Genomic DNA, 144,179 nt, shown 5'->3' with positions numbered 1-144,179 from the left:
CACTGAACAAAAACACTGACCCAGGAACCTATCCTTGCAACAAAGCCCGATGCCAACTCTGTCCACATATCTATTCAAGTGACATCATCATAGGACCTAATCACATCAGCCATGCCATCAGGGGCTCATTCACCTGCACATCTACCAATGTGATATATGCCATCATGTGCCAGCAATGCCCCTCTGCCATGTTCATTGGCCAAACCGGACAGTCTCTACGCAAAAGAATTAATGGACACAAATCTGACATCAGGAATCATAACATTCAAAAACCAGTATGAGAACACTTTAACCTGTCTGGTCACTCAATAACAGACCTGCGGGTGGCAATTTCGCAACAGAAAAGCTTCAAAAACAGACTCCAACGAGAAACTGCTGAGCTTGAATTGATATGCAAACTAGATACAATCAACTTAGGCTTGAATAGAGACTGGGAATGGCTGAGCCATTACAAACATTGAATCTATCTCCCCATGCAAGTATTCTCACACTTTTTATCAAACTGTCTGTACTGGGCTATCTTGATTATCACTTCAAAAGTTTTTTGGGGTTTTTTTTCTCTTACTTAATTGGCCTCTCAGATTTGGTAAGACAACTCCCACCTTTTCATGCTCTCTGTATGTGTATATATATCTCCTCAATATATGTTCCATTCTATGCATCCGAAGAAGTGGGCTGTAGCCCACGAAAGCTTACACTCAAATAAATTTGTTAGTCTCTAAGGTGCCACAAGTACTCCTGTTCTTTTTGCAGATACAGACTAACACGGCTGCTACTCTGAAACCAGAAATAACCCTATGCAAGTGTTGCCAGCATTCCCATAAAAATAATTCATGATTTACCCTTGCATTCCGAACACCTGTAAAAATAGGGTCTGAGGACAGATGAATAAAGATTGTCCTGTTTTCACACTTCTGATTTGCCCTTAAAGACTTAAAGGAAGGACGTTTATAGTGGGTAATTTGTCATTTAGCTGTATAAGGGTCAAGATTAAAACACTGGAAGCAGGGATCTCATTTTTGCTTTGTTGTTTAGTTCAGCTGTGATCAATTAATGGGGCAATCCACCAGGGTTCTGGTTAGTCACTTTTGTGAGGGTACCTAATACATCAAAAGATCAACCCCTATAACATTAGCATGACCTAGCATTATCAAAATACATAGCAAACTTTCTCTAGGTTGTGACTGTATTAGGGATGGATGCGGGGTAAAGTCAGCATTGGTGTTAAGACATAGAAACACAGATTGATTTCTTGAGTTGTGTACAATGAAAATAGATCTTCTACCTTGAAGTAGTTAACTATAGGGGCATAAAATGCAACAGAGGAAGGACTGAAGAAAAATATAATATAAATCCACCAAGGAATGGATTAAAGGATGACTACAAATTTATATGGTCACAGCCTAGGTGTGCAAGTCCAACCAATAACTTGGATATAAGACTTGGAATGGATACACACCGTGTTTTATGGGCTAAAGCTATTATAGATGTTGAGCCAGTAAACAGACAGAAACAGAGAACAAGATGACAGACTAGCCAATTGCCCTGAAGGTTAATGAAAACTTCATTCCGGTCGTAGGCTCCAAAACATTTACCCTTAAGATTCTGCTCACTATAATGAACTGTTACAGCTTCCCTAAACACACAGAGCCTGGTGTCCACTCAGGTAGCAGCACTGGAAACAATTACAGTGCCCGCTCCAACTATCAGTGTGAAATTGGAGTAAGGGCCTGTGCAAGACAATTACATTCTATACAGTCAAATTAATGCAAGGAGGTTGCATTCTCCTTGTTACAGTGTGTTACAGCTTATGAATTAAGATGCTGGAATGTGTGACCTTAGAGCAGTGTGTGAACAAGTAAGAGGAGTATTGTTCTTCGTGCCTTAAAGTCAGAAAAAGATCATTTGACATTTAGTTAGTTAGATAAGAAATGACTAACTGTGTAAGTCTGTCTATTCACATCTCAAATAATCAGGCCACCCACAGATTATTGTCCAGGGGAAATGAAAGGCTAGAAAAAAACACTGGAGACTAGTTTCATGTTAACTTTTACTTTAAGAAGATTGTTTACTAATTTATTATTGATATGAGTCTAAGAGAGTCTAAGACAGTACACAAGCCAAATGGTGGATCCTTTGAATATCATTAATCCATTGGCAAAAAGAGTGGGGAGGGGCAAATAATGGACATATTAGAACCAACTTTTAGGGGTGAAATCTTGGCCCCACTGAAATCAATGGCAGAACTCCTATTGACTACAACTGGGCAAAGATTTAATCCAGGGTGCGTTACCACATCATTATTTTGTTAAACACTTTTTCTGTCTTGTGTGTTTAGTTGTTGCATAAAACATGATTAGGCTAAGCTTTAGAACACAGGCAAATTTATTATGAAAAACAGAAGAAATTATGTTATAATTGTTGGTTTGCATAGTTATCTAGTTAAATAACCTTCTGGGAAAAGATTTGTTATGGAAGTATAATTAATCGTGCTAGATTTTTATAAATGAATCATATGTAATGAGAAAAGTATTCCCTATTCAGACATTTGAAATCAAAATAATTCCTGAATATTTTGATTTATCTAACTTTTAGCCCTAATGTAAATAACAAAGTCAGAACCTGGCATCTGTAGAACGTTCTCTATTATACTATTTTTATACCATTGCCAAAGAACTTCTAGGTAAATAGATGCTAAGTTCCTTGCCCTGAAGACTTTACAGTCTGGAGTTGTAAATCCATAAAGATGCATGTACATGAGTAATACCATAGCGTTGAATGAGCCTAAATCACATGCATAAAGTTACTCACATGCAATAGGTTCTGCAGGATGAGGGACTATCATCTGAAATGTGTGGGGGGAGCACAAGCTACAGGAAGGTCAAGGATACATTAATATGATGATGTGGAGACCCAGTTGGTTCTTGTGCAGCCTTTAATGAAGTTTTGTTTCTCCCTCTCTATTTTAAAGTTCACGTTTTATTTTGCAGATAGCTCACTGCTGGGAAGCTTTGTGGAAGAGGTGAGTCTAGCCTGGATTTGAAGGAGGTGAGAGTGGTGGTTGAGTGGAGAGGCTCTGGAAGAGTATTTCAGACCTACAGGGTGGCACAGAAAGTGGTACAGAGCTGAGGTATGTCTACTCTGCAGTCAGAGGTGCATCTCCAGCATGTGTAGACATACCCCTAACTCGCTTTGATCTAGGCAGCTCGAATAACAATAGCAGTGAAGTCCTGGCCACATGGGCTAGCTACTGAGGTACATATCCAGTGTCCCTGGTGCTGCCTCGGCTGCTGCAGCTTCACTGCCATGTTATTCTAGCTAGCGAGATCAAAGCTAGCTCTCATGTGTCTACCCATGAGGCAATCACACCTCTGACTGCAGTGTAGACATACCTTGAGAAGGAGATGAAGGGAGTGGATGGAAGGAACTTAAAAGACCAGGTTGGAATTGTGAGTGGAATCAAAGAGACGGTGGCATGGGTCATAATGGCTGGTGAAACTGGCCTCAGTGCCATTTTGGACAGACCAGACAGGGGCAAGATGAATGTCAAGAGACCAGAGAGGAGGAGATTGCAAGTGTCAAGGAGGGGAAGGATTACAGAGAGGTAATTTAACCCGGGGGACAGAGAGGAAAGGATGGAACATAGAGAGAAATTAATCCAAGAATAGCAGAACTAAAGTTACTAGATGCGTATATTGCACCTTCTTCAGACATTCTGGTCTTTTTTTTTTTTTTTTTAAATGTATTAGTGCAGTATCTGAACATCATTTGAATGAAAATGTTTGAGCCTTTAACACCATAGTAAGTAAGACTCCTGAGAGAAATACAATTATTTATAATACCCCAGTGGATATGTACAGTATTTTGCTTTACCCGTATGGTGAGATTTAAATAAACAAAATCCTAAGATCTGAAGTAAAAGGTGCAAAGGTTGTTTCAAATATAACAGCTTTTAATTACAGTGCTTTGTGCCAATACATGTGTGAAAACATAGTTCAAACAAAGTTATAGCAATTTACATGAGTTATAGATTTTCTATAGCAAAGAAAATATCTTAGAAATCTCTGTAGCTTTATTAAAAACCATGCAATTCTAGGTGAAAAAACATATATAGGGCATATATTTGATTTCTTCCAAATTTTAGACAGTAGTTTTCTACTACATATTATTCCTGGTCGTACAACTCACCTGATTTATGAGTCTTTGTCAGAGAAGCAACCCTTGGGTATTTTATCCAGTTCACAATAGGGCTGCATATAATTTTTGAATCCCCTGAACACAGTATTTTAAAGTCTGCTTAAATCTCAGGACTCAGTAATGCATGGGCATTCAAGTTTATAGTAATATTACAGAAGAGGTGAGGACTGTGTAAAGGGAAGCAGTGCTGTCAATGGGTTAGTGCAGTAGACTAACCCATTTAGCTGCTATTCCCCACTCTGCCCGATTCTGTAAATATGACCTTGGCAAGACACTTCATTTCTTTACCTCAGCATCCCCATTATAAAATGGGATAATATTACTTACCCACCTTTGAAAAGTGCTGTAGCTCCTCCAATGAAAGGCCCTAAATAAGTACAAACTATTATTGTCCATTATTGATCAGCTAATCTCAGGAGCAACAATCTGTCTGTTTTACTTGGAGTAGCACCAAGGGATTTGTCACAAGATAACAGGGCTTCTCTGTGATATTCAGTCAGACATTTTTTTGTACATGAATAATTAGTCATTGGTCTTGTTCTGCTAGCCAAAGGGAGTCAGACATGTATTCTATGGGTCTGATGTAGCCCTAATGATGTAGGGATCTACTCCCTGTGTTTATTTACCACCACCTTTTAGTCTGGCACATTGCCATCATAAAAAAAGGCTCCAGCAAAAAAGTGCTGGTCACCTGATACCGTCTGCCAAGCAAAACTAACATCCTGGGTGAAATTCTGGCCCTACTGGAGTCACTGGCAAAGCTCCCATTTTCTTCAATGGGGCCCAGATTTTGCCCAGGATGTCTCAGTGATGTTTACTTTTTAGTCACTTCTGTATGAAAAGAACTCAGTGCAGTGGGAAAAGGACTATTTGAAATGACTTCTATGCATGAAACACACAAGTGCTTCCTATAAGGAAAGGGATTGCAGAGCAACATCTGGTAAGATTGCCCATGGATCTTCACTGAACTTTATACCCTGGCCCATGGACCTCAGCTGAAAATATCATTCGGCCTTCACTTCACAATTTCACATTTCTGTGTTAAGTGTTTTTCGTAATTCTTGTATTAAAAGGATAAATAAAACTTGTTTAAAAGGGCCAATTTCACTAGTGACATGAGATTTTTCTTAAAACTTTTTAGAAAGCCGATCTCCTCTAGTCACTTTAATTGAATTATGTCATGCAACCAGATGCTGTAAGAACATGCATTTTCTTCAAAGGCTTTAATGAAAGCTCACTAGCCAAAGAGCTTTTCCCAAACCAGAGTCTGTGTTCTCATTCATGATAGTGGAGATACAGCACGAAAATAGGAGCTGGAGTCATTGTCAGGAAAAATCCATCACAAAAAGTATCTTTTGGATTGTTTATTGGGAATTTGGATTTTCCAAGCAAACAGAAGCCCTTGATTTAGCAGTGGATACATATGTTTGAGTGCAGAGCTACAAACTCCTCCCAAAAGATCCAAACATCCAGATTTTTATTTGTGAGACACAACCTACTAGCAGTTCTGTTGTCCCTATGGAGTACAGAAACACATGTTCACTTTAAACAACTTCTTCCAAAGAATGGTCTGTTCCCCTAAAGAATTAAAGCTGTGTTTAGCAATGTTCTTCTAGTCACGTTGAGAGACTGTAAAGCATTTAAAAGGGACATATGGGGGTGCTAGCCATGTTTCCTTTCAACCTCTCTATGGCTCTGTTATAGAATATGAGAGAGAGCTCCACAAGAGGACTATTTTCACTTTTAGTCCCTCACATCTGTACCACTGGCCTCTGAATTCTGATTGCAAGCCTCAGGAGTTGTGAGATAAGCATGAATTCTTCCCAAAAGATTTTTCACACCATTCGTCTAAAATGTTTTCTTGCTCCTTAATCGATGTTTATATTTATTTTATTTGGATTTTTTTTTCTTTTGAAGACCATTCTCCTTTCTTAGGTTCAATTACTTGCCACAAATTTTCTCTGTCTTTTAGATAATATGTTCCAATATTATAAACAACTTGTTAGAAAATATCAGAAAATGGCCAAGATTCATTGGTACAGACCTGAATCTTTTTGCTGTTTTTGCAATACAAGACAGCCAGATTGAGCATCAACTAAATGACTGGTTCAGCAAGTTCACAGCTACTCTGCATTGCCAAAGCAAAACATAGCAGCCAGAGCAAAACATAGCAGCCAGAGCATACCAGTGAATCTAAAGTGATTTTACAGTGCAGTATAAAGTTCTACTCACCTACTGTATGCACAAGTTCTACCAACTTGCCAGGACTGTATTGTGAATACTAATAAGAAAAAACTCGTAGGAGTACATCAGATTAATCATTCTTGATTGATCATCCTTGGCTAACAAGTGCCCCCATCACGATCCCTATTCAAAATTCAGTTCCATACATAAAGGAACTATTAAGTATGAAAACAGGTGTATCGTTTTAAAAGACCAATCAGAATGTTTGCTATTGCTGTCACCTTTGTATAATTAGCAGCTTGTATTCCTTTGGCAACCTTTCCACATGAAAATAAGTTTTTTAACGTTAAAAGAAAGCAATAAATCATTCATGAATTTAGTCAGGAATTTTTACACCAAGCCATTCTAATTAACAATACGTACTAAAAAAAACCAATACATCGTATTAGTACAGTGTGCCATACCCATCCAGCAAAAGCGTAACTATAATACAAAGTTTATAGGTTTTGTTATCAGTCTTTACCATCCGAATAAAGTAAGACTATTAGAATAGCTATTGTAAACAATATAGAATATCTATTTTAAGTGCTTAAATTCTCATTACAGCACCCAAATGCTGAATTGGACACAAGTTTTGAAACTGGACCCTCTTCTCTATTTTTTCCATACATGCTGTATTATGTGTTTGTCTAAAGAGACCATGTATTCTGGTTTTCCCAGGACAGTGTTTTTTTCCCCACAAGATATCTCATCTGCTCAGGAATTTGTTTTGGGACACCTGAAATGTCCTGGGGTTTTGTTTGTTTGATCGTTTGTTTTCATTTCATCAGTCTCATTCTTTTTTTTATAATTAGAAAATGTTCATTCAAGATGTAATGCTATATTGAGTAGCATTTACTGTATGTTCACTAGGAACAAACAGTCCAGTGGAATGAGTGTTCAATGTGTTGAACTGTATTCGGAGTGAAGAGAAAAGTCAAATGACCATAGATGCTATTGAAACTATTTTTGCTCAAAGTGACTGTTAATGACACTTAAGTGTTTCAGGATAAACTCCTTAAGAACACCAAGTAACTAGAAAAAACTCTCACTCTGAGAAAAAGGCTCATGTCACTATAGTGTCAGAAGCTGGCACTAATGACAATAGCACATGCTTTTTTTTTTTTAAAGAAAGCATGTCTTTATGATAATTCATGACAAAAAAAAATGCTGCCACAAGATATTCCACTTTTTCATTTTGAAAATATGGCCACTTTATTTTTATGTTTTCTGATATGCCAACTAAACAGCTCTATGCCAGACTATGTATGTCTTATTGCAACTACAGTATTAGCCTACAATGAACCCCTTCCTCTCCTCCAATCTCACTTTGGCTATCTCTCGGGGTATGAACAAATCATGTGACAGAAAGATTTTTCTCTCTTAGTAGCAATGACCCAGAATTAACAAGAAAAGTACCATTTTCACTTTCTCAGCATAGCCCAAGGATCACAGGAGACACCCCACAGATATCTCATTGTTTAAATAGGTTTCGCTGAACATGAATGAACCAGCTCAGGAACATTTTGTAAAATGACTGATGGCAGTAGGAATTCTGGCATTTCTTTGGACTTTGTACAAAGCTGAAATTCCAGGCTGGCAAACAGGTCAGATTTTTTTTCATGCCCCTTCTTTGCCAAACTGTGTGATTTAAAATTCATCTGTCTGAGTAATAAGAGGCTCATCCATTTTATGCAGTAGGCTGTTTTTCTTCTAAAAGAAATTAGAACAAGTTCTGTAGCTTTTGAGCTTTTTTAAAGGTTGAGTTCCAGGCAACAGAGGCATCTATGGAATGGTTCTGCCATTTTTAAATTTCAGTACTGAAGAGGGAAAAATTGACCTTTTGGGGTCAAATTCTGTTCTCAGATGCACGTGCATTCCATTGAATTCCCTAGGAGCTCCCTCCCCCCACCCATTCACACCAAGTGCAGCATTTGATCACTGATTCTATTAATCTATTTCAGTATACTTCATTTTCCCTTCTAGGACAGCACATCACAAGTCTATTATTTAAGAACACACTCAATGCAATTCTTCTGCCATTAGGCACAGTTTGTGGTGAGCTAGCTGTCCCACTGGAAATGTACAAGTGATTTACCTTAGGCTCCACTTGCATGTAGATGTCACATCATATATACATACACACCTCATAAAAAAAAGCTATAAAACAGTTGTAGTCTAGTGGTGTATTTGCATTGCTATAAAAGTTATGTCACGCTTCCATAATAAAATCCTATTTCAGCGGCCTATAAGTCAAGTGTAAAAATTCTCTTCGGGCTGAAACTTGGCGCAAACATGGAGTGATTTCAGGAATGGTGAGAACTGGTCAGAACTTTTGCATTATTTTGTGAATTATGTGTGGGTATCTGGAATTTTTTGGTCTTCTGTTATGAAAGTAGAGCAGAAGCCACAGAGTTATTGAAAGGTCATGAGAGGGGATGGAGGCCTTCTGGAGAATAATGCCCCATATGGAATCTTCCATGCTACTTCCAGCCCCCAGCTTCTTAACTCCCAGCTGCAGGAGCTGAGGAAAAGGGAGGAAATATGGAGGCTTTATCTGATTTTTTTTTCTTGCTTACCTTGTGGTTTGTATTGTATCTCAGTAGGATGATCAATGTCTTTCACGCTCAGTCTGACATTCTTATGTAAGAGAGGGCTTTGTCCGCATTATGGTTTCAACAATACTAATAACTGTTTAGACAGATCTTTACCATAAACAAGGTTGCTGTAACACAGAGGCTAGTATAGAAAAATAAGATCCTGGTCCACATTAGCCCATGAAACCATGCTAGCAGCGACCTTGTATCATCAGGGTAGCGGGCGGCACAGTTTCAACACAGACACTTCAAGGTCCTGTCCACTCTAATAAATATAATGGAAATGGCGATTCTGGTAGTTTCTTTTGTATTTCACTCAACTCTTCATTGCACAGTTAGATCTGTCTACCTACCTGAAACGAATACAGAGCATATATTAATTTTAACCGAAGTACACATTAGATATGCAATTTCAGATGTTTAGTACACTTGACCTTTTATAATGACACAGTAAGTGTGTCTCCTTATTAACACCTACTTCACAGCCTGCAAAATTATTAACAAATTAGACCGAACCTGCGGCAACCCTTTGACATGACATTTTGTTTTTGTGCCATGCATCCCCAAAATAACACAATGCCATCACTAATGTCGTACTTCCTGTGGCTTGGTTGGTTGAAAATCCAGTGCTAGCCCATGGGAGGTGAGTCATTTCCCCATACACTTCCACTCCTGCTGCAGCTGCAATCTTTCCTGCCTCCAGTTGCACATATTTAAGGGAGGAATATTCACAAATAACTATATTCATATCATTCCTTTTTGTTTATTTATTACCAGATGTGGTTGATAACAGGGGTATTCTTATTCAATCTCTCAGGACCCTACTTAATGAAATTAGTGGTTTACACATTAACAGCCAAGGATCAAACTGGAAATTATTTGAGTCTCTGGTTACACATATGTCTGAGTTCAGGAACTGATCACAACTACTTCCTTTAATGGCATATACAGCACTAGAATCTTGGCGACTAATAATCTCACTTAGAGCCTCAACCCTCTCCAGGGTCCTCTTAAAACAACGTGATCCCTACCTAAAATTATCCTGAAGAATAAATTATTACGAATGACATTACAACAGGGACTTGTGTGATTATCAATCATGAGATAATCGTCACACATCTGCAGAGACACAGAGCATAGCCTGACATTTCACAGTCTCAAAAGACATGAACTCACAATAACCACACACACCCCTGGAGTTGCACTACTGATGTTAAGAAAATTCTTTATCGTGGGGAAATCATGCATTTCTGTGGTAGAACACCACACATTTGGCAGCTCAGTGCTGTAGTTTCAGCAAAGCTGTTCAGCTCTTGGAAATAGATCTCTTCATTTTCAATGCTTAGGAGCCAATATGAATGTACTATCACAGCAATCAGCTGTGTAACAGTGTATCCCTCATGCTCCAGCAGTAGCAGTGGGACCGGTGGGACCTTCTGAGTGGGAGGACTCCTCAAGTTATGATGTAAAAAATAAAGGGATGTATTCAATTTGCACTGCTAGAAAGGCCAAAAAGTCTTTCCCAGCACATGTGAAAACTCCTTTTATATTGCAGTAGCACCTGGAGGCCAGAGTCAGAGACTGGTGCCCCATTGTGCTAGGCACTGTAGACAAATCAGGGATGACATCGTCTCATTTCTTAATAATAATTTAAAAAATGCTCGACATCCCTGATTTGCTTCATCTTGGACCCAATTGTCCTGTCTGATGCACCCTGCACAGCAGTGAGAAAGGTTAAAAATGCCCACACCCTCAATCCCTAGAAGGATAGTCAATTGTGCCCAATTAGTAGTGTTGGTATATGTAGCCAGGTGAGCACTTTGCTTAAAGGGGGAAAATGTAAACGGGGTGACTACCAGATCCAAAGCTACAGTGCACACCTTGTGTAATACGCTGCTAGGGAGACCCAGAGCTGAGAGCCAGCATGTTACCTCTCTGTCTCAGAGAGAGCAAGTTTTGCTGGCAATTAGATTTTGTTTGAGCTCCCTGCCACACCAGTCTGTCCTCAACAGCAAACTCCTCAAGGCTCTCCTGGCCCCAACCTTGCCTAGCAGATAACACTCAGTGAACTCCAGCCCCCAAGCTCCTGAGAGATGTCTCTCTACAATGCATAGCCCCTATACCACTGTGCAGCCACAGGAGGGATTAAGTTCACTGCTCTGTTAAAGAGTCGGTATATCACAGTTTATTCATTTAACTGGGGTAAATACGCTCTTCCCTTCAAACACAGCAATGAATTGGTTTACAGGAAAAGTAAAAAGTTTATTACAAAAGAGCACGGGAGGTCCACTTCCTAGACACCACAGTACAAATCGTCTACAGCCAAGCTCTGAGGTACAACCGCATCTGCTCCAACCCCTCAGACAGAGACCAACACCTACAAGATCTTCACCAAGCATTCGCAAAACTACGATACCCACACAAGGAAATAAAGAAACAAATCAACAGAGCCGGACGTGTACCCAGAAGCCTCCTGCTACAAGACAGGCCCAAAAAAGAAAACAACAGAACTCCACTGGCCATCACCTACAGTCCTCAGCTTAAACCTCTCCAACGCATCATCAGTGATCTACAACCCATCCTGGACAATGATCCCTCACTTTCACAGACCTTGGGAGGCAGGCCAGTCCTCGTCCACAGACAACCCGCCAACCTTAAGCATATTCTCACCAGCAACCACGCACCGCACCATATCAACTCTAACTCAGGAACCAACCCATGCAACAAACCTCGATGCCAACTCTGCCCACATATCTACACCAGCAACACCATCACAGGACCTAACCAGATCAGCTACATCATCACCGGCTCATTCACCCGCACGTCCACCAATGTTATATATGCCATCATGTGCCAGCAATGCCCCTCTGCTATGTACATTGGCCAAACTGGACAGTCACTACGCAAGAGGATAAATGGACACAAGTCAGATATCAGGAATGGCAATATACAAAAACCTGTAGGAGAACACTTCAACCTCCCTGGCCACACAATAGCAGATGTAAAGGTAGCCATCTTACAGCAAAAAAACTTCAGGACCAGACTCCAATGAGAAACTGCTGAGCTCCAGTTCATTTGCAAATTTGACACCATCAGATCAGGATTAAACAAAGACTGTGAATGGCTATCCAACTACAGAAGCAGTTTCTCCTCCCTTGGTGTTCACACCTCAACTGCTAGCAGAGCACCTCACCCTCCCTGATTGAACTAACCTCGTTATCTCCATACTGATTTATACCTGCCTCTGGAAATTTCCATTACTTGTGTCTGATGAAGTGGGCATTCACCCACGAAAGCTTATGCTCCAATACTTCTGTTAGTCTTAAAGGTGCCACAGGACCCTCTGTTGCTTTATGCATACAGATATTGTCCTAGTTAGATGTTAGCTGGGGTTTCAACTAGTGGAACTGCCTGTGTGCCATTCTGTTGCTGCTTGACCACATCTTTCCAAAGCAGTAAGGACTGTAAATGTTTGATTAATAAATTATATTAGAAAATATCCTGAATTTATGTCACCAGTTGTTCTCCCAAAAGGGAACTAACCCACTGCAAAGCCCTGAAATCTGCTTCTGCTCAGGAAAAGGGCAATAAGATATAAAGACTATGAAGTCACTAAAGCTAAGCCAATTTTTCACCTCTTTATGTTTTAATAAAGAATCAGGCACAGGCGCTGTAGGTAGTGAAGCCTGCAGGAAGAAAGGGGAGCAAATTCATAACAAGATTTGTGATAGCTGGAATTGAGAAAGGTATTGATCCAATTAAGCCTCAAAGAGTCATTTTTTAATCTGCATGCATTATTATCTGGGAAAAAAAAGAGAATGGTTTCTTGATTCAGCAATGGGATAGCAAAGAAACTGGCAATAATTGAATATGAGACATCATGTAAACCATAAATTTCCACAACTTATTCATGAATACAGAGAGTGGCATATAGACTTTTCAAGCTACTTCTAGATGGAGCATGAAACATTTTAAATCCTTAGGAAAACATAGTTTTTCCATGGATTATTAATCAAGTTTAAAAGTATGCTTTCCCCCCTACGAATATATATCAGTTGACTTCTTGTAGGAGAAACAGAACAGCACTGGGCGCTAGATGAAATATTAATATTACAATACATTTATCTGGAGATGTAAATTTACATGGCACTGGTACAAACACAAAGACGTGCTCCAGGCCCCACAAAAGCCCCGATGCTGCTCTTGGGCTCTATTTGTTTTCTTCAAGGCTTCTTTTTTTTTTTGCTCTCGTGTCCAGGTTCAGCTCCGTGTTTATGCTAAGATTTGAATCTGAGTTAGCAGTGGAAGCCTTAGGACTGTCACCTGCGCCCACTGAAGTCAATGGCAAAAATCCCATTGACTTAACTGGTGCAGGGTCATGCCCTCTTTGACAATACAGGTGGGATTTTTCCAAAGCCCCTCAGTAAGTCAATGGGACTTGTGCCCCTGTGCCACTTCGGGTGGAACTTTTCAAAAGCACCTACATTGCTAAGCACTATATAAATGCCAATATCTATCTAAATTAGATCAATTGACCTTTCTAGAGAACCCGGCATAAGCTTGCTATAAAGACACTTCCATCTTTTCAAATGCCAATGCAAACAGAGTATAACTGTCTTATAAAACAGTTTTACAAATGCTACAAAACTGCAGGGTCCCATCCCTAGACATGGCACCAGACAGGGTGTGTGCCTGGGAAGTGTGCCCAAGAGGACAAAGCCAGGAGCTGTGGCTAGAGCCTATCCAGACCCAGGGGAGCTTAGAAGCACATGGATCCAGTGCACAGGTCCCAATACAGGTGCTTGGTGAGCATCCACCAGGGGGAACTCAGCCAGGACGGTAACACAATTAGTCAAACATTCTGATGTTCCTCACCAGGAAACCCACAAAACCCACATACAGTTAAACAAAATCTCCACAGCCGCATTAACATTTCACTAGCCCATGATCAAGCACCAATATTCTGTCACTTATGCATCATTATGGCCGCTATGGAATTCTGTGTTTTATTTTTATCACACAAAATTGAAGTGTGTTTGCTAAAAAGATTAGCCCACCCCTCTCCCAGTTTCAGGCACCCTTAAAGGAGAATATTCCTATCTGAATTCCAGCTTCATTGGGTGTCAGCCCTGGACATGAGCTTGCTGTGGGATTCCTAACCTACTAGACTATGCACACGTGACTCAAAAATATTCAGATAATTTCCCCTAAACATGGTGCCCCAAGGAGCGAGATAACATCCACCAATCAATGTATCTAATGCAGGAGCATCCCCCCCAGGGTTCATGTTTTCTCTTCAGTTCCATTCTGAATTTCTGAAGCCGTGATATGCAAGTTGTTTTAACATGTTCCAAGACACTCTACTCTTATCTTGAGAGGCATCTGCAAGGAGGAGAGGAATGAAAAATTGCTTCCTGTAACATGCTGCTGGGGATACCCAGAGTGCTGTGAGCCACTGTATGAGCTCTCTGCCTCAGCAAAAGTGAGTTTTGCTGGCACTTGGACTGTATGTCAGCTCCCTGCCATACCAGACTGTCTTCCGCACCAGCAAACTCCTCGAGACTCCCCCGACCTCGCCTAGCACAGAACAATCAGTGAACTCTAGCCCCTGAGCAAATCAGAGATGTTTCTCCTCAATGCACAGCCCCTACCACTGTGCATTCACAGTGGGAATTAAGTCTGTTGCTCTGTTAAAGAGTCAGTATATCACAGTTTATTAATTTAACCCTTCCCTTCAAACACAGCACTGAACTGCTTTATAGTAAAAGTAAAACAAACATATTAGCAAAAGAGCATGGATTAAGTGATACTAAGGAGGAGAACTAAAGGTAGCGATGGTTACAAGCAAATAAAAGTGAAAACGTATATAAAAGTCTAAAATATAATCTGGCAAGATAAAGTCTTTGTTCAAGATGGTGTCTCTCACCCCCAGTCTCCTTTCCAGCTTTTTACTGACCAGCTGGTCCAGTATCCATCACAGAGATCAAATCGCTTGGTTTCTTTGTCTGCTGAGGTAAAGGATAAAGATGGAGTCTCTTTAGAATCATAGGACAGGAAGGCACCTTAAGAGGTCATCTAGTCCAGTCCCCTGTACTCATGGCAGGACTATATTGTCTAGACCATGTGTGACATTGCACTCTATATGATTTTATGAAAATATACTAATGAGTGTGAATATAATGTAACTGGAATATGCTTCATGCAAAAGGTCTCTTGTAAGGTATCATTACAAAGCTTATAATCTACTGAGTGTGGTCATCATATTTGTATGAATGTATCATTCTTGTAACTGAAACTAGAAATATGAAATATAATTCTGAGGGCCTATTGTAATTATGCAAAGTGTGGGCCATTAATGGTGGTTTGGAATCTTGATGGCTCCCATTAATCAGGACAATTGTCTGTAGATGGCTCTGCTTTACTTGTAAGTCTTCCTGTATACGTGTGTGCTGGCAAGTGGGTAATGAAGTCTTACAGTGACATGTGATCATGTCACCTGAACTGGAATCCATCATTAACCTGGTGCTTTTCCCTTTAGAAGGGCGAGGGTGGGGGGGGGACCCAGAGAGACAAAAGATTCTCACCTTGTGCCAAAGCTATATAAGAGGGTGGAACAGAACAAAGGAGGCTGCAATCATGAGAAATCCCGTAGCTACCACCTGAGCTGGAACAAGGGCTGTACCAGGGGAAAGGATTGTGCCCAGACTAGGAAGGCATCCAGTCTGTGATAGAAGCTTATTGAAACATCTCTGAGGGTGAGATTTTATCTATATTCAGTTTTCTTACTGGATTAGGCATAGGCTTGCGTGTTTTATTTTATTTTGCTGGCTAATTCACTCTGTTCTGTTTGCTATTACTTGGAACCACTTAACTCCTACTTTCTGTATTTAATAAAATCACTTTTTACTTATTAATTAACCCAGAGTATGTATTAATACCTGGGGGGGCAAACAGCTGTGCACATCTCTCTATCAGTGTTATAAAAGGCGAACAATTTATGAGTTTACCCTATATAAGCTTTATACAGGGTAAAACTGATTTATTTGGGGTTTGGACCCCACTGGGAGTTGGGCTTCTGAGTGTTAAAGACAGGAACACTTCTTAAGTCGCTTTCAGTTAAGCCTGCAGCTGTTAGGCGACATGGTTCAGACCTGGATCTGGGTTTGCAGCAGGCTAGCGTGTCTGGTTCAAATCAGGCAGGGCACTGAAGTCCCAAGCTGCCAGGGCAAGAAAGCAGGGGCAGAGGTAGTCTCAACACATCAGTTGGCAGTTCCCAAGGGGTTTTCTGTGATCCAACCCGTCACACCATCCCTGACAGGTGTTTCTCTAACCTGCTCTTTAAGATCTCCAATGATGGAGATTCCACAACCTCCCTAGGCAATTTATTTTAGTGCTTAACCACTCTGACCATTAGGAACCTCCCTTGTTGCAACCTAAACCTCCCTTGCTGCAATTTAAGCCCATTGCTTCTTGTCCTATCCTCAGAGGTTAAGGAGAACAATTCTTCTCCCTCCTCCTTGTAACAACCTTTTATGTACTTGAAAACTGTTATCATGTCCCCTCTCCGTCTTCTCTTCTCCAGACTAAACAAACCCAATTTTTTCAATCTTCCCTCATAGGTCATGTTTTCTAGACCTTTAATCATTTTTGTTGCTCTTCTCTGGACTTTCGCCAATTTGTCCACATCTTTCCTCAAATGGGGTGCCCAGAACTGGACACAATACTCCAGTTGAGGCCTAATTAGCGTGGAGTAGAGGGGAAGAATTACTTCTCGTGTCTTGTTTACAATACTCCTGCTAATACATCCCAGAATGATTTTCACTTTTTTTGCAACAGTGTCACACTGTTAACTCATATTTAGCTTGTGGTCCACTATGACCCCCATATCCCTTTCCACAGTACTCCTTCCTAGGCAGTCATTTCCCATTTTGTATGTATGCAACTGATTGTTCCTTCCTAAATGGAGTACTTTGCATTTGTCCTTATTGAATTTCATCCTATTTACTTCAGACCATTTCTCCAGTTTGTCCAGATCATTTTGCATTATAATCCTTTTCTCCAAAGCACTTGCAACCCTTCCCAGCTTGGTATCATCCGCAAACTTTATAAGTGTACTATTTATGCCATTATCTACATAATTGATGAAGTTATTGAACAGAACCGGACCCAGAACTGATCCCTGCAGGACCCCACTCATTATGCCCTTCCAGTATGACTGTGAACCACTGATAACTACTCTCTGGGAACGGTTTTCCAACCAGTTTTGCACCCACCTTATAGTAGCTCAATCTAGTTGCATTTCCCTAGTTTGCTTATGAGAAGGTCATGTGAGACAGTATCAAAAGCTTTACTAAAGTCAAGATATACCACGTCTACTGCTTCCCCCATAGCCACAAGACTTGTTACCCTGTCAAAGAAAGCTATCAGGTTGGTTTGACATGATTTGTTCTTGACAAATCCATGCTGACTGTTACTTATCTTCTAGATGTTTGCAAATTGATTGCTTAATTATTTGCTCCATTATCTTTCCAGGTACAGAAGTTACCTGTAATTCCCCGGGTTGTCCTTATTTTCCTTTTTATAGATGGGCACTATATTTGGCCTTTTCCAGTCTTCTGGAATCTCTCACGACTTCCATGACTTTTCAAAGATAATTCCTAATGGCTTAGATATCTTCTCAGTCAGCTCCTTGAGTATTCTAGGATCCATTTCATCAAGCCCTGGTGACTTGAAGACATCTAACTTGTCTAAGTAATTTTTAGCTTGTTCTTTTCCTATTTTAGCCTCTGATCCCACCTCATTTTCACTGATATTCACTATTTTAGACGTCCAATTGCCACCAACCTTCTTGGTGAAAACCGAAACAAAGAAGTCATTAAGCATCTCTGCCATTTCCACATTTTCTGTTATTATTTTTCCCCCTCATTGAGTAACGGGCCTACCCTGAACTTGGTCTTCCTCTTGCTTCTCATGTATTTGTAGAATGCTTTCTTGTTACCCTTTATGTCTCTAGCTAGTTTGATCTCATTTTGTGCCTTGGGCTTTCTAATTTTCTCCCTATATACTTGTGTTATTTGTTTATATTCATCCTTTGTAATTTGACCTAGTTTCCACTTTTTGTAGGACTCCTTTTTGATTTTTAGACCATTGAAGATCTCTTAGTTAAGCCTGGGTGGTCTCTTGTCATACTTCCTATCTTTCCTATGCAGTGGGATAGTTTGCTCTTGTGCCCTTCATAATGTCTATTTGAAAAACTGCCAACTGTCTTCAATTGTTTTTCCCCTTAGACTTACTTCCCGAGGGATCTTAACTACCAACTCCCTGAGTTTGCTAAAGTCTGCCTTCTTGAAATCCATTGTCTTTATTTTGCTGTTATCCCTCCTACCATTCCTTAGAATAATGAACTCTACCATTTCATGATCACTTTCACCCAAGCTGCCTTCCATTTTCAAATTCTCAACCAGTTCCTCCCTATTTGTCAAAATCAAATCTAGAACAGCCTCTCCTCTAGTAGCTTTCTCCACCTTCTGAAATAAAAAAATGTGTACAATACATTCCAAGAACTTGTTGGATCATCTGTGCGTTGCTGTGTTATTTTCCCAAGAGATGTCTGAGTAGTTGAAGTCCCCCGTCACCACCAAGTCCTGTGCTTTGGATGATTTTGTTAGTTGTTTAAAAAATAGCCTTATCCACCTCTTCTTCCTGGTTTGGTGGTCTGTAGTAGACCCCTACCATGACATCACCCTTGTATTTTACCCCTTTTATCCTTACCCAGAGACTTTCAACAAGTCTGTCTCCTATTTCCATCTCAACCTCTGTCCAAGCGTATACATTTTTAATATATAAGGCAACACCCCTTTCCTTTTTTCCCCACCTGTCCTTTCTGAGCAAGCCAAATCCTTCTATACCAATATTCCAGTCATGCGTATTATCCCACCAAGTCTCTGTGATGCCAACCATGTCATAGATGTGTTTATTTACTAGCATTTCAAGTTCTTCCTGCTTATTCCCCATACTTCTTGCATTAGTATACAGACATTGAAGATATCTATAAGACATCTGTGCTTCTTACGTGCCCAAAGGGATGTCTTTGTCTTCCAAGTCAGGATCAAGAAGGCCTCCTGAGGATTCAGTCTGCTATGTCTCTCTGGGGTACAGGAGCCCAGTTAATTCTGTCTCTCAAATTCAGGCTCAGTATAAACCCTGCTGAATTAGCTTGATAGCTTTGTTTATGGCTAATATGTAGATTGGGGTAAACCCAGATTCCTTTGTCTAGAACAGACCTGTTCATCACCTGTATTTAGGTTAGGCTGGCTGGTCTTATACATGTTCTAGTAACGTACAGAGGGAATTCATAACTTCACATATAAGGTTAACATACATTTTACAATGATATTAATAACCACTGTGTTATTAACTTTCAGATGATATTTTACAAGACATATTGTATACAACTATTGTTGCAGTAGTGTGCAGGGTGTGAATACAGGGGTCCCTAGGGTCACAATTCCCTAAAATCACCACTTCAAAGGAAACAGGAAAGCACAAGGCAGATACAGCAGTAAGCAGATCGATTATGGCTGCTGCCGTATCCTTCTGACTGCTATATGTGCACCTCATCCCTTAGGGAGGCTACATCTCTCATCTTTGCGTTAGTAACCAATGGTGAAGAAAGAGAAACAAGGCAGGCACATGGAGAAATAAAGACGGCAGAATAATGGCCAGAGAAAACATCTGCCAGCAGGAGCAGGAGAGAGTTGCAAGCGCTCATGCACCACTGCTGCCAAGTACCATTAAAAGAAAGCAAATAGGATTGGAGCTGGATATTTTCTTTCCATTAGAAGGCCAGCAGGATTGCAATCTGTTGTTTATGTTTAAAAACGTCAGTACAGAGAAGGAGGAGTAAACTGATGGTAACATCTGCTCTAAGAAGCCATTGGCAAAATAACTATGTAATATCTGGAGAGAAACATTTGCAAGAGGACAATACAGGATTGGAGAAAGGTAGGAAGTAGGTGACAGAAATTTTCTCTCTCTTAACCAGGTCCTCTCATAAAGGCCTTTGCAGCATTAGCAAGGGAAGTGGGGTGAGAGAGGCTGCACGAAAGGCAAATGGTCCTTCAGAAAGTAATATCCACTCAAAAAGAAACAGCTGACAGCAAAAGCAATCCATAGCATCCATCCGCAATGCTAAAACAGTGAAAAGGTGACAGTGTGTGAGACAGTCTCTTCATTCACTAAATCTTAGAACAAATATGGAATCTGCACTCCCTAGCTGGCAAGTCACTTGGTGTTTTTCATCACGAGACAATTTGTAGGCTAAACATGGATCTCTGGCTAAATATCAGTAAGGATGAGTAAGAAAGAAAGAGGAAACCTCTCCATTTACGTTAGGAGATGCTTGGAGTGCATCAAGCAGGTATTGGTCCTGAAATCAGCCAGCACTGTGCTAACAATTCACACTTTTTACAACCTGCTTTTTCACAGGAATCACATTTCTCTACCATTATACTGTTTAGGATTTGTAGGTGGACGAAGATACCAGAGCCAGAGTAACTTGATTTCAAGAGGAGTTCTAGTCATGGACCAGGATCCCATTGTGCTAGATGCTGTACAAGCACAGAAAAAACAGATGGTCCCTGCCCCAGGGAGCTTACAATCTAAGTATAAGACAAGAGGCAACAGATAGACACAGACAGGGGAGGACAAATAAATAATGAGACACTAATGGTCAGCATGGTAGGCAAAGGTCTCAGCACACCAGCTGCCTAGCCCTGGTCAAGTTTTTGTGGGCCCCATGGCCAAGGAGAGTTTTAAGGAGAGATTTGAAGTAGGCTATTGAGATGGCTTAGTAACCTTTCCCTCTGCCTTTAACAGTGAATCTCTATTTGCAAAGCAACTGCTATTTCTATTGTACCATGCAAGAATATGAGCTTCTTTTCTCCTCTTAGGGATAAAACAGCAAGCGAGATATGGCCTGTTCAGGGCCATCTTCTCTGAGGTGGAATATCCTAGCTACCTAGTATCTTTTAAAGCATATTTATGTGTGGTGAAAGTAACTGTCAATGACAGACTGCTTATTCCACTAGTCAAGAGACTACCACTCACAAGCGTTAATAAACATTCATACTTTGACACCTGGGTCTGATTTTCAAAAAGGTGGAAGTCCAGAGCCTTGTACAAAATGCATATAATCTTATTTGTATTGTAGTAGTGCCCAGGAGCCTGAGTCATGGGCCGGGTCCCCATTATGCTAGGCACTGTACAAATACATACAAAAAACCAGTCCCTGCCCCAGAGACCTCACAGTGTAATTTTGCGCCTCACGTGCAAGTTGCTGCAGTTGTGTGAGCAAGTCAGGTATTCACCCATATAAATGTCTAGCCGTGATGCCTCTCCACTTTGTATATGCGTTTGAGATAAATGAATACACAGACTAAGTGCACAATTGCAGGAATCCCCAGACTACTCATACACTAGGAGGAGTTAGGTAATGCAGCTCAGCTTGAGTAAACTGACATTTTAAAAACTGTACTTGTCTGTCAAAGCCTCTTTGTTGCAGTATTGTGGGTTTTTTGAGAGCTTGCTCAATACCCAGTTCTACATCTGTATTGACAGAGGCACACAGAAAACAAGCAACTTGACCACATTCTCACAGTGAGTGATTGGCTCAGCCAGGCAGTTGGATGGGATCACCAGTTTACATTTCAAGAGTCACACTGTGAGAGGAATTCTCTCTTCATTTTGGGTTTACAGCCCAGACTAGCCAGAGGGCCCTCCTCTCTTTTAGGCACTGTTCCCTCCAAAAAATTAATTGGCACTTTTTGACCAACTCTTAATCCTTATTCTGGAAAGCACTTAACTATGCCAATGGGACTCAAGCACATGCTTAAGTGCTTTCCTGACCAGGGGCATTAGATCGGATTGCTTCCAGTCTACAATTCAAAGCTGGTCTACTTTGGCCCTTTTCGGTTTTTTTTAAAACTACTCTTGAGAAGCACGGATAAGTCATCTCCAACAGGGTGATTTATCAGTACCCAGAAAGAGGTTTTAAATCCATCAGAAAGTATTCCAACCTGCTTGTCAGGTTGGTGGTGGCAGAACTTTATCAAGAGTCCCTAGCCCGCACATCGCAATCCCATCATCAAGTCAAATGCTCGAGTTCTAAGGATAGTTCATCATTCATTTCTACTTTATTGTGAATGTTTGACATTCTCAGGGCTGTTTCTGGGGTTACCCTCTCAACATTTCACTTGGTAAGGCTAGGGTTGTGAATAGGACTTTGCTTTTATGTAAACTCACCCTGCTGCTTCTCTAAAATCTCAGAGGGGAAATTTTTTCAACTCGCTGCCTCTCTGTTTTGTTTCAGGATTGTCATAGTCCTATCATTCTTATTTCTGATGTCTACATAGACAGGCCTCAGAGTGCTTTTTAAAGGATAGCATGCACATTGTTCTAGCCACTCTCTTTTCTGTGGAATTTACGCTCCTGCTGTAAAAGGCATTACCTTTGTACAAACAGCTCAGCAGGCTTTGAGCAGTTCTGTGTCCTTGATTATATTAGCTTGTGGGATTCACCAAATATGAGTTTAAGTAGCTTTTGTTGAATGATATATTTCACCTGGCAAAGGTACTGATGCTCTGTTCCTCACAGAGGCCAAACTCCCATTGACTTCAACAGCAGTCCAGGCAGCATAAAGCATGGAAAACCATTCACTGCATTGCATTTCTACTGAAAATGTATATATATGTATACATGAAGAAGCTTGTTTAAATATTGGAGCCAATTTGCGAATTCCTTAAATTAGTCAATGGCAAATCTCTTATTCCCTCCTTCCTCACCATAACTTAAGAAAAGCATACTTGTCATATTTTCCTGCCTCAGGAACAAAACTATTCTCTTCAACTTCAGGACAAGAGCAACTGACTATGTGCTCTAATCATTAAAATGAGTTACCTGATAAACATGATACCTGCAAGCTTTCTTATACTCATCTCAATTGTCAACTCATCTCCAACTATGAATTATTGTATAGTTGGAACTATTTAAAAAAAACCCTCTCATATGGTATTCTAGCCTGGATTGTAAGCAGAATTTAAACAGGCACCAATACACAAAAGAAAATGAAATATAATATTGAGAAGACCCCTTTTGTAAAGCTCATAAAATATCTCTAATGGGTTATAAGTACAGAATACAGTGTACTTTATGCAGTGACATACAGTAGGTAAGCGGTTCCCAAGCTTTTTCCCCCGCAAGGACTCCTTTGGCATCTGTCCCTTTTTCATTTCTGGTACTACCAGAACACCCCCGCTAGCACTGCCTTTCACACAATGTGGCATCCTCCAGGCAGCAAAAGTACCAGAATGCTATTCCGGCACATTTTGGCCCTGGCTGAAGGGACAGACCCCTGCATAACCCTTTGTGGACCCCACTTTGGGAACCACTGTCTATCTCATTGCCAGAAATCTTTTAGATTCATATACACTGTTAAGTCCCGAGGACATAATTCTAACATCAACTTAAAGCCATGCCAAAATCATTTAATTTTTAATAATGTTGTCCAGTGCTAAACATACACATTCATTCTACCCACATTCAGAGCATGCTAGTGTCAGAACCCAGCAGACCTGATAGTTTCCGGAAAGGAGAAGAACATAGCATAGGGATTACTGCAGGTAACCCATCATCTACAGATGGAATTGGGTTTGGACTTTGGGCAGGAATAAGATTATATTATTATGAAGATGGAAACAAGGCAACAGAGATCCCAGGAGTCCCCATTCAAGCTGAATTAGGAGGTCCCTCCCTCCACTCCAGTGTATTGGGGCAGAGTTCAAATCAGAGGGTCCACCCAGAATGACTGGCTGGATCTCTTCTGAGTCCCCCACATTTGGAAGCACTACGGCTGCTCTGTTTTTTTATTGAATACAGAGATTCAATTTGCTCCAAGAGCTGACATATTGAAATCTGTAGCAGAGAGTCAATTATAATTAATAAACAAACAAACTTGTAATTCAACCATTTAGAACAGGCCAACTTGAACTACCATGTAATCTTATTGCTAAAGCCATGGTCCTGCCTTCTCCTGTCCTCTCCCTACTGCTGCTCATCTAGTCACACTTAAAACTCTTTGGGCCAGGGAACTTGTCTTTTTATTAAATGTGATAGAGGAAGGATAGAAAAAAAAATTACATTTCATAACAAGCTGTGCGTATTCTACTCATATTTGTTGGGGCCCTGCAACTGGAACCTGAGAAGTGAGAGTCAGTTTTACCAGAGTACAGTAATCCAATTCCAGCAAAACAAAAACAAACAAGGAAGCTGGTCCCCAAACATTTCTCCTTACCTGAATTATAAACTCAAGGCATTGCCTATAAAGCAGTAAGTCTTGGGTCATGGGGGCAAGGAAGACCTGCCTCTCAATCTCCTTTTAGCAAAGCATGCTGGGAAGGGGAGGAGACTAAGACCCTTTATGATGCAGCCTGTTCTACTTCTGGGAGTGTTTTGAAGGCTGGATAGACTAACTGAAACTCTCCTGCTTGAAAGGCTCATAACTATATAATAAAAAGATTTTGGGGGAACTGAACTATGTGTAAGTTATTGTGTCTGTTGGTAGAACAAATGCTCTAACCTTTAAGACACTGCTTATTTTCTGTTCTCAAGTTTCACCACTTCTGTGGTGGGTAAGGTACCTTTACTCACTGCTCTGGCTGCTAGTAAAGCTGAGAAATAGAACGGATGCACTATGGATAAATTATAAAGTATACCACTCTGCTGTGGGGTCCAGGATGCAGAATTAGGTGTGAACTTTCTAGATGAATATCCAACAGAATAGTAGAGTAGAGATCTGCACTGAAAATCCAAGAGTGATATTTTTGCCTTAGGTGTTGGGTGGTTTTTTTGTTGTTGTTGTTTTTTGTATTCTCAGTAACACTGTCTCTGTATTTTGTTCCTTTGATTTCTTTCTTTCCAAAACAATGGAGTAGTAAGGGTTGGAAAAAGTGATGGGCAGAGGCTGCTTCATATGCTACAATTTAATGAATGTTGTAATTAGATGCTTGAACATACCTATTCAGACATTTATATTATGCACAATTAAGTTTAAAAATCTGTAAAGTCATATGGGCTCAAATCTGCAGCAGAAACCTACAATCTTGCCCTTACAATGATGCATATAAAAGCACTGGAACCTTCCAAACTGTGCGTGCAGTCATCTGGAATGCACAGTTTATGTCGCTGTTAATCCAAATTTGGATGAGTATGTCTATTAGGTGGCTGCTTTGAGGCCCATTGAAAGTTCAGATTATGATATTTTGAAAAATGTACCTGTAAAAATCCCTTAAAATAAGTTAAAATCTTCTCCAAACTTCCAAAAGCTGAAGACATTTTCTTTTTCAGTTTGAAAAGGAGAGATGAAAAAAGGAAAAGAAAATTAAAAAATACGAGGTTAACCATTGAAGTATATGAGGAAAGTACTTTCAGGCTCTCTTTCCCTCTCCCTCCCCTTCCTGCACCTGACTGTTCTCCATAAGAAGCCACTTCTCTTACTGTAAGTCTACATTGGAATTAGACACTCCTGGCTGGCGTGTGCCAGCTGACTTGGGTTCATGGGGCTCTAGCTAAGGTGCATTTTAATTGCAGTGTAGACATTCGGGCTTTGGCTGCAGTCTGAGCGCTCGGACCCTCCCACCTCAGGGTCCTACAGCCGAGCAGCCAGCCCACGCCCAAATATCTACACTGCAATTAAACAGCCAAAGTCAACTGGGGGCCTGCTGTGGATTTTTAACTGCAGTGTAGACAGACCCTTAGGGATACAGGGCCTGACGCAAAACTCATTGAAATCAATGGAAAAACTCCTGTTGGCTTCATTGTGCTTTGGAGCAGGCCCATAACCCATTCTCTTTTCTCTGGGTTGCATCTCTGACTCCCAGATACTTTGTTTGCATTCCCATGCAAGTCATAGCATAGTCAGGAATGAGAGAAAACCAAGGAGAAGGTATAAATATGAGGGTCATAACAGACACAAAAATGAAGGAGGTGTTGTGGTGATAATTGCTCAGTACAGGAGTTCGAGGATCCGGCAGCAGTTACTGCAGCCTTGTTGTGATGAAAACCATAATTCCCCCCTCCCCCCCCCATAGAGAAGTGCTTTCTGACCCAGGCTGGGGTTTAGTTTCTGGACTCAAAGAGAGAAATATAATAAATATGACGATATAACCAAAAAAAAAACAAAAACCCTGATAAAAGCCCAATTTTAGTTCTGATAGAGCTAAAAGGAGAAATGGAACAGTGTTAGGTTTCCATTGTAGTTGGTATGACCAAAATTACTTGAAAATTAATCTACTACAGTTTCTGTGGGCATTTAAAATACACGTAACTTTGAAATGAGTAATGAAAAATGTCTCCCTTGCTAAAAAGACAGCTATATTGTTGTGTAATGAAGAGCAGATGGCAAAAAGTATTTCAAAAGACTTTTTTTTAAAATAGAAAAATAGCATACATGCCACACTCCATAACTTTGTCTGAGTTGCCATAGTATCAGTTACAAACATTTCATGCGCTTAAATTGATCCAAAGTACCAACACATGTAGCAAGGCCCCTAGGAGTGAAGGCCTGTACAACATACGTATACACTTACCTCTTTCATATCGCGTGCATGTCAGTAAGGGTTAGACTCTTCAAAATCTTAGGGAATTCCTTTTAGTGTACCTAACAATATAAAGCATGGCCTTCTTGAGAGGAAATTAAAAGTCAGCTGTGATGTGAATCTTGTCTTTAGAAAGATAAAGGGTGAAACTTGCAGCCCAGGGTGGTGCTGGGGAAAGGCAGCTTTAAGATACCTTTCCACACTCTCTATCCTGAACCCTTCTGGAGATAGGTACTGCTCAGGCAGTGTCCTGGGGAGCCCTGTTGGGTGCAGCATTGCCTGGAATCTCCTGCAGCACTGTGCTGTGACTCCACCCCTATGTGTCCCTCCAGCCTCACCCCTGGCATTCTCCCTATGGCAGGCTTGGGAAGGGAACCTCAGAAGGTTGGCTTCCTTCCATAGTTCCTGGTTGGGGAGAATCCTGTCCCAGTCAGAACAAAGGCTAGGTCCCTTTATGTCATGTAAAAGGACCAGAGTGGGGGGTAAAGATCTTCCATTAATGCCCCTTAAGAACACAATGCCATGTCCTGAGCTGATGTAAATCAACGTAGCTCCACTGGCTTTTTTCTGCCAGTTTTCTGCAGCTCAACATATTTTAAATATAAATTTAACTGCAAAATTAAATTCACATTTCACGTAAATCTTTACTAGAGACCAGAAGTATGGTCAACTTTTGGTCTGGAGTCTGGCAGGAGAGCTGATAAAGATTTGGCTCAACTGTTATGATCTGTCATTAATAAACATAACTTACGATAGTCTCTCAAAAGATAGATCACCACTTCTGGCTCTGTTGTTGGAATTCTCAGCAGAAGCCAAGAATTTAGTATGTATGGCGAGGAGGCTTACCCTTCCACTTATCATGACAAGTTTCCCTCCAGGTCAGGCCTGAGGCAAAAGCATACGAAAATCCAAAAAACACTCAGGACTCCATGATAACATTGCTGGGATTTTTCAGTATGAGGTAGTGTATTTGAAATAAAAGGGTGTGAGCTAACTATCCACCTACTTAGCATCCACCATAACATCAACTATCCACCACAGCATCAACCTAGAGAAAAACTAGTAGCTCTAATATATAAGCTTTTATCCAGTTAGTCACAGGCCCCAATCTTGCATAGATGTATGCAACTGATTTACTTTACACACTGTAAATTGCTGCATTGTAGCCAAAGAAGACAAGTCGCAGTTCATAAAGTTAGGTCTGTGCCTAAGTCTTTGCAGGATTGGGAGTCATAGAAATTAGAGATAGAAAATATCTAGTAGATCACCTTATCTATTCCCTGCCAGTGCAGGATTATTCCTTACAGCGTATATTCATATTCTAGTGCTTTTTCAAGTGTAAGATTTTTGGAGCAGGGATTGTCTTTTCGTTAGGCATTTGTACAGTGCCTAATCCAGTGGGGCCATGGTCCTTGACTGAGGCTCCTTGGAGCTACTATAATACAACTAATAAATGTTAAACACTATGGGAAAACATCACATGCAAGATGACAAAAATCTGACTAGTCGATCCTGAAAAGACATTGGCTGCCATTCATGAACTCTAAAGACGGGGGGAAATAATCCAAGTCAGTGACTTTTAACCTTTCCGGACTATTGTACCCCTTTCAGGAGTCTGATTTGTCTTGTGTACCCCCAAGTTTCACCTCACTTGAAAACAACTTGCTTACAAAATCAGACATAAAAATACAAAAGTGTCACAACACACTATTACTGAAAAATTGCTTATTTTCACATTTTACCATATAATTATAAAATAAATCAATTGGAATACAAATACTATACTTACATTTCAGTGTATAATATATAGAACAGTATAAACAAGTCATTGTCTGTATGGAATTTTAGTTTGTACTGACTTTGCTAATGCTTTTTTGCTAGTGCTGTTGTAAAGCTAGGCAAATATCTGGATGAGCTGTACCCCCTGGAAGACCTCTGCATACCCCCAGGGGTACATATGCCCCTGGTTGAGACGCACTGAGCCAAGGAAACCAAAAACTTTGACTTTATTCAGTGACTGTCTTATTTAAATCCAATCTAATGTAAAGCAGGGGTACATGCTACAGTGTCTTTAATACATTAAAATTAACACTTTTCAGTAAAAAAGGTATGTAAACCTGATATTATAAGATTTTTGTATATTTTATTTAAGGTTATAGTTAATGTGCATATTCCTTATATCTTTAATTTTATTTTAAAAAATCTATCACAACCTCCAAAAGATTAAATGAATATTTTTCTTGAATGTCCATGATGAATGAGCTCCAGATATAGGATAATTTCAAATAAATTATTGTCAGTGGCAAAATCTTCATCCAAAGAAAAATTCCAAGAGCAGTTAGGAAGATCTTAATAGCAAATGCCAATTTCTTCTGTATTTAAAGTATTCCATGCTTAAAAAAAAAATCCACATGTACATTGATAAATCATTGAAAAGTTCATGTCAGACATATTAATGGGGCATGCCTAAAAAAGTTTTAAAAACTACCAAAAGATAATTGTGGGATTGCTTTTCTTCAGTATCTGATAGAACATTACTGTGATTTAGATCTAGAGAATCCCTACTGTTTACTCACTTTATTAGTGTACTATTTAATACTCAGTATTTAATGCCCGTAGAAGTTTTTCCCCATTCATGCATATAAGTCAAACTAAGGATCTCTGCTATGCAGATAGAGGATGTTAAAATGATGGAAAATTTCAGCACATCAGGTGACAGTCCCAAGGGGGTCTCTGTGACCGAACCAGTCACACCCTTAATGCAGGAGAATCCCTGGGTAGCATGGAGCCCATACAGTCTGTAGCATTCCCCCTCACAGTACCTACCATGGGGACATGTTGGGTGTGTAGCCTGGGTAAAAGGCATGGCTGAAATATTCTTTGGTATCCCTGACTGCATGAATAGTCCCTTATGGTCACTGCAGCCAGACTCAAGTTGAGGCAGTGGATTGGCCTCCACCAGCCCCAAGATCCCATTAAAAGTGGACCAAGGAAGTGGTATACAGAAGAAGAAGATTCATATTATGTTTACACTATGCTTCAGGGTCAAGGCCAAAGAGCCGCTGGAGTTTGGGTTCAGCTCCAAAGCCAACAGCCACACACTCCTGCTGTTCTCCTCATGACGGCTCTGGACAAAAAGGCCAAATATCAGGATAGTACTCACCCCTGTAATCACCAAGCACCTTCTGTAAGGTGGTAGTCCTGGAAGGTCAGCAGGTACAGTGAGATTTTTGGTTCAAATCTGGAGACTTGAATCTGAAACCTCTAATCCACCCTACTCTGAAACTGAAAGTATTTGACTGGAGGTTCTGTTTTGTGACCATTTTACTGATAGCAAACCAGAACAAACATTTTCAAAAGGGTACAAACAAGAAGCTGAGTAGGGAGCAGTGGAATTCGGGGCATATTGCCTCTGAGCCTGCGTGGCCCAAGTTCTGTGAGAGCCTTGACAGGCCTGCACATTAGATAGAATTACCAGGTCTGGTTTCAACACAAGCTTTAATTCAAATATTTTCTCTCTCACAAACAGCGCTGGCAGCTGTTCTCCCTTCCCTGCAGCTCCTTGGGGTAAAGTGGCCAATTCTGGGTTTGCTGCTCACTTATTTCCCTTCATAAATTGTCAAACCATTGTGGAGCAGCAACACAAACCAGATTAGTGTGTCATACTCTGATCCACTTCATGCCTATAATCCTGACCACTATCTTGCAAGTTACCCCAACCTCCACCACAAACACAGCATACCTGCTGGTCAATGCTGCTCATTCACGTCAGACATCATGTCGTAAACCAATGGAGCAAGACTGACAGCACTTTGAGCATAGCAAAAGGGCTTACAAAGTGATTTAAAATGTAGCAATAACTGATGAAATCTATGTGTATTTATTGTTTTAAAAACATAGCTGGGTGCTTGTGGTATAGTTGTAAAAATTGCTCTGTCCTGAATACAGGGACTGCAATTCATAATAATCCCCAACTCTCATATGGCAATTTCCTCAGTGCACCTCAAAGCTGTTTAGTATCATTATCCCTATTTTACAGATGGGGAAACAAAGGCAGAGAGGGGGAAGTGACTTCCCCAGGAGCAGAGTTGGGAATAGAACCGATGTGTCTTGAGCCCCAGTCCAGAGCTCTAACCACTAGCCCATAGCGCTTGCATAGGGAGTGTAACATCGAGTGTCTCACGTAATGGGACCTGATGTAGCTGGGGTCTCTAGGCAATATTGTAATATAATTAATAAAAAGGGTTTGAGGGAAAGTTCCTCCTGTTCCATCTGCTTAACCTCACACCTAAAGTGCATGGGCAAGTTGGCCATTGGAATCCTGACACATCACTTCCTAATACACAGTACTTCAGCACATGAGGTTTCAGTGCCAGGGTACTGGCTGCTTTGTCAATAAAATGGTGTTGGTTCATCTAGGACTGACACTTTTCCAAATGGCAGGGCAGCAGGGAGAGGCGGAGAAGGCATTTTACCACTGGCACACTTTGATTTGATTTGCCAGAGAAACTTTGCCATTCTTGCAGTGTCCCATAGTCAATTGCACACACAAACCTGCATTTCTCTCTTATGCTTTCCCCCCATTCCTATACTCGATATGCTGTCACTTTGTTTTTGATGCTTGATGCAATTCAGGAGAATGAACTCCAACGGAATGGATCAGAGTTAAGCAATGTCATAGTGTATAGTCTGTCAACAAAATTTAATGGGTCCAGAGGGAGATGAGAGGTAGTGAAGAACTAGAGCGAAGAAAATGTAACTGTAATGTCTAAGAAAGGGACTTAGCAATAGTCCATGAGGCACCGTCCTAAAATATTAATAGGAGATGAAATAAAACATCTGGAAAAAACAAAAGTATATAAACACTTTGGGCCAGATTCTGATCTCATTTGCACCACTCTAAATCCAGAGTAACTCCAGTGAGTCAATGCCTGATGTTAATCCCATTTTTCCATCTGTTAACAGAGATCAGCATCTGGCCCTTTGTTGGCTCAATCAGGGGAAAAATATGTGAACCACACAGAGGGGGTCAGTAGTGGATATTCAGATTTTTAAAAGGCATTTGACAGTACCATTGTCATGGAGTCCTCTGCCACGTACCTCAGCCTCTTGTCTGGTTAGCACTCCCCCATATGATAGCCTCAAACCTTTAAGGGAAGTCACGGTTACACCACTGCATTGAAAAACTCTTAGGCTTGACTTGAATTTAATACAACAGGACTGGTGAGGCCTTGGGGCTGTGAGGGAGACATTCCTCTCATTGTCCTAGCTAGAACTACACAATTAGCAGGACAAAACTATTCCTGAACATTTCAGACACTAATAATTAGAACTGAATTTCAGATGTATGCATACCCATTTGTATTAGCTTTCTGGAAAAAACTCATGAGTTTACTTTTTGTTCAGAGGATGAAGAGCAGGGCTTAGGCATTGGCTTGGTGAATTTCACCCAGAGTATGGATAAATATTTTGCCCTTAGCTAAAATTTGTTTAATCAAGACATGGAATTCATTTCAAGTGGAAGCAAATGTAGTTCATAAAGATTACACATGACATCTATGCAGGGAACAGGAAACAATACCATGTGACTAACGTGACCAATAATGCTCAAATATCAAATCAAAAAAAGCTAGCACTTAGTGAGCTAGTCAACTGATCCAGAGCTTGAAATTTAGTTTGCACAAAACATTAATTAAACAATTCTGAACAGTGAGTTCATTCAGAAAGTTATTTGTAGGCAAAAAGGCTAATAATTTACTGAAATAAACTATAATGAGTTGTTCACCCAACTCCCCTCCATAAATGAAGACCCAACCAATCTGCCTGTAGTAGACATTTCTTTGGTAATGTGCCTTGGATAATCAGAAGAGCACTCCCAGTGCAGTCATACAGAATTATGGATCTAACACTTATTCACACATTTTACAATGCCAAAGATTCAGAGGGAACATGAACATAATAAAGTAAATTAGACATACATTACTGCAAACATGCAAAAATGTTTTGGCAGTGCACGTAGAAAACATAGCTACAAAGGAAAAAACATTTAATATAAAACATGCAGCTTATTCTCTTCCATATCTCATCAGAACTGCATTGTCTCTAGAGATAGTAGCAGCTGAGGGATGGGAGAAATGCAGGCAAAGTGAACTTACTGGTGTTCCATATTTATAGCTAGTAAGCCCACTCCCTCTAGTTGGTGAGGTAATGACTAGCTGTGCTTCCTTAATTTAGCCAGGGGAGTAGTTGAGAGATGATATCCCATAAAGCTTGTTTAGGAAAGACCGGAACAAAGGTAAAGGTGGGGGAGTAGCATTGTATGTCAACAATGAGATAAACTAAAGAAATAATAAGTGATGGAATGGATAAGACGGAGTCTGTCTGGGCAATACTCACACTGGGTAAAAGAACTACTAGAGCCTCCCCTGGGATAGTGCTTGGGGTGTGCTATAGACCGCCGGGATCTAGCCTGGATATGGACAGAGAACTCTTTAATGTTTTTAGGGAAGTAAATACTAATAGGAACTGTGTAATCATGGGAGACTTTAACTTCCCGGATATAGATTGGGGAACAAATGCTAGTAACAATAATAGGGCTCAGATTTTCCTAGACGTGATAGCTGATGAATTCCTTCATCGAGAGTTGCTGAACCGACGAGGGGGGATGCCATTTTAGATTTGGTTTTGGTGAGTAGTGAGGACCTCGTTGAGGAAATGGTTATAGGGGACAACCTTGGCTCCAGTGATCATGAGCTAATTCAGTTTAAACTAAATGGAAGGATTAACAAAATTAAATTGGAGACTAAGGTTTATGATTTCAAAAGGGCTAACTTTAATAAATTAAGGCGACTAGTTAGGGAAGTAGATTGGACTAACATATTTATGGATCTAAAGGCGGAAGGCGCCTGGGATTATTTCAAGTTGAAGTTGCAGGAGCTGTCGGAGGTCTGTATCCCGAGAAAGGGAAAACGGTTCGTAGGCAGGAGATTTAGACCGAGCTGGATGAGCAAGCGTCTCAGACGGATGATTAAGAAAAAACAGAAAGCGTACAAGGAGTGGAAGATGGGAGGGATCAGCAAAGAAACCTACCTTATTGAGGTCAGAGCATGTAGAGATGGAGTGAGAAAGGCCAAAAACCGTGTAGAGTTGGACCTTGCGAGGGGAATTAAAACCAATAGTAAGAGGTTTTATAGCCATATAAATAGGAAGAAAACAAAGAAAGAAGAAGTGGGACCGCTTAAGACTGTAGATGGAGTGGAGATTAAGGATAATCTAGGCATGGCACAATATCTAAATGAATATTTTGCATCGGTCTTTAATAAGGCTAATGAAGGACTCAGGAATAGTGGCAGCGTGACGGATGGGAATAAAGGAGGGGGGGCTGACATTACAGTATCTGAGGTAGAAGCCAAACTCGAACAGCTTAATGGGACTAAATCGGGCGGACCGGATGATCTTCATCCGAGAATATTAAAGGAACTGGCGCGAGAAACTGCAAGCCCGTTAGCGATAATTTTTAATGAATCTGTAAACTTGGGAGTGGTACCTTTGGACTGGAGAATAGCTAATGTGGTTCCTATTTTCAAGAAGGGGAAAAAAAGTGACCCGGGTAACTACAGGCCTGTTAGTTTAACATCTGTAATATGCAAGGTCTTGGAAAAAATTTTGAAGGAGAAATTAGTTAAGGACCTTGAGGTCAATGGCAATTGGGACAAATTGGCAATTGGGACACGGTTTTACAAAAGGTAGATCGTGCCAAACCAACCCGATCTCCTTCTTTGAGAAAGTAACAGATTTCTTAGATAAAGGAAATGCGGTGGATCTAATATACCTCGATTTCAGTAAAGCGTTTGATACGGTACCGCATGAGGAATTATTAGTTAAATTGGAAAAGATGGGGATCGATATGAAAATCCAGAGGTGGATAAAGAACTGGTTAAAGGGGAGACTTCAGCGGGTCGTACTGAAAGGTGAACTGTCAGGTTGGAAGGAGGTTACCAGTGGAGTTCCTCAAGGTTCGGTTTTGGGTCCGATTTTATTTAATCTATTTATTACTGACCTCGGAACCGAATGTAGGAATGGGCTGATAAAGTTTGCGGATGATACAAAGTTGGGAGATATTGCCAATTCGGAGAAGGATCGGGATATCCTGCAGGGAGATTTGGATGACCTTGTAAACTGGAGTAATAGTAATAGGATGAAATTTAATAGTGAGAAGTGTAAGGTGATGCATTTAGGGATGACTAACAAGAATTTTAGTTATAAGCTGGGGACGCATCGGTTGGAAGTAACGGAAGAGGAGAAGGACCTCGGAGTCCTGGTTGATCGCAGGATGACTATGAGTCGGCAATGTGACATGGCCGTGAAAAAAGCTAATGCGGTCCTGGGATGCATTAGGCGAGGTATTTCTAGTAGGGATAAGGAGGTGCTGGTTCCGTTATACAAGGCACTGGTGAGACCTCATTTGGAGTACTGTGTGCAGTTCTGGTCTCCCATGTTTAAAAAGGATGAATACAAACTGGAACAGGTACAGAGAAGGGCCACTAGGATGATCCGAGGAATGGAAAACATGTCGTATGAAAGGAGACTCGAGGAGCTCGGTTTGTTTACCTTAACCAAAAGAAGGCTGAGGGGGGATATGATTGCTCTCTTTAAATATATCAGAGGGATAAATACCAGGGAGGGAGAGGAATTATTTCAGCTCAGTACTAATGTGGACACGAGAACAAATGGATATAAACTGGCCGTCGGGAAGTTTAGGCTTGAAATTAGACGAAGGTTTCTAACCATCAGAGGGGTGAAGTTCTGGAACAGCCTTCCGAGGGAAACAGTGGGGGCGAAAGACCTCTCTGGCTTTAAGATTAAGCTTGATAAGTTTATGGAGGGGATGGTTTGATGGGATAACGTGATTTTAGTCAATAGGTCAATAACGTGCCATCGCTGGTAATTAGTAACAATGGTCAATGATGGGATATTAAAATTTACTACAGAGAACTTTTTTCCGGAGGGTCTGGCTGGAGAATCTTGCTCGCATGCTCGGGGTTCAGCTGATCGCCATATTTGGGGTCGGGAAGGAATTTTCCTCCAGGGTAGATTGGCAGAGACCCTGGAGGTTTTTCGCCTTCCTCCGCAGCATGGGGCAGGGGTCGCTTGCTGGAGGATTCTCTGCGACTTGAAGTCTTTAAATCATGATTTGGGGACTTCAACAGTTGAGTCAAGGGAGAGAATTATTCCAGGAGTGGGTGGGTCAGCTTTTGTGGCCTGCATCATGCGGGAGGTCAGACTAAATGATCATAATGGTCCCTTCTGACCTTAAAGTCTATGAGTCTATGAGTCTTACTGAATTTTCTACCTTAGAGGTCACATTTCAGTGTCTTACAGCTCATGAAATTGTGCTGATTTGGCAACTTGCCCATTAATTATTGTTTTTAGTTATTTTTTGTCACGGTTCACAGAATTTATTGAGCATAAGGCAGTGTTAACTCATGTTCAAGTTATCTACATTCAAGTTAAATCCTCTTGAGTTAACCTAGCTTGAGAGCCGCTATGCTGCTAAACAACACTCAAGCTTCACAGTATGATTGGATTAGCAACTGAGGAGTTGCGCTAACTCCAGCTGTACCCTATACCCCCACCCCCACCAGGCCAGCCAACTTCAGTCAAAAGCACAATGAAGAGTGTTTGTGTGTGGATGGGGATTGAGTTAACTCAGCAGTGAATATAAATCCAGCAAAAATTGTTACTATTGGGACTGGACACAGAAGAGAGTTTAACAAAATGTTACACTAAATTTTAAACATACAAATGTTCTTATAAAAAAAAACACTTAAACAATGTACATTTGTTACTACTTATGTAATCAGTTTCAGTCTCTAGTTGTATTAACATGATCATTTCATAAGTATTTGTTTTAATTTGTGAAAAATGATTGGCTAAATGGACTAATATCATGGTATCACAACTTTTTTTTTGTTGCCTCATTCCTTTAAAAGAAATTCAAAGGTTGGTAAGAGATAGTTAAACTCCATCAATCTGAAAAGTTTATGGACTAATAAATAATACTACAGAAAACCTGTAAAATGTCTTCACAAAACATGAAGAAAACTTTTCTGTTAAAATCTTCACCACTCCTCTAGACATTGGCTGTGACTTTAAGAAAACACAGTCTTCATTAATCAGTCACTGAATCAGTATTTTTAAAAATAAGCCTTTGATCATGTCCCTTGGCAGGACCTTGGTGGTTTTTCTCATATTAGAAATTCATTTTTTCCAAACAAGATTGTGTTTTTCTTCCATTGTTTTGACCTCAGATGCTTTAGTGCTGCAAATCTCAGGCATCTGTCTGTCAAAAATATGTTTCCCATCTGGATGCCTTTCAGTCAAATGAAAACCTCAAGAGACTTTTGAACCAAAATGATTCTCAATCAACAGTAAATCTTCTTCAGTCAATGTAGGAACAGATTTGACTACTATTGCAGCAAAGGAAATTGGTAAAATTAACATTTAGCTGTAATTGAAATGGTGTTACTTTCAGCATTAAGCAGAGGAAACGTAGATAGAAGCTTTCTGAGGTATACATGAAGATGCTTCTAATAAAATGGAAAAAATGTGCCAATTTACCTTCAAGACACAGTTCCTCTTCAGCCATTCCACAGAGATCATACCTCAGCACTATACATCCACTTCAGGATTATTTTATTTTTTCCCCTTATTTGTTTAATCTCCATGTGGTTATTTGGCTCTATATTAATATAACAATACCAGATTTCCCATATAGAATGTTTTTTATTCAGACAGCATATATTTATGAAGAATAGGTATTCATAGAGGACGCTGCTGCATATCAGCAATGTGAGGTGTGTTATAAACACCAAAGTACACTAATTTATTAGGTATCCAAATGTCACCACTGCATATGAACTGATTGCATATTCTAACCTATCATATTTCTGAAGGGTTATAATATCACTTTATCAGAATTGGAATCAAGCTTAGACAGCTCTCAACAACTCATAAGAACTGAACAAAGCCAGCTCTGTAACTCACTCCAGCAAATTACCTCTTTCCAATCAACGAGGTATTTTGATGCTCAGTATACAGGAGAATTTCCATAGCTTGGAGGAGATACATTTAGCTGATTCAGGAAGAAAGGCTTCCAAATGCTTCTGGAGTTAGTTTATGGCAGAATATAAATATGTTTTAGGATTTAGCTGAAAACATTCAGTTGTTCAGGTGTGTCTGACATGTCAATGTACATGTGATATTTACATGTTAGCCATGTTCCTGTTATTAACAATAGGCCAAACTGTAACTCTGTATAGCGTCATCAATAGAAGGGGCATCAGATGGCCATGAAGTTACCCTGACTCTCCTCTGTATTCTTCTATGGGGTTGACCACCCCAAGCAGGAAAGTGAGGGTCTGGCATACAAACCTGCAGATCTCAGGCTTCCCCAGAAGAATAGATCCATCCCTGTGGAAACCCTGTGCCTCCACAGCAGCACTACCTATGCACCCATCATGGGGTGGGGGAGCATGGAAATGTATACAGACTCTGCCAGAATACTGTCTTCTGTCTGTGTTATATGTGTGGAGGCATCCCTGCTGGGTGCCAGGGGAAGAGAAAGATAAGCATCTTTCCCCAGCACCACTCCTGGCCTATCCACAGCCCCCTCAGCCCACCCACTGCCTCTCACACAACGGAACCCTGGGCCTATGAAGAGGGCACTAGTCCTGCTACATTTCTGGCTGACAGTCCCTCTGCCCCCGTTTGGGGCTTTGTGACATCAAGTTTTATGCTTCTTCCCCACATCCTGCATCCGATAGACTTGTTGCTCAGGAACTTCCACCTCCATTCTTAGAAAAATAAAAGGAACAGCTCATTGTGTGCCTGTGGATGAATAAAAAACGGATCCGTCTTCTCAAACGCTTATTTTTATGGGTGTGTAAAAGCAAAGGGAAAAGCATATGCAGCCTGAGAGCTTGTAACAGTGTGCGAGTCCTATTGAGTGATTGCTCATAGAGGAGCCTGACATCCAACCCAACTGCTGCACTTAATATTGCAGGCTGTTTTAGTGCTGCTCTGTTTTCTTTAAGGCACTGCACAATAAGATCTGGGACCTACTTTCATTTAAGAAAACACAGCTCAGCTATCTTTCTTTAGGCATTTATAAAGCACTCATCCCCTTAATAGACTCTAAACATATGGCAGTATAAGCTGGATATATACAGTGAGAAGTAAAAGCCAACTTGTCTAAGAACAAATTAAATGAACAGAAAAGCCCACTTGATTTGGCGGGTCTAAATTAACAGTGCTGGGTAGAACAACCCACCTCTAGTAAAATTATGATTTGTTTTCCAAAGAGTAATGAGGCAATGTTCTCTACAAGCTAAAGTTTTGGACTGGGAGCTAGGAGCCCTGAGTTCTATTCCCAGCTCTGCAACTAACTTGCGGTCTGACCTTGGGCAAATCACTTAGCCATAAATGTTAAAGTGTTTACTAATTTTGAGTGTCTCCGTTTCTGGGTGCCCAACTTGCAACATCAAGGACCAGATATTTTTTCAGAGGTGCTGAATCCCAGCAGCTCCCCATCAACTTCAGATGGACTTGTGGATGCACATCACTTCTAGAAGGGCAGAATACAGGGGGACACAGTGGAGGGGGCATAGCATTAATACTTCTGCAGGTCTGTGGGACCATACAGTGGAGTTGCTGGGGAGGGCCTCTGAGAAACACTGTGTCTCCTCCCATGTCAGCCCAAGATTTCCATCTTCAGCTTCATCTACAAATCTTGATCATGGAACTTCGCATAAACAAAAACAGGAGTCAGACCACCTGCTATAAAGATTAGGCAGGCCAATGTGAAGCTGCCTTATGCTAGAATAAGGCGTCTGTGTCTCCCCCCACACCATTTCTCTTGTATATTGTGAGGTCAGTATTCAACCCAGTGGAAATCCATGTCATTATATTTTGATACATATTTTTCAGGAGAATACATTAGACAGCAGCAGTTAACTTCTCTATCCAAATCCTGTTAGTTTTTCCAGGGAACAGTGAATAGAACAGGAATAAATACCAGCAGATATTTACTCACCTGTTACTGGGAGGTGCTGTCTCAGAATAAAAAAAAAGACAGTTCCCAGGGTCTAGTTTCTAAATCATTGCTGTATCACTTCCATTATCCCATGTTCCTGTGAAAAGGTTCAGCCACTTTTGGATCAGAGAACCTATCTCTAACAGGTGCACTCCAGATCCTGCATTTGATTAAATGAAAAGTCAATTTTTAAATATTTCCATCTGGAAAAATAACATTCCATAAAAAGACCATCAAGAAAGAGTTCCTATAAAGGTCAGATATACTGGAGGTGACATAAATCACAAAGCCCACAATGGTATCAGCTATAAGCAGCTGACAAGCTGAAGGTACTTTCCATGTTCCTCTGTAAATGAATGTTTTGGTTTGTATTGGGTCAGCTCTATAGCTCAAAGAAAAGTTTCCCTTTTTGGCCCAGATTCAAATGGCTGGATCCTTATCTGAGTACACCAGTGTAATTCTGAAATCATCTATTCTAGTTAATGGTGTTACACTAGATTAACCCTGGTTTAAGAAAATTCAGCATCTGCCCCAATGCACTTAATGTACAGTAAAAACATTAGAAAGACAAGGTGGGTGAGGTAATATCTTTTATTGGTCCACCTCACCCACCTTGTCTCTTTAATATCCTGGGACCAATATGGCTACAACAACACTGCATAGAGTAAAATCACTGACATCCAACCTGTAAGAGGTTCACAGCCTGTAACTAGAGAGGATGATATAATTCTAATCAAATATCTCCACAAAAAGACCACCACATAGCACATATAATAAATATCCTAGCTCATTGTAAAGTTGGTGGCCTTCCAAATTCTAATGATTGTGATGCACTGAGACATATTAATGGGGAACTTGATGAAATGCTACAGTCTAGAGAAATTGTTTTGACCTAGTGGGAGTGCTGGAATTTCTCATACCAAAGCACATTTCTCTCCATCTTTATTTCAGCCAAACTCAGCAGGCCAGCCTTCAACATGAAGTGTTTCTCCAGAGCTCCTACAATGGAGACAGAAGGCCTAATCACATTTTAATTGAGCCAAATCAGACTTCCAAATTCAACACAGATTCAAGATATATTTCCTTCGGTTAAAATATAAAAACATTGGGCCCTCCTCTGACAAGTGACTAATTCAGAAAGGACAACCTTAAGGATTTAAGGATGACAGTGTGCCAGAATGAAAACATATCCTCTGAAAGGGGTATCATGAAGAGGAACAATGCAATATTTTATCTTTCTGACATCGTAGGTCCTCCACAAAAAAATACAAACCCATTTAAATCAGTTGGGTTCACCACTGGCTCATTGGGAAAGATGGTCATTTTCCCCAGTCACCTGTTTTCTCAGGCTTTTCCTGTGGGGAGATGATTAGCTAAGAAATAGCGGTGAGATTGCAATGGGGCCATAGAGATGATTTACAGGAAGCAAGCTGGGCTATGCAGTTATGATCCATAATGAGGCCTATGCTGTTAAGGAGCTTATGCTCATCCCAAGAAGGTTTTCAGATGATTGTCGCTTGTTAAACTCTGCTCTTTTTAGAAACTGCAGTACACTTAGCTTGTTATAAATATAATAAAAGTATAAATATACATTAAATAGTGAGTCTCTTTACTTTATCTGATACCTAACACAGGCTGGTTAAGCAATCTATTGTGAAATGATACTAACAAACTAACAAACCCACATAGGGCTCTGAGCATGCTGTCCCAGATCCAACAAAGCACTTGCTTAACTTTAAGCCCATGAGTAGTCCCACTGACTTCAGGATTGAGAGTCTTTTTTTTCCAGGAAGAATATTTTCATCTAGTTATTGGCTTCAACACCTTTATTTTTTAAATCCAAAGTGTCTTGGGATGATATGCCCAGGCAATTGAAAGTGGTACACTGGCTCCTAGCTGATGCAAGTAACTGATCTTAGAATGCTTCAGTGCTCAGGATTAAAACAGGGCCAAATTTCTTCCTTACATAAGGACAGAGAAGCCAGCTTACAACTGGCCAAATTCATCCTCAGCAGAGTTACTCTAGGGATGGACTGAGAACTCATTCCCTTCCATTTACAAGACACCAATATAACAGATGTTGCTACTGCCTGATATCCTACAACTCAAGAATCAGGGAAACAGTTTAGCAGCTTACAAATGTTTTCAGCTTAGACAATTGTCCTAAAAGCCTCTTGATTGTCTCTGATTTTAAAACATTCAGAATTCTTCTGCCTGTATCTATAAATGAATGCATGGCAGTGACTGAATCTATCATTGGAATCTACAGAGAAAAATCTCTCCAAGATTAGGTCTGAGCTAAAATTTCTTGTACTGCTTTTCTTTTTTGGAATTTATTTTAAAAGGTTGTGAAACCATAAATTTCTGTTTCAAGTGACACACCAAATAGGCTGTCATACTTTAAGGATTATAGTCCAGAATTCAGTTAGTCTTTGGACCCAATCTCTCTCAGACCTCAGGTCTAAAGGTTAGGGATGGCATTTTCATAAGGGCTCAACATTGGCTTACGTCAATGGGAAATCTTCCATTGACATCAGTGGGATCAGAGTAAGGCTGACACAGAGCACTTTTGAAAAGACAGCCTAAAATTTCACTACATATATTAAGATTTCCATTTACAAATATTGATCACAAATATTTACTAAGCAAAAAAGGAAAGTGAGGCTACCTGTAATAAAAAATTTTAATTCTCCATTTTCTAGGCATGACCAGTAGAATGCCAATCAAAGAACTATAAAGCTTAACCAACACTGATTGTTTACCACATGTTTACACATATATATTATAAACCATTATCAGATGTAGCTCTTGTGGTTCTGAGTGCTTCCCAGTTATATATCCATAGGTCTTGTTCATATCCATATTTTAATCTAGCAGAACAAACCACAGATACATTTTTGCTAAAATAAAACTATCAGAATTTTCGGTATGATACAGAGATGGGGAAGCAACTGCTGTATAACAGGCTGGAGAGCATACACTTCAAGGACAATATGTTGTTAACAGGCAACAAGACATTAGTCAAGCACTGAAGGCATTCTGCTTGCTAACTTCCTGTAAGACTCAAAATTGCAGGTGTATCTTTGCATAAGAATACAGAATGCTAACTGCTGATTCAATAGTATAGTGCAAATGTGTTTTCAAATTCTGATAAACTTTCCTTTTTTTTTTTTTTTAGGAATTGTTTTTTATCAAACAGTTAAGCCTCTAAAGAAGGAATAATGTAAAATCTGATCCTATGCCTAATGTGATAGAATTGTTGTATTGAGCAGGTTATTTTAATATATTTGATTTTTCCCTCAACTGCTTCGCATCCTGGAGGAGTAAATCATATGACAAAGTTTAAAGGGAATTTATTATATGGGTCAAGCAAAGTATTGCTATTTCCTCTGTGCAAATGGAAACACTAAATCATACATTTTTCTCACAGACAATATTTTGAAAGGCCTGTGTTTTTTTACATTTCAGTCTCAACTCTTCCCACAACTAAAGTTTATAAAGAAGGAATTCGTGTTCTTAGGGCATTACCCTTCCAAATAACCAATTATCCCAAACACACCCCTGTTGAACAATGCAGACTTGTTCATCCAAAATAAATAACTGTCTTTTAATTAGAGATTTATTATCTTAACGTGCTTAGTTTCATTGCTGGCTTTGGTATAGATGTCCAGGTTTCACAATGAAGGAAAGTGAAAACAGACAAACCTTAAACCCCAAGAGTTACAAAATCCTATTAGATGGCAGATGGGAAAGATAATTAGCCTACAACTCAACCAACTCATGCTTAATTAGGGATCCCTTCATATCACATACATAGAATTCTATTTCTCTGCTTCATAATGTTACTAACTCTTCATTTTCAACCTTAAGTATTGTAAACTGGCAGGAAACAATATGGTCAGGGATTAAAAGTGCTCTTGAAATCTAGAGATGATAATGGCCCATATTCTTCTCTGTATTCCAGGTGCTTTGTTCCACGCCAGCAATATAAAGCAGTCTTAAAACTGGCGCAGCGGGCCAAGGAAAGATAATTCCAGTGTAGGAGAATGCTTTGATGGCAAAGAGCCAGCATAATGGCTCCTACACCAACCTCCTTCCTTGCAGCTGGCAAAGGGGCTTACATGGGAGAGAAAAAAAGGCATGGCTAGGACTTACCTGCCCAAGTGTTCCCTGACTGCTACAGCAGCTAGTTGGGGCCATTGGCATCCAGTGTTATTTTAGAGTTTGCACATTTATGAATTCTACTTCACATTGGGAACATGAGTCAAAGAACTATTCTCAGCCAATCAGCAAATAAAAACATAAGCGGTGTCTTGTGTAGCCAGTCAAAACAGCTCAAATGCCAAATACTATATGCCAAAGGCAAAATTGCCATTGATTTCAGTGCAAGACTGGACCAGAAGCCTGCAGCCTGTGCTGGGGTAGTAGGAAAGGATAATGTAAAAAAAACTTGAGCACTATGGCCTATGACTAAGATGGCATATTAATACAATTCTGATAAAAGATTCCTGCTCCTTTAGGATGATCTAATGAGCTCAGATGGGGAACTTGAGAGGACATTCAGAAATGGTTTGCAGATGGAATTTTTTAATAATAATTTTGAAAAAGGTCTGTTGGATCATTGTACATATTTATTTAAAAACAGAGCTTGCACCATACTCTGATTCCAGGGCTACAAGTTACTACTACCCAAAGGGAAAATCCTTCCAGCCTTCATGTTTGAAACCTCAGCTACTGCAGCTCCATATTTTTTGTTGTTATGCTTAGCTTCTAATTTCCATTGTATTTACACATGGTTACTTCTTTAATAAATATATCTTTTAAATGGAAAAGAGATTGTTTCTGAAGATTCCATGATGATGGGTGCAGTGTGGGAACCTAAACAGAGTAAAACAGAACACTATGTTGCTAACTTTATGGCAGGACAGAGCTTTTAACAAGCCATTTTAGATGCAGTGCTCACTTATTAATCTGGCTACTAGGCAGAAATTATTTGACCTTCTGCAGGATCATGAGAAACATAAAGTAGATTATCTCCCAGCAAAGCAGTCTGAACAATGCCATGGACAAGGCTGAAGAAAATCAAACCACTGTTGTGGGAGCATAGGAAGCGGTACACAATTGATATCATGCAAAGTAGCAAATTTTGTTTTTGATTTTTTTTTTGTCTAATGGATTTTTTCTAAGCAATGAGAGGAACAGAGCCAGCTCTTTGAATCTGCCAATCTTTTCAGGCTCTCCCTCTTAACCTGGGTCATCAGAACAAATCTTAAAGTTATAACACTGGTCTACAATTTTTGAGAAGTCGTCTGCTTCAGAGATAAAATGTGCTATTTATTATGTATTTTGATGTGCTGAATTCAAATATGACAATTAAAACAACTGATTGGCTACTGTTTCTAAGATATTTAAGTTTTTACATTTTATGTCTATGTATATTGTGTAGATAGTAGAGTTTTAATCATAAATTGTAAACCTAGGTCTTTTCATGTGTTTATGGTTGCTTTACATGATAATATTTCACCTGTCCTGTTTATGTAACACTTTAAAAATCAGCAAAAGGGTTATATAAATAAAATTTATTATGAAACAAAAGGCAAAAAACTATTATGTACATAATTTAGTCCTATTCAGTGTCTACTCGGCGCTTCTTGGCTTGTCTCTTGTATTCATTAAATGGAGCATCTCTTGTCACTGTCCAGCAATAGTCTGCATTCATTGATGGGCTCCATTTGCCCTGATAGCATTTCTCCATTGTTGCAATGTCCTGGTGAAATCGCTCGCCGTGCTCGTCGCTCACTGCTCCACAGTTCGGTGGAAAAAAATCTAGATGAGAGTGCAAAAAATGTATCTTTAGTGACATGTTGCAACCAAGGCTTTTGTATGCCTTGAGGAGGTTTTCCACCAACAACCTGTAGTTGTCTGCCTTGTTGTTTCCGAGAAAATTTATTGCCACTAACTGGAAGGCTTTCCAGGCCGTCTTTTCCTTGCCACGCAGTGCATGGTCAAATGCATCATCTCGAAGAAGTTCACGAATCTGAGGACCAACAAAGACACCTTCCTTTATCTTAGCTTCACTTAACCTTGGAAATTTTCCACAGAGGTACTCGAAAGCTGCTTGTGTTTTGTCAATGGCCTTGACAAAGTTCTTCATCAGACCCAGCTTGATGTGTAACGGTGGTAGCAAAATCTTCCTTGATTCAACAAGTGGTGGATGCTGAACACTTTTCCTCCCAGGCTCCAATGACTGTCGGAGTGGCCAATCTTTCTTGATGTAGTGGGAATCTCTTGCACGACTATCCCATTCGCAGAGAAAACAGCAGTACTTTGTGTATCCAGTCTACAGACCAAGCAAGAGAGCAACAACCTTCAAATCGCCACAAAGCTGCCACTGATGTTGGTCATAGTTTATGCACCTCAAAAGTTGTTTCATGTTGTCATAGGTTTCCTTCATATGGATTGCATGACCAACTGGAATTGATGGCAAAACATTGCCATTATGCAGTAAAACAGCTTTAAGACTCGTCTTCGATGAATCAATGAACAGTCTCCACTCATCTGGATCGTGAACGATGTTGAGGGCTGCCATCACACCATCGATGTTGTTGCAGGATACAAGATCACCTTCCATGAAGAAGAATGGGACAAGATCCTTTTGATGGTCACGGAACATGGAAACCCTAACATCAACTGCCAGGAGATTCCACTGCTGTAGTCTGGAGCCCAACAGCTCTGCCTTACTCTTGGGTAGTTCCAAATCCCTGACAAGGTCATTCAGTTCACCTTGTGTTATGAGGTGTGGTTCAGAGGAGGAGGATGGAAGAAAATGTGGGTCCTGTGACATTGATGGTTCAGGATCAGAAGTTTCATCCTCTTCCTCTTCCTCGTCTGACTCAAGTGAGAATGATTCTGGTGCATCAGGAACCGGCAGTCCTTCTCCGTGGGGTACTGGGCGTATAGCTGATGGAATGTTTGGATAATGTACAGTCCACTTTTTCTTCTTTGACACACCTTTCCCAACTGGAGGCACCATGCAGAAGTAACAATTGCTGGTATGATCTGTTGGCTCTCTCCAAATCATTGGCCCTGCAAAAGGCACAGATTTCCTTTTCCTGTTCAACCACTGGCGAAGATTTGTTGCACAAGTGTTGCAGCATATGTGTGGGGCCCACCTCTTGTCCTGATCTCCAATTTTGCAGCCAAAATAAAGGTGATAGGCTTTCTTAACCATAGTTTTTATACTGCGCTTTTGTGATGCAAAAGTCACTTCACCTCAAACATAGCAGAAGTTATCTGCACTGTTCACACAAGTACGAGGCATCTCTGCTCACTTTGGCTAAACAGAAATGTGTCCCTTTGCAAAATCAAACACTGACAAATAAGAGAGCACGACACTGTATGATTTCTAGAGCTGATATAGGGCAATTTGTTCAGCAGAGTGATGTAAGCTTCGTTATGATTGCATCATCCATGACTTCTAGGAATAACATGATGCAATTCATATCCTGTATGACGCAATACCAGCTTCAGATTGCATCATTCATTGTTTTGCCTAAAAAGCAAGTACTGTCCAAACCCAGTCATAGATTTATTCATAGATCCAGTCAAAGATGTATTTTAGTCATTTCTGGTTTAAATTGAGATCCCTTCCCTTTATAACTCACTTATCCTCCGCCATTCCCAAGTCAAGGGTCGTATATACTGACCCAATAGCATATCTTGAAAACTAGAGCCAAGCAACAATTTTAAGCATCATTTTCGTTCTCAGTGACCCAGAATTAGTAAAGTTTGACTACATTTATTTCAGAAGCATTTTGGCTGTAGAGCAGTGTAATCAGCCAATAGAAGGACACTCAAACAGCTGAATTGTTTCTCCCAAGCTTCACTAGAATCTTTATTAGCCTTTATTCCCTACAAGTCAGTGGATTTTCCCTTTTCTTGTGCAGAAGACTGGCAGCTTCCTGGTCATATCTGTGGTAAAAGACAAACATTTGCTTTCCATCTTTAGAAAGAACTGATTTACAGTTTCCAGGTCAAGGACTCAGAGGATTCTATCTCAGAATGATTTAGTTTGTCTATAATGCTATAATAACAGCATTCATCTCTCCAAGATGAACTGCAGAAGAAAATAAAAGTATAAGTGGATATTACTCCAATTTTAAACCTAGAAATTTAGCTGCTATGAGAAGAATGACCCCATCTTCCCTCGTCTGTTGATTTAAAGCATCACTGTCTGATTACTTGCACTAAAACAACATTGTGGAACTGTACATTTCTGAAGGGAAGGTCTCCCAAACATTCACAATTTCCCTCTTACAGGAAGGTTGAAATGTACCCTGGATTCCTTATGATACCTCGTTCTGGGTCTAAAACCCATGTAGATGAGCTTCCTAACACTGTGTGATACAACATGAATAGAATTGTGTGGCAATGTACAATTTGGAGGGACAATCATATTTCCCAGAGTCAGTGCCTCTTGAAGATAATTTGTTTACCCAAACACATGCTGAAAGACTGTACTACCTATAGCCAATAAATACCATGAAAAAAAACAACCCAAGAAGTGTAGCTGTTGCCATATCTACTATTGTTTTGTCATGTCCATTGTATGGTAATTTTTTTTTTTACTAGAAATCTCTCAGTGGTGAAAACGAAATCAAATCCAACCTTCTGAACATCATCCTTCTTAGGAAAATATATAATAAATCAAGCCCAACATTGCTGACATTGTCCTTGGCACTACTTCATAGATTTATATTGTCCATACCTAGGCTGAAGTTTTCCCTGCCCTTATCTGAGAAAGAACGGAATTTCATTTAAACTAAGCCTTCTGACAAAGCACCCCAGTCATAATGAATTATGATCTCTCAACCCTTTTTTTTAACTGAGCTGCACTTAATAAGCTAATGATTCAGATAGTGTAGAACATAATCACATGTAGTCATATCTGCCTGTGTGCTCCCAAGTCGTGCAGGTATATCAAAATAGCATAAGACAATAGGGGCTACTAAAAATGCATTGCAAACACAAGTCTAACAAGATGTGAAAGATTCCTCTTTGTATTATCATACATTAAATGGGCCTGAAGAGTAGTGAATGGTAATCCTTGGGGAAGGCCGAAGGGTTGGCATCTTGATTTTACCTGTAATCTGAAAGTGTTTAATTTCAATAAAGAGTATGAGGAATACTGTATGCATAGCTCTCTATTTGTGAACAACCTGCAAATTGCTTCACTGAAGCCTAAAAAACCTTGACTTTTCTTACATTACAAAAAACAGCTTCTCAGTTTTTAATTGATAAAAGTATAGGAAATGGTGATGGTAATTATTTCAGGTGCTTTTTTCTGCACTCCTTAATCAGTGACTCAGCTTTGTTTTCCAAGCTAATAATTTTTTCAGACCATTAGTCAAGGGCCTCGAGTATTTAAAAGTAAGACAGAGCTAATATAACTATATTGTGAAGGGCTGACATCTATTGTGGCCTGATACCTGATTTAGACACTTACATAGTTTACTGGAGTCAGACTATGACGGTGAATTGTTGGTTTTTTAAATCATTTACAATCACATCTGCCTGCAAATATTTCTATAATCCACCATTATCAGCATAGCCATGCAATACTAATCCCTGTAATCAGAGCCTATTGGCCCAGTAGGTTGCGTTTAAAATGCAACCTCTACCTTTGCACATGCTTATTTTGTGCATACCTTTTGCCCGTACAAACAACATTTGCGTGAGCAAACAGAGCAAACTAAAATGTGCATGTATAAAGTAATAAGCACCCAAATTAGAGGTTTGGCGACCTTTTATTTCCCATTAGTTGTTCCCCTGTAAAGCAATAATTTCAGAAAATTTGGACATGTATATTTTCTATTTGAATATCCAGTAAAACCTTTTAATGAAAAACCTGAGCAGGTCACTTCATTTCTAAAAGCCCAGTTATAGCAGTGTGCATGTGCAGAACCTTTCCCCACAAATATTTCATAAGGATTTTTAAGCCAGAGACCGATCTGTATTCCCTTTGTAACTTTTAGGTACAATGATATTGCACCCTTTATTGAGTCTGTACAATAGTCCCAAGAGACAAGGAACCACAACATCTCAAAATGATAATCGCAGATCTCCTGCTGTTGCATGAGGAATTTTTCTCTGTCTACAAACCCCATGAGAAATAAATTAAATTAATAGGAAAACGCCCATATTTACTGTAAGTAATTACATAGTTGAGAAGCCAATACAAGCAAGGAGATTCATAATTAAGGCTGACACTCCAACTTTAACTACTGTATTAAAAAAGATATTACAAGCAGTCCAATATCATGCATAGTGTGACATATGCAATTCCAAGGCAGAACAGGATAAACTGAGGGCAGAAACTCAGCCTTCCTTTTGAATTAGCTTCCTTTTGCTACTTTAAGTCACAGTCCAAGCAGAGAATAACAAATAATTTTGATAATATGGCATACATACTTGTAGGGTAAAATGATCAAAAGTGCCTATGTGGTTTAGGAGCCTAAATCCCACTGACTTTTAATAGGGCTTAGGCACCTATATCACTTAGGTGTTTTGAAAATTTTACCCATGACTTATTACTGACTTACGTTAGACACTTTTGGGAGTGAGTTAAAAGAGCACAGGCTGATCAATGGGATTATTCATGTTCCTAAAGTTAGGTACGAGCTAAATTACCTTGTTGAATTTGTGCCTAATAATTTAGACCATCTTCACTTAAGTCAATGGAGCTAAATCAGTTTTGCCTTGGAAAGCTATAATAAAAGGCATCTTTCATAACACTAATTCAGTTACTATGAACTTCTGACAAACAGCAAATCTCTGCATGTATATGTACTTATTCCCAACACTTGCAAACCAAAGTACATATGTCAGAACACCATCAAATAAGAATAAAACCCTCAGATGGCATTAAATCACACTTTACTAGTTATTTCAACCTTGTCATTTAATGAATGATAAATTCAGAAAACCAGGAGACCTTTCTGTGATAACTGCTTATCTTGTTTGTACTTGGCCAGTGATGGTCACACAGTTTCATTTCTTTTAAATAAATCAAGTGAGAAATGAGCAAAGCAACATGGGAAATCTATATAGAAAACAGTTGCTTCATGGATGTATATAGAGATAAATGCAAAGCATTACACAACAGCATATAAGTCTGGTTAATTAAATGGTATTTTGTGGTCATGGTCACAGTTATGATATGGTTAATCTGAAAAACCCTAATTCCAGTATCTAGATACAAGATCATGAGTTAATAATCACAATAAGCTATGTGAAATCTTCTTGATGGACTGAGGAAACTGTATAATATCTTCTCATAATGTTGTCATTAATCAATTCCTGTTTTAATATTCTACTCCCTAAAGACTAAGTGAATATAGGCCAGAAAAAATATAAAGAAAATTCTTGTCTTTTATCATATCCGTTGCACATTTTAGTATATTCTTTTTTATCATAGGGTTTGTTACTAAGTACTATTAATACCTGCTCCGGCTGTTAATTAAGATTGGTTTGAGTAGATTATATATCAGTTCTACAGACAAATAAACTAGACTAAGTTAATTTCTGCTTAGAGTTGCCAGCCCTCCAGGATTGTCCTGGAGTCTCCAGGAATTAAAGATTAATTTTTAATTAAAGATATGTCATGTGATGAAAACTCCAGGAATATGTCCAACCAAAATTGGCAATCCTACTTCTGCTGTTTTCCAACTTGTCAATAAAGTGTCCTTAAAAAGCAAGTTTTAATATTAAGAACTCTTATAATTCTTGCAGCATCAGTAACTTTCTAAGAATTAAACAATATATCAATAGCAAGGAAATTTAAAATTACTCATAATAAAAGTCCAGTGGAAGAAATGCATTGCTTTATTTATCTTTTGTGCGTCTATCACCTTTGCAACACATAGGGAGAAATGTTTTTATTAGCTAATAATCTACTTGATGCACATATACAGCAATAAATAAGTAGTTTTATGCGAAGGTTGTGTGGTAAGGAATCAATCATGAACCAAATTTGTGGGATGTATAGCTACCTCTCCAATAATAATAATGTGTTCTCCCTATGGCGTCATAACTTGAAAACGGTAAGCCTCCAATTTAATGTTTAAATCTAGAAAAAAATAAAAAATAAGGGACATAAGATTATTATAATCCAATATATTTATTTACAAGGTAGAGAGAGCATGCATGGGATGGGTAAAGGAAGTAGAATGAATGCCAAAAATTTGACTTTTATCTTCTTAATACAAGAACGGTTAAAACTTGTTGCTTCATTTACTTTTCTACCATTTTTAAAATATTCCTTTGACTTTCAGTATTTATAGCTGTCAACGCCATTCAATAGATTCATATTTGCAGATTCTAAGGTCAGAAGGGACCACTGGATCATCTAGGCTGACCTTCAGTATAGCACAGACCACTCCCCAAAATAATTCCTAGAGCAGATCTTTTAGAAAAACATCCAGTCTTAATTTAAAAATAATTGGACATGAATTTTGTTTCTGGTTTTATGTACCTCAACATGAATCTTCACGGCACTGATATAGTTCTTGCAGCTGAGAGTACCATCATGCACATTTGTTTGCGGGACTTCATCCTCTGCTCCCACCAGGTTATCTACAGTTTAAATTCTCTTTCCTTTCTCAAAGCATTTCTCCGTAATCTCTAAACTATATTTAATATTGCTAAAGCAAACAATCAACAGTTTAACACAACAAATCTATCTGATGAAAGAGGGACTCAGGAAATGATGGGCCAAAATTAAGAAAATAAACCTCAGAGTGAATTTCAGAGATGGTGTTCCCTGAAGCTAACATAATTTGTCCAAAAGAGGCTCAATTTCACCCACATTTCATTTAGCAACTTCCAATAGCACCTCCCACAAATATGACATTAGGAACTTGTTACAGATAACATTTAAAGATAGGGATGATGACAGTTGATGTATGCAGATTAAAATCAGACTCCTGATGTCTTTTTCACACCAGTTTTTCACCACAATAACTTCAATGACTTTATCATTGTTAACTCCTGATTTATACTGATTGGGTGACCAGACAGCAAGTGTGAAAAATCTGGATGGGAGTGGGGGGTAATAGGAACCTATACAAGAAAAAGACCCCAAAATCAGGACTGTCCCTATAAAATCGGGACATCTGGTCACCCTATATACTGATGAGATCAGAATATCAGGGGCCCGAATCTCAGAGGAGCTGGTCACCTGCCTTTCCTATTGACTTCACTTGGAATTGTGGGTTCACAGCTCCTCTAAAGTCAGGACACATTCAATAGGACTACTCCCATGCTTCAACTTAAGCTTATTCTTAAGTGTTTTGCTGCTTTGGGGCCTGAGTTAAGACTGCAGCTGATAGTCAGTTTAAGCACTATATTGTAAACTTTATTCTAGAAATCGTTGGAATCAGCAACTAATATTTGAAATAAATTATTGCTCAAATCTCATGATGTTCAAATAATTAACTAACTATGGCTGCTTTGAAAAAAGAAAACAATTCTAACTGATACTATCCAGTGTTTCAGAACCTATTATAGTCTTTGCTTCTGAACCTTTCTCTTTCACTTATGCCCATGTAGAAGTGAGCAGCTCTGCATCTTTTTACACCATAAGAACTATGGTAGTCACGTCACCTGTAGTAACACTGCTTTAAACCTGTTTTTTATTAGTCTGCACTTCCAGGTTTACCACAGGATATGGTCTCGGCAAAGAGAGTTGTAAAGTGACTCTGGCGTAATTTATGGTAACAGTCTGAGACAAGTATAACGTTTTCAAGCCAAGAACTGTCAAATACACTACTTTCCAAACCACCCACAAAAATAGCTCTGTCTGCTTCAGATAATTTGTTGGAGTTGATTTTTATTTGAAAGGAACACCAATTTAAAATCTAAGCAGTTTAAAAACACAGTTATTATTGCTAAACATTGTATTAAGGCAGAGCCCAAAGGTCCCATCTGGATTGGGAACCCATGGTGCTGGGCCTTGTACAAACACAAGGAAGAGCCAACAGGAACTGCTGGATGCTCTCGGGTAAAACCAGGCCAGTTTTTTTAAGCACCTAAGTATGGACAGAAGATCCTGGCTTTAAGGCCCCATTCTTAAAAACCTTACCCATTAGCTGTATGCAGAAGGAGACAGGAAGTTAGAGAAGGGAAGAAGTCAAGGTCACAAGCACAGAAAAGGAAAATTATTTTGGTGGCAATATCCTCTGATGGATTGTGGTGGTGAAAAGTGGCAAAGAGGGAGGCCAGGGAAGAATAGTCATCACATGAAATAACTAGGCTGTGGACTAATGTCTTGGCAGCTGGGGGAGTGAGCATAGTGTGAATGCTATGGAGAGATCCTGCCTTATTCCTTGCACGGGGGCAAAGAAAGGCTTCCCGCACCATCTGCATTCATCCCTGTGCAATACGGCAGTAGAGGGCAAGCCGCAGCCTTTTATTTGTAATGAGCTTTTCATCGCCCTCTATTTTGATGACTCATCAATTACTTTTTCTTCAATTCAAATTGCTCTCTCTCCTCTGCCTGCGATGCAAATCAGGGCAAAATCATGGAACAACTGAGACATTTTTATCACTGCAGGTTTCACCTTTTGGTTATAGATTTTGTTGCAAACTTCTTTAGACCTCAAAACTGAAAGAAAATGGACAGATTCCTCAGCACTTACAATGTACTGCATCTACACATGATTTGATATATTTAAGGCTTAATTATAAGACATTAAAAAGAAGGCAGAAATTTCCACCATATGTTTTAAAAATGCAGTATTCAGTTTATGTCACAGAAAAACTTGTAAACTTGAAAAAATGACTGTATATTCATTACCCGCCTAAAATAGTCAATTCTCTTGAGGTTTCCATAAAAAGAATTATATCACAATTGGAAAGATATACAGAATTGATCCAAAGATTGACTTTTATTGGTGGAAAAAATTAACTACCTTTATATCTGAGAATATGCAATTTAACAAATTATCTGTAACACCAGGATTCAGTGTGGAAGGAAAAATTAACAGATGAAGACTGTTGTGGTTCTACATACCATTGAGTTGGCAAAACGTAAGTGTTGTATTTGTAATGTGTTCAATATCTCCTACAACTAGCTGTCTTTCTGCTACTGCTGTACTTAATTCAACTCCAGGCAAAATGCTGGTCTCGGGTAAAACCAATGTAATGAGAATCAGAATTGGGACCCATCATGCCCGTTCAGAACTACAGCCCCACCACATTTATTTCCTATGCCTATTCAATTTTTCCCATGAAAGCAGCTTTGCCTTTTCCCACAATATTTTGAATTTGGTTTCAGAAAATAATTACAATAGTATACTCAGCACACTAAGATTGTATCTGTTCAAAGTGCTGTCTTAAAATAAGGGCTAAATTGTGGCTTTGCTACAAGCCCTGTGCAAAGGGCAGCAGCATTGCTGCACTGATCCGGGAGCAGGATGGAATCAGATTGTCACTCAGCCTACCACCTGATTTCCAGTTTTGCCCCTTGCTCTGGTGTAAAGGGGCCTTAATGAGAACCAGGCCCAATATGCTCAGTTTCCAATAGAAACTAGTACTTCATGTAGCTCTCCAAGACCATTAGCAGGCTCTGGAGGGAGCCTCCTCCATCTCTGTGAGTAGAGAGATTGGTTACACTAGTATGGTCTGAATAAAGAAAGTGGCGGGGGAGGAGGAGGGAAGTAGGGGTGTGGAAGAGGAAATCCAATAGGCCTTCAAAAAAGCAACCTCCACAGTACGAGCACCATGAGCTGAACTATGTCACTGGGCATTCTGGAGGGTGTTAGTCTGGGATGACACAGGTTGCAAACTCTGGGCCTGATCCTGAGAGTTGCTGAGCACCTGCAACTCCCACTGAATTCAATGCAAGTTACAAGTGTTCAGCACCTCTCAGGATTAGCCCCTCTGTTACTGCTTCTGATCTGCTGGGCACTGCAGAGTCATCTAGAATCATAGAATATTTGGGTTGGAAGAGACCTCAGGAGGTCATCTAGTCCAACCCCCCGCTCAAAGCAGGACCAACACAAACTAAATTACCCCGGCCAAGGCTTTGTCAAGCTGGGCCTTAAAAACCTCTAAGGATGGAGATTCCACCACCGCCCTAGGTAACCCATTCCAGTGCTTCACCACACTCATAGTGAAATAGTGTTTCCTAATAGCCAACCTAGACCTCTTCCAGTGCAACTTGAGACCACTGCTTCTTGTTTGGTCATCTGCCATCACTGAGAACAGCCTAGCTCCGTCCTCTTTGGAACCCCCCTTCAGGTAGTTGAAGGCTGATATCAAATCCCCCCTCACTCTTCTCTTCTGTAGACTAAATAAGCCCAGTTCCCTCAGCCTCTCCTCGTAAGTCATGTGCCCCAGCCCCCTAATCATTATTGTTGTCCTCCGCTGGACTCTCTCCAATTTGTTATCCCTTCTGTAGCGGGGGGACCAGAACTGGATGCAATACTCCAGATGGGGCCTCACCAGTGCCAAAGAGAGGGGAATAATCACTTCCCTCAATCTGCTGGCAAAGCTCCTACTAATGCAGCCCAATATGCTGTTGGCCTTCTTGGCAATGAGGGCACACTCTAATCCCCTGGTCCTTTTCTGCAGAACTGCTGCTTAGCCAGTCGGTCCCCAGCCTGTAGTGGTGCATGGGATTCTTCCTTCCTAAGTGCAGGACTCTGCACTTGTCCTTGTTGAACCTCATCAGACTTCTTTTGGCCCAATCCTCCAATTTGTCTAGGTCACTCTGGACCCCATCCCTACCCTCCAGCATATCTACCTCTCCCCCAGCTTAGTGTCATCTGCGAACTTGCTGAGGGGGCATATATCTAGTTGATATTAAAGAAAATTATCGTACTTAGGGAAAAATAACAAGGGAAGAAAGAATATGTTTGCAGTTATACAACAATAACTGGCATAGCACATCAGCAGCAAGCTCCTAAATCTTAGATCTATCTGAACTCAGCAAATGCCGTCAGTTCCTGGCAGCAGTACCAGACTGGTCAAAGATTGAATCCAGAATTATCATTTTATTAGTTTCTGGATCACAGCAAGAAGAGGAAAACTCTCCCCAAAGTAGCTGCTTCAAGAGAGGGCAACTGGAGTACATTTCTCTCACTTGGCACCTTGTACTGGGGTCATTTCACTGACTAGGAGAAGATGGCTGAAGCTACAATGTGTGGGGCTAGTGATTAAGACAAGAGAGGTGTGTGTGTGTGTGTGTGTGAGTGTGCGTGCGTGCGTGTGTGTGTGAGAGAGACAGAGAGAGAGAGAGAGAGAGAAAATAAATAGCTAGCCATGGCAACAAGATTCAAAAGTGACTTCAGAACTCCCAGACCGATGAACCTGTGGGGGGAGTAGTAAAAAGAAGAGTCTGAAAATGAAGTACAATGTACAGGCTTCAGTCTGGATTCCATCTCCCAAAAGAAGGAAGAAGACATGGCCAACACCACTTCTCTTATAGCCTCTCTTTGCTGAGCAACATCTGACATCTCTCAGGCAAACAAGTGTTGCAATTACATTTGGCAACAAAGGGGAAAAGGAGGCTGGGGAAAAGAGGCGGAGATAGAAGAGATAACTGGAATATGCTGGTATGCCCCCTCCTGCACTGTCAGCAAACTAAAAAATGGGGGGTGGGGGCGCTTGGGGGAGCAGGAAGGGATCCTATAATATTGTGAAAGCAGCAATGGAACAAAACTAAGTCTGACAAAGAGCTCCCCAAAAAGTGAAAATTTGACCTGTTTGCCACTTTCATCCTTAGTCAATACAGATGTCTAAGTCAAGACACTCATAATGTGATGAGGCACTGGGCAGGCAAAGCACATTAGCTCTTTTCTAACACAAGCCATGCTTAAGTTAACATGATTTCTAAATTAAGAACAGACAGGGCCTAAGAACTAAAACATCCCCATACCCAAGTGGGAAAAAATGATGTGGGCTGATAGGTTTGGCAAATGAGGAGGAATACCAAGGCAGACAGTGGACAGTACACTTTGTTCTGCGGAATGTGCCAATTTATTAGTTAATGCAATTATTTGCTTCTGTGCTAAAATAAAAGTTTGAGTAATTATGATTTTAGTAGCTTAACTAACTTAGTAACTTTACTACTAAGAAGTTTGTATTGGGGCAAGTCCCACAACTGGCATATAGCCAGCGCCTTAACTTGCCAACAGTCAAATTTATTGCTGTTCCACTTTGCTAGAATTCCTTTCATTGGACTCTTTGGAACGTTAACACAACTAAAATGTCATGACAATTTGGTGAACTAATGGCACACCAGGCATTATGGTGGAAGTTTACTGTGGGAAACTTCATGTTGAAAAACATTTTGGCCAAATGAATCCTTTTCTTTGCAAATATGAAGCAAAAATGTAAAATACAACAGACTTCTATGTCCTTCTGCAAACACTTTCAAAAATGTACAGGAAGGATTGTTGAACTATGTCCTGGTTGTCTGTAGTAATTTGCAGTAAATCAACAATCTGCCTTACAATGTATTTTCCTATAATCCAAATCAATAAAGCATACCAGAGATCTGTCATATTATTTCCACAATATTTCTATCTAGTATCTTTTGCTCCTTTTATCTAGTATCTTGCTTCTATCTTACATCTTTTGTATGGTGACACGAATTCTGATCTGGCGTTACTCTAGCATAACTAAGATCAATATCTGGCTAATATCAGTATCTCAAGCCTCTGCACAATACTGTATCTTCATGTACGACATTTTTCCTTTCCACAAAGATGTACATATGCTCTTCCTTGCAAGTTCCTCCTGACTATTCACTTTGTTCAGTTAACTTTCCACCTTTAACCAGACTCTCTTGCCTACAATATAAAACATAATAAAAATTACAACACAACCAAACTAATTCCTTCCCACTCTCCTGTAACTATAAAATGGGTGTCAAACATAAGCAATCCAAATCACATGAGCTTGTTGCATCTCCTGCCTTGCCAGCTTCTGTCTGTACATTATCTAACTTAGCACCTAACCACACATCCTTTACTCATTAAACTAGCTCCAGTGAAGACAATAAAGAGTCCCTAGAACCTGAGCCTGCAATCATTACCAGATATAGTGCTATGCGGGGTAGTAAGCATTATGTCCATTAGTATTTCCACAATCAGGTCCCTGTATCATAAGTTCTTCAGAGGAGGGCTTTTGGGTCAGTCTGCTCTCATTTATGTCAGTGTGAATGCAATTCCACTGACTTCAAGGATGTTACTTTAATCAGATTTATAATAGTGTAACAGATCAAAAATTGGTTCTTTGTTTTGCATGTGTCTGTAAAGGTCCATACCCACCAATGATGCTATAAAATAGTTTCCAGAGCTGTGTTTGGATGGATCTTGCAATCAGCTGCCATTCTCATATGAGACCGTTTGGACACTGACTATACAGTCATATTCATGGCCTGTCTTCCCCATGCATATTCATCTTGCTATCAATTCCTTTGCTTAAGCTCCAGATTTTAATCAATTTTCAAATGGCAAAAATCCAGCTATAGCAATTTTCAAATTCCTTTGTGGGGTGTTTCTTATAATCAGTTCTGCTACAAACCTGGGACTCTGCTTTGTGGATATCTTTTATGAGTTAAACTCTGAAGTTCAAAACCAGATTGTGTAAGAACTTGAAACCAGTGAAATTTGGCCAGTATGAGGCTATTTTCATGAACCACAGGCTTTAGATAATTCTTCGCTGAATGCATTACCAGCTGTAGACTAGAAATGGAACAAACCTAATGGGTTACAACTGTTATACAATCCATAACATATCAAAATATGAAATCTCCTATAGACATATAATTTGAAACATTCTGTGTGTAGATTGCTAGCAACAAACTAACGTTTGTGTTGTAGCTAAAAAGGCCACTGAAGTATCCACATTCTTATACCCTATGAAAAAATATGTTTTCAATAGAATACGCTCTGCCTCCAAAACAAACATCCTTTATTCTAAAATAAAAGTTCTATTAAATATTTTGTATTGATCTTCTCTTCTGTTATACCTTATGGGCCCAATCCTACAATGATATGCATAATGAGATAAGGAACTTCTGTTACTAGTGCAATGCAAGCCTTTCACAACGAAATCTGTAACCAGGTAGCATCCTGCTAGCTCGGTCTTCTAACATGGATCGGAATTCAGACTTACGTAGCTCTTTATGGGTATGTCTAAACTGCAGTGTAAAATTGCACTAACCCAGGCTTTGTGCCCAGGGTCCCCCGGGGGTGCAGGTTCTGAGCCTGAGTCAAGCCGGGACCCAGGGTTCAAGCCTGTTGCTTTGCAGTGTAGACGCAGCCCCACTGAACTTGTGATCTGGGAGTCCACCAAAAGTATCCCACAATCCTATGGGCCGACTTTCTTTGTCCTCTGGACAGTCAAGTTTGGTGGACAGTCAAATTTTCCCACACTACACCACAAACAAAGGGCTACAGTGGCCACATTTTGGGAGGGTGCTAGGAAGTGTGGGATATGGGTGGTTGGACTCTGGCCTGCATAATGCTGCATAGATACTGGAGCCTCAGGGTTCAACAATTCCTAACCTGGGGTTACAAGTGAGTGTAGATGCTCAAGCCCTAGGTTAACAAACCCAGGGACTGGTAACTCGAGTTCTACTAATCCTAGGCTTACACTGCAGTGTAGACATACCCTATGAGTCCCACAAACCTTTTGTCAAAGCAAAACTTTTTAATGCTTCTAGCTAGGTACAAGTTTTTTTGAGATGCAGTTTTGTGGGTTGGAAATTAAACTTCTAATCCTTGATCACGGAGTTGGGCCTTCTGGATCAGTGAAACTTCACAAATTATGAGCCCTAGAATGCCGAGAGTTTAAACTCAATTTATCAGTTATGTTTTGAATTTCACCTTTGCCATTCAAATGAGCCAAAACCAAAGCTAAACTCAAGGGGTGCAAGACAGTGCAAAAATAAAGTAACAAAAAAAGTTCAGTGAAACCCATGCTAATTTAAACCAGCAAGTTTAGCAGCGGTTTAATTAATACTTATCAGCAATAACAGAGAACAAACCATCAACATACATGTCTCTTACTGAGATTAGATGATGACATGAAACTATCAGAGATACTTGGCCTGATAGGTCAAAGGATTTCTTTGCCTGTGAAGGATGCTGAAAATCAGCAGAAGTTTAGGAAAACTTTAGGTAGCCACCATTTTGATAAAGGTGGTTAGGCTTTATTTGTGTGGGGGGGGGGGCAGGAGGAGTTGTTTTTAAATGAGACTGGCTCAAATATTAATTTAGATTAAAAATTCTGAAACATTTTGAGCAGGCATCATTGTTTTCTACAGGCTTGTCTATTTGTAGAGTTATTCCCAAATAGCTATTCCTGATTTACTTCGTGGTTGGATGCTCTTATTCCAGAAAAAGAGTATCCACACATGGAGTTAATCAGGAATAATTAATCTATTTTAAATTCACACCCTACCTTTCATGTGTAAACAAGTCCATATTTCAACATTATGGTGAATGTTGAATGTTCAATCCAAACGGAACGTAATTACAGTGAAATAAACCCTAGGGAAATGATGGGAATTGAGGAAGGTAGGACAGGATTAATGTTTTATTGTCTTTGTTGGCACAAAAAGGAGAACTTCTAGGTAGCCCATAGGGCTGCTTCTGTAGTAAGAACAGTGAAACATCTGTCAGTCTTCAACTAATGCTTCCTGCAAATTACAGGTTGTTCAGGATTTCCAGAGGGTTGGTTTTTTTAATCAAACAGACAGAACCTTTTGGGCTCCTACATACTTGCTTTAGAGCATTCTTTTAATATTTTTTATAGAGAACAAGAATATCCAGAGATAATAGTAAAGATTAAGGCTTTATGTCATCATTAGAAACGCTGCAGCTGAGTTGCTGCAGTGCTTCAGTGCAGATACTACAAGGATGGGAGGGGTTCTCCAGTTGCTATACTTAATCCACCTCCCCAAGAGGTGGTAGCTAGGTGGATGGAAGAATTCTTCCGTCGACCTAGCGCTGTGGAGACTGTGGGTTAGGTCACCTTAACTACCTCGCTCAGGGGGTGTGGATTTTTCACACCTCTGCGTGACATAGCTGGGTCAATCTAACTTTAGACCTGGCCTAAAAGCCCCCGAGAATTGGGGGAAAGATGCTTTGGGATCTATGCAGCAGGTTTCCTGCTCCTTCCTCTGCAGTGCTTCGTGCTAGGGAAACAGGAATCTGGGCTAGCTGGACCATTGGTCTGATCCAGTGTGGTTGTTTCTATTACATAAATTTAACACTGATCAAAATTAGGACATCATCCAAACTGGAGGAATAGCCAACGTACAGGGGGAGAGAACTGAACTACAAAAAAATTAGAGCAGCAGGGACTGCACACGGGGGTTGGAAGTGGGAGGGAATTTGCTACGAATAAATCTGTAAATTCCACACCTTCAGGAAGAGAAAATAAACAGCACAGATAAAACGTGGGGGATGTAAAGAAGCAACAACAATTGTCACATTAAAAAAAATATATTCTTCTCGTCTTTCCGGAATACTCTCTTTCTTTTACTTTTTCATGTAACCAGATACTATAATTGCCTCAGAGAGGGTATGGGAATGGGAGGTGATCCCCTTGCATCTTAACTTCAATGGTTCAGAATGTAGAATTATGGGAACTACCAAGGCAAAGTTTAAAAAATAATTAGGGCCAGATAGGCAACTGATCATTGGCTGCCATCACTGGAAAAATTAGGTGAGTACAAGAATATTGAGAAGATGTATCTATGCCAAACAATATTTTTGTCCCACCACATTAGTTTCATTTCCTTGTAATACATTCTTCATTATAAAAGGTATTTTGGCTTTTTCTTTTAGTAATTACACTAGCAGCATTGGAAGGCAAGCATACATTTAAGGGAGCAGCATGAATGTACAACACAAACTGCTCCCCATACATGGAGCCACTTTAGGGTACTACAGAAAGATCAATAGACCTTAATTCGTCTTTTTAAATGAAAAATTGATTTTTTCTGATAATGAACCATTTTTCTCACTTTGCGGGCGATGCCTCTGTGTGAATCACTGTTAAATTTCAAAACTTTAAACTTTTTTCTTTTTAGTGAAAGAACATTGGTACTTATTGTATGGGAAGAAACCAACCAACCAACCAACAAAAATGGACAGAAATGGCAATATTAATTGCTCCAGTTTGACTTTTTGGGACCAACCTCAAATCTAAATTTGTCCCCGAGTGCTTAGACAGATACATGCTGTTGCATAAAAAAGCCCTTTCACACAGCATGAGGTACTTCAGAGGAAAGCTGCCTTTATGACCGCACACTGTTATTCTACACTAGGGAAGTTTTCTACATACTTCCTGCCACTGCTATCATCAGTTAAGCTTGAACTGGTGCAGCATGTAATGAAACTTACAAAGTTCAACACAGAATGCAAAATTGACATTTACATACCAAACAGCAGCTTCCAGCTGCACAGCAGACACAAAAGACTAGCTAGTTTCATAGGAATGGATAAGAGAACAGGTCCTATATATTCTATATACATTAACTGTTCTTGACAGGGACAATTTTTGGGTCTGAAAGACCCATATTGTATTATGTCCTCATATGAATGCTAATCAATAATTTTGGGCAACTGACAGAGATACACACTTTAATACACCAAGAAGAATCTTAGTCCTGGTTGCAGACTACAGTTATTGGGTAGCCTGAAATATTGGGGGAAAAAATCATTTCAGGTCTACCCAAAGCAACTTTTTATTCTGATTTTTCAGAACCGCCAGATGAACCAAAAAGTCGGTTATTTGCACAGTTCTACAATTATGGTGGTGGTTTTGTGTGATGTGGAAACTCTCTTAGGAACTGACCTCAGACCTATTCATTTCACACAGGCTGAACAGCCATTAAATGTTTCTTCCAGTTACTAACAAGGGGCTGATCCTGTAAGCACTCAGATTTGGGACATGGCGCATGGAATTATTGCAGGATTGGGCCTCCAGACTGGATCAGAATCATCCTATAGGTGAAATATTTTTATATAACATTACCAGTCCCCCTTATAGTAATAATCTACAGATTCCTGGTGATCAATATTCTGATTTGTGAGAAACATTTTAAGTTTTTATGGTGGGGAAGTTATAATTAAATATTATAAAGTTACAGCCAAAATTAAGTAGACTAATATTTGACTAATACATTTCAGAGAATCACTGGAAGTTTTACAAGAAGGTAGCCCAGTAACTCATCTCCTAAAGACAATAGTGGTATAACCTACAGGGAATATGAGTTGTAAAACACTAAGAACTGAATTTTAAGTACTGAAACAAGTAGGGAGGATATTCAGGGGCGTGGAGTTGTTCATATAAAGTTAATGTTACAATTAATAAAGAAGACATAAAAAATGAAGACATTACTAACTAATCTAGACTGGCACCAGAAAATCTGAATGAACTGGTGAATTTTCTATAAAAACTAAACTGGGAAAACCAAAGATAATAAAATGTGTAGAAAACTGTAAATAATGAAACTGAAAATAATTAAGAGGAAATACGTTATGACAGAGTGCTTAAAGGGGCAACTTGCCAGGGTGATATATGTGCTCATTTAAATTCTACAAGACAGATAGTCTTGGGAACATTTGGAGAATCATTTTGGCAAGAGTTTAGTTATCAGTTTGGAAGGATAATTCTAACAGAAAAGCTTAATGAAGGTCTCTGTACTTTGAACAAAACATTGGTTTGCAATTAAATACCTATACTGCTATCACAGTTTAATACAGGAGTTATGGATGAGCTAAGAATATAATTTAGAAATTAGAAGAAAATTATGATCTCCATAAGATACAGATTTAAGCAGGATTTGGAGATGAGAATATGGTTTATAATGCTAAAAGGTTTGTTCCCTAATGTTTTAAACTAATATTTCCAGTAATGTTGGGCCAAATTTATACAGATAATCAAGTTTCTTTATATTTGCAAAGTATGATAATGAGAAAACCCAGGTTGCAAACTTACTTTAAGAGGCTGAGGTGATACCTCAATTAATTTGAACTTGCAACAGAGGTCCAGTTAATAAATTTTAAATGGTTTAAAGGTTAATTACTAATTATATTTTAATATAATTAATCACAGGATTTCATTTCACAAAAATCTTTCTAAAACACACCAGTGACTAGGTAATCCAGGAGGCTACTGTCCTGCTGAATGTATTCTTTTGGCAATGATTACATGAACCAGTCAGCTCATCTTTTACACCCAATTTATTTTGTAAGTAATCTGTATTATCTGGAGATTGCTGCAATAACAATACATGCAGCTGAGAATTCAAGAGTTATAATTTAATTTCAGAATTCATCTACTTCTGTAAGGTTAATAATCTTAACCTAAGATTAGTTAACTTCTACAGTGCCTTCCAGGAGGGAATCTCCAAGTGCTTTATGTATGTTTATAGTCCAGATCGCCACCTCCTGCAGTAAAACCCATGGGGAGGGAATCTTCATGATAACCTGCTTGTGGAGTTTTTCTCCCTATTATTCCACTGGGAGAGGCATGGGGGGGGGGGGGTCAGGGGTTCCCCTGATCCCCATGGTGTATGTTGCACGACCCATCACAAACCCGGCAGATCCCCCAAAAGCCAGCACCAACTTTACTGAGGCTCTGTATCTCTGCAGGGCTCTGCCCCCAGAGACCCACCCTTCTGGTCCCTGACAGCATGATGACTCTGTTGGAGCTGCAGAACCAGACTCCCCCAGGATGCGATAGAACCCTGGGGGAAGGGGCACACCGGAAAGGATAACAGAACCTTGGGCTGTATCAGCTTTAATGACTCAACTCCAAAGTACCAAATAGAGGAATAGTTGTGTGACACTCCTCCAACTTGCCCCGTTTTCGCCCACTCCTACTGTGTGGCAGTTGGACCCATGGAGCTAACTTCAGTTCCCCTGGTTGGCACAAGCTGAGGGAGACCCATGCATGGAGTGCTTCCTTCCAGCACAGATATAGAAAAGTTATGAGCCAGTTCTTTTATCCTCACAACACACCTGTTATGTAAATAAAATTTCCACTTTGTGGACAGGAAAACTTAGATACATAGGCTCAGATCCTCAAAGATATAGGCTCCTAACTACCACTGAAATCAATGGGAGTTATGTGCCTAAATACCTTTGGGCCATAACAATTAAGTGACTTGTTTAGGTCACACAGAAAGTCAGTGGTAGACTCTGCCCCAGAATCAACTAAATTTCATCCTGTGGCTTAGCCACAAGACCATTTAACATCATTTTCTTCCACATTAATGAAAAAATGCCTTTAAATCTTGACATCTCTCACAGCAGTTCGGTGGTTCTACCAAATACATTCCATTAGGGGTTTTCTAAGATATGAGAGAGAAAACATACTGCTTCCATTTTTGAAAGCTAGTAGTAAAAATGCCAAAATGCCAATGAGTGTTTGCTGTGGGCTAACTATGGGACCAATCCTGCAAACACTTGGGCACAGTATAATGGGATGTGTCATCCATGTAAAGTTAAGCACATGCGTTAGTGTTTGCAGGGTCAGGTATATGATTCTCAGACTAGACTACTCTATTTCAGAAGTCAATATTTATGCATTTGAGAACGTTACTCTTGTCAGTAGTTCCACTGTGGTCAAAGGGACTGCTTATGGAGAAAAAGTTATTTGTGTGCTGTTTACATGAAAGGTAAGTACCCAAAGATTTGGATAGATCAAGAGTGTGCTACATGTCTAAGATCTAAGTGATTTAGGTACACTGAATGGGACCACATCATTATGGGTATGGCTTCCCTGCAGGCTCACCCTTTCCTCTTTTGAAAATCTAACCCTAAGCTATTTCCTTTTGATTTTTAAAGCAACGTGATGAAATTAACTTCCAAACTTCCTTAAGGCTGATACTGAGTTTATTTTGCTGAGATTTCCGTTATATACTAAATGTGAAAAGGGAAAGGGAAAAGAAAGAAGAGTACAGGAGGAAAAGTCAGTCAACATTATTCAACATCATTTTAATTTCCACCAAGAGAGTAATATAAATATATTAAACACAAACAGAACACGTTTTGAAAAGACCATATGGCACTATTACAGTGTTTTAGCTTGATACAAATGTAATCTGTAATTTTATAAAAATTATAAGAAAGTATAGGAACATTTTTAAGTAATACATCAGTAAAAATAAATCTCAACATTTTAATAGTACTTTGAATATTCTTACAGTAAGAATTTTAAAAGTGCTTTTTTTAACATTGTTGTAACTCAACATTAGTGCAGTGTGCCAAATAGATTTTAAAGCAAATATTTATAGCGAGTTGTACAATTTTCTATAACTAGCAGACTCAAGAGTCTGAGAACTAGTGTTAACTGAGGTAAGTATTTCAATTACAACTAAACATTACTTAAGTACTTTACATGCTGATTCTATCACTAAGAGAAAAAAGTTGACATCCTTCATGTGAAGACAGAAACCCTACTCGTGTCATGAAACCAGCACTATATAAGTGAACATTTAGAAGGCAAAGAAAAATGGCTTCTCCAAAATATTTATACTACTTAGAAAACTATGATCCTATGCCATAGACTGTATTTTAATACAAAGATCAAATTCTTTACATTTAATAGGTGCACCCAATTCTCCACTGAATAAATTATTTTGTTGACAATTCATGGCATTCCAAGAAAGCCCGATTTCAAGATTTTGTAGTTAATATATCTCAGTAATAAAGTAAGCCTTATTTAGATATTTCACAGTATATTTACCTCTGAATTAGTATGTGATTTTGTTTACTATCAGTGACAGTATCTTACTGCTATGTCTACTGCCAAATCTTTGAGCAAGTGAAAAGTGCAAGACTGTAATAGAACAAAAACCCGCTGCCTACTGTTACACTATCCAATAATAATGGTAAGAGGGCCGCTGTACTTCTGAAAACCATGTGTAACTCTTAGGGTACGTCTATACTTACCCGCTGGTTCGGCGGCAAGCAATCGATCTTCTGGGATCGATTTATCGCGTCTTGTCTAGATGCGATAAATCGATCCCGGAAGTGCTCGCCGTCGACGCCGGTAATCCTGCTCCGCGAGAGGAGTAGGCGGAGTCGACGGGGGAGCCTGCCTGCCGCGTGTGGACCCGCGGTAAGTACCTTTAAGTTCGAACTAAGATACTTCGACTTCAGCTACGTTATTCACTGCTCCTTTCTCTGCTAGTCTTTATCTCATCTACTTATGTACATTTCCAAAATGTACTATCAAAATCCAGAAAATGTAGGTACAGCACAAAAACAATTCAATTTGCATTTTTATTGTCCTTGCAATTATTGAGAAGCCCTCTCATTCAAATTGTTCTACTCTGGGCTTAACATTTCCCTCCTCCCATCTACTGAAACAACTGCACCATTATTCACGTAGCTGAAGTTGCGTATCTTAGTTCGAACTGGGGGCTTAGTGTGGACCAGCCCTTAGAGATGCCTCAGAGGTAACCTTTTCAAATTACATCATTTTTTTAAATTAAAGTTCTTTATTGACTATCTGAGGATGCAAAAATGTTGACTATTCACCACTCTTTTGTTAAAGCCCTTATTTTTAAAGAGACAGGAAACAGAGTTGAAGAACCAATCCCTTGGCCCTCATTTGCATATTATAGGACCTGAACATTTCTTATTCAAATTTGTAGTTTGTTTAGAGAAGAAGATTTTAGTCAGTATGAGAAAAGGGAGTAAAATATAAACTAATTCATTTACTTTATAAGATGGTATGGTTTAAGAAGTCAAACAATTGACCATTTTTCTCAGTATTACTCATAAGAACTTTTATACAAACATTAGCACTGAATCAATAACTAGAGATGAATTGCACAACTATCTCTCTATCCCTTCATTTTAAAAAGTAAAATATCATTCCTTTAATTCCAATAATTTGCAACATCCAGTAATGTTTAATCTATTTTCCATCTCTCTTTTTACAAATGCATTAGGAATGGTTTAATGGACATACAAGTAGATATATTTTTGTTAACTACTTCCCAGTACCAAACTTAAACATGGGCTAGAAAATAATTAAAAATAATGCAGAATTATTTTTATCTTTTCTTGACAGAAAAGGCTGACAGCAGTGTCCATACTTATTGCAAAGAATTTAGCTAAACAATTTATTAATAAAAATGATCTGATAGTAATATATACAGTAAGAGGGGAAACTCAATAGTTTATAATTAATTCAAATTATCACCCCTGATTTTCAAATGATCACTCGGTAATTTTTATTTTTGGATAATAAATTCTTGATCACTATTGTACTGAATTCTAAATTCACTTATTTTTTTGGAAAGATTTCCGGTGCATGTAAATGTGAGAGATTGTGATTCTTTAACATTTTGAATTATCTGCTGATGTCAGATTAACCAGAGGTGCTGAACTTAGAGCAGAACATTTACCAAATAGTGTTGCACGATCCTCATTATTATTACAGGAATAATAAATATACAGAGAAGTATTATGAATTATTGAATGGGGGAAATATTTCTGACAATTGTTTGGATCAACATGGTTCTCTAATGTTACAATAAAATGTGCCAAAGTGCACAATTTGCGTTACTAGGATATTGTGGAAATTTCTGCGCAAACTACATGCACATTGTCACAACTGTCACATTACCCTTCACACCTCTCTTGTCTGTTCCTCTCTTTGTCAATACTGCTCCTTTCTCTGCTAATCTTTATCTCATCTACTTATGTACATTTCCAAAATGTACTATCAAAATCCAGAAAATGTAGGTACAGCACAAAAACAATTCAATTTGCATTTTTATTGTCCTTGCAATTATTGAGAAGCCCTCTCATTCAAATTGTTCTACTCTGGGCTTAACATTTCCCTCCTCCCATCTACTGAAACAACTGCACCATTACTAAGTGGCCTGGGACAATCTTTAGAGCCTACCCGTACAACCCTTTCAATAACACAGTAGACTTTCCATAAAAATAAGAGAAACAATTAAAGCTAGTTATACTATATATTATAAACAAAAATACACTGCCCTTGAGTATATCTCTAAATTAATTCTCAAAGATCTGCTGCCTTTCATACCATAGCTACTCAAAAGTGCTTCAGAAGCAAGTCAGACACTTGCAATCATTCTGGGACTAGCTAGTATCTCTACTTTGTTAATGTTTTATAGGCAAATAAATCTTTCTCTCATGTTATATTATATTAACCCTGACAGAGCTGGGGAGACTTTTTGTTCCTATATATAAACACTATACAATTAGTGAATTTTCTTTCTAAAACAGTACTGTCTTATTGCAATGACAGGTTAGTTAAATCTAAAATAGATTCTCTAATCATCAGTTCTACCTTGGGGTTTTTAGCTTCACTGGTTGCTAGCTCCTTGTCAATAAGCCCCAGGTTGTGCAAATTAAGAATGGAATCAGCAATTATCCGTGCTGTCCTCTTCTGATAGCCTCCAGATGTCACCATCAAGATAGGAATTCTGTGGCTTCTGGCAGCCCTGAATACCGCTTCATCTCTTTTAACAATTCCCTGAATATTTACAAAAATGAAAAAGAAAGTGAAATGATATGAATGTCACTTAGTTTTATTTTTACTAGTATGGATTTGTAGCCTGTAGCTTATGCTTTTATGGCCTTATATACATAAGAAATTACCATTATGTGATCTATATGTTTGATTTTCTAATAGGAATACAATGAAAATCTGTTAAATAATTATTTAAATTATTTAAATATCCCTCTAGTAGTGTATCAAACAGTATGCTTTGGCTTTCTATACACGAACTTTTCAAAGACTATTTATTATTTGTATTATAGTGGTGAGTAGAGGTCACAACAGATTGGAGCCCCATTGTGCTAGATAGTGTACAGACTCATAGTAAGATAGTTCTTGCACAGAAAACCTAGACATCACAGAAAAGGGGTGAAAAATGAAGCATTATCCCCATTTCACAGATAGAAAACTGAGACTATAAGATAAAATAGCCCTGATTCAGAAAGGCATGCAAGCACATACTTAACTTCAGCATGCTTAGGATCAAGCGACTTGCCCATGATCACATAAGACATTCCTAGTAGAACCAGGAACTCAACCCAGATCTCGAGTCCAAGTCCTGTGTCTTAACCACAAGATCAGCTTTCCTCGTCCTTTAAAAAGGGTACAATATTACTACTATAAGAACCTATCTACGTACTGTGCAGTTGAATGGGGTACTTCATGATCCTGACAGTAGAGAATCCAACAAGAGCACCACTCCAGATCTATTTCTTACTAACAGAGGGGAATGTTCTAAAACATGAGAATAATAGGACAGACTAGTGATCAAGAGCTTCTATACTGTCACTGAACTCAGCACAGTAAAGAATACCCATTCTTTACTACATGCAACAGAGAAGTAAAGTTTATTAGGTTCAAGAAACCACCTTTGAAGAAAAAGGGAATACAGAATTACTTAATGAGAAAACATATTAAAATCCACATGTATGGACAAAGTAAGGACAATCCTAAAAGACACATAATAAAACCCACTACAACTCCTCTCCAAGACAATAACAACAGTAAGAAATGTAGCTTCACAATGGACTGTTCAGAAATCAAAAGGTTAAAAAATTACTATAAATAGAGAAGGGGAAAGGAACTAAACAAGAATATTGAAAATCACAACCGTGAGGAAAGAAGCAGCCAAACAGATATAAAATGAGTCTGTGCAAGACAAAGGGGTTAAGAAAAATAAGAAGATCCCTTATAAATGCATCAGGGAAAAATACCGGGGGGAAAATTAGAAAAATGAAAAAAGGGTGAAAATGAATATTTAAATGTGGCTATTTTAACTATTTTTTTAAATCTGTCTAAAGATTTTTTGTTTGTTTGTTAGTTTGTTTAAATGGTACTGTACAAGGACAAAGGGTTTAACTAGGAATAGTGAAATGAAATTAAGATTAAAAATTTAGGATGAACATCAGCAACAACTCCTGTGTAGCAGATTCTTAAGTGAAATAGTAGAAGCTTCAGCAAATTGTACATTTTAGAACAGACTGGACGCAGATGTAGAAAAATATACTATAACGAAAAATTCTGAACTTGCAGAAGGATGGGCTAGATAACCTAATAGCTATGATTCTGTGATTCACAGAAATCTAAAAAGGAACAACAATCTTTGCATGGCTAGAGCATTTTCCATCCAAGGATGTCAAAGTGCTTTACTAACATGAGTGAATTAAACCTAATCATTAACAAAAATGATTAGGGGTATGGAACAGCTGCTGTATGAGGAGAGATGAATAAGACTGGGATTTTTCAGCTTGGAAAAGACACAACTAAGGGGGGATATGATAGAGGTCTATAAAATCATGACTGGTGTGGAGAAAGTAAATAAGGAAGTGTTATTTACTCCTCAGAACACAAGAACTAGAGGCCACCAAATGAAATTAATAGGCAGCAGATTTAAAACAAACAAAAGGAAGTATTTCTTCATACAACACACAGTCAGCCTGTGGAACTCCTTGCAAGAGGATGTTGTGAAGGCCAAGACTATAACAGGGTTCAAAAAAGAACTAGATAAATTAATGGAGGATAGGTCCATCAATGGCTATTAGCCAGGATGGGCAGGGATGGTGTCCCTAGCCTCTTTTTGCCAGAAGCTGGGAATGGGCGACAGGGGATGGATCACTTGATGATTACCTGTTCTCTTCATTCCCTCTGGGACACCTGGCATTGGCCACTGTTGGAAGACAGGATACTGGGCTAGATGGACCTTTGGTCTGACCCAGTATGGCCGTTCTTATGTTCTCACACAAAGGAATAATCCATATCTTAAATATGGGGAAACTGAGGCACAGAAATACGATTAAATAGCTTGTTCAATATCACACAAGAAGTCAGACAGCCAAAAATAGAACCTAGATCTCCAGATTCTCATTTATGTGCTTTAAGCATAATATTATCTGTATTTTGTTTACAACTGGGAGTTTAATTCAAACATTTTGAGTAGAAAATATTCTTACCAGAGTCCAAACACTTTGAGCTAAAATTCTCCTTTGCTAATCTTGGTTCCCATTTCAAGAAGAATAGTTTTAAATGAAATATATATATATTTACATCAGAGAATAGTTAATAATAAGAACTATTCTGATGACTGCTTGCTTGCTTAACACTTTGCAAATTTATCAATTCAGCATTAATACTGAGCTTCTCTTCTATCATCGATGACAATGGAAAATGAGCATCATCACTCAGACAACTAAACACCAACCCCATCGCATGCTATGTCATTATTCAAGCTTCTTCTGAAATGTCTGTATCCTAAAGTATTTTAGCTGATTTCTCAGAGCTCAGGGTCGGATTCATTAGAAAATTTCCTAAGACAAACGTATATAAAACAATATTTGTTGCATGTTATCAGCAAGGATGTATTGAGGGCAGATCTACAGACATTTAGAACTGCCTCAGCCTACTCAGGACAAAGCGTGAATCCAAAGGGGAACTGTGCCAGAAGCTAAGCCACAGCATTGCTGGCAGCAGTTAGTTGATTGCCTGGCTCCATCCTCTCCCACCAGCTTCTGCAGGCTCTTTACTTGCTGACTGTGGCAGCACTGGCAGAGAGGGATGAAGACTGCTACGGGCTGTTACAAAGTGGCCTGTGATCAACTGTTCTCCATGTCCACTGAGGACAGGACAAGTAGTAAATGGCTTAATCTGCAGCAAGGGTGGTTTAGGTCAGATATTAGGAAAACCTTTCCAATTCTAAGGGTACTTAAGCTCTGGAACAGGCTTCCAGGGAGGCTGAGGAATGCCCATCATTGGAGGTTTTTATGAACAGGTTGTACAAACACCTGGCAGGGATGGTCTAGGTTTGCTTAGTGCTGACTCAGAGCAGGGGGCTGGACTTGATGACTTCTCGAGGTCCCATCCAGCCCTACATTTCTATGAAATCTGAAAACATTCAGCAGGAAGGACCGATACACATATCAACTTATTCTTTTTTTCCTTCCCTATTGCCTGTACTTAAGGTTTTGCAAGCTATGGGCCAAGAACAAGGACAGCTAATGAGTTAAGTGCTAGAAAAAGATAACTTACAAAACTGCAGTTGCTATGTCTGTCCTTTCCTGGGGACTAAGGGAGGAAAGACAAGACAAGAGGGAGGGGAAGCTCAAGATCAGGGAATAGCGTGATGTTAGGTTTCAGCAGAAAAGAACCATCAGCTGGGAGGATGTGATTAGCTTCTGGGGAGGTTCCAAAGTCTCGGAGGTAAGGGGGCAAAGTTGTGGTGAATCCAGCCATTGATACTGGTATTCACTGGGGGGAAAAATCCCAGTAAAGTCTGTAGATATTGTATTGTTATACAAACCTGAGGTGAAATAGCAAGACCTCCCAGTGGATCACCATCCAAGATATCAGTTCCAGCGTTATAAATGATGATGTCTGGCCTCGATTCATTTAATGCCCCTTCCACATGTGTTTGTACCTTCTGAAGATATTCTGTGTCCTCTGTACCCCAGTCCAATTCAACCTTCCGCTTTATGGCTCCTAAAAAAAAATTGGTTTAATGATACTGAATCAAAGAAACAAATGACCAAGCTGTGAAGGAAAAAGCAAGATTCAGACAGAAGCAAGATGAAAAGCATAAAGATTACAATTTATGAACATTTTGAAAATATACATAATTTCATAAGATTTTAACTTAAAAACATTTTAGCAACCTTTCTTCCCCCTTCTCCCCCCACCCCATCTCCAGCAAAAAAAAAGCTGCAGCTAAATTAAACACTACAACCTGGGAACATTTTTACATTTAAAAGAAAAAAAATCAGGCATGATGAATAAAAGAGAACATAATACAGAGGGACTATTATTGAATAAAAGTAATCTCCATTTATATTTATCCCATAAATATTCAACAACTGGGAAGGAAATCAGTAAAAGTATCACCAAACTGACAAAAGACACAAAAGCCTGAAAGTAGTAAAAGAAAGATGTAAAGAAAATTTAATTGCAGTGCAGGACAAGTGCTGGCATGAAAGGCTGGTAAGACAAAGATCATTAAGATAAATTATTAATATTTATTTGTATTACAGCAGCACCCAGAGGCTACAATCAGAATCAGAGTCCCTCTGTGCAAAGTGCTGTATGGATGCCCAAAACTGCTTACCATCAAATATCCTTATCTTGTAATCAGGTGTGTTGGCAAACACTAATTCATGCTAATTGATTATTTTGATGTCAGCAGGGTTCTGTATGGGTCTGCCCCCGCAGATCTGATTGTGAGAGTGGGGCCTAATTGAAGTCAAATAACTACAAATGGGTGGAGCAAAGCATCGGAAGAAATGCCGGATGGTGGATGAGGGTAAGAGAAAGGACACAAAAGGTTCCATAGCCTAGCTATGTGCACAGAAAGAGAGTTTTGAATAACTTACAAATACATTAAAATACAAATAGACAAATCAAATCCATTTCAGACTTCCTTCAGGGTAGGGACTGTGGCTCATTATCCTGTAGGTGCTGTACAAAACACACTGGGGCTTCTAGATCCACTGAATATAAACAAAAATTATAAAGATAGATCATAATTTGTCCTAATAATCTTCATGAGGCTCATTGTTGCATTCCAGTCCTCATCCAGCTTTGCAGTTCTGTGTCTTTCCATCTTTCTTTTACTCCTTTCATACTTCTGCTTCCTTTGTTTGATATTATTCTTCATGATTTCTGCTCTTGTTGTTACATAAATATTCATAAAATTATGCACAGCTGTCCTCCTGCATACAACTATGGACAATACTTAGCTCACGTTCAGGGGAAACAATACGATAGCTGGATGGAGTTTAAAAAGAGGAGGGAAACACTTAGTAGAGAAAGAAAGATAAGTGTTGTTCTGATTAAACCATTAAATGTCAGTTCTGACAATCATGGACCCATATCCCACAGCTCTCAGGTACCATGTCCTCATCTTCAGCAAACACAACCTAAGATTACAATGTTTAATTGCTTACTGTGTATAGTTGCCAAGTTCAAAGTAGCTAAAGTGACATTTTTGGGGGTGTTAACATGCAAGGTTTTTCTGGTTCAAACTCTCTCTCTCTAATAAGAAATTAATGCTAATACTTCTATGGATCTTAAGGTAGGCTGCTATCAATAGTCCCATTTTACAAAAGGGAAATGGAGGCAAAAAGAGGTGGCATGACTGTTTTAAAGTCGCACATTGACTTAATACCAGAACTGAGACTGGAACCCAGTCTGGGGCGCTGGAACAATTTGTATAGTGGGAGTGCGGAGAGCCATTGAACCCAACTGTAAACCTTGTACATGACAGAAACCACTTCAAGCCAGGGAGAGCAGCAGCACTCCCCAGCACCCTTAGTTCCAGCACCAATTAACACAGTGGTCCTGACCTGGAGTCTTCTACATCAGCCACAAGACTATCTTTTCCTTATCTGTCCCTGAAGTGTTTCCTTTCCTTCTTTTCTCTCTCACACCTGCTTTCTCTCTCCCCTGCCCCCTTCCTCACTGTCTCTCTCTGACTTTTCTCCCCCAATCTTTCACACTGGCCCTCTTCTCACAACAGTCCAATCCCTCCCCACTCCTTTTCGTCAACACTTTCTCTCCCAAATTTCTTAGTAATTTCATTGATCCTGTCTCCCTCATATCATGGCTGCTCCCTTGGGATTAGAGCTAAGTAGTAGCAGTGCCGGCCTCCTATTCCTCCCCACTGTGTCACACCAGAATCACAGTGGGGTGAGGGAGCCTGCAAAGAGAGCAGAGAGTAAAAGAGGGAGGAGTCACCAGGACAACGAAGGATGCTCAGGGCATGAGTCTAGGAAGAGCCAGGTCCAAGTCCCTGTTCCTCCACAGACTTCTTGTGTGACCTTGGGCAAATCACTTAGCATCTTGGTGACTTGGTTCCCCAACTGTACAACTGGGATAACAGCTCTTTCCAACCTCATCGGGGTGTTGTGAAGATAAATACAATCAAGACTGCAAGGCACTCAGATACTACAGTAACAGGGACCATACAAGTCCTGGGGGAATTCTGTGTGCCTGCAGAGAATGCCCCCCCTCCCCACAAATTTCCTGCGTTTCCCTGCAGAAAATGGCAGGGAAGCAAAGGGAAGCCGCGCGAGGGTGGGGGGCAACCATGAGTCAAGTTTTTTGGTGGGGATTTCCCCCCTCCAAACAGAGGCGAGGCATGGGGGGCACACGGGATTATGTGCCACTACCCCCAAGAGCAGAGCCGCCCAGCTGAAGGAGGCTGGGTCTCGGCTCCGCTGACTCTGCAGCTGAATGCCTCCTCCTGGGTCCTAGTGCCAGTCGTGCTCCCCTTCTGTATGCTGGGAGCCTTCCCGTTTTCTGTGCAACACTGAGTGCCCATGGTGGGGCTGGGTAAGGGGGTGGGGAGAATAGGGCAGGGAGAGGGGAATGTGGGAGTGAGGGGTGGGGGATGGAGAAGAAAAGGGGATAGGGGAATCATGGGGGGGAAAGTGGAAACCCGGCATGCGGGATCCCCTTGGCAGCAGCTGGGGCTCCCCCATTAAGCAGGCCCATCAAACCCTCATTCTGACAAGCCCTACGCGTGGACCCTTCCGATGAGCCCCCCACCCCACTGAGCCCCAACCAGCTGCACCTGGACCCTCACCCCATCAAGCCCCACTCCCCCAGCACCCAGACCCTCCCACTGAGCCGCCCACACCCAGACCTCCCCCCCCCCCCCCGCCAAGACCCCCCAAGCACCAACCACCTTTACCTGGATCCACTGCAGACTCCCATTGCCCCTGCACCAAGAACCCCCCAACGAGCCTCTGTGCATTCAGATCTCCCACTGAGTCTCCTGTATCCAGATTGACCCACACAGAAATCTCTCATCCCACACCTGGATCCCTCCACACTAAGCCCCTCCACACTTGGATCCTGCTGGACTGAGCCTGCCCACCCACACCTGGTGCACCTGTTGCAGAGGGGCATGACCCCGGGGTGTTTCTGGGGCAGGCCCACCTCTTGCACTGTGTCAGGGTCAGGTGCAGCCTCACTGCCGAGTCCCTGTACCGGGGGAGGTGGGGGCTTCAGGATGATCTCCTACCTCTATGCCGCCAGTGGCCTGTGCTCCCCACTGCCATGCTGGAGCCACAGTTATTTATTGACAAATAAAATTTGCAGAATTTTAGAATATTGTATGCATAATTTTTTGGCACAGAATTCCCTCAGGAGTAATAATAGAGGAGGAAAACTTAGCTGACTGCTCAGAAACCCCAGGAGTAGCTTCTAGTAGTGAGGAAGAGGAGCTGAAGGGGAAACTTTGCTCATCTGGATTATGAGTCACATTTCAATTGGCAGAACTGAGAGCACTACCCGCAGGGGGAAAGCACCTGATTGGATGTGTATGGCTGGTATGACTAAGAGTCTTTGTGTTTTCCATCTCAGCAAGAAAATACCAAGCCTGGTGGAAACAGAAGTGTGACAAGTTTAGCAATTGTCTTTATTTTCAGAGGCTTTGGGGTGAAACTCACCCCATTGCAAAGAGAGCCTATGCCTTCCACATGGTTTAAGGCATATATTCATGGCCTAAAAATAACTGAACTTGTATGTAGATGCTTAAATGGACCATCTATACTAGGATGACTGTCACCTTTTAGGTACTGTACACACACTTATTTCATAAAAGTCTTACAATTAAGCAACATGCAAAACGTTAACAGGATACTAATGCAAGTTTGATATGCTTAGTTAATAAAACAAAGAGGCAGCATGAATTGAACAAAGGACCACACAGCAGGAAATGTAGAGTAGCAAACAACAATTCACACCATTTTTTCTAAATACAGCTAATAAAACTACAGAAGGGTTGCCATTTAAAATCAACAAGCATGCTCCATTTTTATGGAAAAGTTATAAATGAATTACACTCCATATATTAGAAAACATTGCTATTTGATAAATAAGTATAGGAATGCACTGACCAATTTTGTTTTAACTTCATCTGTTAGTAATTTTTCTCTTGGTAGACATGATGTACCCTGGACAAACATTTTTGATGTAATACTTTGAAATGTGTATGCTATCATGTAAACACTGGTGTTAAGTATTCGAAAAATAAAGAAAGATGTACTGCATTGCATGTGTTCCTTGTCAATCATCCAAATTAAGCAAGTGTGCTATTTATCAGAGTGACAGTTATATTAAAAAAAATTAAGCAGAAAGAAAAAAGTACACACTGCACTCTAACACTGTAAACAAATCAAGCCTGCCACAGACATCTGCATCTTATCAAACTGAATCAAAAGATCAATCCAACTTTAGGCATTTTCCCTTTTAATTTAAATAGCCAATTAATTAATTATGAGAGGCCACCATACTTAAGGGAAACCCCATGGTGAAACACCAAATACCCAGTGTCTAACAGTTGTGAGAGTATTCTATTTCTTTTCAAAATGCTTACAGGGTATTCAGAGGTTTCTCATTTTCTAAAGGCTTATATAAATAACAATTCTGCAGGGAACATGATCCCTAGTTACGCAGAGTTAGCTAATCCTGAATGAACCATTTGTTAAAAAATGTTTAGTCTAATGAAAACATATAAAAAATTCTAAGTAGTGACAGTTGTCCTTAAATCAATAGCAAGTCTAGCCTATTTGGATGGTTTGCATGGTCTCTTGAATGGGTTACTAACAAGACCAGCTAATGCTGGCACCTTACATTTCAGAAATTCATCCACTACTGAGAATACCTAAAATAAGTCTAAAGATTTTTTCTTGATGATCAATGAACACTTAATGAATTTTCAGGTACCATTACAGGAAGGATTCTATTGCTTTTTGGTGAACTTGTCATTTTAAAAATCAACATGTCAGTCAATTATAAATGTAGTGAAATTCCCAAATAAAACCAAAACAAAACCACTGCTTTGCACAGCGAGCTGTACATAGTTGAATTCCTCTAATAACATCTGGAAGAAACATTACTTCTCATTAGCGGTCATGATATGCTATTCTTCATAGAGGTTTCAACTAGTGCTTCAACTGCCTCATCTGAATGGTCCTGTTATGAGATATGCCTGCCCCGCACTGGACTGGAGGGGGTTAACCCCCACGCTATGGGCTGAGGAAGCTACAGCCCCTCACACCTGCTGGGCATGCTCCGACTGGAACCACAGTATAAGAGGGAGCAGCTCAGGTCAGTCTGGGCTGACCTCTGATGAGAGCAGATGTGTGCTGCAAGCTCCTGCTGGGAGAGTGCCGGAGCCACCAGATGCTGATGCCAGCCAGGATTGTGCCTCTACCAAACCCCAGCCGACTGCCGAAGCCAACGGAGATGAGGCAGTGATTGCTGAGGGACCCCCTGCATTGGAAGAAGGGGTAGGAAGTGACCCTGGGAATGGTACGGTAGTGACGGGTGACCAAGACTGAGCAGCAAGATGTCAGTTCCCTGGGGCCTTGGATCAGGACCTGGTTGAGAAGAGTGGGCCTGGGCCCCTACCCCATCCGACCCGCCACAGACACTACCAACATGTGGGGAGGTGAATTGGGCCACTGGAGGCCACTAGACCTTACTGTCCTGAACCACTGGACAGCCCTACTGACTCTGGCCATTGGACCATACTGCCCTGGGAAGAAGGGCAGCTACTTCGACTTTGGCCACTGGGCCTTATGGTCCTGAAGCCCAGGCCTGTCTTAGTGACTCAGGTCCTGGAGCCATACCACTCTTAGAGGCTGACAGGGTGTATCTGCCTATGATAGATCCAAACCTATATCATATAGACCTACTAAGTAGGGTTAACAAAAAGTATCATGAATAATTTAACTTATTTTTCCCAATTGGTTTTGTGCATTTTTGTGCCCTCAAAATGTTGCCCATCCAGCTTTTCCTGTATATCATGTCATGGCATGAAACTTCTCATTTGCAAAATGTTTGCCTTTGTGAGCTTTCATACACAAATGCCAGGGTGGTATCATCTATGTTAGAACAACCATGAAATAATGTTTCATCCCTAGATTCTACAGCATATCAGTAGCAGCCTAAGCCTATGTGGACAGGTGCCTCACCTCTGGCCTCTAAAGATGTGTGCCTAGTTCCTACATGTTTAGGTTAAATTATATATTTTAATTAAATGCCTCTGCAGCAGCTTTCTGTGGTAACAAACCCATGATGCTAATGGTAAACCTGTCTCTTCACATCTAGTTGCTGCCACTTTACAACAAGTATGACTGAGATATCACTCTGTTTTGCCAATGTATAATGATTATTGTTATTGTTTCTCTTCATCGTATGCACATGCCTCAATCCAATGGAACATATGTCAAAAAGCAGATGCCCTTAGGACACTGAATAATGACCCAGGCAGAAGAAATCTCAAATCAGTGGCAATACAACTTACTTCCTTTCAGATTGAAGTTAGGGCAGATGCCCTTAAGAAAAGGACACACCTGTGGATACTATACTTGGTAAATAAGATGAAAAATAAAGTTTGCAGACATAGGCATCTAAGACAGGCACACTGATCTAAACATATTACTTTGAGGTAAGCCTCACACAGGAAAGGCCAGCAGGCCAGCAGTGATAATGCAGGAAGGAACACATACAATATATATTTGATGGGAAAAACACATGGAACAAATCAAACTGTTCCTGTTACTCTTTTAACTCTAAAAAGCAGACACACTTTGAAAAAATAAAATTTACCTCAACAGCCAAGTCTACACTAGAAACTTTTGCCAATATAGTAATGTTGCTTAGGGGTGTGATTTTACCAGCAAAAGCACTAGTGCAGACATAGTTATTCTGGTATGAGTGCTTTTGCCGGTATAGATTATTATGCTCATGGAACTGGTAAAAGCTATACCAGCAAAGACACTTTTTTGCCAATATAAACTGCATCTACACTAGGAGGATTTGCTGGTATAGCTAGACCCATAAATCATTTTCGTGTAGACTAGGCTAAAGAAAGAAGTGTAACTACGACTTCTCCTTTAAAGAAACATAAAACAAACTAAATGACTTCTCTTAACCCTCCCTCTTGACCACTTGGGGTCCAATCTCAGCCAGCCAATGAACCAGAACCAATACCATGTAACTCATGGCTAATCAGAACCATGACAGACACTGAAGTTCAAATATTTGCTGCAACTTTTTGCAAACATCCTCATAGGGAATTTTTTTACATTAAGTTCATCAATATTTTTGTGTTGCTGTATTTTACCTCAGAGTGAGCAGCATTTCAGTGGTAAATGAAGCAACTGTTCTGTGGTAAATACATTTTTAATACTTTAAGATCATATCAGTTTGAAAAGTACTTACGTTTAGCAAATCCATCCCCTGGATAAATATATCTATTGTACACATCCATAATATACACCCTATGATCATCCATGAAGTCTCTCTCATGGCCATTCCCCTATAAGAAAATTTCAGTAGGTTAATCTTAACAAGCAAACACAGTATTAAAGAATCTGTGAGTGTTAAGGAAATTAAGAATACAATGTTACAGTGTTTAATGTTCTAGGTACTTTTTCTTGTTTATATCCTTAAAGGTTATTCTGATGTTGTGAATAACAATACTTGTATCTCTATCTGAGGCTCCCCAGGTGCTTTACAAATATTACTGAAATTAGCATTACAATACTCCCTTGCAGACAGGAAAACTAAGGAACTGAGCAGCCAATTTGCTGTGTCACAATGGAAGTCTGTACCCAAGCTAGGAATAAAAATCAGACCAAGTCCTAGGCTTTAACCACACTATGTTCCAGAAGCTGGTCAGCTACTGAGAATATGTAAAATGAGACCAGAGTTTTTTTGATAATCAATGAAATGTTGAAAAAGTTAATTAACTTTCAGGAAAGACTGCAAAAGTCATATCAATAAAATTTAATGAGAAACATATTACATTCTACCTTCTACCATTGTAAAGCCAGGAATCTCTATTGAAAGATTGGACTTTGGGGTAGGGAGAGGAATGGTAAAGGGAAAATCAGATTCTGATCATCATCTCCTTTTTCCACACTCTTGAATTCCAATATGATTTCAGTGACTGTCATCTGCACTCCTATCAGACATTATAAAACAATCTCTAATTAGTGGTTCACAAGATACCATATGTTAAATTATGTCAGAGTTGATGTAAGGAATGAAAGCAAGATGGTAATCAGAATGATTTGATTTCAAAGTATAGGAGTAAATCCATGAAAATAATATTTTCAGTATTTTTGTTGTGTAATTTAACATTTACTTGATAAAACTCTCTGAACAGTTGCAAAGTTGTATCTCTGCTGTGGTTCCCAGTCCTGGAGACACCCAAGAGAAAAAGAGCCATTACAACGCTAAAACTGGCTAGTACATGTGAAAGGGTGGTGGAGAGTACATGAATGCTCCACTGCATGTTTTTGTGCCACTGATATGGGCTGTTAGAGGTGGCTGAGCATGAACGCTTAATGCACTACTTCGTTACTTCCAGGCCCCAAAGAAGAGGGTAGTACAAAGATGGAGAACTAATGACAGTAAAGCTCTGGAGTGAGCCAAGTTCCCAAGGCTGATGGACTCTGAGGGTGCCCTGAGAGTAACGGAACTTCCTCATGACACTGGCAGATCTGCTCTTGTCTAGTCTGCTACCTCACATACTCCTTCCCCTAATGAAAGGGAAACACTGTAGGAGGGAATGATGTAGCCTATAATCTACAGATCACTGGCACAACAGCTATAAGGTCAGAGATTTCTTGAGAAGCATTTTAACGAGGAGCCTTGACACACTTTGAAAGATCCCTTCAGAAATACGAAGTAACAACATTACATAATCTATGGTCTTGTTTCATGGCCAATTTTAGCATGCAGATAAGAGACGTGCTGGCTGGAAGATAACATATCCTTCTAGATCATTATGTTTCATCATAGCAATGAAACTGCCTCAAAAGTGGATTAACACCACATTAAAATACTGTATACATTTCTGATTAAAAGCAGTTTTAGTACATTACCAGCTTTTCTAAAATAAATAACTTTTTATTGCTGAACAGTAAAGGTAATCAGTCTACAGTATGGACTGATCAGGTTTATAAAACAAATCTACACAAAAAACTTTTTAGCCCCTTATTAGGATTTTGCTGAAAATCCTACTACCAGAGATGAGAGCTGTTCTCAGTACACACAATAAATCATTCCTTCTTTAGAAGGGGTGTATGTGTGTAAGTATATATACTGTACTCCGTTAGCCTGAAGTCAGTCTCCCCGTTACAAGCATTGAAGGTCAAACTCATCTCCTGTAGAAGTTGCTGCAGTGATTATGCATGCTGACCTAATTATAATTCTCTTTAAGAGTCCCTTGTTTCTTATGGGATGCTGAGCAATTCTCAACGATTGTTAGGCTGCATCACTGTATGTAGACCAGAAAATATTTCTACATTCTAGCCACATGATGGAGCTACAACTCAGCTTAAATTTGCAATAGTGAACATTTTATTAAGGTAGCTTTATTGCCACAGTTAAGGAGCATAAAATATAATCAAACACCGGGGTTGTGCTGAGTAATTAATAATCAAACACAGTAAGTGATGATCCCATAATTTTCTATAACCAGTTATTCAGACCACAGCTGTCTTAATTTTTACTGACTAAAAGGACTTGTCTACACTGGCAATTAACAGCGTTGCAACTTTCTCGCTCAAGGGTGTGAAAAAACACCCCCCTGAGCACAGCAAGTTGCAGCACTGTAAAGCGCCAGTGTAAACAGTGCCACAGCGCTGGGAACTGTGCTCCCTGCGCTGGGATCTATGCCCCTCATTGAGGTGGTTTTTTTAGAGCGCTGGCGGGAGCTGCGCCACAACCACACGAGGCACATTAAATCTGTGGGAAGGTAAACTAGTAGTAGTACATGGCACTGCTTTATCAAGGTATCTTTCTAAAGAGTAAGTTAATTACCTCTGGAGGGTTACCCTGGCTGCTGACTGATAGAGTAGCCAATGTGTCTGGTTTTCTCCATTCATTCTTTTTTCTTTGGCTTGTCGGATTTTTTGTTTTTTTGGCCAGGTTTGTGTTGTCAGCTTCATTCTGAGTTCACAGTATACTATTTTTAGATTACACTGAATTCCAGGGCCAAGAGTCTCTGCTTTAAAAAGTGAGGCTTTATTTTTCCACATGAAATGAAAACTTATCTTTATCCAAATGGGTGAAGCAAGTGAGATGATGATGAAGGTTTACTGAGTATTTTGGGGGCCGGAAAAGGGGGAAGGGGAGAGATGACAATAACATTGCATAGATTATGGCTAGAAAAAAAAAAAGAGTGCAGATCCCAGGGTTGAATCCCAGTACTATAATTGCTCAAGGGCCTGATCCAAAGAGTTGCTGAGAACCCACAACTCTCATTAAATAAAATGAGAAGGTTTGGGTGTACATGAGTTCTCAGAATCTGGCCCCAAGTTTGCCAGTAAACAAAGGGAAGATTGTATTAATCCAAATTTTGTTAGTTGTTATCAATTATGGAACATTTTGTGTGTGTGTGTGTGTGACAGTGTAGCAGTTGCTTTTAAAATGGCAAAAACTATCTTACTGTTGAAAGTCGGTCAGCAAAACTTCCTCAGGTACACGCGTATATTTATATCCCTTCTCCACTGCACAGATCAATTTACAGTTTGCTGATACAATTCTTTTAGTTTGCTGAACACCCAATACAAACAATCCAAAGTGTCCTGCAGCAGAAAGTTTCTGATAGATACTGCAAATGGCAAGTACAAATCTTTAGCAAAAGCATTGTTTAAAGAGATGGCCTATTGCTAAAATGAGGACCTAAAGCCTGCTGGGTTTGGAGTTACAGAATGCACCAAAACATTCTCTGGGTGTAATTACATATTTACAAAAACAAACTTCACAATATGTTGATCCATGTATACCAAAAATAGCCTCCTTTAAGATAAGCTAGACATTTATCACCAACAACCACCTGGGAATTTTTTTTTCTTTTCTTTAAAGATTAACCCTACTTTGTTCCCTAAAGGCCAGATGATTCCTGTTGGACCAATGGGTGAAGTAACGCTACACTGAGTCCCCAAACACTCAAAAGTAAGGACTATTAGCCAAGACATCACAGTTAACTGGAGGTGTCAAGATGGGTGGTCTCCTAGACATCTACAGCCACACTGTATTGATCTAATGTAAGAGACAAGGTGGGTGAGGTAATATCTTTTATTGGAAGTTGGTCCAATAAAAGATATTACTTCACACACCTTGTCTCTCTCATATCCTGGGACCAACAGGACTACAACAATGCTGCTAATAATAAATTGATCAAATGTATACAGAAATGCACCTGGAAATGCACTGATAGCCACTGCAGATGTCTAAGATTAGATATCATATGTTCCTCTTGATAGCTCCACTTAGTAATAATTGTTTGTAATAAGCCACTTGTAATAAAGCCTGGGGAGCGAGAGGAGCTTCAAAGCCTGAGCTCCAGCCTGAGCTGCAACTTCAAATTGCTGCCTACTCAGCTATTTTTAGAGCCCTACCAACGTGAGTGTGTTAACCTGGGCTGGAAGGCTCGCTGTGGAGACGTACCTAAGATGTACTTCCAAATACGTAAATAAGCGGGTTCAGATATAATACTAAAATTAGAGTGCTTAGCTATGTTACACTCAGTTAGAATAAAGCAGGAGCCGTGCGCTTTTTGTTTTTAAGTCTGAAACAATAGAAGAAAGAGTTCATCCATCCTGTGCATACCTTAACCTGGTCAGCTTTTCTTTAGTTTACTGAATAAGAAATTTCTACTAGTGAAAATAAGTCTCCAGAGCACGTGCTTTGAAGAGAACTAAGAATAGCTTCATTCAGGAGCTCACTGTCAGGGATCAGAAGTACACTGGAAAGTTCCCCTTGCCAAAGAATAAAAGACATTACAGAGATCATTATAGAAAGCTGGGTCAGAAGCTGCAAAAAGTAGCAAGAGAAGGGTTCATTCCTTTTGGCACTCCAACCACAAAAGAAAAAAACTAAGTGTCTCAGGTGAGAAAGTGTAAAGATTTCCTGAAAACCCTAAATGGATTATTAAAATCCTGATATCCTGACTAGTATCAGGTGAGATTTCTCTTTCTCTTAGGTATTCCTAATGCATCCATCACTGTAGTTATCTAGGTGCTGATTTGAATAAAGTTTTATTAAAAATGGTTACAAACAAGACAGAATATTCTCATATGCTACTGGACAGCATATGTCCTGACACAATTTATATGCTTGCCAAAGATCTTACCAGGGGATATAATTCAGGAACAACATCCTGGTATCAAAACAATGTGTGCAGTGTTTAAATATGTCTTCAGGCAGGTAAGTGAGCATGCATCAAAAAGGTCTACGTTCTTCTGTGAAGCTTTCAACTATGTAAAGATTCTTGCAAATTCTTGCTCAAAGTAACTGTTTTGAGACTTACGACATCACAACACACACTGTATGTGTAACCATGTACTTCATGAAAGCCACTGTAGTCATATGTACTCTAATACTTTTCAAAAACCAAAATTTTACCTATGAATATTTTAATTTTAGGGGCTTTCATTAAAGACTCTGCCACTAGACCCAAATCATTACCTGGAACTAGGTATTCAAAAAAATGCTGTAAGCACTTCCACAAAAAGCAAAACAAGATGCCTTTTTCTTCTTCCCCATGTCATCTGCAATAAGCAGGAAAACATACACAGATCTAACAAAATTTCTCCACATAACTGGGGATGCTCCTTGTTGATTCTTCTTGAAAAGAGTTATGGTGAAATTTTTTTTTTCCTCTTCAGAGGAGCAAACAGGTGGCCTAGAGTCTCAAGAGGCAAAAAGTTGAAGCACGCTATTTCAATTTTTGCTTGAACTTACAAAAGCTTAAGGTTAATCATCCTTCCCATGCAAAACATTAGACCCTAACTCAGCAAAGCATTTGAGCATGTGTTTTAAGTAGGGCTGTCGATTAATCGCAATTAACTCACGCGATTAACTCAAAAAATTAATTGCAATTAATCGCAGTTTTAATCGAATTGTTAAACAATAGAATACCAACTGAAATTTATTAAATATTTTTGCATGTTTTTCTAATTTTCAAATATATTGATTTCAATTACAACACAGAATATAAAATGTACACTATCAGAGGGGTAGCCGTGTTAGTCTGGATCTGTAAAAAGCAACAAAGAGTCCTGTGGCACCTTAAAGACTATCAGATGTATTGGAGCAGAAGCTTTCGTGGGTGAATGTCATGCGTCTGACGAAGTGGGCATTCATCAACGAAAGCTTATGCTCCAATACATCTGTTAGTCTTTAAGGTGCCACAGGACTCTTTGTTGCTTTTTACAAAATGTACACTGCTCACTTTATATTATTATTTTTGATTACAAATATTTGCACTATACAAATGATAAACAAAAGAAACTATTTTTCAATTCACCTCACACAAGTACTGTAGTGCAGTCTCTATCGTGAAAGTGCAATTTACAAATGTAGATTTTTGTGTTACATAACAGCACTAAAAACAAAACAATGCAAAATTTTAGAGCCTACAAGTCCACTCAGTCCTAGTTCTCGTTCAGCCAGTCACTAAGACAAACAAGTTTGTTTACATTTACGGGACATAATATTGCCTGCTTCTTATTTACAATGTCACCAGAAAATGAGAATAGGCATTTGCATGGGACTTTTGTAGCTGGCACTGGAAGGTATTTACATGCCAGATATGCTAAACATTCATATGCCCCTTCATGCTTCGGCCACCATTCCAGAGGACATGCTTCCCTGCTGATGACACTCGTTAAAAAAAAAATGTGTTAATTAAATTTGTGACTGAACTCCTTGGGGGAGAATTGTAGGTCTCCAGCTCTATATATTTCATGTTATAATAGTCTCGGATGATGACTCAGCACATGTTGTTCATTTTAAGAGCACTTTCGCTGCAGATTTGACAAAACACAAAGAAGGTACAATGTGAGATTTCTAAAGATGGCTACAGCATTCGACCCAAGGTTTAAAAATCTGAAGTGCCTTCCAGACTCTGAGAGGGATGAGGTGTGGAGCATGCCTTCAGAAGTCTTAAAAGAGCAACACTCCAATGCGGAAACTGCAGAACCCGAACCACCAAAAAAGAAAATCAACCTTCTGCTGGTGGCATCTGACTCAGATGATGAAAATGAACATGCATCGGTCTGCACTGCTTTGAACTGTTATCGAGCAGAACCTGTAATCAACATGGACCCATGTCCTCTGGAAATAGGACTGAGTGGACTTGTAGTTGCTAAAGTTTTACATTGTTTTATTTTTGAATGCAGTTATTTTTTGTACATAATTCTACATTTGTAAGTTCAACTTTCATGATAAAGAGGTTGCACTACAGTACTTGTAATAGGAGAATTGAAAAATACCATTTTTTTTTACTGTGCAAATATTTGTAATAAAAAATAAATATAAAGTGTGCACTGTACACTTTGTATTCTGTTATAATTGAAATCAATATATTTGAAAATGTAGAAAACATCCAAAAATATTTAAATGGTATTCTATTACTGTTTAACAGTGCAATTAATCATGTGATGAATAGTGATTAATTTTTTAATCGAGATTAATTTTTTTAATCGCTTGACAGCCCTAGTTTTAAGTGCCATTGAAGTCAAGGGCCTTAAGCACATACTCAAGAGCATTAATGACTAGGGTTGGACTGCTGAATTGGGCCTCAATGAGCATGGATCCAGCTTACCTGAAATAATAATTCTAGAAAATCTGTTTAAAATGCAACTGATTTACAGTGAAAGTTCCATTTAAGTTACCACATGCAGGGAAAGTGACAGAGTTAGATTTTCAGTATTGCCAACTCTCGTGATTTTATTGAAAGTCTTGTGATATTTGGTGTTTTTCTTAAAGCCCCCTAATGATATTTTCAGGCCTGACTCATGCTTTTCAATCTCCTGGCACTGGCAACACGGGTATAATTTTCTGAATCCTACTGACTATACAAATCAACTCTCTGGTTTCCCAGTCCTAAGGTTTAGCATGTACTGCTAAACTCATCCTCCAAAGCCAAATCCTGAGTTAATCAATACTTGTGGTCTGAAGAAAGCTGATCTGTTGGTGCCTGCAGCAGGACACTTAGCTTGGGCAGCAACAAAAAGTACTCCCTACTATGGATCTTAACTCAGTGGCTCAAAAGGATTTCTTATTAAAGTTTTGATTTAACACACTGTGATACAAGAAAGCTAAATGATACATGAAGCTCGAGGAGCAAAGAGAAAAATTAAAAAAAACTTAGAAGCTAATCATAGAGGAGCAAACTTAGGTAAACAAATTTTTAGAACTAGATAGATAAGGATTAAAAATAGTTTATGCATGAAGAAAAAACTATAAAACAATCAGAAAACCTGACTGATTTGATTACTAAATATAATCTAGAGAAGATGCACAATAATCAGCACTGAAGGAATCATCAACCAAACCTGAATCCCAATGGCACTTTGTCAGAAACCAGCACCCTATTGATTAGCAGGTGAATGAATGAATGGATAAGAGCAGGCTCTCCAATAACTTATTAAAAAAATGGGACTATATTTATGTGTCAGTGAACTAAGAAACTATTTCTGTAACTATATAATAATATCAATTTAAGAAATATCAGGTCAGGTAATTAACTGAGTTATGGTGGAGTGCTTTGTGCCTACTATGCTACACGTTTATTTCCTAAATCCTTTCCAATTGAAGTTACCTTTGCATTCTGTAACTTACATTTTTACCATAACAGTTAGAAAAACGGTATTTTTGACGATTTCTGCTTTTTGGTTAAACTTTTTTTTTTTTTTTTTTTTTTTTTTTAACAGCACCGAACATGTGGATCACTCACCTGATGAGCATCCAGATCTATGATAGCGGCCTTAGACACTCCTTCTACTCTTTCAAATAGAAACTGGAATCATAGGTAGGTACAGAGGAAAGAGGAAAAAAAAACACTCCAGTTAGGAAAGTAGATGAGAGATTAGAATGGAAGCTTGATACTTGCATGGTACATCTCATTTTTGAACTGAATCCAGTGTATATATTTCTTATTTGCCAAAAATTAAGGGCTAGATATTTTTGAAACACTTTATTATGGAAACTTAACAACATGTGAAGGAATAATTACATAAAACAGAGAGAGGGTTTTTTATGGTTTGAAAACAATTATCTTGAGAAGCTCATGGACCCAATACACAAAGAGAATTCATGCATTTGCATCACATTATATACATGAACTACATTTATAGGCTAGCTTTCAGATTCAAATCTTATAATTGAAAAAACAAAGTTCCCACTTCTTGTGTTTAGAGCTGCAAGAGGTGATGCAGGTTATCACATCATCAATGGCTTACATTTCTAAAGGATTGTGTAGGATAAATATATTATCTGGTTTGTGATAATGACAGACTGAATGTGCATAAAGAGCATCCCTCTCTCTCTCAAAAAAGTTGGAGAATGTTGTAGTACGGATCAAACTTTATTTTACAAAGTCACTTTATAAACTAGTAGTGGAATTCATTAATTGCTATTCCATATGACTGAGAAAGCACACTAACATTTTTCAAAAATTCTTTGAGTCATAACAGTAACTACTGTTAACTAATGGATGGTAAAAATGTCTTTAGTACATGTACAAACTATGGAAGAGTTATAGTCTCCAATGTGCATTGGAATAGTTGGGAGCCCCAGGGCAGATTAAGATATTTTTCAAATCAGTAAACTAACATCCAAAAGAAGTTAGGGCACTGCACCATATAGTGTACTGTATTTGTTTAAATCTTAACATTTTAATTATTTTTGGTAGTATTTTATAGCATGCTAGCAAATATTCTGTGATATACTTTGTAAGAGTAATTAAGTCTTAGTTACAGGAGGTCTTATTTCAGCCTCTACATATGGATGTTTGTTTATAGAACATACAATACTAAATATAATCAATTATTTCAAACTCTCTCCCCTCCCTTGTAAGGTTATTTTCGAAGACTTCACATTTTTATCTAGGAAGACAAAATGCATTAAATGTAAGATCCTGAGGGCGGATACCTGTGTCCACGCAAACTTCAGTAGAAATCAGTGGAGCCCCATGTGGGTGCCAGGTTCACCAATTGCAGAATCAGGACAGTTCCCACTGAAGATTTTAAGACAATTAACCTATGGTACTTTAAAAAGGATTTTTATTTTAAAGAAAGAATTGTAACAAACGGTATTGAGTCATATTTACCTGCAGGAATCTGATTCTGCAGCCCTTTTCCACAAAATTATTGCCCTCATCAGTAACAGTTATGCATGCATAAATGCTTCAGCATCAGACCCTAGACTACTTTAATACTGATCCCTGTCTACAGACTGTTTTGTTTACTTCTGTTTATTAAGATGTAAGTTAGACTACCGATTTAAGAAATTTATGTTGATAATTTTTTTCATTTGTAAAACAGTAGAGAAAATTATTTTTAAATGTCCTACCTTAATAGCCAGTGTGATATCAGCATATGCACAAAATCCTCCACCTTTATCACTTGAACAGTGATGGAAGCCACCACCTAAACGTAAAAATGTAACTTTAAAGAAATACTAGACTAAAAAGCTAGATACTATGGAAAACACTGTCACTGCAAATGTTTGTTTGCTGTTTACTTAAGCAATGACCATCATTTTTTTAAACTGAACAGAGCATCTAAAACCCCTAACCCATTGTCCTGGTAGCATATCACATTCAATGTCATGTTCTATATATTTGGCCTATCAGGTCCCAAGATAAAGAAGCAGTATGGGTCCCAATCTGAAGTGATTTGGTCCCAGAACCTGGAAATCTTGCAACCATATGAAGAACTAGGCTCAAAGGAGATGTGTTCCCTACAATTATACATTATATTAGAACCCATGCCTTTGTAGTAAGGCACTTTGCATCCATGGCCTACCCACCAAGAGCCATGTGCTCTAGTTTAGAGTAAAGCAGGAGGCCAATTCAACTCATCAAAGTGCAAAGGGTAAACCTACTTGAGGCAGTAACTGTGTAACAGGCATGCTAGAATACTACCTTCCTCTACCACAGTAATAACTTAATGAATTATCTAGGGGGGAAATGAAAACCCCCACAATGTACCCAATTAACTTGTGGGGTGGATGGGATGGGATGGGCAAGTTCTTCTCAAACTGAAAGTCAGGGGTCAGCAACAGCCCAAAAAAAACCTGTTACTGACTGTCAGTCAGTACAGCCAATGTACCCAAGGCCTTCCTACGTCCATGGGCTATTAAACTGTAGGATAGATGCAAAATATTGTTTTGAGTCAACACTAAGATCAGGAATGGATTTTAAGAGTTGCTCTTTAAAAATGTATATACCAAACATTCACCACATAGCATTATTTTTAATCACAAATACAATGCATTTTTATATAAAAATCCATAACACTTTACTGATAAACCAGCTACATATATCTGACCCATATAACTGACAAACAATTTCATTTGAATTTCCACGGAGCATGTCTGCCTTTGTTTGTTTTTTTCATACTAGATGTTTACTCTCTAGAGGATTATACTCAGAAACAATAGAAAGATGTGTCCAGAAGAATGAAAGAGGTAATATTTTATATTTACACATAACAAATTTGTTTTTACTCTCTCTCTTTCTGGAAGTACAAACTTGCTCAAATTCTTCTTTTTAAGACATGATGGCTGCCCAGATGCTCACTACGTTGGAGTTACCGTCTTTAGAATTATCATACAAACATATGAAAAAGGTGGGAAAAATCGAACATCTGTGACCTCTGTGAAATCCAAAAGCTAATTATAACTCTGACTATTCCTTCTACAGTCATTGACCTTCCTTCTTTTGCCATATTATGGGAAAGGATAAAAAGAAGGCCAGATTTATTTCCACTATACCCTTTATAATTTATTATTATTACAATTAAGTCTCTTTTTAAATGAAGTGATCTCAGTCATTCCAATTGACCTACTGAAAAACACCAAACAAATGGTTAAAAATACAAAAAATTCAAACCTACTGTAACTAAGCTCTCACTACAGCACATTTAAAAGATTTCTGTGGCTGGGAGAGACCAAAGGTTCTTTGATTAAAGAAATGGATATTTCTGACTTCAGTGCAGTGTCTCTCTTTCTGGAGTGCTCTTTTTTCTTCTGTGGCAGAATTATTGCACACGTATTTAGCAAAATAATGTAGTTAGGTGCCATTGCTATTTATTTACCTCATGATAGGATTTGCATGCAAATGTGCTGATAATTGATGGTTAGCAATGTAATGTATGCGCCCATAAAAAACATGTTGCATTTCTCAAATCATTAACTTTTATTTTTTCATATTGTAGATTCATCAAATGCATTAAATATTTCAGTTTTTGTAGTGAAACAGAAATGGACATTGACAAAACAGGACAATGAAGTCCTGCAGTTGAGTTAAATGCAATATGGTCTCTATTTATTTGGGATGCTGAAGGGAAACCGCATTGCGGCAAGTTAAGGAAATAAAAGAACTGAATCATGCTACAGTCAGAACGAATCTCTCAACAATTCTAATCTAGCATCGTTTAGTGTGTATTAAATGTCAATGATTTTTTAAGTTGGAACACTGAATCTCTATATAGGAATCTCTATATGTGAGTAGAAGGAATTTTCCTACAGCCCAGTAAAATTCCTCCAAAAAACCTGTGTTCTCCAAATGAGATGGAAAGAAATATTAATGTAAAGTGAAAACTCTGAATTTATTCCTCAGGAGATTTAAGTTTTAAATGTTTTTCCACTTTATTTTTGCCTTCTTCTGAAGCCTTCTGTACTGGCTACTGCTGTAGGCAGGATGCCAAACTAGACTGTGTCAGTGATCTCTATGTTCCTCTAAAATTTAGCAGATACTGTACATTAGTTTTCCAAGAAGGGTATAGTGAAATTGCTAACTTGGTTTTTCAGAAGTGCCATATTGTATTGTTGTTATTAGTTTGGCAAGTATGGATACAAACTGTGTCCACAATGATTATCTTTCAATATAAGATGAGGAACAGAACACTGGAAGCAAATAACATTTTCTTATTCATAGTGTTTGTGCCCATAATTAAGATCCTCAACTTTCCCATCAAATATTTCATCTGAGTAAGTTTCAAACAATTTTATTATCTCACAAAAAGTACTGTATCTTTTAAACCTTACTTTTTTAGGGAAAATGAATATATAATTTAAGTAATTAACAACAAATGATTTGTAAAACTTCTATTAACATTTTATTATCTGACATATCTTTTTAAACTCATAGTCATCCTTGTCTGCAAACTAGGGATGAAATTTACCTATGTGTAGAGGGCCAGCACACTTTTTGCCTAGATTGCCTATGCATGACTTAAGTCCCTATCTATCTATCCCCCATTACTGTACTATCTGAATGTCTTACAGCCTTCGATAAGGTTATCTCCTCACAAAACCCCTGTGCGGTAGGAAAATGCTATTACCTCCATTTACAGAGGGGAAACTGAAGCACAGAGAAAGTGCGTGCCCAAGGTTTCACACAATGTCATCAGTGGACCAAGGTCTTCTATGACCACAGTCAGTATTAATACCACTGGACCATCCTTCCTCTCCAGAATAGTGACTTAAGAGGTGCACAGGCCATGTGCTGACCTTGGAGTGAATTTCACACTAGGTGTTTGTTTAATAAGCAACTGTAAAGCTTCCATGGTGCACTTAACACAGGATAATGATGACAGTGAACTATATAAAACCAAATTCAAGGTAATTAGAGATTTGATTATTACATGGCATTTGAAAAATTATTCTGGTAATAAATATGGATGCTCTTCCGGTTTTGAATTTTGTTATGATTTCAGTTGATAACCACATATAAATAAAACATACTATATTTCATTCTATATTGCCATTGAGGCGGTATTTGATGTTACGTGTCTGATTTTTTAAAATATGATTTAATGAAAATTTAAAAACCTATTGCAATACATCATGTCATTTTTCTTCCAAATTCCACTTTGTCTTCCATAATTTCCAACATGTTCATTCCAAGAGCCTCTGTTGCTTCAGTCATGGTATCATAGAGTTGAAAAATTAGGTTTTATCATGTAAATATTAAGATTTTTCAATACCACACTGATATTGTCTACCTTTATTTAGTTAGTAACAAAACAATTGGGATTTATCCCCACAAATTAGCATTCCATTGTTTGTTCTCTTTTCTTAGAAGAATCTGATTGTTTTGTTTTGTCACAAAACAGCAATATGGATTATAGTAGACTAGGAAACTAAAATTCTCTTCTGTAAAATTAATTTTCTTCTCAAATTCGTCTCTAAAAGTTATTTTTCTCTTCTCTAAAATTCTAAACTTAACATAACCTCTCTAAAATTAACTTTGGACATTTACATTTGAGGTAGGTATGGCTGTTATAAAACAGGGGACAGGTCACGTTGAGAGGAAATAAATTATTTTTAAAGTAGTTGGTAAAACTTCATTTGGTTAATTACATTTGTACTTACCCACATTGATTGCCCAGCCTCTGTCAATGGCAAGCTTTCCTGCCTTTAAGAAAAATTTAAGAATTTCAGGAATGTGTAAACTATGGCATTTAGGTTTTTATCCTGTAAACCCCTCCCGCCCCCCTTAGGCATTTCTATGGTTCCCACATAGTCTCTACAGATGTTCATTAAAGTCAGTGGAAGCTTTACCAAGTTTTACCAGAGCAAGGCATGCTGGAAGAAACCCTTTAACATGATGTCTATATTTCATTCTCTTGAGATTGTGCATCTAAAATTAACTGAACACGGATCCCTAGTAGCCAAACTGAAAAGTGCAGAAAATATGAAAAAATTGTTCAAATGGGTAAAACTTCCAAACATAATAGTAGGAGTAAGAATAAATAGTGTTCAATCCTAGTTGTATCATTCCAGTTTATATAACAATCCTCCCAACAACACATTTAGAAGCTCTAAATAACTGCAAACATATTGATACACTTAAGGTTTCCAGTGAGAAAACCTGCAATATGCAAAGTGTCGTGGGATTTTTTACAAAGTAACATTTATAATGTTGAGCATCATCAATCCTTTTCCTCAGATACCTGGAAATGGTGACCACTGCTCTTTGGCGTACCCAAATGACATTCAAAGAAGGGAAAGAATCAACAAAGAAAGGGCTCACTACGCTGGAATTAGGAAAACCTGAACTTTGAAAAGAAAAATGTGAAATATTATTAGCAAAGAGCAGGCAGCCTTAAAGGAGCATTTCTGCTTTTGAAGGCAGACATTATTTTCTTTCACTACCCTGATGAGTGATAAATCATAGGTACTTCAAGTGTCAAATATTTTTAAAGGGCATATTACAATTTCTAATAAAATAAAATGATTTCCCAAAAATGATGGAATGAAAATTGCATTTGCAAGGGGAACTGGAAAGCTTCAAAGTGAGAAACAAGGAGCTCTTCCATCAGTAAGATTGGTCTTTGGATACCTCCAGAAGATTACTTAATATTTAAGAAACCAGTGCGGGGTTGGGGGCTATTTTACTACCCAAACACTGCCAATTTATCCAGATTAGATCTTGAGGAGGAATTATTGAATGGCAGGACCCACAAGTCACAGTGCTTCTCCACTACCTCCTCATTCAGTGTACTTCCCAGGTATTTATCATGGAGAAAAAAAAAAGTCCCTACAAAGTCAAAAACCATCAGAGACTGCAAAAGGGACTAATGAAGTAGTAGTAACCCTGCTGATAACAGTAGCGACAGCACTGGCAGCAACAGAAGGCACATATTTTCTATTTCTGAATTCTTAAGAGCACGTGGACAGTTTAGGCCTTTATTTATTGCTCCATTAATTAAGTTTATGCAGGCAGACACTATGCTTTTTAGAAGTGGAATGATATTTCTATGATGAGAGCCAAAGAAGACTCGGAACATAGTGTAATGGAAATCATGACCAAAAAATGGCCATTATTGTTATTTATTATTTGTATTACAGTAACAGTAAGAGCCCCATTGCGCTAGGCATTATACAAACACAACAGTCCCAGCCCCAAGAGCTTACAAAGTGAGCAAAGCTCTTCTAGATAGCCATATTTATGAATACCGAATAGACCGTTTTTGAAATGACATCAGCACTGGTCTCATCACGAAGAACTGTCTATAGCGATTCACATCACACAGCAGAGATCAGTGCAAGGCTTCCAGGTAGTGCGGCAGGACTAGCCAGAGGCGGTGACAGAGAGCCACTATAGCACTCAGAGGAAACCCACTACTAGAAAAATAAAAAGAGTTTTAAGCAGCATGGCAAGGGCCCTCTCACACTCATGGGCGAAGGGAATTATTTTTTCTTTCCCTGTAACACAAATGCTTAAAAACTACAGGCCAAATGCTATCCTCAACTATCCCTATGCCTTCCCATTGAAATCAACAAGGTTGCATGGATGTACCTGAGGCAGAATTTCACCCTGTTTGTCACTGACCAATTTGCAGGTAAGTATATTCAAGTTGCTTGTTTTAGATTTGAATGGGATCTAATAAAGAGGAAACTAAAGTCCACATACAGTTAAGTCTTCACCTCTCACACGTTGGTCTACATTTGCCTTTTCCACTTTGGGCACTGGCAATAAATACTGAAGAAGTTACACTTGTTTCTACCTCAGCTACTTTTATCCATATTAATAAAAGGACACATCTCATAAGGGTTCCAAAATTTGGACAATGACTATCACTTTCCCTCTGCACTCCTTGTTAAGCAATCTTTTATGAATAATGTAAGTAAGGATAATATTCCAGATAGTATGCCTACTTTTTCCACTTTTCAAGGCAGCTTTGGGCCATCCAACAGCATTAGAAACGGTTACCAATACATTCAAGCGCCTTCATTTCCACCATCCCTTTTCCCCTAACTTATCCTTCTTTGATCTTTAAGAAAACACAGTGAAAGTCAGGATATAATTAAAGTGTAATGGGAAAAAGGAAATAGAAGTTGAAGACCAGAGAGGAGAAGGAAAGTTACTGGGAGAACACAGTCAAAAAAGGGCAAGATATTTTTTGATGTTAAAAAGAAAGGCAGACCCCATACCCAATGATATCAAAACTAGGGCTGTTGATTAATCGCAGTTAACTCATGCCCCTTCACGCTTCGGCCACCATTCCAGAGGACCTGCTTCCATGTTGATGATGCTCGTTAAAAAAATAATGGATTAATTAAATTTGTGACTGAACTCCTTGGGGGAGAATTGTATGTCTCCTTTTCTGTTTTACCTGCATTCTGACATATATTTCATGTTATAGCAGTCTCGGATGATGACCCAGCACGTTAATTTTAAGAACACTTTCACAGCAGATTTGACAAAACGCAAAGAAGGTACCAATGTGAGATTTCTACAAATAGCTACAGCACTCAACCCAAGGTTTAAGAATCTGAAGTGCTTTCCAAAATCTGATTATTATTGAGCAGAACCCATCATCAGCATGGACACATGTCCTCTGGAATGGTGGCTGAAGCATGAGAATCTTTAGCGCATCTGGCACGTAAATATTTTGCGATACCGGCTACAACAGTGCCATGCGAACGCCTGTTCTCGCTTTCAGCTGACATTGTAAACAAGAAGCGGCAGCTTTATCTCCTGCAAACTGTAACTAAACTTGTTTGCCTGAGCGACACAAGTTTAGTTACAGGGCTCTAAAATTTTACATGGTTTTATTTTTTTTGTACATAATTCTACATTTGTAAGTTTAACTTTCATGATAAAGAGATTGCACTACAGTACTTGTATTAGGTGAATTGAAAAATACTATTTCTTTTTGTTTTTTACAGTGCAAATAAATATGAAGTGAGCACTGTACACTGTGTATTCTGTGCTGCAATTGAAATCAATATATTTGAAAATGAGAAAACATCCAAAAATATTTAAATAAATGGTATTCTATTATTGTTTAGCAGCACGATTAATCGCATGGTTAATCGCAATTAATTTTTTTAATTGCTTGACAGCCCTAATCAGAACCCAACAACTTATAGCAGTACACAAATGTGGAGAGTACCACTGGCCCCAGCACTGCCTAGGTGACTTGGTAGTAGAAGCTGTCCATCCTATTCCACAACCCATGGCAGAAAGAAGAGGGAAATGGGACCTTTATTTTCAGGATGGGTGTAATCTCCACAGGAGAACCATGACCTCGTCTGCCACTTTTCCACCTTAGATTTTACATAAATTTCTAACATTCTCCTTTGCTAAATTTCCCAGTTTGCTACTTGATTTCATGATCTGCTATTGTTATTTAATTCTCATCTTCACCACCACGTTAGCAATGCTTCTGCCAAATGTATGTGTACGTATATAGATACCTATTTTAAATTGGTCAGAGTATTTTGTGTCATTCTGAAAATGTAAGTCACATCAGAAAGGATAAGCAATTATGCTGTTAAACTAGAAGTCTTGAAAATCATCAAACAGTTTTTGCAACACCATTTGAGCATGATTATGTAGAGAACAGATTCAAACTTTACAAAATGCTTTAGATGTTTAATATCAATGACCAGTAAGTAAATGAAGCTTTCACAAAGAGAATTAATTAAGATGCCATTATGTGCTTAAAATTAATTAAGTCATATTGTCAAAAGTGATTTCTGAATGCTCACAGCAGACAATCATACACGTTAGATTGTTGTCTGAGCCCACCCACCAGCTATCCATTCTACTTCTTTCCTGAATACCTCTTGATGACTGATTCCAACAACTTGCAGGAAACTGGAGATTCTTGACAAACAAAGATGACATTTCATTTGTGGAATTAGGGAAAGTAATTTGTACAGTTTACAGCACCAGTGAGCAGAAATTTTAACAAGGGAAGGCAATTTATTTTGTACATGTTTATAGAGTGCTTGGAAATATAGAGTTATATAAGTGCCAAATAGTATTATAAATAGTCCCTACACTGGACATAAAATTTTGAGCATTAGCCTGGGAAGAAAAACATTTGAACATTTTGTGAATAAATGCTAAACAATACTGAAAGTAAGAATTCAAATACTATTTAATTTTATCTTATTAAATAAGCATGTGTAGAAAATTATAGCTGTTTCCCCACAATCATCTATAATTCATCTCAATAATAGGGGAGTTATAATGTCGCTAGTTCTGCCTAACTGTGATGGAATTTTTACAAAAAGGATACTGGCAATCTGCCCTAAAAATTAAAAACAGGAATAATTCTGATTATAATATTATTTGTATTGCAGTTGAATCTAGGGGCCACAACCAAGATCAGAGCCCCGTTGTGCAAGGCACTCTTACAAACATAACGAGATACTGTCTCTGCCCTGAAGACTTTACAAATCCGTGGCCCCAATCCTGCAATAATTTACGCACATGCTTAACTTTAAGTACATCAGCAGTCCTGTTGAACTCAACATGCATAAAGTTAAAGCATGTGTGTACGTTTTGGCAGGATTGGGAGTAAATTGGAAAGACAAAGAAAGGATGGGAGTAGAAACAGAGACACAGAGCGGAAAGACGACTTGCCCAAACAGACAGCAGGTCAGTGGCAGAGCAGTGAAGAAAGCACAGGTCTCCTGACTCCCAGTGCAGTGCCCTCGGTAATACTGCTTACATTTTTTAAAAATTTAAATTGACTTAAAAAAAAAGTTAAGTGTAAGGGAGTTTAAAGCTATAACAGTGTTTAAAAGAGAATTGGATAAATTCATGGAGGTTAACTCCATTAATGGCTATTAGCCAGGATGGGTAAGGAATGGTGTCCCTAGCCTCTGTTTGTCAGAAGGTGGAGATGGATGGCAGGAGAGAGATCACTTGATCATTACCTGTTAGGTTCACTCCCTTTGGGGCACCTGGCATTGGCCAATGTCGGTAGACAGGATACTGGGCTAGATGGACCTTTGGTCTGACCCAGTACGGCCGTTCTTATGTTTAAAGTCTACCTTGACTCGACAGGGAAAGCATTCTGACTTCAATGCGAGAACTACTGGATGAGGCTGAACGGATCAAAAGATAGGTAATGTGGATATAGAGTTTCCCATCTCTAGGCCACTGGGTCAAAGCCAGCCCAGGTTAGAAACCAAAAAAGGTAAGTACCTATCTTGAGGCTGTTTATCATTAGAATACGTAATTCTATCATTTTCTGAAGTTCTTTCAGTTACAGTTACTGCATTTGCAATGCAGACTAAAAATACATGGTGCCCTGTGCAGCCTGAACACTATGTTGTTATCGAATTCTAAGAACACTACATATTTTTCCCTCTGGCAAATGCTAATTTGAAGTATTTTTTCAACAGTAATTAATTAATAATACATTCACAATTAAATATTAATGACAAACTCCTCTGGGAACCTAACCAGGTTCATTAACATCAAAAAGAGCTTTCCCCATGACAGCTGTGGTAATTTCTTCTTGAGTATCTATTAATGACTCAGACAACATTGCTTCAGAGCTATGGGCCAAATTTTGCACTAGGTTACATGTGCATAGGTCCCACTCACTTTCATGGGCACTATGTACATGCCTTTCAAGGATGTAAAGCAGGGGTGGGCAAACTTTTTGGCCTGAGGGCCACATCTGGGTATGGAAATTGTATGGCAGGCCATGAATGCTCATGAAATTGGGGGTTGGGGTGCAGGAGGGCTCCGGCCAGGCGGTTCCTCGCCAATGGGAGGTGCGGAGGCAGCTCTTGGGGCGGGGACAGCGTGCGGAGCCCCCTGGCTGCCCCTTCGTGTAGGAACCGGAGGAGGGACATGCCGCTGCTTCCAGGAGCCATGCAGAGTGGGGCATGACCTCGACCCTGCTCCCCAGCTGCCACACTGGAGCAGGGCAAGCCCCAGACCCTGCTTCCCAGCTGGAGCTCGAAGGCTGGATTAAAATGTCTGGAGGGCCATATGTGGCCCCCGAGCCATAGTTTGCCCACCCCTGGTGTAAAGGGAGAATTTGGCCTTGTGTGCCATATTACTTCAAAAAGTCCAGTCTAAAGACACTACACTGTAGAAAACCAAGCAAGTCCTTTCCACAGCGCTAGTAGTTATGTGCCTTCATACCAGGAATGCTTCTTGCCATACAAGAATATGTTGCTATTCTTAAAACATGCATAAATCTGAACAACAAACACTTAATATAGTTTACTGCAAGCCCACTGATTGCTGTAAGCCTTGACAGACAATACTGCCACATAAACGAAAACACATGGGACAAGATATTTTACTCCATGAATTTTAAATTATAGCGGACACACCATTTTTATAGTGCAGTCTCCTTTCTTATGGTACTATCAACCCTTCTTTTGGGTACACAGCATTTTCCAAAGCTAGCAATGATGTACACAACATATAAAATAGATGTTTTTAACAGTATATTTTAATTAATTTTAAGTTTTTAATTTTATTTACTTTTTGAACAAAGTGTGAAATTCATTTCCTATTTTGGGTGCTTTAAATGATACCCTCTTACCGCCTGTAGCAGGGGAGAATCTTGACTGGACAATGGGGAATGAGAGAAGCCCAAAAGGTATGCCTGGCAGGAAGAGAAGCTCTGCCACGCCCCAATGGCAGTTCTCTGCTTAGCTGTTGGCTTGGCAAAAGGGTATGGAGGCTGATTGGCTGCTGGGTTCCTCCCCTCCCCCCCATTTAAACTACACTAGGATTTTCAAAAGCCTCTACTCTCTGGTTAGTTGTCCCGCCCTCTGTCCCCTTAGTTGTAAATTAGGAGTTGTGCTGCTTATGATGCTACGGGTCAGACTGATTGCCTGTTTTTATGGCTCAGAAAGGGCCGGCTTCTAGTGGTAAACAAGACCCAGGATTGCACACTTGGACCATGCGCTCTTTGGGGGGGGAGGGGTTGAGGGGGAAGGAGGACCTTGGGATCTAGGCAGACTGAGATTCCCCCCCGCCCAGCCTTGTGGCCTCTGTTACTCTACCCCTCCTTAACCCTTTATATGTTATTTGTGTCTTCAATGAATCTTTGATGTTATTCATCAAGGGAAGAATTTGAAAAAAATGCATCTTGCTTTTAATGTACAGTCTGATTGCTGTGAAGTGCTTATTATCCCACTGATAGACAATTAACATAGATAACCTCTCAGTTTTGTGAAAATACTGCTGCTGCTTTACAATTCCCCTATAGCTTCGCAGCCTCCTCCACCTTTCATATCAGCTAGTAAGTTGCAATAGATCTTTTATTCTGATTTCTAGTGCTGAAAGAAAAAAAAGAAGTACACTGCTGAACCTCAAGACAATGCACTTCAATAGCTAACCTTAACATAATTCAGGAACAGCAATGTGGGATTCTGTACCATTCCATGGATCTTCATTGTAACAGCTAGTTTGGGAAGGGCAGGGGAGGGCAAAAATGCAGTAGATGCAGTGAAAATCTATTTGCCATCACATCAACTGTGAATTTAGATAAGATCATTTATTTTCAACTTATAAACTCGCTGCTACAGGTCTGTTCCTGTGAAAAGAGATATGGAATACCACTACGGTCTTGAAGCACTGCGGTTTGCTTTCTGAAATGTGCTTTTACTCTGACAAATATCATAGAAGGGTTCGATGGCTGTTGCCTCTCTGATTTCAGTATCAAAACGTATTCAGTTTTGAATGAAAAAAATGGTTTTTCCCAACTACTAGCCCTGCAAACTCAGCCTTAGCTCAGAGTCTCAAGTGGGTTCTTTCCATCTGGCATATCACCGTCTGTAATAAAGGTTCTGTAGGACAAATTAAGCCCTCAGTGACACCTGTGCTACTCCACTGCCTGCAGTGAGGAAGAACAGATGTAACTAATTGGAACTTGGAAAACAATTCTGTTATGATTAAACAGAATACAGCTCACTCCATTTTAGCTGTGCTCCCGCTATAGTGTGAACAGCAGTAAAAAGCAGTAAAATCTTATTTTAATCACTAAAATGAGCAGATCTGAATTTCTGAATACACAAAATGAACAGTAAGAAGCTGTCATTTCCTCACTAGTTATATTTCAGACTAGAAACTCATTTTAAGCAGCACAAGAATTGTAAGAGCAGATGACATCCTGAATAGGGTCAAAAATCTCCCCCTTCTTAGCGGTTGTTTCTCTTTTCATGCCCTCTCATCTTGATACAGCTGCTAGGTATTGCAATGTCATGCTGGATTTAGCCACTGTCTCTAGGACAGATCATTAACCCCCCGCCTGCCCTGGTCCAGTGTAGGATTAGTAAACCCACCCAATCACAGATCCATTGGTATATAAGCACAGACGGCTCTAAATTATAAAATCTATGACAAAAGGGCAATGGTTAAATTTTAAAAATGTAGTTCATTAATTTAAATTGATGAAAGACATTAGAAAAAAGCATCAATAGCTTACCATTATTGTTCCTCCTGTTTGGGTTCTTAGAGGCTTCAGCACCTTTCTCTGAACAAGGAAATTGGGAAGAAAGAGAACTGGTGGAATTTCTGTAATTGTAGCCACTACAAATGACCACTACAGAAAAAAATAAAGAATAATTACGAATTAGTTTCTGAATAATTTACCTTATCTCCAAACTACTACTGTAATATTCTGTCACACAGTTACTATCTACTGAACAAAAGCACGTGGCTTTAACATACAGCATTTTCTCCCTACAAAAATACCAATGTCTATAATAGCAATCATTAATATTGGCCTCTGAACAGCTTCCTTTCTTTTAGAGACCAGGAGGTCTCAAACTGCAATTTATGAGAAACATTATGTTTCAGAAGTCAGATTTTGGATTCTTATGTCAAAGTCTGACAAAATTATTAATTGTTCAGTCATGTACAAATTTTAAATAGTCTAATAATGTTACAAAAACAACAGTGAAAATTCTTTAATGGTATTAATAGTTAGCTGTGCTTACTACATTGCTCAACCCTAAGGATCAAAAGAATACATCAAATAGATTTTAACTAAGAAGTGTAACACTTATTAATGAACATTTTATGTATATCTTAGCTTAAACAATGCATAATAATTTGATTATTTTCATGCAAGATCAGGTAAAATTTATTTTGCATATTAAACACTCCTGGAATATGTTTCAAGGCAAATGTTGTATTAAATAAGCAAGTAATCAAGAGAATGATTTGAAGAATTACTTCCAAAATACGTGATCTATTCTAGTGAAGAACTTGCTGATATTACTTCTAAGAATCCATACTAACAGTATTAGGAGCTATACCATGTCTAAATATATTTCAAAACCTAAATCACAGCTAAGAATATATAACATCTGCATGTCAAGTTATTACTCAATATTTCATAAAGATATTCAGGTCAATAAATTGGAAACCTTTGCACAAGGATTTTGAGTGGATCCCACTCCCTGCAGCATAATGAAATTTAAAGAGATTCTGTACACATCTGTGATTCTCTTATTTCACCAGTTGTGCAATTGCAACTGGTGGGTGAATTTTAACAAAAGAATAAAACCTATATGCTTATTTAGTCTCCTTAGGTATTCAAATTATGACCACTTATGGCCAAAACAGTTTAAGGGAAGACTGTAAGTATCATTTATTGGAGCAACTATGCATTAAGGTGTTTAAAACATAAAAAGTATATACATTGAGCATTGCTTACTTTGACAGCAGTTCACTTAAGAGTTTGTTATACTTTTATATTGAAAGAGATTTCAAAGACAACATATGGCTTATACCATATCGGAAACTGTTAAAGTTTCACAATAACAGCTGTCCATCATTAATACAATTACCTTCACTATCATCTTTTAATGTGGCAAGACTTTCTAAAATCTATTTAAAAGCTGTTGTAACTTCTGGTTGGTACTATAAATATAAAGAGCCAATTTCACCCCTAGTGCATCTTAAAATTTCACCCCAGTGCTGAATTTGGCCTAGTATAAAATCTGGTATCAAGCACTACAGACAGCTGGAAAATGTAAGAACATTTCACAAAAAAATTATGTTGATATTTTCTGGCCAGCTCTATAAACACACTGTAACCCATGCGTAATAATACAATTTGTAATCTCCTCCACAATGTAATTTGGCCAAAGTAAAGTATAGTCTTACTATACCACCCCTTTCATTTGCACAGTTCCAGCTAAGGAGAAAAGCATGAAACAGACCACAGCTACAACACTGCAAACATCGATTTACATGAACATTTAAAAAAGAAAAGGGAAAAATGGAGTCAGAAAAAGAAGAAATGGGGCACCGAAAAGTGTCAAATCAATTTATTATATAACAACAACAAATTTGGAATCATGATGCAATCATTCCAGCTTGGTATTCTTATGACTACACAGATGACCCAAAGCTTTGCATTCACAGTTAAGGGCAGTTATAGAATGCTTTCAGATAATTAAAGCCCAAGAACTCTCAATGTTGGTATATGCTATATATGTTCATTTTATTCTAATTAACAGAATACTTGACTAGATATTTAGCGTAAGATAAACATAAATCATTAGAAAAGTTTTCAGTCCTGAAAGATACAGCTAAAACTGTGGAAAATATACATTTTATTGAAAGATAACAACAGTCAGGAAATTAGTGTCCTTGATCATATTTTGACACAGTTCTGCTCAGATGTTTTTCTTGTTGCTTCCAAAATTGATTATCCTACCCTTCCCTCACTCCTCCTTCTCACAGTTATTAGCCGTGTGCATTAGAAACTGAAGAAAAGAATATACACCTCTACCCCGATATAACGCGACCCAATATAACACGAATTCGGATATAATGCAGTAAAGCAGTGCTCCGGGGGGGGGGGGGGCCTGCGCACTCTGGGGGATCAAAGCAAGTTCGATATAACACAGTTTCACCTATAACGTGGTAAGATTTTTTGGCTCCCGAGGACAGCGTTATATCGGGGTAGAGGTGTACCACTTAATAATTGTGTTTTATAGTACATGTTCATCATATTGAATGACTTTATCAGGTTAATAACCCTAAATATGAAACAATAAAACACATATAAATGGGAATGTCACCAACCCAACCACCTGCCCACCAGATTTTGACCTGCCAAGGCACCTGTGGGTCATCCCTGAACTGGTTGCAAATAAGACAGGGTAATTGTGTGGCCAATCTTTTGAAATGGGGTTTTTCTAATGACCCGCGATGTAGATGCGATCAACTTCAGACTATGTCATATAGCCTTACAAGCATCCTCTGACTTACTTCGACGGCAGACTCTTCACCTGTTTTGGATGACTTATCCACAGAATCCTATTCGTAAAGCCAAAAATGGCATTTTTACCAAACATATTTTCATTTGTTTAGGATTAAATGGTTTTCACGTATGTTGACAGGATTTATCATTATGAGGCGAAGATATCTGTATGGACTGGGCTAAACCCCCCCACTAAGCTTGGGCATGTGGAATGCTTGCCTTCGTGAATGAGGATACCTGTACCAGCAACTTTGGCAGAACTGAAGCTTGCATTAAAAAAAGGGGGAAAGGGGGTTTCTAGACCAATACATAATTAAAAAGCTGACTTTCTGGATGCATGCCAAGGCAATGTCAGCTTCCTGAGTCTGCACACAGTTCCAGTACCTCTGCTGATATAGCTGTTCCCTAAATCTTTCATACCTACTAGGTACATTTAATTCTCTAGTAGGTGTCGATGAAGTGTTTGAAGCACTGTGTATTGGTTCAATGTACGCCATGCACTGCAGAATGGGCAGTATTTTATCATGTTTATCCACCATGCAAGGCTTCCCACTGCAACTACACATAGGAATGAAAAGGAGCTAAATTCTGCTTTCCTATGTGCTTTCTATAGGAGTTGAGCAATAGAATGGCACATTCCTTGTCAGACTTGTTTGTGGCTCCTATGCACAAATCTAACACAAGAATTTGCTTCATAGCAAATAGCCATTGTTACAGTAGCTCCAGATAACTATGTTTAATAAGCCTGCTTCTAAAAGCAAATGGCTAACATAGGCAGCTATATGTTTGTTAAATATTTAACTGGACCTTGGTCTTCCATAAGGTCTGAAAAGGAGCAGTAACGATAATTCTTTGTATCAATTTAACAGAGAGATTTTTACCCTCTGATTTTTGTAGACTTTTCTCACAAACCTTTAGGACAATATTGCTCAAGTTTGGATTTGCAATCCCAAAGCGGGTTACGAAGCCATGGTCTGGGGACCACATTTTCTATAGGCTAAGGTTTTTTGTGTGTTTTAAAATAATTGTTCTCATTATTTTTCTAGCACTTCTGGTTGCCAATATAACTTAAGTGTAAATGCTGCTGTTATAGCGCTGACTGAATATATATCACTGAGTAAGCTGAAATTTTCCATATATACATACCTTATATTTTTTAAATATGAAAATATCAAATGTATAATGTCCTGAATGTAAGCACTGGCTCTGGTCATATTTGGCAGAATAGTTAAAACTTTTTATAAATATATTAATTTCATAAAATAAATAAATGATTATGTATTACACTGCAATGGAGGGGCTGGCTAAAACAACGCAAAAGATGTTAAGATAAGAGATACAAAATATTCTGAGATATTTGATCATTGTCTGCAGCTTCAGGCCAGCCCTGCCAGGAATGTGAGGGCATCCAGATTCCCAGGCCAGCCAGCTCACTATGATGCTAGTTGGCCCAGAAGTCTGAAAGCCCTGGAGTCCCCAGCATGTAACTACAGCTTTTGGGAGCAGAGCTGGGGAAAGAATTGATTTTTCCGTTCAGTCAGCAAACCAAAAAAATCAGAGGCAATATTCAGTTTGGTTGGGAATTTGTCAGCAAATTGGAAATTGCTCTAGAGCCTGGTGATTAAGGCACTCACGTGTGAGGAAGGAGATGTGGATTCAAATGTTCCCTCTGCCTGATTCAGAGGATGGACTTGAATCCACATCTCCTACCTTCCAGGTGAATGCTTTATTCTCACATTCTTTCTCTGTGGCCCAACTAATTTTTAAGTATTTGTGCACAGCACAACAGTTTCAATAGGAGAGACTGAGACACACTCACCCTAGAAGAGAAAGTATCTTGGTTGTTAGGGCCCTCACCTAGAAAAGGGGGAGATCTGAGTTCAAGTCCCTGCTCCAGAGTGGGCACTCAAACCTGATTCTCCCACATCCTAGGCAAGTGCCCTAACCAGCAAGATAAAGTTTATGAAGAGAACAGAAAGACATGCATGCAGTTCGCTGATCCTGAAAAAAATTTCCCCAGCAAAACTACTGGGTCAAATGTGCAATAGTTTTGAGTTGACTAAAACTGCATTTTTCAGTGAATAAACTACTTCATCCAAAAAATGTCACCCAGCTACACATGGGAGCCCCAACAGCTGCTATTAGCAGCCATGAAACTGATGAGAATGTCAATTTCACTCAGCAGCTGTTCCGGTTGGGGAGCAGATTTCATTTTATAAACACTGTGTCAGTGTTTCCAAAATGTGTGGGTTTTAGGCAGGGAGGGGAAGGATTGCTGGTTCACAGAATTTTTTTTTAAAATTAGATTCATTCTGATTTGGAACTAAATCAAATTTCAAAAATGCAAAATTTCCTGCAAATTGGAAATTCCATGTTTTGTCCGGCTCTACTTGACAGAGACTTCTTTTTACTCAGGGCCTCAGTCTTTTATTGAGGGGTGCATATTTTTATTAATTGACACTATCAAAATGCTTATATTTATTGTTCATGTGTCCCATATAAACTGAAAAATAATATTAAGATTAGAGGACTTCTTAGTGAAAGTTACACCTTTATGAAATACAACTTTACCTAGCCACAATTTTCAATTCATAAGGTTTTTCAGCTCAAGGTTCATCATTTCAAAGTGGCCCAGCCAGAATGAATGCTAATCACACAATGTTACTTTACTGTATGGCAATATTTGCAGCTTCACCCACTCTGCAACAATTTCTGAGTGTGGCAGATTTACACACACAACAGCTTAAAAGTGTCATACTCATCACATACTGCACATGTACTTGCAAGCATAATTCCTGCTTTTTACAAGTGCAAAAGCATGCCACAATTTGAAAGTCTAACTCAGTAATCAACACTGGAGTAAGCACAGTAAACTTTCAATACCAATAAATTAAGCCTAATTTAGATGAATTGTTTCCATGTACTTATGGGGCAAGCTGTCTAATGCTCCTCTGAAGCCACAATTCTATCATGAAGAGACTTCCTATTATAAAAATAACTTAGTACCACATCAACATTACAAACAAAAGCACTAAGTGTACAGAAAAAATCAAAATGTAATTACAAAGGAAAAGTACAGAATAATAACGGATAATGATAATGATTTGCATACAACATGTAGCCAATGTATCACTGGTCACTCTAGCAAGACATCACAATTCAATGACTAAATAATGAATATTTTATATTCATAGTACTTTATGTGCATAGCAGAAGCGCAAAATGATTTACTGGATACCTCTTGAAAGCCCTCCAAGATATGGTTCTGTATGCATATAAAAAAATTAAAGAGAAATATATTCAAACATTTGGAATACATGGTAACTTGAGGTAATTTAATTTTCCAAGCTGTCAATCGGTCAGTAATATCTGTCTTCATGACATCGCTCTTTATTAGTTTCTTCTGATGCGGAACAAAAGGACAGAGATTATATAGTAATCTTAGAAGTCACTGTACTTTCTGCATTAAGCTTATCTAGATAACATACGGTATTATAAATCAATACATGTAACTATTTCTTTGGTAGACATTTGTTCTCATTCAGTCATCATCAATTTTTTAATCCTATTTCCATCCCTTTATACACTGTACTTGTTGCATGTAACTCAGGAACTTGCCTCCAGTCAAAATGGGTCCTGTGTCCATAAGAGTAACAAACAGCGAGTTTCCCACAGACAGCAAACACTGTACTCAATGATGTGTCTTAATTTTTCTCTTATATGTTCTTGTGTGGTGACAAAGTGTACCTAACCCATTTTTATTTGCGTTGATAATGCTACAGGAATTTAAAAAAGGATTCACCATATTCTGCTCAGAAGTGGGAGTAAGTAATTTTCTGAGGGTAATAATCCAATTGATGTTTTATTTTTAAATATTTCACTCCCTCACTGTTTAAGAGAGGTAAAATAAAAGCATGTATTAGACAGACCAAGTAAATCATTAACCATTTGAGTTTTTCTTTTGTTGCGAACACCCAAATGAAACTACTTGACAGTATTATTAAGTTTGACTCACAAAATAGTATGCACCACCATTTCAGAATGTTAGGTTTTAAGAGATCTTCACGTAGGCCCAGATCCTGCAAAGACTTGACTTATTCATGTGCTTAACTTTAAACATTATGAATAATCTCATTTATTCATTCACTGAGACTGTTCATGTGGATAAAGTTAAGCATATGCATAGAGGCGTCCATCTTTAGCAGGAACAGTTCCTTAACCTATATAAAACACCAATTTATTATAATGGAAAAGGTTAAAATATTTCCAGAATTGCTATCTATAGCAAGCAGTAGCTATGATTTTGGAGATCAAAGTTAAATCTAAACAAAAGAAACAGAAAAACAGCTTCAATGGAGAGATGTCACATTAAAGCAGACAGCATGAGAGTGATCAAAAGCAAACTTTGGTATACCATCTTTCATGTTATGCATCCAAGTACTACAAACCAGTATTTTTAACAGCTCATTAATGAAAATAAGCCAATTAAAATAATATCTTAGATGTTAAAAATAAAATGGTATTCATATCTTGAGTGGATTTCTGAAGGGAGTACCAAGTTCAAGGAAACAGCACATAAAGGTCTGAAGCCAATCAACTACTGAGACTTTCACATTTAGAATCTTATTAGGAACCAGACACTAAGGCCTTGTCTTCACTAGGGGAAAAAAGTTGTGTCTTAACTCAAGTTAACTAATACAACATAAAATCCTAGTGAAGACAAGGCAGTTTGCCATTTTCACATGAGTTAGGTTGAGGTTAACTGTATGCTTCCATAGTCTTTACCTTGCATACTACCTTGTGTGACAACTACAAACTGCCTTGTCTTCATTAGGGTTTTACTTTGTTTAACCACCCTTAGCTAACTCACATTATTTAAGACACAAGTTTTTGTCCTAGTGAAGACACAGCTAAGGCCCAATTTATTTTCATTAGTGCTGAGAACCTTTAATTCCAACTGAAATCAACAAGAATTGTGAGCATTCAGCTCCTCTGAAAATCAAGCACTAAAGTAATATTATACCTTTTTCTGGGGGGGAAAAAGTGCTTCAGCTAAAAACTTCTGCAGAACCACTTGCTCCATAAGGGCTGCAGACCTACCACCAGATCTTGCCATTTCACAGTTGCACCTCTCATTTTGCAGGTTAGGCTGCAGGAGAGATCTGCATAGGTAGGATGGTAGCAATAGTTTTAGTTAAGGTTGCCTAAGTATTTACATTACATTACTATTTTCATTCCATCATAACATACCATTTTTTTGGAATCTTTCAACTATTAGTCTTCGATTTTTTGGGTGGTAAATATTGAAAATTTCCTGGGATTTACATATGAATTTTTCAACCTTTTAAAGTGGTTATTCTATGCATCTCAAATATAAGCTTAATAAAGAGAAAATTTATATACAATTCTTGTGATTTTTGGACAGTTCTAGCATTGAAACAGTACAATGTTGAAAACTGGCAGTGAAATTGCTTTCATTGACGTGAAATGCCTTTTGAGTTTTCCAGTGAAAATTGCTTTTGATTTAAGTGTGTTATGAGGGCAATTCATGCAAGCTTTTTAATACTTTGAGCACAGCTTTTTTTAATCTTTAAAACACCTTTTACCTATATTCTAAGCAAAGGAAAGTTATGCTAGGCATGAGTACACTACAGACTCTTCCATAGGACCCATTTCTCATTAAAACGGGTAAAGATTTCCCAACTGTGGTCCAACTGGTTTGCTGCACTGCCCTTGCTGGTGGCCTACACAGAGGTCACTGGTCACAAGACATAGGCTCTCCTTATTTCCAGCTGCTTAAATCGTGTTAAAGACAGATAAAAATACATAAATATTTTTCAAATATTATTTTTCTATGTAGGTAATCATTGTCATTGCTACAGGACTGTTATATAATCGCAAATGAGAGGGGATACTCTCTTATTCATAGATTCATAGATTCTAGGACTGGAAGGGACCTCGAGAGATCATCGAGGCCAGTCCCCTGCCCTCATGGCAGGACCAAATACTGTCTAAACCATCCCTGATAGACATTTATCTAACCTACTCTTAAATATCTCCAGAGATGGAGGTTCCACAACCTCCCTAGGCAATTTATTCCAGTGTTTAACCACCCTGACAGTTAGTAACTTTTTCCTAATGTCCAACCTAAACCTTCCTTGCTGCAGTTTAAGCCCATTGCTTCTTGTTCTATCCTTAGAGGCTAAGGTGAACAAGTTTTCTCCCTCCTCCTTATGACACCCTTTTAGATACCTGAAAACTGCTATTATGTCCCCTCTCAGTCTTCTCTTTTCCAAACTAAACAAACCCAATTCTTTCAGCCTTCCTTCATAGGTCATGTTCTCAAGACCTTTAATCATTCTTGTTGCTCTTCTCTGGACCCTCTCCAATTTCTCCACATCTTTCTTGAAATGCGGTGCCCAGAACTGGACACAATACTCCAGTTGAGGCCTAACCAGCGCAGAGTAGAGTGGAAGAATGACTTCTCGTGTCTTGCTCACAACACACCTGTTAATACATCCCAGAATCACGTTTGCTTTTTTTGCAACAGCATCACACTGTTGACTCATATTTAGCTTGTGGTCCACTATAAACCCTAGATCCCTTTCTGCCATACTCCTTCCTAGACAGTCTCTTCCCATTCTGTATGTGTGAAACTGATTTTTCCTTCCTAAGTGGAGCACTTTGCATTTGTCTTTGTTAAACTTCATCCTGTTTACCTCAGACCATTTCTCCAATTTGTCCAGATCATTTTGAATTATGACCCTGTCCTCCAAAGCAGTTGCAATCCCTCCCAGTTTGGTATCATCTGCAAACTTAATAAGTGTACTTTCTATGCCAATATCTAAGTCGTTAATGAAGACATTGAACAGAGCCAGTCCCAAAACAGACCCCTGCGGAACCCCACTTGTTATGCCTTTCCAGCAGGATTGGGAACCATTAACAACAACTCTCTGAGTACGGTTATCCAGCCAGTTATGCACCCACCTTATAGTAGCCCCATCTAAATTGTATTTGCCTAGTTTATCGATAAGAATATCATGCGAGACCGTATCAAATGCCTTACTAAAGTCTAGGTATACCACATCCACAGCTTCTCCCTTATCCACAAGACTCATTATCCTATCAAAGAAAGCTATCAGATTGGTTTGACATGATTTGTTCTTTACAAATCCATGCTGGCTATTCCCTATCACCTTACCACCTTCCAAGTGTTTGCAGATTATTTCCTTAATTACTTGCTCCATTATCTTCCCTGGCACAGAAGTTAAATTAACTGGTCTGTAGTTCCACTCTGAAAATATTTGAAAAACCTTGTTTTTAGGTTAAGACTTAAGAGTATAACGGCACGAGGTGCTGTGCTCTATTTCCAGTTCCTGCTATAGGAACTGAGATTGCAAATAACCTCCCAATATTTTCTCAACACCTGACTGGATTAGGCCCTGCATGAAGCCATAAGACCCCTGCCACATTTGCTGTGCAGTAAACAATGAATCATAGAAAGCTCAATAAGCGGGTCTCCAGGATAAGCATTGAGGCTTGTCAAAATTTCTCAAAATTCTACATTTTGACAAAAAAATTCATACATTTGGCATTTTGAAAAAAAGGGGGAAATATGAAATGATTATGAGTTCTTCCTCTCTGTTATTAACAATTCAGAATGAACTTTGCGCAAGACAGAGTGTTAGGGTGGTGTCTAATAAAGCAGTTTCAGGTAATGGAATTTCTTTTTTTTCTATTTACGAAACCTAGGAAATGCCATTAAAAAGCATGTTAAGAGAAGATTAAGACTGCATATGTAAGCGTTCAGAAGTCAAGATGTGGTAAAGTTAAACTTAGCAGCTTAACTCTACCCTCTTGTACTTCTACTTTACAGTATACTCTAATTTGCATGATTGCAGACCATTTCTCACATAATACAATGTCATCTTATGCAATATTTTCTACATTTGTCTAAGGTGTGCAATAAATGAGACAGGGTTGTCCAGAAGCCCTTATCGCATCTTGCATGTAGATAGCTTGAATTCTGGCATATGCAAAGTAATGCCCAGCACTATAAAATGTTGCATATTTATCTGAAGTTATAGAGAAAAAATGTATATGATATTTATTGCATTCGTGAAATGGTATCTGCTCGTATAAGTAAGACCACCATACTGTACATGTACAAGAGACAGTTAAAACTGTGCATATAACGTTAATCTTAACATTTCTTGTCTTGAGTGATTAACCATTCACCCTTAACGTTCTCTTACTTTTTAAAAATGGGATTTTATTAATATTCTTAAGATAGAGGACAGTTTTTCTCAGTGATTCTTATGGAGCCAGATGCCAAAGTTACCTGACAAAGGCAGCTTATGTACTGATCGGTAAATCAAGTATCCACGTGACTAATGCCAGATGACCAAAGTTACAAAGCAAAAGCCTGAGTAGTAAAGCACACTAGACTGAACTAATGACAACCCCAGCCAATACCAAATGTGAGAGAATACTTCCACCACCTTTCAGCATACATGTTTTACTTATCTATAATTAAGCCGCCTTCTTTAATTGAATTTCCATGTATATAGTCACACTACATTACCCTACAAATAATATTTTCTGCAGGAATTCCTAGCGATCTTAATTTGATAGCTATTTGCCCAAGAATCTAAGTGACAGTCAAAATCAATTAACTGATTTCAAGAACTTTTTATAAAAGTTAAGAAAAGTAAATAACCAATGACCATTACAAAAAGTTTGTCAGTTAACATCAAAAACCAATGTAAAAAAAAGTCAAGGTGAGAAAAAAAAATGATACATCAACAATGCTTATTAAAAACAGAGACAGTGAGAGCGTCATAATGACAGCTGCATGACCTGAGGGATTTTCATACAAAAATCTGTAGGAATTTGGAGCCACAGAGAAATAACTACTGCTGTCCATGGAACTGGCTAAAAGAAGTCTAAGGATATCTGAAGATGTTTATTGTTTTACCTTGTATTTATTTATATATATATATATATATATATATATATATATATGCAAATTACCCACAGTAAAGTTTCTGAAAGATTGTCATAATTTCATAGCAATAAAACAATGTGTGTTTGTACAACAAATATAGACAATGGAATTTTTTATACTGAATTGTATAATTGATTGCTCTCCATTTCCTATTGTAAATAACATGTGTTTCATAAAAGACATACATCAAACTAAAAATCAGAGCGTCTGGGACATTTTTTGTGTGTGCCAAGAATGACCAATTTGGGTTTCCACATACAAAAAGTTAATAAGTTTTTTTTTATAAACTTAACTTAATTTGTAATTATATAAATTGATCAATTGCTCTTACAGCCTAAGGTGTGGAACAGTCTATGTGTTATAACATTCCCAGAAGAACACCACCTTGCATTCCACTGACACACAAGCAAAAGAGTGATCCAGTTTGCACAGGTAATTTCTATCACAGTGTTCACTCACACGTGTTATTGTAAAACAGTAAATTGTTTCTATTTTGTGCATCCCAGAAGTGTAAGATTTATAGGGTGCCAAATATTTCTTAGGGTTATTGGTGCTTATTTCTTTTTGAAATTTCAGAGTGCTGATTTGAAGTAAATGGATAAAGTATTTCTTTATATAACACAAATGTTGGAGCAAGATGGATACAAATATTAAAGCTAAATTCTTCATAATTAATTTATTGCCTTAGGGACCTCAAGCCTTCCAGGAAGCACCTGAAAATCTCCAGGGTCACATTCTGCAACTAGAACTATGCTTTTACTAAAGGCTGTGAAGGAAAACCCATACATCTCTGGATAACTTTTCAGTTAAAGATATACAGATACTAAAAAGCATAATTATTCCACTTAAAAATTCAATTTACAAGAGTTCTTCCTGATCTGTCCCCTCAGTCCTATCTTATCTCCCCTCCAACTGCCCTTCAGCCTGTCTTCTCCCCATCAAAAGATCTTATGTCAGCCTCTTCGGCTGCTACTAACACAGTGAATGTCCACCTGTCTCCCCACAGAAGTAGGGAATTTTCCAGGGGCTCTCTACCTCACCTTCAGTTTTGCTACAGCATTCTCATGACTGACACTCCACTCTGCATTCCGGGTAATATGAGCAGCTCTCATTGCTCATCAGAGCATGGGCTTAGATCTGCTGTTTGTAGATCTGTCCTTCACTTGTCTGAGTTAAAAGGCAGTCAAGCAGACTTTGTGTGGGCCTTTTCACACCAGACCTTAAAACTTTTACACTTTCAAACTGTAAGTCCTTCTAGCAAACTCCTACCAAGCAACCAAGAGAACACGGGACAGCTCACAAGTCATGCCTCTTGATTTCTATAGTTGCAGGAGCCATACAGACAGGAAGAGATGGTATGTAGAAAGATGCCATTATCCTGTGCATTCAGATGTGACAAGACTATTAGCCTAATGGAACTAGCCTTCTTTGTCCAAGACAAGTTTGAAAACCGTATTTGTTTTAGAGAGTAGGCTATGAAGATAAGTGAATCTTTGTTTATCCTGAGCCTGGTCAGGGCCATTGCTATCAGAAGTATTAATAGGAATTCATATGCAACCTTCCCTCACAAATAGATAGAGAACGTGTCTCCGTAACAATGTAACCTCTTTCCACAGCTTTGTGTGGAACACCACTACCTTTTGTTCAGGGGCATTGTGTACCGATATCTAGTATCTTGAGAAAGATACGGTCCACAACCTCCTGGCTCAGGGACAATTCATCTGACTCCACTAACAAACAGTTTAGCCAGTCTGTAACTATTTTTTCCTTTCTTGCTAGTTAGAGGACAAGGAGCACTCACTCCCAACACCTGTAGGGCTTCCCAGCACAGAAGGAATGTTCTGATACCCTCTGTTTGTAAATAAGGTGGCTTGCTTATCCATTTCCATTATGATTACCCTCTGGGATACTAGGCTTCTGAATGTCCTTAGTATATTTAGGACTGCACTTTCTCCCAGAACATTTATATGTAGCTATAGTTCCTAGACAAAGTACTCTGAGTGTGTAGTCTCCCAAGTAGGTTTTCAGACCCAAAACAGGAGTGACCCTGGTCACTACAGTTTGGAAGTCTATTTGTAATTGCAATTTCTCCCTGGACTGCCACCATGCCAGAGAGGTAAGGAGGTCAATTGTCAATCATGTATAAGGTGAGAGTCTGTAGCTTATGACTAAGGCTGCATGTCTGTCACAGAGGTCATGGAAGTCACGGATTCTGTGACTTTCTGTGATCTCTGTGACTTTTGCAGTGGCCAGCAGCATCAGTTTGGGTGTGTGGTAGGGGACTCAGGCTGGGGCAGGGAGTTGGGGTGCAGGGAGACGCTTACCTGGGGTGGGGAGCTCCCCAGCTCCCACCTGCACGTCCCTGCAGCAACTAGGCGGAGGGGCCAGGGGGATCTGCGTGCTGCCCATGCCCGCATGCGCCGCCCCCACAGCTCCCATTGGCTGCAGTTCCCAGCCAATGGGAACTGCAGAGCCGACGTTTGTGACAGGAGCAGAGTGTGGAGTCCTCCTGGCCGCCCCTCCACCTAGGAGTGCAGGGACATGCTGGTCGGAGCTGGGTAGGAAGCCTACCAGCCCTGCCAACCCTCCCCTCTCCCAGCACCAGCAAGGGTCCTGGGTCGTGCGCCGCCACCCGCCCTACCCAGGCACCAGCGGGGGTCCTGGGTCGCTGCCCGCCTCCCCTCCCCAGCACAGATCCCAGGCTGCACGCTGCCGCCCACGTCCCCCCCAGCACCAGTGAAGGTCCTGAGCCGCCACCACCACCCCCAGCACCCGCAACACCCAGGCCCAAGTTTTAGTTAGGGGTATATAGTAAAAGTCATGGACAGGTTTTTGTTTTACTGCCCGTGACCCATGACTTTTACTAAAAATACCCGTGACTAAAACATAGCCTTACTTTTGACCACTGAGACCTCAGAGTCCACTGAGGTCGATGACTGTAAAGCTGTCCTCCTCATAGGGATTAGGAACACCTGTATGGCACTTAGAACCATGCTATGCACGTGGTGCCTCCTTTCTTGCCTCAAGAAATTATGTAATGCATGTATGCTGGGTGGTCCTATGGAACCAAGGCTCAATAATGAGAGAAGCTCTGGTAAGAACAGAATCAATAAGGCATGAAGCATCAAGTGAGATTATAACAGGTGAGTCAAGAAGTTTAAAGATCAGTAGGAAGCAACATGAGTGACCAACATCACATGAGGAAGGGAGCCACTAGGCAGATGAATACAGTGCTCAAAAAATGAGATTTCAAGCCTGCTTTCATTGTCCAAAAGCAATGACGGCAAACTCAGAGCAGCTCCTTCTGAATTACAGCGTATAAGATCATTATTTTCTACTTACAAATACAGTTGGAGAGTTTCTAAATTCACATTCTATGTCATCTGTATTCATCTATCTCATTCTGTCCACGGCATCTTTTCTAGTACATTTTCAAAGAAAGATATTTCAACAAAAATAATCTTTTTACAATTAGAATAGTCAGTGAACCCTCTCTATTCAGTATTAATACGTAGCGATATCAACTGGCATTGTAAGCCTTCAAATACAGATGGCACGCAAGATTGTAATTAAGGTCTCTCTCACCCTTGAGCACACTTTTGTCTCTCTATTCTTTTGTATTCCAGTGCTACATACGTCTCTTGAAGCCTCTTTTTTCAACAGACTGGCACAAAGAAATTCCTAAACAAATGCCTTCCTAAAATTACATAAAACCTAAACCCATTAAGCAATTATTATTTGTAGAAGAACAACTAGGTATAGTATATTCTGTTTTTAATGCTCTATTCAACATTTACTCTAACTACTATAGCACTTTATTCTAAAATAAAACAGAATTTACCCTTGTAAAGACTAGAACCCTAGAGCTATGGAGGAAATTAATTGTGTTTCAAATGTTACTAATTTCCTTATGCTCACTTAAATTTGCCAAAAAATCATTTTGCCTGGAGCACAAGAAAAAACAAAAATGAGTACAATTAGCAGGATGACTTCAACATGTTAAGTATGTTGCAGAAGAGAATAAGACACAACCAACCAGTTACATTAAGTCCATTCCAAGTGATAGAAGCATTATGGTAAAGTCTACATTTGAGCCCTCTCCTTTGACAGCAGCCCACCAAAAGTCTTCACTCCTGCACATTTCACTTGCCATTATGCAATGTCTCCTTTTTTTATTATTATGGAGTGTTCAAAGGTATGCAATAAAGATGTAGTTCCTTTGGGGGCTTGGATGCTATCAAACTACAAGGGCAAAACTCACTTTGTTTAAGTGACTGGAAAACCTAACATGAAAGTATTGCTTTTGATTATGTACATTTTAGGGTGACACGGCTGTAAAGCAAAACCAGCTCCCATAGTCTATGTAGCACCGTAGTCTCTCTCATCTTCCCTTCTTTATTTTGAGTCTTTCACCAGAGCCTTTAATCCTCTTCCCACACTTTCCGTGACAACGGTACATTTGTTTATCATGCTGAGGGGTAATCTACATTCTACACAAGATTATTCTATAATGAAGCTGGTAGTAGCCTGATTACCAATTGTTTTTAGGCTTATGAATTTTTCTGATATACTTAAAATACAACTCTATTTTGTCCATTATCTTTCATAAAAGTTTATTCCAAAATGCTTTACAGAGAAAAGATAGTTACAAAGTTAAAACAAAAAATTCTAGCAAAGGGATAAGGGGATTTAGAAGGCATTTTCAACTGGAATTTTTTTTTAAAAAAGGAAAGTCTAAGTTCAGAGCCAAAGAAAAGCTGTCCCGAATGCCAGGAGCTATGAATAAGAAACATCTTGTACCAACAGTGGCAGGACTATACGATGGGACAAACAGCAGGCCGGTGCTAAGCAAGCATACTGAACAGTGAGGTAAGCAGACATGTATATTGTCTACAAGGTAAAGCTAGGACAAATCCAGGGAGAGTTTTAGGGCTTGATCCTGCACCACTGTTGTCAATGAAAGCTTTGCCACAGACTTCAATGGGTGCAGTATCAGGCAGTTAAAAAAGAAGGGCAATTTTTAGCTGAATCCTAAGGGCCAGTGCACTTGTTTAAGGACAGGGGTGGGTTGGTCATGTCTTAATATTTAAAAAAAAAAATTAAATCCAACTCTGATTCCAAAACCACCAAGCAATTAAATATTAAAAACACAGAGGGATCCTACAGGACAACTACATAGAAAAAAACAAGCATTCCTATGATTGTTCTTCCCTCCCCTTATCTCCCCTATGTCTGTTATCAATTGTGGTGTTGCTCTAAACCCTTTGGAAAGGAGGGACCCTGTCGCTGGTAAATTATATCACGCTCCTAGTCCTTTGGGTCGTATAATAAACAATGATAGCTCAAGTGAGAAAGGAGGAAGCGACATATTGGACATGCTGGAATCTGAAGAGCTCACGGGAAGCCAAAGGGAGAGGCTATGGTCATGGCAAGAGGGGAGGAAGGCACAGAGGAGGATTTTAGCCATGAAGCTAAGGCAGTGGAATACATGGGCAACATTGGAGAGGTAGCAAAAGCAGATTTTCAAAGGAGATGAGGGAAGAGAATACAACTTCAGAATCAAGGTTAGACAGAAAAGATAAATAGAAGGATTTATGTTGGCGGATGCTTCTGTCTCGGAGGCATTTATAAGACTTTTATCTACATTTCAAATAAGCTTATCAGAGAAGTTATAGGAGAACTTAATGAAGTTTTGCTTTGTTAGTAGTCATTCTGCATATATATATTACAGCATATAGCTGTCTTCTGTATATTTCAATTTTAGACTGACTACACCTGGGAAAGATATTGAAGGGAACCTGGAAACAACTATAAAAATGTATAAAAACAACAAGGAGTCCGGTGGCACCTTAAAGACTAACAGATTTATTTGGGCATAAGCTTTCATGGGTAAAAAACCTCACTTCTTCAGATTCTTCTCCATGCATCTGAAGAAGTGATTTTTTTTTACCCACGAAAGCTTATGCCCAAATAAATCTGTTAGTCTTTAAGGTGCCACCAGACTCCTTGTTGTTTTTGTGGATACAGACTAACACGGCTACCTCCTGATATAAAAATGTATAGCACTCATTCTGCTGATCTGTATTTGTAGTATTAGTATAAATACTTGTATATATCTTAACATGCTTATATTGCTTAATTATTTAACAAATTTCAAATAACCTGGTTCAGTTGATTTTTTTTCTCTCTCCAGGATTGCATTAGCTCTTCTGTCCATAGCATCACACTGGGAGCTCATGTTCAGCTGATTATCCACTATGACCCCCAAATCTTTTTCAGAGTCCATGCTTCTCAGGATAGAATCCCCCATGCTGTAAATATGGCATACATTCTTTGTTCCCAGATACATACATTTACATTTATGCATATCAAAATGCATATTGTTTGCTTGGGCCCTGTTTACCAAGTGACCCAGCTCACTCTGAATCAGTGACTTGTCCTCTTCATTATTTACTAGTCCCCCAATTTTTGTATCATCTGCAAACTTTATTAGTGATACTTTTATGTTTTCTTTAGGTCAATGATAAAAAATGCAATCTCTGTGGGACCCCAGTGGAAACAGAGTTGCTTCATGATGATTCCCTGTTTGCAATTATATTTTGAGACTTCTCAGTTAGCCAGTTTTTAAGCCATTTAATGTGTGCCATGTTAATTTTATATTGTTCTAGATTTTTAATCAAAATGTTGTGTAGTACCAAGTCAAACACCTAAGAGAAGTCTAAGTATATTATAGCAACACTATTCCCTTTATCAATCAAATGTGTAATCTCATCAGAAAAGACATCAATTTAGCTTGACAGGAGCTAATTAATATTGATTTGCACTAATCATGGTGCCCTCCTTTCATCCTTTATTGATCAAGTCCTGTATCAGCCGCTGCATTATTTTGACAGGGATTGATGTCAGGTTGATAGGCCTAAAACTACCCTTTTTAAAAATTGGTACAACATAGGCTTTTTCCCAGTCTTCTGAAACTTCCCCATTGCTCCAAGACTTATTGAAGGTCAACATTAATGGTCCAGTGAGCTCCTAGGCCAGCCCTTTTAAAACTCTTGGATGCAAATTACCTGTTGATTTAAAAATGTCTAGCTTTAATAGCTTCTGTTTAACACCCTCCAGAGTTAAAAGTGGAATAGAAAGAGTGTTATCACTATATGGTATCATCTGTTTTTTCCCCAAATACAGAACAGAAATATTCTAGTCTAGATTATGTTTAGATCTCATTTATGCTGTCACTTATTGCTAGGAAAGGAAGGAAAATATTGTAGGATACAGTTAATAACAGTCTTAGTGGCACCATTGCTCAGTCGCCCTTCACCTCAAGATATAGGCGCAGCCCTAATCTGTATCCAACGTAATCTCAAGATTACTGACAGCTTGTCAACTCTGCTGATGTAGAGACTTGACTTCCAGTACCAATTTCAACAATTATCACCGAACTTTTAAATGTTGTGCACTATGACAAATAGAGGTCTGACTCTGAAACAATAACTCTGAAAAAGAGTTAAAAAGTTAGAGGGAAAATCCAGAATATAGCTCTGGTAAACTGCTGAACTGGAATTTGCTGGTTCATTAATAACAGGCACTGACCAGGAAGAAGGAAGCAACATTATGCCAGTGGCAGCACATCTACTGCTTGAAATAAATTCCAAAAAGTGTATTTCAAAGATAACCAGTGGGTACAGCACCTTTAATTTATTCAGGTAGCGTCTTGTGTGGACAACCAACAGATCTTCTTCAGTAGCTTCTCGTGCTTGTACAATCAAGTCATCTGCAATTAATTTTTCTTCTGAAACAGCAGAAAAAAAAAGGAGGAAGAAAAATTGTTATTCAGCATTGTTGAACTTTCCAATTTTTCTCTACAATTTTAGAATCTGGCTTGTAGGTGTTGGAGCTCCTACAGTACTTTGCATTACATGGACTTTTGATTCAAAGTGCTAATAAATGCTTCAAACACACACTCTACACAAGTTATTAATCACATATAAATAATATAACAAAATTGTTTATGGATAAAACTAAAATAATGATAAGAATTTAATAATGCTCATAGGCCACTTTATAATTTCAAAGTGCTAATTTCTTTGTTTAAACTGGAAAGGAAAGGTAGGCAGTGAAGGTTTTAGAATAGAAGACAGATGAGGCTAAACACCAGAATAAATATCCAAAGGGCACTCATAGTTTAAACATGGATACAATTTGAAAACTCTGGTCCTGGTATCAGCAATTATTCACCTTGATTCTTTAATATATTTTACTGCAAATTCCACAGTCGCGCACTGACATTTAATTCACTGAATCATCAGAGCAGGAAATGCCAAAATTCAAAGAATAATAATTACTTAGGGAGTTCTGATAAGAAGTGAACATCTAGGCTTAATTGGTACATTTAACATTGTCAAACCCCTATTGATATTTAATTTGCAGAAGCCTGGGAGCAATTACTTGCTCTCCATATTTGGTGGCCCATAGGCTTACATAAAATTAAGTTTTACCAGTACAAACTACACCTCTACTCCGATATAACGCGACCCGATATAACACGAATTCGAATATAACACGGTAAAGCAGCGCTCCGGGGGGGCGGGGCTGCGCATTCTGGTGGATCAAAGCAAGTTCAATATAACGCGGTTTCACCTATAATGCGGTAAGATTTTTTGGCTCCCGAGGACAGCATTATATCGGGGTAGAGGTGTACTGCTTTCCTAAATATCATCCCAAGATGTCTGTACATGGAGATATATATATATATATATATATATATATATATATGTGTGTGTGTGTGTGATATTTTTAACGCAAGCAGGAACATATGTGGATACATTTGCTGGACGGTATACCAAACTTCATTTCAGTGCATCAGGGATGACTAAGCAACACCCATAGTGGAGAACAGTTATGCATGCTTTATCTATGGTGATCAACTGTTAAAAGTATAACACCAGTGATCATCACATAATTGTTTATGCAGTGTTGCTGTAGCCATGTGGGTCCCAGGATATTAGAGAGACATGGTGGGTGAATTAATATCTTTTATTGGACCAACTTTTGTTGCTGAGAGAGACAAGCTTTCCAGCTTACACAGAGCTCTTCCCAGACCTGAAGAGCTCTGTGTAAGCTCGAAAGCTTGTCTCTCTCACCAACAGAAGTTGGCCCAATAAAAGATATTACCTCACCTACCTTGTCTCTATAATTGTTTATATTATATAGTACCAGAGTATGTGTCTGCTGAGCAACTACACTTTGTGAAAAGCCTTCTTAATGCAGCTGCAAAAAGAATGCAATCTGACGGATTTTGTTTCCACTGGCATAGTATAAAAGAATATCTGCAACAAAGTCTGCACTGGTAGAACTTTTGTGTTCCTACTGACCAAGGCTTGAAAAACCCACCTTGCCAATTCACCCAGCTCACGTAGAAATTTTTCCTAGATGAGCAGGGCCAAGGAGGCAACAACTTCTTCCCTGAAGGGAGAAGTAAGTATCAGAACAGAATAGCCAAAATGCCTCTAGTAGTTTTCCAGTCAGGGAATACAGGGAACAGACTGCCCCTTCTCTTCTACGAAATGGGAGAGGGGAGAAAAGAGACTGAACATAAGAATGGCCATACTGGATCAAACCAAAGGTCCATCTAGCCCAGTATCCTGTCTACCGACAGTGGCCAATGCCAGGTGCCCCAGAGGGAGTGAACCCAACAGGCAATGATTAGGTGATCTTTCTCCTGCCATCCATCTCCACTCTCTGACAAACAGAGGCTAGGGACACCCCTTCCTAACCCATCCTGGCTAATATCCATTAACAGACTTAACCTCCATGAATTTATCCAGTTCTCTTTTAAACACTGTTATAGTCCTGGCCTTCACAACCTCCTCAGGCAAGGAGTTCCACAAGTTGACTGTGCGCTGTGTGAAGAAGAACTTCCTTTTATTTGTTTTAAACCTGCTGCTCATTAATTTCATTTGGCGGCCCCTAGTTCTTGTATTATGGGAACAAGTAAATAACTTTTCCTTATTTACTTTCTCTACATCTGGGGCCATCAGTTTTTCCTTGAGGAACTGGAGAGTGAAGAGCAGAGGTGTCCACATGAAGAAGAGGAGCTGGAAGAAACACCAATGTGTCCAGAAGGGCAGCAACCTCAGAGGAGCTCAACAAAGGCAGAAGGCCCCAGCGTTCATTAATTGGGGGATAGAGGGGATGGAAGTCAAGATTCATTGACTGAAGAGGGGGACTGGGAAAGATCCCAGAATTAATTAACTGGGGAGAATATCAGAATGCATTTAATGCACCCCTGAGGGGAAGAATTTAATTCATGTGCAGAGGCAGAGTTGCTTTATTGACGGAAGAATTAATATGTGGCAATGTCAATGCAATAGGCATGGCTCTGGGTGGGCCACTGGCTTGGGCATGATGTGTTTCACAGGTGTTTTTGACCTGGCCAAGTAATCTCAGTTCTCGGGTGAAAAGGTGTTGAAGTTTTACAAGCTCTGACCTTAATTCTTATATTTGAAATTCCCAACAGCATTTCTGCACAGAACTTTTCATCTGTGTAAACAGCAATATTAGTGCCTCTCAGCACTCTAATCTTTATGCCTCTATCAGATGACCTCAAAGCACTTTACAAACATTAATTATCACAACAATATTATGAAATAGTAAGGAATGGATATATGCAAGCCACAGTTAGTCTCCTTCTTCCTGAAATGTCATTTGCTACTTAATTTGAAATATATTAGGTTCCATCAGCAATCTCAAGAGTAAGTTAGATTCACACCATATATAATTTAATGCAGCAAGCTAGTCATTAAAACTTTTTTAGTGGTAAGAGTCAGGGTGGAATGTTCTCTCTTCTGCTATACTGTTCCAAAGAGAGATTGAAGCAATCAAAATGCTCCAGTTACATTCAGTCATACTCAGTGCTTCCCCTTGGAAGTCAAGTATTTTACATGTTTACAAGGATCACAATGCATAAGAAAGATTTTTTTTTCATTCATTTCAGTAGAATTGTGGAGCCATCGTGCAGTTTTAGTTTCAGGATTAGCTTTAAAATAAATAGTAACTGGAACTGCAAAACAGCATCTGCTTCCAGTGTATAAAGACAACCTTTTATTAATTTATCTTCCCCTCTCATCACCTTGTAATCTAGTACTGATAGAAAACATTTAGTAATCAATTTGTAACCACAATGAACACTAAGTACATTAAATGTCAAAATGTTCATTACATCATTATGGTTTGAAAAACAGAACAGAGTCAGTTGGTAAAGTGGTCTTTTGTGGATAGGGGTCATCTGTGTCTGACAAGTGTTTGACAGTATATGTCAAAAGGCAGTCTCTCAGAATACGTGTGTCAACTGGCATTAATTTGGCCTTCTTTCTGATAATCTCAGAGAGACTAAAAATTAAATGGGTATCGAGATTGAACTCTAACAGATGTGGATGCAGCAGATCTGGTATACTTGCACTTTTTCATCCTGTTCTGAGGATAAATAATTTACTGAGTACCAACAGGATGCTTTGTACTCTAAAAACATAGGGCCTTTGCCTTCTACACCTGAATCAGCACAAGAGTTCCCTGTTAGAGTCCAACAGTTCGATTCATAGTACTAACTTCATAGGTGATGCAATGTGAAAACAGACAAACATGTTTAAGATTCTCAAACAATTTTACGTTAATTTCTCTTTAAAATATGTAGCACAAACAGAATAGTTTATATGGTTTGTTATAAATGTTTTATTGGCATGAATTTGGGATCTTCTCTACCATATACAGTTTGTGAAGTACTTTGGCAGAATCTGAAAAATTCACTTGATCCTCTGTTATTGAAAAGTAGGGAACTTTCTGCAGTGATTGGAATTTTGCATGCGAAGCTACCATTAAAGAGATTCTAGCTTTTACGATTTGAAAATAACCTACTAATGCATTTCTGCCTTCATGAGTCTTTATACAGGCAGCTCCTGTACTTTTGCTGTTGCTCATAGTTTTGCCCAGCAGTGGGTCAGAATGAAATTAACCAACTAGTTATTTTTCCTGCTGTTTTTCAAACCCAATGGCAGAGTGAAACTGACAACCATTATGTGAGTTTCACTCTACATACACACAGCACCACAGAAATGCAGCCATAACTGGGGTGGAAAGTTCTTGGCAAAATATTGGTGGGGAAGAAAGTGCCAAGGACAGTGGAGCAAACCCATGCTTTAAAGAAAACTGCTGCGGTTTCTTTAATGTCCAAGCAGATCAGATAGAATCTCAGTTTTTAAATTCTCACTTGCAAGAACGTCAACAGTGTAAAGTGCATGGACCTCAATTTACATAAGAAATGTTAAGGGCAAGTTAACCTTGCTGAGATTTAAGTTTGTGGTTTCACAGACACTAAAGCATTACAAAGAATTTAAAGTATTTAAAAAGAAAAAAGCATGGTTTGCCCAGAAAGTAAAAGCAAGACAGACAGTAATGTAGAGCAGCTATTGTCTATATTAGCAATAACTATAGTTAATTTTTATAGAGCCTGCATGCAATTACTTCTGTTCCATTTTCTTTGCACAAGTGTCAGTTTAACACTACTTAAACAAAAGTTGAATAATAAGTGTAACCTTGTCATTATGTTACCTTTCAAGAAATTGATTACTTTCCCCCATTTCCCTGCATCAAACGGATGTAGCTTCTCCAATCCCATAAATGTGATGTTGTAGTCTGGAGAATATACAATTGGCCAGCATGTTGGTGGAACTTCATGATACAGCTCAGTTCTGTGAGGCCTTAACGGGAAAAAAAAATAGAACCATCACTCTTCCTAACAATTGGTAAAGGAAAATCTAATGACCTCACCCCATGTTAAGCAGTGGGGCCATTGTCTGGCTTGTTGAGAACATAAGAATGGCCACACTGGGTCAGACCAATGGTCTTTCCAGCCCAGTATCTCGTATTCTGACAGTGGCCAACACCAGATGCTTCAAAGGGAATAAACAGAACAGGGCAATTATCAACTGATCCATCCCATCATCCAGTCCCAACATCTGACAGTCAGAGACACAGGGACACCCAGAGCATGGGGTTGCACCCATGACCATCTTGGCTAATAGTAACTGATGGACCTATCCTCCAGGAACTTATCTAATTCATTTTTGAATCCAGTTATAGCTTCTGCCTTCACAACATCACTGGCCAACAAGCTCCACAGGTTGACTGCATTGTGTGAAGAAGTACTTCCTTTTATTTTAAACCTGCTGCCTATTAATTGCATTGGGTGACCCCTGGTTCTTGTGTCATGTGAAGGAGTAAATAACAATTCCTTATTCACTTTCTCCATCCCATTCATGATTTTATAGGCCTCTAACATATCCCCCCACTGTCTCTTTTATAAAATGAATAGTCCCAGTCTTTTTAATCTCTCCGCATACGAAAGCTGTTCCATACCCTTAATCGTTTTTGTTGCCCTTCTCTGTACCTTTTCCCTTTTCTAATTTTTCTTTTTTCAGATGGGGCAATCAGAAGTGCATGCAGTATTCAAGGTTTGGACATACCATGAACTTATATAGCGGCATTATGATATTTACTGTCTTATTAGCCATCCCTTTCCTAATGGTTCCTAACATTCCATTAGTTTTTCTGTCATTGCACATTAAGCAGATGTTTTCAGAGAACTATCCACAATGACTCAGAGATTCTTTTTCTGAGTATTAATAGCTAATTTGGACCCCATCATTCTGTATGTATAGTTGGAATTATGTTTTCCAATATGCATTACTTTGTATTTATCAACATTGAATTTCATCTGCCATTTTGTTGCCCAATTACCCAGTTTTGTGAGATCCCTGTGTAACTCTTTGCAGTCAGCTCTGGACTTAACTCTCTTGGGTAATTTTGAATCATCTGCAAACTTTGCCACCTGTTTCCCCCCTTTTCCAGATCATTTATGAATATCTTGAACAGCACTGGTCCCAGTATAGATCCCTGGGGGACACGACTATTTACCTCTCTCCATTCTAAAAACTGACCATTTATTCCTACCCATTGTTTCCTGTCTTTTAACCAGTTACTGATCCATGAGAGGACCTTTCCTCTTATCTCATGACTCCTTAACTTTGCTTAAGAGCCTTTCGTGATGGACCTTGTCAAAGGCTTTCTAAAAGTCCAAGTACACTATATCCACTGGATCACCCTTGTCTACATGTTTATTGACCCCTCAAAGAATTCTAATAAATTGGTGTGCCATGATTACCTTTTACAAAAGCCGTGTTGACTCTTCCCCAACAAATTGTGTTTCAGCTATGTGTCTGATAATGCTGTTCTCTACTATAGTTTCAACCAATTTGCCTAGTACTGAAGTTAGGCTTACTGGCCTGTAATTGCCAGGATCGCCTCTGAAGCCTTTATTAAAAATTGGCATCACATTAGCTATCCTCCAGTCATCTGGTACAGAAGCTGATTTAAGTGATAGGTCAAATACCACAGTTAATAGTTCTGCAGTTTCATATTTGAATTCCTTCAGAACTCTCGGATGAATACCATCTGCTCCTGGTGACTTATTACTGTTTATTAATTAGTTCCAAAACCTTATCTCAGAGGCGATGCGTAGAGGAGTATGGAGGGTGTTAAGGGCCCCCCGGATTGGCCTGCTGGGGACAGGGGCTCTGTCCTTCTCTCCCTGTGCCTCCCCTCCAGCATGTTTGGCCACTTTCCCTGACAGCCGGGCAGGGAGTGGAATGGAGCCACTTCTGCCTGAGAGAGCCGTGCGGGGAGGCTGCGGCTCCAGCTGTCATCTCCCCCACTCGGGTGGGAGACTGCTGGGAAAACCAAACATATGGTAACCCACCCCCCCCAAAACCCTGCCACCCTCACTTCTGCATTGCTGCTGGCCATGGCGCTGGCTTTAGAGCTAAGTGCCCGGCCAGCAGGCTTCCCTCTGGGGCTGCCCACCTCTGAAGGCAACAGCCCTGCCAGCAGCAGGGCAGAAGCGTGGCAATCCCATGACCCCCCCCTGCAATAGCCTTGCAACCGTCTCACCCTGACTGCCTTTTGGGTCTGGACCCCCACAGATTACAACACCATGAAATTTCAGATGTAAACATCTGAAAACGTGATATTGACTCATTTTAAAAACCCCTGGCCATGAAATTGACCAAAATGGACTGTGAACTTGGTAGGGCCCTACTCATGTCCAAGCACCTGAATTAAGCAGTATATCAAAACACACAAAGAAGATGCAAATGATTATGTACATTAACTCATTCCAGCACTAAATTCAATTATTGACAAAACTGAGTTCCATTTCTACCTGTTCCACCCTTCTCCAAGTTGATTAAACACTAACCCATTTTAAATTTTAAAACTTAGGTCCAGTTTTTCACTTGACATAATCTAAAGTTTATTTTGATTTACTGGGCTCAAGTTTCAAAGTTTTGTTTCTAAATACAAGTCAAAATGTACTGTCCCTACACATTAAGTATATAAGTAAGGAAAGATGCTCAACCAAACCTAAAACTCTATGGAAATACAAAACACATTGGAAATTTAGGGTCCAAACTGTAATCTTTATTCACACAAAACTTCCACAGAGATTATTAGAAATTCTTCCTGAGTCAGGACTACAGAATCACGTTGTGATTGTTCTATTGTCTTTCATACAAACTGTACCTCTTGCAAAATTAAAAAACATTTTTTTAAAATCATGCCTCAGTCTAAAAATATTTTACCTACTATAGTTAAAATTAATACCTACAATTCCTGGAGATAACAGGAAAAATATTGGGGGGAAGGGGTTCTTTCCAGAATCGGACACCACTTTTTTATAGTCAGTTCTCCCTTTTGTCTGTGTGGGTTATTTTTCACACAACAATGGAGAGAAATTAAACACACACAAAAACTCAGGAAAATATTATTGTAATTCAGGATGGATTAAAATTCATTTTTTTAAAATGGATTTTTAATTTAAATTAATTGTTTATTTTTAAAAGAAAAGTATTTAAAATTAAATTTGAAATTATGGCAAACTAATGTTAAGGCCTAAACTTACTATATTCTTTTAAAATCATGTACATTAAATAAAGAAAATATTAAGCAATACACTTGCTGCCGAAATTTTAAAAAAAGTCAAATCACTGAACTGGTGAAAGTCACTAAGCTAAGCACCTGGAACCAAAGTTTGTTGAAGTGCTACAACCAGCTTTTGACAGTAGTAGAAAGAATATATTTTTCTTTTCAGTATATTCAACTAGTTTAGTTCAAAGACTAATTCATACAAAGTTAAGAAACCAAGTGGAAGCTTAAAAAGCATAAAAGCTTGATTTCCTCTTCCTATCTATGAATAAAAACAATGTGTGAGAGGATGAGATCTACTAATTCTAAAGTCTTGAAGGACACAGTGCCAGAAACAATCAGTTCAATTTACTAACCATGATAATACCTGCGATTAATAAATTATTTATTTTCAACATGTTTTGATAACTTACTTTTTTTCTTCTGTATCCAAAACATTTAAGGCAGTTTGGTTTACTTAATAAAAACAATTTTAAAATGCTGGTTTTGTGCTTTTTTAATTGTATTCCAATTTCCATCCAATTGCAGTTTGGCACAAATCACAAATAACAAATTAACCTAGTAAATAATAAATGCATCATTTGTCATTTTCTAACATAATAAAAAGGTAAAAATTAAGAATCTGAATAAATGTATGTTAAGCTATATACCTTGCTTAAATAAATGTGTATAGATATGGTTATCCTCCTACTTAGCAAAATGAAGTACCAAATTTAGTGTAAAAGCTATATTTAGCTGCACATCAACTTGTTTTAAGGGTTATTGACTAATGAGATTCTACCTTTCTTCAGGAAAATAAGAAGTACAAATGGAAAAATGGATTAAAATCAATTATTTAAATAAAGTTTCCTGTTTGTTGATTTCAAATCATTATTAAAAATGGTGATTGAAATCAGTCCATCCTGCTGTAAAACCACAAAAATTGGTAAGGGTACTCTTGGGTTCTCCATAAATTACTTAAAGCTTTAGGAAGTGGATGGGTCCTTAAGTTCGCATGTTTATTTCCAGTGCTACAAAGTATTATAAATGGTCTTGAAAATCACCAAAAATGTATTACATAATTTTCAGGAGCAGGTGTAGTACCTGAAACTACTTTTAACTCATTTTTAAAACTGATCACATTTCACCTTGACTACATCGATTAAAATAATGCCAAGAATAACAGCTAAGGGAAAGAGAGATTATGAGATGTGAGGAAAGATGGATGGTCAGATGAGCTAGAATAATAGATAACCAATGAATGAAGCAGAGCAACGCAAAAAGGCTGTTCCATCAAGAGCTGTGCTGGAGACTGTGGTACAAAACAGTGGAGCTACCGTGAAGCAGGTCAGAGAACAAAGGCTGATGTTGGACAAGTGGAGGAAACTGACTTGGGAGGGGAAACACAGAGACTCAGGAGCGACGGGTACTGCAGAAACAAGATGCTTGGCGTGGTCAAGGGGTGAAAGGCTGGTGTAGAGGAAGCTGGGAGGGGAGCAGTAAGGGAGGGTCTCCCTGGGGCGGGACAGGTAAGGGGGAGGGTTGGGCAGGAGGCCGGCGCTTGTCGTCTCCTGTGCTCGTTCAAATCCCGCTGCCGTCACCTGCAAGGACGGTCCCTGTCAGGCTCCGCCCCCCGGGGCGATACAGGCCAGTGCCTGCCAGCCAGGCCAGGACCGGCTCTGAGCCAACCCCACCTGCCTACGGGGCGGAGACAGCGACCATGGGGGCCCTGATGGGGCCTCGGCCGTGCAGCCAGGCCTGGAGCGCTGCAGCCCCCTCCCTCGGCCCGGGGTCTGCTCCCTCCCTCCCGGCGGCGCCACAACCACTGTCCCGACTCAGGGAGCGAGGCCCCCGCCTCGCCGGGAGGGGCCGGGCGTGGCCCCGCCTGTCTAACAAGGCCCGGGCCAGCCTGGATCGCGTCAGCTACTCACATCCCCCCGGCCGCCTTCTGCCAGCCAGCGCTCCGCCGCGGGAGGGGCGGGGCCGAGCCGAGCGGAGCCGCCCCACACCGCGGGCGGGAGGAGGAGACAGGAGTGGCCCGGCCCAGGACGGAGCGGGCGGCACTGGCTGTGCAAGGATGCGGGGGGCATCCGGGGGGACCCTGGGCTGGGGGGCAGGAGCTAGGAAAGGGGGGCTGGGCTGGAGGGAGGAGAGAGGGGGAGGGAGAAGTGAGGTGGAAGAGTCTCTTGCCCCAAGAAGAACAGGAGTATCTGTAAAAAGCAGCAGAGAGTCCTGTGGCACCTTTAAGACTAACAGATGTATTGGAGCATAAGCTTTCGTGGGTGAATGCCCACTTCGTCGGATGCATCCGACGAAGTGGGCATTCACCCACGAAAGCTTATGCTCCAATACATCTGTTAGTCTTAAAGGTGCCACAGGACTCTCTGTTGCTTTTTACAGATCCAGACTAACACAGCTACCCCTCTGATACAGGAGTATTTGTGGCACCTTAGAGATTAACAAATTTATTGGAGCATAAGCTTTCGTGGGCTACAGCCCACTTCATTGGATGCATAGAATGGAAGATATAGTGAGGACATGTATATACATACAGAGAACATGAACAGGTGGGAGTTGCCCAACCAACTCTAAAAGGCTAATTAAGATGAACTGTTGTCAGCAGGAAAAAAAAAACTTTTATAGTGATAATCAAGCTAGCCCATTTAAGACAGTTTGACAAGAAGTTGTGAGGATACTTAACATGGGGGAAATAGATTCAATGTGTGTAATGGCTCAGCCATTCCCAGTCTCTATTTAAGCCTAAATTGATAGTATCTAGTTTGCATATCAATTCAAGTTCAGCAGTTTCTCGTTGGAGTCTGTTTTTGAAGCTTTTCTGTTGCAAAATTGCCACTTTTAAATCTGTTACTGAATGGCCAGAGAGGTTGAAGTGTTCTCCTACTGGTTTTTGAATGTTATGATTCCTGATGTCAGATTTGTGTCCATCTATTCTTTTGCTTAGAGACTGTCCGGTTTGGCCAATGTACATGGCAGAGGGGCATTGCTGGCACATGATGGCATATATCACATTGGTAGATGTGCAGGTGAATGAGCCCCTGATGGTGTGGCTGATGTGATTAGGTCCTATGAATAGATATGTGGACAGAGTTGGCATTGGGCTTTGTTGCAAGGATAGGTTCCTGGGTTAGTGTTTTTGTTCTGTGGTCTGTGGTTGCTGGTGAGTATTTGCTTCAGGTTGGGGGGCTGTCTGTAAGCGAGGACAGGTCTGTCTCCCAAGATCTGTGAGAGTGAGGGATCATCTTTCAGGATAAGTTGTAGATCTTTGATGATGCGCTGGAGAGGTTTTAGTTGGGGGCTGAAGGTAACGGCTAGTGGCGTTCTGTTATTTTCTTTGTTGGGCCTGTCTTGTAGTAGGTGACTTCTGGGTACTCTTCTGGCTCTGTCAATCTGTTTTTTCACTTCAGTAGGTGGGTATTGTAATTTTAAGAATGCTTGGTAGAGATCTTGTAGGTGTTTGTCTCTGTCTGAGGGATTGGAGCAAATGCGGTTGTATCTTAGAGCTTGGCTGTAGACAATGGATCATGTGGTGTGTCCTGGATGGAAGCTGGAGGCATGTAGGTAAGTATAGCAGTCAGTAGGTTTCCGGTATAGGGTGGTGTTTATGTGACCATCGCTTATTAGCACTATAGTGTCAAGGAAATGGACCACTTGTGTGGATTGGTCTAGGCTGAGGTTGGTGGTGGGATGGAAATTGTTGAAATCATGGTGGAATTCCTCAAGGGCTTCTTCCATGGGTCCAGATGATGATGTCATCAATGTAGCACAAGTAGAGTAGGGGTATTAGGGGACGAGAGTTAAGGAAGCGTTGTTCTAAGTCAACCATAAAAATGTTGGCATACTGTGGGGCCATGCGGGTACCCATAGCAGTGCCACTGACTTGAAGGTATATATTGTCTATGAGTCTATGAGTCCCCAAATGTGAAATAGTTGTGGGTGAGGACAAAGTCGCAAAGTTCAGCCACCAGGTTTGCCGTGACATTATCGGGGATACTGTTCCTGATGGCTTGTAGTCCACCTTTTATGGCCCTGTCACAGAGCCAAGGACTGAGTGTAAAAAAGCTGAAAGGGGCCTGCAAATAGGTACAGCTGGAAAGGGTCGCACAAAGCTCACAGCCCCACTCAGGCTGCCAGCAGAAGTTATGCTGCCCGTGCCTGTCACTCTACACACTAAGGCTGGATTTGCTCTGTACTTGGATGGGTGACTTTCCAAGCCATACTTTAAATGCTTCCTGTTGACAATTCAGTGGATGTCACCCTGAGTTACTACAGAATTAGTGGCCCTGCATGAGGTTAGAAGGCACTGTGCTATCTTTCACATGAGATGTAACACAGAGGTCCTCCCTATTTGTGGATATTACAATTCTTGGCCAAATTGAAAGATAGATTATTACACTCTGCTACCTAAATTCCCCCTTCTTTTTTCTGTGCTAAGTTGTGTGGGTTGCTTGAGATGTTAGAAAGCTGCCATTTCACTGGTAGGTCAAATAATTGCTATACAACATATATGGATTTGTAGTGCTTTAGAACAAGAGGTGCAGAGGAGCAACTACAAATTGAACTCCAGCGTTAGCTCCCACCAGTACAGGCTATTGCACATTACTGGCGATTGCCAGAGGCAGGGGACTTGATCTGATATGCCAATAGATAAGTGCAGCATAACAAATGCTATATATTTGTAAATGAATCATGGTAGTGTAGTACATCTCTGGCTGCACTCTCAACAATAGGGGTAGATCTCAGGCCTCTATTGTTAGATATGCTTTGCAGTGAGTCATTCCAGTAGCAAACAAGTTAGTTATCACAAACAATGTGTACAAATGGGATGAGAGAGACTCTAGCTTTATTATTTTTAATAAAGATTAAGTATTTTGTGAATGACTTCCACTTGGGTGTTCTGTGATTCATGTTTTATTACTTAAATTAAAAGGAAAAGAGGGGCTATATTGGTCCTTATCCATCGTGAGCCAGGTAGTCAAAGGAGAAGCAGCCCTGCATATGAATGCAAGCAGCTACAATTCAGCCAGCAGAGAGCAGTAGTGCTTTTGTTCACTGCCAGTATAAAATTACAAGCCATAGACAGTATTGAGGCTGTCACACATTGGGACATCAATGAATATGTTTGGTTAGGGTTTTTTTTTAAAGGCTCTCTTACACTTGAGAATCTATACTGGACTTTTAGTAGCACACAAGAATTATGAAAGATCAATTGAAGATGAAAGGTTACACTGTGAACTGGATTAAGGAAACTATAAAAGATCACAGAATAAAAGTAATTTATTTAATGTGATGAGAAGTAAAACCATATTAGGATTTTCGTAAGTATGTCAATTACCTACTGTGCATTTTTGATGTTAAATAAAGGCTTTATCCTTCCCAGATTTTCAATGACAGTTTTATAGCACTTTTCATCTGAGGATCTCAAAGTGCTTCACAATTTATAAATTTGTTAGGCAGATAAAGTTAATGACTTGCCAAAGATCACACAACATGTCAGTAGCAGATCCAGGAATAGAAACCAGGGGGGAAATCCTGATCCCATTGAAATCAATGGCAAAACTCCCATGCATGCATGAGGTGCACATTTAATTGTTAGATTGAGGCCCCTTGGAAACTCAAGCCTTTCCTAATTTCAGAGCTACCTGATACATGAGAGAAAAAAATAACTTAATTTAGTGTAAAAAACCTCAACAAATTCTAACATGCACATAACTAATTTGTTCTGTACAAACACAGCTAATCAATAATACAGCCATGAACAACAGTCCAACTATGGCAACAATATCCATCAAACCAAATGACTAACGTACAGATTTATCATTTTCTCGGTGGAAGAGAAATAATGTGCTTCCATGAGAGTGCTGGAGAATGTCTACCACTTTAAAATACCTTGGCTGTAACTGGATGTTTAGTTTTGTCAGATGCCTGGATTTCACCTTGGTATTTATTTAGCACCAGGAAACCATTATCCTATGAAAACATTTTATCCCATTAACATTATTTTTTAATTATTATTTCTTTTCATATTGACCTCTTATGCACATGCCTCAGAACATTATTTCATTCATATCTCCCTTTTATTTCTTATTAATGACTTTAATGTTTAGTGCTAATTAGGATTTGAGTGTTATTTGTTTTATTGGCTACATATGTAATTAATTTTAACTGTTCTATTTTCATATAAATTAGCTTTCAAAATTAAATTAAGAACAAATTTACACTCAGGCTTATTTCTTTATTTAGTGAATTCTGTATGTTTTTTCCCCATATACTGTTTGCCATTAATCATGCTCATCTGAACTACATCTTTACACAGACACCTTCCACACTTCTCAAAGCTGAAAGTTTTACTTAGTTCCCAACTTTTTCCAAAAAGTTACCTGGTGAAGGAATATCTCCCACAAATTCTGCTTAGCTATGAAATTCATTGGTTTTATTTTAATTTTTCCTTCTGCTCTGCTCCATTCCACAGTGGTCTGCATAGCTTTATTTTTTTTTTTTTTATAATCCCTAGGATTATCCACCAGCAGATCTGATAGCATAGAGAGGTCCTGGCAACAGTTCCCTCTTCTTTTGGTCTATCACTTGTGGCTATAACAGAGGCATTTCTAACACTACATACGGATCCGGGGGAGGTGTAGCAGCGGCTCTTTTGAACCACTCTAAGAACAGAACCCTCCATGAAGATGCAATTTCATACCTGCTCAAACGTGCTGGAAGTTGGTTCTTTTTAGCTTCAGTAAGGGTATGAGAGGTAGTCAATAAATACATTAACCTTGAAAAAGACACATTGTTTAACAAACTCCTCGGTTAGGAAGTTTTGCAATGAAGTTAACAATTCTCTATGTATTTATACTTCAGGAATTTTGTAATTATGTATTATTTGTATTGCAGTAATGCCTAGGAGTCCCAGTTGTGGATCAGGCCCCATTGTGCTAGGCACTGTACAACCACACACTGTACAAAATATGGTCCCTGCTCTAAAGAGCTTACAATCTAAAGCCTCAAACACTTATGCACATGTTAACTTTAGTCCCATGGGACTACTCATGGTAGTATAATAATGACATATGTAAGTGTTTGCAGGATTGGGGCCTAAATTGTAATGGGTTCTTTTCATGTATGAAGGGAATAACTTACTGTTTAGGTAGCCCAAAAATATATCCATAGGAAATGGACTATGCAAGGATCACAGACAATGGACTTTTGGATTTCCTCCATGCTTCAATATTCCTCTCTAAATAGAATTTTCAAGACAAGAGAATTGGGAAACTACAAAGGAAGGTAAGTATAATCTCCAGTTTACCAATAAGGAAAGTGAGCTACGAATAAATTAAGCTAATAAGCAATTCAGAGGCAGAGCTGGGAACATAATCTAGGTCTGTCTCCTAGGAGAACTGTATGTACTTAGAAATAGAAACATCATGAATAACAGCACTACTGTCTGTAAAGCACTTTGGGATCCTTCAGGAAGGAGGGTGCCAGATACACGCTAAAAACAAGCAAATAGATGGATTGCAACCCAACTTGCACAGTATTCTGATGTAATTTGTCAAACTGATGTCTCTACCATCCATTCAGTTCTGCTTCTCTTGAGACACAGTGCAAGTTGAATAGTTTTGGATCACACTAGTAAAACATGGTAAAGTACTTCATTAATTACAATGTACTTGAAGGCACAGGCATATATCATGGTTATCATCAATAAGCATCAGCCTGTCTATTCTCAAGGTTTGGTCAGTTAAACATGCTTTCAAGTCAGTCATCTAGGAAATCACTCATTTCATACTGTAGATCACAAAAGACACATTAGAAGGAACATTTCACTTCCAGAGAGGAATTATTTTGCTCACTTATGACCCCAACATTGCCAGTGTAGGCATACTCCTGTGTTTGCATGGAACCCCATCAAAGTCATTTCAGATTATATGTCTTGACTTCATCTATTGACTTCAAGGAGGCTTTGTATAAGCACAGGGGTCTATTTGCACAGATTCACTTGCATGATCTGAAATACCATTGTGATGGGATGCCTGCCCCAAACTGGGCTCGAAGGGGTTAATAGAGCCCTTGGGAGACTGCGCAGGAGGTGGCCAATCAGAGAGAGGCTGCGAGGAACAGCCAATCAGGGCTGGGCTGGCCCATATAAGAAGGGCTGCAGCCTCAGGGCTGAGCAGCTTTAGTTATTCCCTGGAGCTTGAGGAGGGAGGTGGACTAGCTGCCTTGCAGGCTTAAGGCAGCAAGCACCCTGAACAGAGCAATGCTGCAGGCAGAGATCCTGGGAACTAAAGGCAGCTCCTGATGGGTTGCAGGGATTTGTAGGCTGAGGCCCTGAGACAAGGGCAAAGAGAATTCTGGGGCTGTGGGGAAGTGGCCCAGGGAAATCTACTGAGGAGTCGGAGGGGGTACTGCAAGCAGCGGCCATCTACAGGGTCCCTGGGCCAGGACCCAGAATAGCGGATGGGTCTGGGTACCACCACTCGCCACTGAGGAAGTGGCTGGACTAAGGGACTGTGACATTCCCTGGAAGGGGGGGAGCACAGAGTGCAGTACAGGCATAGGGCTGTGTTATGAAGAGGACACTGCGGTCCTGGGAGTGATGTGGGTCCCTGGAGCAAAAGTGATGGTTGCAAGATGCCACCAGAAGAGGGCACACTGGCTAGCAAAGCTGATTCCTGGGACATCCAGTAGGAGATGCTCCAGTGGGTGAGTCCCACCCCATCACAACCATCAAAAACAATCTTCTTGCTCCTGCAGATAGAGAAAATGACTAAAATTATGCATTGTAAGAGATAGCATGAGTTATGACCTCCCAAAAATATAAGGATGGCTCTGCCAATATCAAATCCATTCACTCTATCAATCCAACTTCCATATTATAATAGGATATAATAATATCAGTACTACTTTGATTTAATAACAATAGTGTTGGAAGACCAAAATCTTTCTTGGGAGACGACATGCTTTTGAAAGCATAATGAGCTCTATGAGACATCTTCATCAGCCTCTCAAACTCTCATAGTTTTAAAGTGTAGATCTCTGGGTTTTCAGTTAGGTGCATTAAGAGGGGTTTCAACTTCATTTGAAATATCCAGATGACTGTCTGAGACAGTGGTTTGATCTGTTATGGCAAATTCCATAGCCGTCTGACATTTGGAATGATGTATCTCATAAGCACTAATCCCTGCTAAAAACTATTCTTCTGTGTCATCTTCCCAACAGCCCACACATTTTTGTATTTTGGAGCAACTGGGCAATCTCATAGCAGTACCAAATTAAGAATTGTTGCAATTGTGTAATTGTTTTCACCCATTCTCTCTTTTCCAGCTGGAATTTGTCTAAATTGTGTTACTTTGAATGTCTCCCAATTGTATACACAACACAAAAAACTTCCTGCATCTGCCCTGATTTCTTTAGATTTTTTTCTCACCTTTTCTTTCTAAGTTTATTCCCCCCCGCCCCCATTCATACCATGGCCTCCCATCAGCCCAACCTTCAGTTGAGTGACAGTATGAAAATATGAAACTGTTCTTGGTGGTTAGGCCTTCTAGAATTAGAGTAAATGGTTTACCTGTCAGCCTCCAAGTAACATGCCTGCATTAGGAATCCACTGTCAGAAATGACCCTTGGATTAATCACCACTTACTGGATACAGCACCTTATAGTCATTCATCAAAACTCCATAGCAGAGCTGGGAGGTATACTAGGTAAGCACTGAAACACTCATTTTACATGAAAGAACCAAGTCAGAAAGCAGTCAAGTGTGTTATCGAAGTCACACAGCAAGCAAGTCTGTGGCAGATCCAGGAACAGAACCTAGGAGTCACGGTTTCCAATTTCATTCTCTAAACACTAGATAACACTGTCACAGTTCAGAGTAACTGCACCTGTACATCCCCTCCATGGTCCAGCAAGGGCATCTACTGTGAGGCTTCTACCTCCCCAGCTGTAACCCCTCTTAGGCAGAGACATTCATCTCTCTTCCTCCTGACCAAGGTAATTCCAGGCTGCACAATTCCCTGCCAACACTGAATTCCCCAGCAAGTCAGACTGCCTTCTCCTCAGTGGCTATTAACAGTATAACAGAGTTAAGTTACAACACAGCCCTTTCTGGGCAAGCATATTTATTCTACAGGTAAATACGTTACAGAGAAAACATATAAACAATAAAAGAACCTACAAGCATGCTAATTAGCTTACCAGAGAGATCACCGTAACGCTAACAAGAGCTCTGGCTTGTGAATAGTCCTTCAAACCACATGTAGGTGTTTTTCTTGGTTACAAGTTCACAACACCTTTTGCTCAGAACAAGAAGTTGAGTTCCTCTTTTATACAGCCTAGGTCTTTGATCTGGGACTAGGTAATTCATAGACCAGTGGTTCTCAAACTGTGGGTCGGGACCCCGCATTGGGTTGAGACCCCATTGTAATGGGGTCACCAGGGCTGGCAGGGCCAAAGCCCGAGCCTGACGGCTTCAGCCCTGTGTGGTGGGGCTCAGGTTACAGGCCCCCCACTCAGGGCAGTGGGGCTCGGGCTTCGGCCCCCCCACCCAGAGCAATGAAGTTTGAGAACCCCCATCATAGACAGTGGGTTTCTCCTCAGGGCGTGGCTTCAAAAGGTTGGGTCCAAAAGTGGAAATTTGTATTCCCTAGGAAATCCACTCAACCAAAAGTTCATTCTTGTCTGGCCCATTGTTTAAAAGAGTCCTAACATAACATTTAAAAAGTGTTATTAAAGAATTCATAGCATTTCCTGTGGTTTACACTAGCCATATCTTCCCCTTAAAGAAGTTGCATACAATTCCACAATAAAACATAAACATTTCCCTTTTTAATACATGAACTCCTAAGATACTTAAACATAATTCAATAAGGTTTGTCCAGGAAATTGTCATATCTGTTACAAACACTACCAGATTGCAGTACAAAAACTGGAAATGGAGTGATTTCAATAGACTTTATCATGCCCCTGAAACAGGTGCAGATCTCCTTTATATAGGAAGGGGGCCTAGTTAGCTGCAAAGCTTCATTCCCTTTCCTATGGACACAGAGGAAGGTGCTCTTCAGATCTGAGTGTGGAATACTTGAGAATGGCCCAATTTTTTTTTTTTTAAATTATGAGGTGTAAGAAATGTTCACAGGCTCAGGAGTTGTGTGTCCTTGAGCTCTATCAAAGGGAATTTATTGTAAAATTATCATAAATCTAGATTCTGGTATCGTTTTTTCATAGGGAGAACTACGTATAAAACATATGAAACATCTGTGTAGTAAATAAATATGC

The 144,179-nt window shown here is 39.3% G+C and overlaps 1 protein-coding gene across 1 annotated transcript; it reads right to left on the bottom strand.

The window, feature by feature from the left end:
• Positions 1-70,070: 70,070 nt before the first annotated feature.
• On the bottom strand, positions 70,071-129,555 carry HDAC11 (histone deacetylase 11). Its single transcript, XM_065408498.1, has 11 exons — positions 129,474-129,555; positions 126,261-126,332; positions 124,559-124,659; positions 111,102-111,128; positions 105,071-105,187; positions 96,240-96,282; positions 92,211-92,287; positions 90,595-90,657; positions 82,059-82,155; positions 74,131-74,309; positions 70,071-70,313 (listed from the first exon to the last, which is right to left on the bottom strand). The coding sequence occupies exons 1-11, from the start codon at positions 129,538-129,540 to the stop codon at positions 70,071-70,073; spliced, it is 1,086 nt and encodes a 361-aa protein (XP_065264570.1). The 5' UTR covers positions 129,541-129,555.
• Between the last annotated feature and the right edge of the window lie 14,624 nt (positions 129,556-144,179).

The sequence above is a fragment of the Emys orbicularis genome, chromosome 7 (assembly GCF_028017835.1).
Source record: "Emys orbicularis isolate rEmyOrb1 chromosome 7, rEmyOrb1.hap1, whole genome shotgun sequence".
NCBI lineage: Eukaryota > Metazoa > Chordata > Testudines > Emydidae > Emys > Emys orbicularis.
Note: the sequence above shows the minus strand (reverse complement) of the source record. Positions and strands in the feature narration are given on the sequence as shown.

Excerpts from the sequence above, each read along its gene's own strand:
- HDAC11 (XM_065408498.1), bottom strand. The coding sequence starts at position 129,540 with ATGGGATTGGAGAAGCTACATCCGTTTGATGCAGGGAAATGGGGGAAA. Across the intron at positions 124,660-126,260 it reads GAGCTGGGTGAATTGGCAAG|AAGAAAAATTAATTGCAGAT; the intron begins GTGGGTTTTTCA and ends CTGCTGTTTCAG. Across the intron at positions 96,283-105,070 it reads AAACAGGAGGAACAATAATG|GCAGGAAAGCTTGCCATTGA; the intron begins GTAAGCTATTGA and ends TTTTTCTTAAAG.